The sequence below is a fragment of the Monodelphis domestica genome, chromosome 1 (assembly GCF_027887165.1).
Source record: "Monodelphis domestica isolate mMonDom1 chromosome 1, mMonDom1.pri, whole genome shotgun sequence".
In the NCBI taxonomy this organism is placed as follows: Eukaryota; Metazoa; Chordata; class Mammalia; order Didelphimorphia; family Didelphidae; genus Monodelphis; species Monodelphis domestica.
In genome coordinates, this window is record NC_077227.1 from 590,649,761 (window position 1) to 590,793,939 (window position 144,179).

Genomic DNA, 144,179 nt, shown 5'->3' on the forward strand with positions numbered 1-144,179 from the left:
AGAGTTCCCCTTTAAAGGACAGTTTGAGAACTGGTGCTTTGGGGGACTCCTGGATACTGCCCCCTCCACCACTAGACAATTTTGCTAAGGACAGACCTGGCTGCTGGGCACTTGGTTTAGTGTTCCTCAAATGGGGAAGAGCAACCAATAGTGGAGAAAAATGGAGTGGAACAGCTCTTCATCCGAAAGGGAGGAAAGTGCAGGAACATCACAAGAAGAGGTTGAGAAAGGATTGCCTAGAGACATCTAAGGGGTATACTGGGGCTGGAGTTAGGAACACCTGAGTTCAAATTCAGCCTCACATTCTTACTAGCTATATAACCATGGACAAGTCATTTTATTTCTATCTGCCTCAATTTCTGTGAAATGGGGATAATAATGATTCCAAGATTCTAGAATTGGTGTAAGGATCAAATGTTCTTCTGTCTTAGAACTGATACTAAGACAGAAGGGAAGGACTTAAATAAATTAAAAAATAAAGGCTCAGCCTTTCATTCTGTCTCTATCCCAAACAGAAACATGAACAGCTGGCTCTTGATTTGACCCAGTAACAAGCTGCTCCAGAATCTGAAGGGGAGGAAAAGGCTCTTTAAACCAGCCAATGAATCAGTAAACATTTAAGAACCTCCCATGTAGTCGATACTTTGCTAGATGCTATGGATACCGATACAGAAGAGAGATGCTCCTGTCTTCAAGGAGTTCTTATTCTAGTTGGGGGATATTAGCCATATTGGAGAGTTGCCGCCAATGAGGGGAATTTTGTTCTAGGCAGTCATGGAGATTGTGAATCAGGACTTAGGGTGGAAGATGGTGATCCCCTTCCAAGAGTATGGAGTAGAAATGAGTATGTTTTTTATATAAATCTCACACTTTCAGTCCAGACTGTAGGAGGGGTTACCAGAGGGAGTCCTCTTATACCATAGAATTTTAGGGGGTTCATGTTGCTGTCGTTCAGTCATTTTCAGTTGTGTCCAACTCTTTGTGACCCCACTTAAAGGGTTCTTTTTTTTTTTTGGCAAAAAACTCAAGTAGTTTTCCATTTCCTTCTCTGGCTCATTTGACAGATGAGGAAACTGAGGCAAACAGGGTCACACAGCTAATAAGTGTGTGAGGACCAATTTGAGCACATGAAGATAAAGCTTTCTGACCTCTGGGCCAGCACTCTATATACACTGTGCCACCAAGCTACCCTAAAAGGTTCCTAGATATATTTAAAATGTATAGCTGACACTGTACATCTAGTCCCAACCTCCCTTGTGAAAATGAGATCTAGAGACACAATTAAGTGGTTTGCGGAGGACCACCCCAGTAATAAATGAGTCAATATTTCGGTCCAGAAACTCTGACAATTCCATTGCTCCTTCTAATATCTCCCCTTTGTTTCACACAGAGGCATACTGACAGATAGTAAGTGATATAAGAAGGCAGGAAATAAGCTTGATGAGATTTTCCTTTTTTTAAAGTCTCACCTTTCTGACAAGTTTAAGTAGGCAAAGTGTCCTAATTAAAGGGAACATTAAATTGGCTTCTTTTTCCTAAGGCAGTGGAGTAGTAGTGGTAAATATTGTGGGGGAAAAACAATTAAAAAATACCCAGGCCTGACTCTTTGCTCTTCTGCGTAGGGAGGGAGGAAGAAAGAAAATTTATTTTGGGGCTTGATTTTAAGTTGTGTCTCTTTGTGATGCCAGATTTCATTAGCAGGTGGCCACCTGGCATCCCTTTGGCCAGTCCCCACATTTCTAAATATAGTCCTTGAGGTTGAGCCAAAAAAACTCAGCCAGAGTTTCCCTGGAAAGTATCTGTTTCTGTGTGGAAAGAAGGAGGAAATTGTGGTAAAAGAAGCAATTTGAGACTCAGAACTTTAATGTTGTTGGTGTGAACCTCTTTACCTCTTTCTCTCCTTGCTGCTAAGGCTGATCTTCCTCAAGGACTTCACTCTATCCCATAGACTCTTAGAAATGGGAATGACCTCAGAGATCAGATATAGCCTGAACTGAATAAATGAATAGGATTCCCTGCAATAAAATCCCTTATGAGTGGTCAAACAGGCCTGCATCTACCACAGAAGAGACAGAAAGGGCACTGGAAAAGAATGAAGGCAGGGAAAGCATCCAGATGGAACATGTAGATAGACTGGTTCTCCAACTGGAAGCAACCTAATTTGTAGGGCATCAAGAAATCAATTGACAAGATATCTGATGGAGGGGGAAATACCAAAGGTATGGGGATGAATCCCTTATTATTACTGAAGAAAGGTGACTAAGAGAACATCAGTAACTTCTAATTTATAGGAATATTTTCCCATCTACACAAAAGCTTTATGAGACTCCTCTACACACACATCGAAGTCATCCTTGATGAGGGTATTATATTAGAAGGAAACAAGAAGGCTTTCAAAAATAATATTTTATAATGAGTCATATATTTGACAGCAAACAATTGCCTAAAAGATGGGATCCCCCTCTGTTCACTGTTTGTTAAGGATGAAAAAGCACTTGATGCAGCAAAGCAAATTATTTTCCTAAAGACACTTTTCAACTGTCCCCCCTCCAAACACCCAAATCATTCAAGATTCCTTGAAAGACAAAGCAATTTGGGACAGCTAGGTGGCTCAGTGTGGGTGGAGAGTCAGTCTGGAGATGGGAGATCCTGGGTTCAAAGTTGACTTCAGTTACTTCCTAGCTATATGACCCTAGGCAAGTCACTTTACACCAATTGTCTAGCACTTACTGCTCTTCTGCTCAGGAACAGATATTCAATATTGATTTTAAGAGAGAAGTTAAGAAAAGAAGGTTATAGCTATAGGGCAAGTCACTTAACTCTAATCCTTGCTGCTCCTCTGTTTTAGAACTGAAACTAAGATTAAAGGTTAGGGTTTTAAAAAACATTAAAAAAAGAGAAAGCTATACAGCAATATAAACTACCTTATCCAATGATATTGATCATAAAGACAATTCATAGAATGCAGAGGTATATGCTTGTGGAGGGGATGATGATCACAATTATGATGGAGATCTGGCAGAAAGTCAGATTGAGAAGAGATTCTCTGTGGATGATGAAGTCCTTCAGATGTTCCTGTTTGACATTTTGCTGGTTATATCAAGCCTTAGAACATTGTTTGACCTTCTGCAATGCATTCACAACTACTTAAAAAAGTCTAACCTGACCATGCATGCAGGAAAGATCTCCAGCAAATGTTATCCCCTTCAATTCAAATCTATATCATTGGAAGGAATAGATGAGATCATGAACCTACATGGATATTCAACAAGAACAATAATCTAGAATTTATTTAGTACTTTAAGGTCTGCAAAGAACTTATGTGGGTTATCTTATTTGATCTCAGGACAACCCTGGGAAATAGATGTTATCGTCATTCCTATTTTACAGATAAGAAAGCTGAACTTGAGAAAGGTTAAGTGACTTGTCCATTGTCCAGCTAATAAGTATCTGAGATGCGATTTGAACTCATGTCTTCCTGGCTTTGTATCCCATTTTTCTATAGATTCTGTTACCTAGTTGCCGAAGTAAAGAAGAACTTCTTTAACATTAGATATGCCCAAAAGTAAAATTACTACCTTGCTAGATAGTGAGGTCCCCATCACTTGTAAGTCTCCTAGCAGAGTCATTGTAAGCACTTGTAAGAGATTTTATAGCAAGGGTTCCTATTCAGGTATTATTCAAACTATATTTGATCTCTGAGGGTTAAGTGACTTGCCTAGGGTCATGCACCTAGAAAGAGTTTGAGGCTGGATTTGAAGTCAGGTCTTCTGATGCCAGGCATCTTGCTCTATCCACCTAGCTGCCCAATCTTAGTCAATTTTATTCAAAAAACAATTATTATGTAGCTACTACATACAAAACACTGTACTAAACTCTCAAGATACTGAGACAAAATGAAAAACAGTTCCTCTTCTCAAGTAGCTTAGATTCACCTGGGGACACACAACATGTTAACACATACAGTGGCAGTTTGAGGAATGTTGGGATAAAATGAAATCCAGGAAATATGGGGAAAATTGTATAAACTGAGATACAGAAAAAAATGCAAAGCAGAAAATATACACAATTATAACAATGTATATGATGAAGTGAATGATCAGATAAAATGATTAAGTAGATTAATTGTAATCTCTGTCTAAATGAAGAAATGAAGTCGGCCTCTATCCTCTCAGTAGAGAGGAGGGAGACTACAAGTTTGGAATGATGCATGTAATGTAAACTGAGAGGATTATGTCCATTTGCTTTGCTTAACTTTTTCTTCTTTATAAAGGAGGTCTTGTGTTTCAATTCTGACTTATTGTCATTTAACTTTTTGAGGGCCTCAATTTCCACTTAAATTAAGGAATTGTTTTAGATAATCTTTAATGTCTCTTCACATGCTAAATCCTATAAATTGCATGCATCTGTAAGGGAGATACTGGGTTAAAAGCGCCTTTCAAATGCTCTTCAAAGCATACTGTGTCACTGGACCTTGTGGGGGACCTTGCCTTGGATGTAGGAGTGGGAAGAGGTACTTTCTGCTGTGTCTCTAGCTTAAGCCTCCTCCTTTAGGCCAATGGAATATGATTTTCTTAGGGTAGTGCCAGGTAAACAGACTGCTTTTGGTTTGGGAGTTAATCCGCCAAGATCTACCTTTTCAAATTCCCACTTCAACAATTCCCCAATGAGAATACAAGAAAAAACAAAATCTTTACAGGCATATGTAGTCAACCAAAATAAATTTCCACATTGGTCTTAAAAAAATTGTCTCATTTTGCACTCTGAGTCCTTCACCTCTCAATCAAGAAGCAGATAGCATGTTTTGTTCATCATCAATCCTCTAGATTCCTGGCTAGTCATTAATGTGATGAAAGTTCAGCAGAACAGTATTCCATTACACACACACACACACACACACACACACACACACACACACACACAACTTGTTAATCTATTCTCCAATTTGTGGGCATCTCCTTATATTCTTTTTCTTTGCCACCTCAAAAAGCTATAAATGTTTTGGCACATACTGAGAATTTGTCTCCCTTAAAACTAATCCCTCTCTTAATTTACCCTCCTTCTAATTCTCCTTCCCCTTCTTTTTCCCTCCTATTTCTTTGAATGGTGTCTACTTGTGCACCCTAATTTTTGAAGATAATTTTCTTTAATTTTCTTTTTCCTCTCTCTCACTCTCCTTTCCTCCTCTTTTTCCATTCTTTTCTTAAGAATATTAGAAAATAACAGAAAAATTTTCTGGTTGTTATTCTTAGCTCTAAGTCCATATCCTTTGCCTTTTGGAGTATTACACTCCAAATTCTCTGTTCCTTTATAGTGGTGTCTACTAAATCATGCATGATTCTGACTCTGGCTTCCCTATACTTGAATTCTTTCTTTCTGGATGCGTGAAGCATTTTTTTCTTTCACCTAGAAGATCTGGATTTTGACTATGATGTTTCAGGGAGTTTTCATTTTGGAGTTTCTTTCAAGAGGTAACTTGTAGATCCTTTCAACTTCTTAATTCTCTATATTTCACTTTCCCCTAATTCTAAGAGATCTGGACAGTTTTCTTTTCATATTTCCTGAAACAGAACATTTTAAACATACTTGAAATGTTTAGGCTCCATAGTAGGCTGTTTGGTAATTAGGTAAGCAATAACAAAATTTATTGATAGATAGGAAATAAGTGGATAATAGAGAGGAGTTGAGTGATTTAGGTAAGAAGAGAGTGGAATCTCAAAGAGGAATGATGGGAAAAGAACTTTCTCAAGGAGCCTTGGGAAAGTCAATTGAACCAACGATCACTCTATGGGCTGTCCAGGTCAAGGAAGGTGGTCCAAAGAGCTGTCCAGGTCAAGGAAGGTGGTCCAAAGAGCTTGCTCTGAGAGTTGGAGAAGATCTGGTGAATTTATCTCTTGAAAACATCTTAGTGGACAAGAGAAGAGTGGTTGCAGTACATCCTTTTTGCCAGAGGTGGCAAAGGAGAGAGCAAAGGCTGAGTGGAGAAGTCAGTAAAGTTCTAACAAACTGAAATTTCATATGAGCATTAGGTAAGAAATATGACTTATTCCTCTCTGTTTATTAAGTTTATAATTCTAGTTTAGGATAGAAAGTTAATTGGGGGATTAGATTAGTCAGATAGAATAGCTAGGTTAGCCTTGACTTCTGTCAAAGGAGAAGCAAGTCCTTGTGGGACAGAATTGGTTTGGGTTTAGTTAAGATAATTGAGAATTAGGAAATTACATTTCCTAAGCCTTTTCAAATGTCAATATCTCCAATTTCCTTTTTCTATCACTGTTCCTATAGAAGTCAATATAAATAAATAGGTTTTTATATAAGATTTATCTCCAGTCAAGTCTCTTTAACTACTGGTCCACCCAACTCAACCACCAAACCCCAACAACTAAATCTGTTTATAGTCTATAAATAGGCTATTATATCTATAATTGATCTAACCCCCCAAATAACAGTGCTCACTCTCTTTCTTTCTTTCTTTCTTTCTTTCTTTCTTTCTTTCTTTCTTTCTTTCTTTCTTTCCTTCTCCTTCTCCTTCTCCTTCTCCTTCTCCTTCTCCTTTTCCTTCTCCTTCTCCTTCTCCTTCTCCTTCTCCTTCTCCTTCTCCTTCTCCTTCTCCTTCTCCTTCTCCTTCTCCTTCTCCTTCTCCTTCTCCTTCTCCTTCTCCTTCTCCTTCTCCTTCTCCTTCTCCTTCTCCTTCTCCTTCTCCTTCTCCTTCTCCTTCTCCTTCTCCTTCTCTCTCCCTTCCCCTCTCTCTTTCTCTCAGTCCTAGAAGTCAGAAGATAGTTAAATGATTCTTAATTTTTTTCTCCTTGATATATTTTCTTGGTAAGTTGCTTTTTGCTATGTTTTTATCTCATATTTTCTCCAAATTTTCAGCATTTTGATTTTATTTTAGTTTTTCTTATTGTCTTATGGAGTCATTGGCTTCTAATTTTCAGGATTTTTGTTGCTTAGTCTAGGATTTATACCACTAATGTCATGCTATCAAATCCCTTTCTAATTCTTTCTTCAATAGCTCATTTCTTTTTCATTCTTTTTCTCAAGAGCTTTCATTTCATTTATTTAAACATACACATTTTTAACTTATTTTTTTTCTCTTCTAGGAATTCTAGTTTAGTGTACCTAAACTGTGTTTTTCTCTTTTAAATGTTTTGGAGTTATTCTTTTCCTCTGGGTTAGTGTCTAAATTGTCCTTGGTATGTGTATTTTCTGTTTGCTTATTATTTCAGCCTACCACCTGATTTTGAATTTGATGTCCTGACTGGACTCTGCTACAGCTCCAGAGAGCTAGTCCTATTGCTGCTTACCTGGCATATTGAATGATGTATTACTCTTGGATCTCAAGGACAGTCTGGGAACTGTAAGCTTCCAGTGCTTCCAGAATATTCTGATCTAGAGCAGAATCTGATTATTTTCATCCCTTTCCCCCACTCTGAGTCCTGAAAATTCTTGAATTGGGAACTGTGCAAGAATAGATTGCTGCAGAGCTCCATTCCATCTAGCTACTTGGAAAGTTCTCTTGGTTCAAAGTGGCAGAACTGTCAATTCCCCATTGGTCTGGGGTTCCTGCCTTAATTATTCCCCTATGGGCTAAGGTAGAAGCTAGAAGTCAGACCCTACTCTGAACTAGACTAGAAATGCTGTTACTAACTTCTGATTCTACTGAACAGGTCCCTTTTTTATTTTTAGTATATCTTGGATCTATGAACTGAAATTGAGTAGTAGACAACAAAAGGTATCATTTCACAACTATAACCACTACAGTGCCATATGAGCCTAGGACTGGCCTGGGATAGTTCTAGGGGTGTGATGGATCTGGGACCTCATCTTGCCCTGGGACACAACATTTTTCTGAGTGCTAGTGTGTTTCCCTATGCAGTATGCTCTTAGACTGACCCTATACTCCATGTCTGCATATCTCTCTGCCTGTCTTCTCTATGCTGAGCTGAGCTGAAAAAAGGACTCCTTGGGACTTAGTTTGTGGCTCATGATACTGTTTTCTATAGCTTCCAGGAACATTGTTTAGATACAACTTTATAGGCAATTGATATTAGCAACAACATTCATAATTCAACTGTACATATACTTCCATTCTTTACTCCAATCTCTGATGATATGGAAAGGAAACTAGAAATAAGTTCTGAACTTTCTACCACTGTATTAGAGTAAGCAACAGTGGGAATATCAAGAGAGAAGAAATTGTCAGGACTGACGGTGGGGGAAGGGGCAACTGGGAGTGGCAGTTGGGTCTTGTGACTAGCACTTCCTTCCTGCCTGACTTGCTTCCTGTGGGTTTACTTCCTTCCTGGGGTTGGAGGTTGGAGGAGTGTTGGCTTCCCAGTCTGGATTAGGGGTGTCTCTATCCCGTTCAGCCTGAAGATACAGGCCCAATCAGCTCTGAAAATTAGAACTATTTTGTTGATTTCTGTCTACTGCTAAGATTCTTAAACTGACAAAACTAGTACAGATTATAGAATAGATGGGAATAAGAGAAACCCTCCACCAGCCTGTGAGGCCTGGCCTCAGCTCCAAAGCTGAGGAAGGCTCCAATTTTATTTAGGGACATCCCTCTTCCTTTTTCCTTGATACCTCTCCAATCTGAACTGTTTATTAAAATTTATCTTATGTGAATATTGCAGCCAGATAAGTGGACTATCTTTTCTGGGGCATAGAGGGAGCTGAACAGTCATTCAATCACAGTCACAAACAGTCAGTCATTCAATGACAAACGGTCCTTATCGGACCCCTGCTGCTGCCTCTCGGCAGGGGGCATCTCTCACCTTTGCCTCACCAGCAACAATATTCCCTCTCTCCCTTTAACTCATCTATTCCCTGCTACAAACCTTCTTTATCCCCTGTTTTTCCAATCCCCCATATTTCCCAATACATTTTACAATGAAAACAATCTTGAAGATTGACTTGAAACTCATTCTTGCCTCTCACCAAAAATGTTTCAAGTCTCCCTATGTACTTGCTCCTTCACTGCTGCCTACAAATATAACCAGCTTTCTCTCTTCTTTTAAAACAAACAAAACCAAAACCCAATAATAATAATAATGATAAAATCCTTCACTATACTCTTCTTTCCAACTATACTCCAATATTTTTCCTCTTTTTCATAGTCAAAATCCTAGAAGAAGAAAAAAATAAAATGAGTTGTTTTTACTTCCTTTCATCGAATGTCTTAGTCCTTTGTATCCTAGCTTCTTACCCTCTTACCTAACTGAAACTGCTTTCTCTAAAATGTGAAAAGTGAATCAGTTTCTTTGTCTATCAATGAGCAATTTTTAAATTAATCAAGAACTCAAAATACTCCTACTTAACAGTAAGTAGGATAGTTCACAAGTCACTTGCTAAAGTGGGTGACAACTCCAGAGACCACTGACCACCCCTTGGGCAGTAGTAGGCAAATTGAAAGACTGCAATTGGTTCTCCTAAAGTGGAGGAAAGGACAGGAAGTGATGTGGGAAAAGGACTATAAAAAGTCCTGAACTTCCTGTCCAGGGAACATGCAGCTTGGATCTTGGGCTTGGATATTCTCCTTTGGACTACTCCTAAGACTTCTCTTTGTGACTTCTTTTTTTAGACTTCTCCTTGGATCCTGTGCTGGTGAGCTGGGTGAGTAGAGAGAGTTTCCTCTCCTGGCTTCTGGAGAGGCCTTCCTTTCCTAGAGGAGACTGTGTTGGTGAAACCCTTGCTGAAGAGACCACCTGGTCCTCTGACTAAAGATTATTGAGCCCTGCTGGGGTTGAGCCCCACACCAAAGCAGGCTTAGGGTGATAGGCTAGATAATTCTCTATTATCTTCTTACATTTTCCCACTTTCACTCTTTCCACCTCTTTGTAAATAAAGCTACTAAAAGTCATTTTGACTTAAGTTATACTATCTTTAAACTGGAGACCACAATATTACTATAGTAGTAGTAGTCTCTTGGTAACCAAGGATGACGATTGTCTTTGTACGATTTCATCTGTGATTTAGATGAGTGTGCACAAAAACATTTGTGCATGAAGGAGATTTAAGTGGAAAAGTCGATGCACAAAGATGGTCCCACTCTCTCGGCGTTGGAAGCCTGGGTCCAGTGGCATGAAAAATCGTTACACCTGGAGACTTCCTCAGCTGCATTGGATGGCCATGTTGTCTTTTGTGCTCCAACATGCCCTAAGCACTCCACAATGCTTTGCTGCATCGCCCTTTCAACCGTTGAACCTTCTTATTGGTTTCTTCCGTCTGTTCGGCCAAAGCAGTCTTCACATGCTGGGTGAGCAAAGCCTTAGTTCACCAGGGGTCTACAACCTGATGATATTCAATATTACTATAGAATTCTATAACAATATTACTATAGAATTCTCATATTTAGCATAAAACCTAAATTTTTTAAATCGTTAGAACAGTTACCATTTTTTTTCATTACTTAATCCAATGGTCTTTCCTCAGTCCTTACTCTTTTCTGCTTCTGTGCATCATATGATACTGTTGATTGACTGTCCTTTCCTTATGGTCACTCTTACCCCTCCAGGTTTTTGTGACACTAATTTTATGGTTATCCTTTGACCTGTCTTACTACACCTTATCAATCTTCTTTTCTGGACCTTCATCCATATTGTTTCCCTTTTCCTGAAATGGATCCCAAGGCTTTGTCTTGAGTTATCTTCTCTTTTAAAACCCCTCTATCTGTGATCTATTCTGCTTGCATGAGCTCAGTAATGATTTTTGTGCAGGAAACCCTTAAATCTATTTATATAGCACTGCATATCATTCCTAAATTCCAAATGTACACCACAAACTGCCAATTGGATATTTCTTTTTGAATTTCCTAGAGATCTCAAATTTAACATGTCCAAACAAAACTCATCTTTCCCCAAAAAAGTATACTTCTTCCTAACTTCTCTGTTTTTGTTGAGAACACCAGGAATGTGTGTGTGTGTGTGTGTGTGTGTGTGTGTGTGAGAGAGAGAGAGAGAGAGAGAGAGAGAGTGAGAGGGGTTTAAAAACCTCACCTTCTGTCTTAGAATCAATACTGTGTGTTGGTTCCAAAACAGAAGAGTCATAAGGGTTAGGCAATGGGGGTTAAGTGATTTCCCCAGTGTTAAAGAGAAAGGTGATGACTCTTTCCCTTCTCTTTTAAAATGGTTATGGGTGAATAGTTTGTCTCACTAGAAAGATGTATGGTCCAGTGAAACCAGTGAGGGGAAATGTAGTAAGAGCAATATGGATGATGCCATGTAAGCTGAAGGGTAGAGGGAAGGATGGGAGGATCTCTCCCTCCCTGGGGTTAGCTGACACCAGAGATTGAGGTAACCTTAGAGAAACAGAAGGAAACTTTCTATATCTCTTTCCACAGGATATTTTTACAAGTTATATCCCTGGACTCCTAATGTGAGCACAACTGCAGGGAAAGACGTTATATCCCAGTCAGCTCCCTAGCTCACAGTTCTCTACTCTCAACTGCCACCAAGCTACTTGTCCATCAAACATGCAGGATCCTATCCAGGTCCCCTTGCCATTCTTACACCAAGATTACCCAATTAGTAAGTGCTTGAGGCCAGACTTGAACCCAGATCTTCCCATCCCTATGCCTGGCTCTCAAATCACTGAGTCACCTTGTTGTCCTCCATTAAATGTTTTATAATCAGCTCTCTGAAAAAAGAGGTACACTAAAGGCTAAATTGCAGATAGATAGTATAGTGGATAGTGTTCAAATTATGGAGTCAGGAAGACTCCTCTTCTAGCTTCAGACAATTACTAATTATGTGTCCCTGGGCAAGTCATTTTACCTTGCTTGCCTTAACTTCCTTATCTGTAAAATGAGCTGGGGAAGGAAATGGCAGTCCCCTCCAGCGTCTTTGCCAAGAAAATCTTAAATGGCATCACAAAAAGTCAGATACACATAAGACCAACTAAACATCATCATTAACATCTTCTCCATTGCTTTCTTAGGTCTAGACAATGCACAAAACAATAAACCAAGCTTTGATTTGCAGTGTTTGGATTTTAAATACAATGAACATTTAACAATCGATTCTGTGAGTCAATGTGCTCCAACACAACACTGACACCCATCACCCAGTTTTCTAACCATGAAGTCTGTTGCAATAGCCCCCTAACTGGTCTTTGGCCTTGCTTCTCTTCTGTCCAATCCACCCTCAGAACAGCTGTTGGAGAGATATTGAGACCATATCATTCTCCTGCTCTCAAAGCCAGAGGAGCTCCCTAGTAGCTTTCTGATCAAATATGAGCTCCTGTTCTGGGCATTTAAAGCCCTCATAATTTGTCTGCAAGCTTATTTATTATACATTAGCCTCCGTTGTTTGCTCGAAAGTCTAACCTAAATAGTTTATTTGTCATTTCTTGAACATGACATCTCCTATCTCCATACCTTTGTCCAGGCTTCATGAGGTCTTTTCTGAAATTCAAAGTATAAATTCCCTTTCTTCTCTTCCTCCTCGTTTCACCTCAAATGTACCTTGCATAGTTTGTATTTATGTGTGCATACATTTATTTCCCTGGTTAGAATCAAAGCACTTCCAGGGGAAGGACTGCCATATTTTTTGTCATAGCCTCCCTTATTCCTAGCACTGTGCCTGACACACAGTAGGTGTTTAAGGTTCATTCATTGATGGTTTGATATTATAGGCTTTCAGACTGGAAAGAGCATGCTGGGTGGATCCAACCATGGCAGTTAACTGAGGCCAAGTCCCCCCCCCCCTTCTACCTTCTTCCCTCCCTCAGCTTCACATCTTTTCCTCTTTTCCCTCCACCTGCCCCTAGCAACCCAAGAGGGGGGCCATTGGAGTGACAGATCATGGCAGGCAAATTGTACTGTTATTTTTGGTGTGAGGAATTTAATTTGTTTCACCTGTCACTGATTACCAAGGTTGTCGTGAGCCTGCTTAAGGCTCAATTACCCATAATTGAGGCAGCAGGGGGGAACAGAAGGGAAGACAGGAGCAGAGGGAAGGCAGGAGATATAAGAGAGGGAGAAAGCCACAAGCATGGGTTAGGGCAGACACTTGGAGGGGTTGGCTTTTGTCCAGAGGCTGTTGGTGAATTTGAGTCCTAATTGGCTCCTGTTTGTGGGCTTTTTAGTATTCCAGTGTGTCTATTTCCAGGCTGTCTCCAAACTCTTTCTGGAGTCACATGACTATTATGTGCTCTACTTTCTTGTTACCTTCCACTCAATGCACCCAACCTCTTAGAATCAGTCTCAGAGTTAGATGGTACCTTAGAAGCTATCAGATGCAGCCCTTAACTGTACAGGAATATCTTCTCTGTCAGGTTCCTATCTAGTCTTTGCTTAAATACTCCCAATAATGGGCCTATCATTTTATCCATCTGGCAATTCAAATTATATTGGGGATGAGGAGTAGAATTAGAATGTTTTTCTTTCCTGAAACAGGCACTCCAAGATCTATAAAAAATAGTTTTTGGTGGGAAGGAAGCTAGTTACTATCTAGTAGGGAGAAAAAATAACCAATTGTCAACTTAAGAAACAAATTTATATCTAGAAATTATTGAGGTTCGACTTTATTCTCTTATCCAATTAAGCCTTAACAACCACCTAAAACTATTTCTTTTGAAACAAATTTTTGGCCCCTTCTAGGTCCCCAGGCCTCTCTAGTAGGGAGTTATATAAGGTGAATTGGCCGATAAAATGAAAAGCCATACTTTATTTGGTTTTTACTATATGAAGTTAGGTTTTTTTTTTTTTTAAGGGGAGAGGATAAGTTCTGATCAAGAATGAATACTACATCTGATTATTGATGCTAAATATAACAGGCTTCAATGAGCATCAAGCTGTCAATTCAGGGTCATTGAGTCATTCAGGTTTCTTTATGAGACTGAATAGCCTTGATTTTCAATATTATGAAATTTTTAGACTTGAGGTTTGGAGGTATCCCTGGACCAAATCCATATTCTTGGTAGAGTGATTTGGTGGTCCAATGCTTGATTTCATGTCCTTTGAGGGCAGGGATCAGGTTTCAGTGACCTTTGAAACCTTCCCCCAGTTTTTTTATTCCCAACCTGTGAAGATGAGATTAACTCTCCCCTGCTTATTTTCTAGATTAAATCACCAGAATCGTGTATATACCCCACTTATCCTTAAGTGGGAAAGTCTGTGATCCATGTGTATGAAAATGGGTGACTAATCAGAACCCACTGACTGCCCTCTGGGCAGTCCTAAGCAAAGCTTTGGCTGTAATTGGTCCACATAAAAGGAAAGAAGGCACAGGAAGTGATGAAAGGAAGGGTCTTTAAAAGTGCCAAGAACTTCCTGTGACAAGATCTTTTGCCTTCAACTTGACCTTGGAGGAGCTCTGGCTAAGGACTGCTTCCAGTAGGACTACCACACCAAGTGGGTGAGAATGGCTGACTCCTTTCCCTGGTTTGTTCCATGAGGTACTAGCCTCTGCTAAAACCCTTGTTTAATTGAACCCAGGTCCTCAGGCTGGGGATTCTGGAGCCCTGCAGGAATAAAGCCAGGGCTTGAGCAATAGTCTAGCTTGTTAAGCTATATTTCTTACTCTGCCCTCTTTCTCATTTCTCTATGTTCACTCTTTCTATAGTTTATAAATAAGTTGCTAAAAAATCATTTAGAATTAATTAATTCCTGGCAACCACACTCTGATAAATTTAGTCCAACCCTTTAATTATAACCCCTCATGTTCTGGCCCTTACAAATCCCTCAACCTTCACAGCAGAGCAGCTAAAGAAATGAAGGAGCAGAAAGTTTGGTGGAAAGATGAGTAGTATTTGGGGGGGAGGGGCTATTCAATCTAATGCTTCTATTCCATTTAAGTCAATTCAATATATCTATTATTTAATTAATAAGTATGTGCCAGACAATGAAAATAGAAACATGAAATATCACAACCTTCCTTACCCTCAGGGAGATTGCTCCTGTTGGGGAGTTGTGGGAGGTATGACTTAGGGGTGTGCCCACTAAGTACATATAAGAAGTTGGAAGAGGGAGAAAGAACCAATAACTGTGGATGAGGAGGGAAATTGTATAAAGCTTCAGAGAGTATGTGACAACTGAACCAGGCCTCTGAAGCAACTCCAGGGAGTGGTGGTAGATTGCAAACTCCTTGAGGACAGGGACTTTACTATCTTGTGCCTTTTTGTAGCCCCAGAACTTAAGCATGATGCCTAGCCCATCTTAAGCACTTTTTTTCCTTTCAATTTATTTAATTAATTTAGAATATTTTTCCACGGTTACATGATTCATGTTCTTTCCTTTCTTTCCTCCCTCCCCACTCCCGTAGCCAATGAACAATTATAAGCACTTATTAATATTTATTGTCAGGCAGAAGAGCCCAGACCTCCTTAACCAAAAAGGGTACTCTGTATTCCTGGAGATGGAGTAGAGAGAGGCTGTTGATTTTTAGGGAGAATTCTCTGTATCTCTTCTAGGAAGAAGTTCTCTTTCCTTTGGGGGTAAAAACTGAATCAAGTTGTTGTTGTTCATACTTTGTTTTTCAGGAGAACCAATGACATCATGAAGTAATGTCTTGACTCATTCTTGAACTGGATTTAAGTGAGGCAGAGCTGCACAAAGCCCTCTTTACTTTTCTATAATTATTGAAGTTCAGTGGCCAGACAATAGATTAAGAAGAAATCTAACCCAAAGATCCAAGACAACTCTAAAGGATTCATGACAAAAAAAGCTAACCATCACTAGAAGAAATTTATGGAAACTGATTGCAGATTGAAGCATACTATTTCCTTCATGAATTTTTTCTAGTATAATTGATGTCTTTTTCACAATATGATGAACATGAAAATACATATTGGATGATAGCACTAATATAACCTATGTCATATTGCTTGCCATCTCAGGGAAGCAAGAAGGATAGGAGGAAAGGAGAGAACATGGATCACAAAATTTCAGAGTGATTAATAAAAATTGTATCTACATGCAATCTGGAAAAACAAAAAAGAAATCTATCAGCCAGGACCTATACAAAATCTTAAATATAATTGGTGGTCTTCAATCTTTCCTCCCAGCAGCCCTCTCCCTGACTATATCCATCATTTGATATGATGTTAACCTTCCCAGAGCACATGCAAATTTTAATAGAAAAATCTTAGAGGATCATAGATTTAGAATTGAAAGGCCAATTTTTTCAACTTACTACTTGTACAGATGAATAAACTGAGCCCTAGGAAGGTTACTAGGAACAAGATACAGGATTAAAATCCAGGTCTTGGTGGCTCCTGTTTAATGGCTCTAGCCAAGATGAAGCAGTAAAAAAAATAGTCTGCTTCTGTGATGGCAGACTTATAGTACCTGGCTTCAGACAGGTTTAGAAACAGAGAAGCTTCCCAAAGATCATTCAAGGTCCTATATGCACTCAGACTATTGGGATGGCCAGTGATGATACACCACGTCCATCATCAGTATTTCCACTTGGTGGGTACTAAATGAAGGTTTAGAATGCTGTAAAGATACAAGAAAACTCTACCATAATGATATACTTCCAATTCCAGCAGAGTGAGAAATGAACTATTCGTTATTAAGGTAATTTTTTTCTTTTTCTCTTTTCTGTTCTCCCTCTTTTCTTCCTCAATCCCACTCCTTGAAGCCTCCTTACTCCCAAATTAATAAGCGGGTTTGGGGAATTCTATTGAAAGCTTGTATCCTCAACAGCATACACTATTATTAAAAGCAATAGGTTTTAAATATAGATCTGGGAAGGAGAACAGTGTCTTTGATAAGGCTGAGGGGAAACCTGCCCATCTCCAGCCCTTTTAGCTTAGAGAGGGATCCTATCTATATAATACCCTCTCAAGAAGTCATAATTTGGAATCTAATTCTCTGGAAAAAATTATCCTAGATTGTTAACATTTTATCTATCATTTCCTTAATCAATAGAACAATATGGACAATCAATAGAACAATAATCAAATCCTGATTTGTAGTATCTGCTAATTTCCAAGATCTAGATGCTCACATTGAAAATTTAACAATTGATTCTCACTAGCCATTGCTAGCTGGCTCCAAAACACCTTCTAGTTCTAGCCCCATTATTTTCCAACCGTGTGGCCCTAGACAAAGAAGCCTTTTTGATTCCCTAGTTCAGTGATGGCTATCCTAAGGAACAGGTGCCAAAGATGGCACACAGAGCTCTTGGTGATCATGCAGCAGCTACTCTTCTCCTCCCTGACAGTTCATTACTAGAAAGGCAGAGGGACTTGGGTGGAGCTTCTCCCCTCCCCCTCTGCACCACACTTGATGACATTTTTTCACATCCCCCACTCCTCTGCCCAGCAGCCCAATGGGAGCTCACAGGCAGCAAAGCTGGAGGAGAGTGGAGCACTTGAGTCACTCCCTCCCCCTACATTCACCTAGAATATTCCTCACTTCACCCACCCAGCAATCCAAAGAGAGGGCTTTCTTCCTCTCCTGTGTGGAGTAAGTAGGGGGCAGAGCACACCCAGCACTCAGCTTGGGGAAGGGGCATGGCATGTGATCTCTGGTGGGGGATGGGCCTAGGTCTGGGGTTGGGTCCCAGCACTCCATCTCTAAAAGGTTTGCCATCACTGCCTTAGTTCATATATTAAATGGGTTACATGGTATAGGGAAAAGTGTCCTGGGCTTGAGATCAGAAAATTGGCACCATTTCAAGCAGATAGCTAATCCCATGACAATCTCCAATCTGTCTAAGTCTCCCAATAAACTCCATAAATTCCACTCAGTGGCTCTCTATCATCTCTAAGATTGAATAAAAAAATCTATTTGTGTTTAAAGCCTTTCATAAACTTCTTCCCAAACTCCTTATACCTTGTATTCTACAAGTGATATTGGCTTCCTTGGTATTCATCAAACACTACGTTTTTTGACTCTGGATTTTACTGGCTGTATACATGCCTGGAATACTCTCCCTCCTCATCTCTGCCTCCTGGCTTTCCTGGCTTCTTTCCAATCACAACTAAGATCCTCCCTTCTACAAGAAACCTTTCCCAGTCCCTTCTTAATCCTCATACCTTTCCTCTGTGGATTATCTCCAGTTTATGCTATATGTGGCTTCTTTGTGCGTGGTCACTTGCATGTCTTCTCAGGAACAGGGCCTCTCTTTTGCCTCTTTTGGTATGCCCAGTGCTTGGCACACAGCAGGTTCTTAATAAATGCTTATTTACTCACAGCCTCTACCCTTGTTTCTTTTTCTTTTTTTGGTCCAGAGCAGTAATTTCTTAAATGTGGGAAATTCCTTAACATTCATGTAGATCAGAAAGTTCTCAGCAGCCTACACAAATAGGGTTAAGTGATTTGCCTATGGTAACACAACTAGGAAGTTATTTGAGGCCAGATCTTGTTCTTCTGACTCCAGGACCAATGCTGTATGTATGTTTAATTGCCACCTTTGACAAATGGACAGACAAACCTCTCTCAGAAATCCTCCCTATTCCAGGTTAGGAAGTTTTTCCTTTTATAGAACTGAAATCTGCCTTTCAGCAGACTCGCCCCATTGCTCCTTGGTTCTGCCTTCTGGAGCCAAGTGGAATAAATCTAATCCCTCTTCCACATGAGAGCTTTTTTAATTCTTAAAGACATTCATCACGTACTCAACTATAAAGGGAAGGGCTTGGACTAGGTGACCCCAGAGGTCCCTTCCAGATCTAATTTTATGGTTCTGGGACACTCCCTAAATCTACTTTTTTGGTGGATTAAACCATCTCCAGTACCTTCAAATGATGTTAGTGTGATTTTCAATCCTTTCAACATCTTGATCATCCTCTTCTCTAAAATTGCTCCAGCCTACCAATATCCTTCCTAAAATGAGTCACCCAGAATTGAAACACAGTTCTCCAGATATAATCAACCCAGGGCAGAAGATAGCAGGACTGGGATATTCTGGGGTCTAGCCAGGTTTCCTGTTTATTTTTCTGATTTAGTAATAATTCTAAGACAGAAGGCTAGGCAAATGGAATTAAGTGACTTGTCCAGGGCCAGCCACACAGTTAGGAAATGTCTGAGGTCAAATTTGAACCCAGGTCCATCTGATTCCAGGCCTGGCACTCTCTAGACACTGTGCCAACCCAGCTGTTCCTGCTTATTGTATTTGGAAAGTATGTATTTTGAATGCATACAGAGCTTTTCTCTTTCAAGAAGGAAAGAAATAAGTAAACATTTACTAAGTAACTACTGTGGGCCAGGCATTGTGCTAAGTGTTTTACTATAATATCTCATTTGATCTTTACAATCATCATAAGAGATAGGTGCTATTATTATCCCCATTTTACAGACGAGACATTTCAAAGGTTTAGTGACTTGTTCTCACAGCTGTTAAGTGTCTGAGGCTGATTTAAACTCTGGTGTTCCTAACTCCTGTTCCATTGCCCTATTCAATGACCCAGCTCGAAGCCTCTGTCTGGGTAAATTGGTCTTTTCACTATCCTTGAAATCACCAGAAATAGGAAGAGGGCAGGTTGAGAGTCCAGGAACTCTGGGGTCAAGGCCTGGCTTTTCCACTTAACTTACTACATGACATTGAACTGACTGCCTCCCCTCCTCATCTATACAATAAAGAGGATGGAGTTGTATCTTCCAGGTCTTTTCCAGCTCTGACAAGTTGTAGTTCTTGTCATGAGCTGCTCTCAAGGCTTGCAAGATTCCCTTTGCTTATCTAACCCTCCTTTGTTCTCACAGGCTCAGTTCTGGTCCCACTTTTTACAGAAATCATAATGGTTGATATTTATGTAGCAGTGGGGCATTTCCGAAGTTCTAGAAGCAGTATGGGCCAGAGGGAAGTATTGGGGGTTGAAGACTGGCCCTGTCACTTAACACTTCTGTGACCTCGTCTAAGTTACAACTTCTCTGGGCTGCCATTCCTCATCTGTAAACATAAGAATTGATTTGGTGCCTTTTGAAATTCCTTCCTGATTTAAATCAGTGATTTTGTTTGTTCCTCATTACTATTCTCCATAATAGGCATCATCACCATCATCATCATCATCATCATCATCATCATCATCATCATCATCATCATCATCATCCCTATCTTTCAGATGAAGAACCTGAAGTAGCATCAGGCAGGATGATAGTCCAAGGCCAGGGCTCTATTCACAAGGCCAAGCTGCCTATTCATGGGAACCACTCCAGTCTGTGGGGACAACCCCTCCTCCAATACTCACTGCCTAAGCGTGCTTATGGTCCCGTGCCATTTTGTAACTTCTTATTTTAGCTTTCATGGCCATGCTGTATTTCCTAACTAGACTCTGAGCTCCCCAAGGCTCTGGGCCTGAGTCCGAGATCTCTATGCGGCCTCCCCTCTCCCCAGCTGAGCCTGGGCCCTGGTTGCAGGAGCAGGTGCTCAGGAGATGCTTGCTGACAAAAGACGAAGAGTTGGCCAGGCATCTCGGTTAGGCAGGCAGGACAGATGGCTGGCTGCAGTTACCTCCCTCCCTCCCCCAGACACCTCTATTCCCTCCCAGGACAAAGGAGTTTTGGCTCAGGGAGGACCAGAAGCCCCTAACAAAGCCTCTGGCCAAAGGGCAGGCATCTTTCTCAGGCAAATAGCCCAACAAGTTGACCAAGAAGGTGAGAAACTGTATGCTTTGAGAATTGGATTGAGGCTATTTTTATTTATTTTTCTTTGTTTTCTAAACCTTTACTTTCCATCTTAGAATCAGTACTATGTGTATTGGTTTCAAGGTATATAAGTAGTAAGGGCCAGGCAATGGGGGGTAAGTGACTTCCCCAGGGTCACATAGCTAGGAATTATCTTGAGGATAGATATCTACTCAGCTACCTAGCTTTCCCCCCAACCCCCATTCATTCATTCTTTTGGACAGTCCTTGTCCCTCTTGTGAAAACAAAGGGATCAGCCAAGAGCCTCTGTCATGCTTGCCCTCCTGTCTCCACATTTGGCTCCAAATTTCTCCCAAATGAATTTACAGGTCTGCTTTAAAAAAAAAAGCTTAAAAACTGGCTAGCCCTTTGAGTGCTAATGTCAGAGGAGTTATCCCAAGCTCTTTCTAAGCCACTAAGAAAGAAGAGTTTCTCTTCCCGCAGACATAGTTTTTATTTCCCTCACAGACTGAGAATATCATATTTTTTCCATGAGGTAGAGGCTTCTCCAAGAAACAGGGAGGGGAGCATCTGATGCCCCCGTTATATCAGAGAGGGGCACCTGCAGTAGCCATGCCACATTGAAGGGGGCATGGAGGGGAGAACAGGGCCATGACAGCGTTCCCCATTTCTGCCAGCACGTTCTCCACAACCACTGTTTCTAGGGCAGGCAACTCAGGAACAATTTCAGCAAAGTGTAACAGGACTGGAACTGGGAAGGATGAAGACACATCCTTGATGGAGATATGGCATTCTTTATTTATAAATTAAAACATAAAATTACAAGGAACATTTACATGGCCAGAAAAAAAGACATGAAAAATAGAATAAAAGAGAGATGCCAAAAGCCAAAAACAATAAAGGGAAGAAAATCTATTTACATGTTGAAGAAAACACCAGCCCCCAGAAGTTGGAGGTGGGAATGGGTATTGGGGGGTAGGGAATGTCCTCCTGGGGCAGTCCCTCTTGCACACCTGCAGTGACTTGGCAGACATGGGCTAGTGTGGCCAAGGCAGACACGAAGGCTTCAGGGTACCCCACAGGCACTGCCCATACAGCTCTGGGGCATTGGCTCAGATTATAGCCATTGGGCAGGCAGGAGATTCTGCACCCAGGTGCCTCCTCTAGGGACCAGTCCAATTCTTCCTGCCTGTTATCTCACCAGGGCTCCTGGAAAGAACGTTTAAGGAAGGAATGGTCCTCGCTTACTGGACATGTATCCTAGATATTCACTTAAACACTTCCCCTTCTGCAGCTGGGGCTGGCCTGAGGGGCCCTTTAGTTTCCAACTCCTGGATCACAGGGCTCCTGAAACAGCACACCTCGAGTTCCACCTTTCAGTTTAGGGCCAGTTGGAGTCAGGGACCCATAGCTGCAGGTCACAAGGGAGAGGGCAAGACATTCCGGAAAGGCATCCAGTCATTGCAGTGAAGACAGTCCACAGAGGTCAGCTTCCAAAACATATGCACAAAGTACCCTTCTGGGTAAGAGGATGGGCGTTCTGGGCTATGGCTTTGCAGATAAAGCATTCAGTCATCCTCATTCCTCTGGGAGCACAGGGAGTCATTTGGAAAATAAAAACAAGCAAGCAGTGGGTGACAGGAGGAGCAAGAATGTTGCCAGAGGAAAGGGCAGTGAGGTGGACATCTTACACTGTAAAAGGAACCAGAATAGTTAACCTTCTTGCTCCAGACTCAACCTCGACTTCTCAAAGGACAGGAAACTTGCCCACCTTCGTATCTTTTCCCTATTTCTGAGGTGCCCAGGTTGGCATGGTCCAAGGGCATCAAGGACTTTCCATCCAGTGCCAAGAAAAGGGAAACCTAGTCTACCAGACCGGCCTAGCTATGTTATAGAAAGCAGCAGCACCCGTGTCAGGATAAAGGACACAGACCTTAGCACTGGGCCATGCCCTTAGAGAAAGGCATCTTTGCACCCAGGGATATTGGAGCCAAAAGCTTCAAAGGCAATCCACATAGGGTCGTCCTCCAATCAAAGGCTCAAATTCCTGGAGTATGGATGGCTGTTGGGGAGATTAGGAGAACTTTCTTATTTGCTAAGGACATTAACATCCTGTTCTTTGGGTTCAGAAAACCCTTTCCATGGGTGAAGCATCCATTTTTTCTTTGTATTTGTATTCCCAAGGCCTACCCACCATGGTTCTTGGCACATAGCAGGTGCTAAAAAATACTCATTGATTGGATGAAGTTTTGTGGGAAGAATCTGGGGGCTTTTTTCTCCTGGGTAGACTTTAGTTCAAGGTATAATTACTGGCTCTCTCTACCCAATTTTTTTTGTTTTTGTTTATGTTTTTTTTTGCTAAAAGATTGAGTGGGAAGATTTGGAATCATTCAAGGCACAGGCTGGTATGAAAGGGTTTGGGGTTGGGAAAGAGGTCTTTTACTTACTGGCTGGGACCTGGGTACCCCTCAGGGTCCTGCCCTCAGGGCAAAGAAAGGACATTTGGTTTTGGAACTCCAGGTTCAAATTGATCTTCAAACCAGCCATGACTGTAAAGCTCAGCAAGAATTGAGCTCCTGAGCAAATTCTTCAGTCAAGGGGCCATATTATTGTAGGTGGGCTTGGGGGAAGGTGATCCTTTCCTCTCCTAGCAGGTTACTCCCTCGTAGCCCTAATCAGCAATACTGGACAGCAGATTCTCAAAGGAATGTTGGGGACTCCATGGACAGACTAAGGGAAACTAGACTTCTAATCTTCTATTCTGGACCTTGGATTTGAGGGAAGGAGTGCTGAAATGCAAGGAGGAAACTGAATGGCACCAGGGAAGAGGGAGGAGATGTTTCTCTGGAAGAAGTAGGTCAATGCTGAGGAGACAAGGGAGCAGAGAGAGAGCTACCTAACCTTAAAATTTCAAGAACCTCAATTGCTGCTTCCCTTCTGCTTCCCTAAGAAACTTCTCCCTGGGAAGTGCTGGGCAGACAGTTCTGAGATTTGGAGGGAGATGACTGTTACAAGTACAGCATCTGCAGCTAGAGGCAAAAATAGACTGGGGAACAGCCGGCTGCCTGCTAGGTCTGCTGTCTGCTTCAGAGGGGGGGAAAGTCTCCTTTAACAATTTCCAAACCAAGCAATTCAATGTGCTAGAAACTGAAGAATTGGGGGCCAGGGGAGGGGAACAGCTCACAAATTTTTAAAGCTGGAAAGAAACTTCACAATGACCTAGTCTATTCCTTTCATTTTACAGAAGAAGAAATTGAAGTCCATGAGAAGGGAAATAATTTCTCCAAGGTCACGCAGCTAGTTAGCAGCAGAGCTGGGAGTAGATCCCAAGCCTTCTGATTTCCAGTTCTTTTGGATTTTGGCTGATCATGCTGGCCTGGCTTTTTGGTGTCCGTCTTTCTGTAAGGTGGAGGGAGGATGAGGGGAGTGTGTGTGTGAGTTTACTGGATAGAATTGGGGTTGGTAGATGAAAATATCTTCCACCTTCAGCTCTGGCACCACTAGCCCAATGGCACTTTGGGCAGCTTGTTGATAATTGGCACTGAAGATGCTACCCAACAAGTGGGCCAGGTGGGTGTGGAAGAATGAATAAGGCCAGGGGACAAGGAGCCAAGAACAGAAGCCCAGCAGTTACATGTGAAGCGGTGGTGTCTATCATTAATTCTGGACTCTAAAGGAATACTTCCAACTTGGGGTGGAAGAAAGGCAGCAGATTTCTAGCTTAGAAACAGCAGGGAAATCTACTCCCTTGGTCTGCCTGGAAAAAACTGGCAGCTCTTCTGAGGACAGTGGGAAAGTAGTACAAATCCCTGCTTCAGAATACCTGGGGAAGCACAGCCATTTGTCTTTCCTTTCTGAAGTCCAATTCCTTGGTTCCCATGGCTTAGGAGACACTAGTCACTGAAATCAAAGCTTAGCAGCCATCTTTGGAGAGAGCCACCAACCATTTCTGGCCATGGAGCATCCTGGCCCTACTCTAGAGGATATGAGCTAGACTTGGCAGGAGTCTGCCCCTGGCTTTAGTTTTGTGGTAGAGTAGTCATTTTCTATCATTTCCCTGTGATCAATTTGCCTTCCTCTTTCATTTATCTTAGGGTAACCCTAAACTCAGAGACTTTTCCCCTAACTTTATACCTGGCATCCTTGGAGTCATTCTTCCTATCGAGTCTGCTTTTGAGGGGCAGGGAAGGATCTTGCTGGACTTTGAAGAATTCTGGAAGCTTCTTATTCTTGATAAATGAGAAACAATTCAGGATATCGTTAAGGACTTCTCCCTACCAAGAGTCTAGTTCCAAGGCTCCTGGTCAGAAATGGCTTTTCTCCATCCCAAGGCAAAATAGTGTCTTCATGAGAAAAACAAAATCTTCTTAGGCAAGAAGAAAATTCTGGGTGTCCACAAAGATAGAGATGAGATTGGGATGGCTATAGTACCCCTGGGAGGGCAGTCAAGGCTATGATGACCAACTCAACTCATGCTACTCCCATGATGCAGACACCATGATGAGGGTTTAGCCACAGAATCAAGTCTCACCACATATCTCTTCTCTTTTGGAGGAGCCATCAAGTTATATTGTACCTCTGGGGGCAGGGTGTGGGGGGTCAGGGAGAGGGGGATAACCTGGGCAACAGAGAAGAAGGGGCTGCTCTGAGAATAGCTCAGCTGAGCAAAGGGCAAGGGATATGTCCTCTTGGATGGGTCCAGCATTTCTGCCCAGGGTGGGGGGACGGGATCCTCAGATCTCGGTGGCAATGATATCTTCATAGGGGACATCAGCCCCCTGGATGTCAATCTCCAAGGGCTCCACCATCCCTTCCCCCCTGGACAACTGCTGCAAGGCCTTCTCCAGCCTCTGATTGCGTTGGTACATGGCCAGGTAGCTCTGCTGCAGCTGCTTCTGGTAATGGATCACTTTCTCCTTCTCCTCCCTCCAGACCAACCGCTCATGCTGGAAGCCGGACGACATCTGGTCGTGGCCCTGCCGCTCCTCCTTCAACTCGGCTCGAAGCCGCTCCAGCTCCCTCTGCAAGGCAGGGATGTCCTCTGAGGCTAGAGCGGCCCCCGGGGAGACACCATCCCACTCGGCATCGCCCCGGCGGCCACGCTCCTGGCGGAGGAGGCTGGCCTCGGTCCGCAGCTCCAGGAGCTCCTCCTCTAACAGGTTCACTTTCTCCCGGAGCAGCTCGGACTCGTTCTTCTTCCGCTGCAGCTCGTTCTCGCACACCTCCAGCTCGAGGCTCTTGGTCCGTAAGGCGCTCTCCAGGTCTTGGGTCTTCAGCTCCATCCCTTCCAGCTTGCCCCGAGTGTCCTTCAGCTGTGCCTTCAAGCTGAGGATCTCGCTGGCCTTGGCGTTGACCTCTGTCTGGGACTCCTTCAGCTGCTGCTTCAGGAGGGAGATCTCACCCGACTTCTGGCAAACCTGCCCAGAGAGAGGGGGGAACCAGAGGAATTCATGAGAAGGCTACCAGAGTGGGGGAAGCAGGCCAGGAAAGAAAGAGAAGCCCCCAACTTCCGAAAAGAGCCAGAAGGAAGGACAAAACAAACAATTATGAAGCTCTCATTATGTGCCAGGCACTGAGGGCGAGTATGACCTCATATTTGGCCTCAGACACTCCCTAGCTGGGTGATCCTGGGCAAGTCCCATAATCTCCACTGCCTATCCCTTCCTGCTTTTCTGCCTTAGAATTAATGCATAATATTGATTCTAAGATGTAAGGTAAGGGTTTAAAAAGAAAACAAAAACAAATATCATCTCATTTGACCCTCAGAACAATTCTGGGAGGTATGGACTATTAGTATCCCCATTTTACAGTGAAGGAAACTGAGTCAGGCATAGGTTAAGTGACTCACCCAGAGCCATACAATTAGTAATTGCCTGAGGCTGGATCTGAACTCAATTCTATCCTGACTCCTTGCCCCATCTAGCTCTCTGGGCAGTTGCAGTACTGGGCTGGGACAAAATGGGGAATTCACTCGACATTCGAATTCAAGCATGGATGTATCCCTGTGTCTACACACTTCCAACTGTTAAGTGAAAAATTTGGACCAGCTGATTTCCAAGGGCATTTATGTAGCATAGGGAATCTATATGGCATAAGTGAGGGAATGGTGGCCTTGGAGTCAGGAAGACCTACTACAATCAAATTCAAATTCAAATTCATTACTTAAAAACTTGCCCAGTGGCAAGTCACATAACCTCTTGAGTCATGGAACATCAGTTTATTCATCTGTAAAATGGACGTAACATCTCCAGTATCCACCTCGTAGGGTTACTGTGAGGATCAAATGAGATGAAAGAACGTACAACGCCTTATGGAATTTGAAGTTCTATGGAGATTTCAGAGAGCATCAATAAGATTATCGGCTCTATCGACATGTATTGCAAGGACAAATAGCAGAATTTGGCACCAGGTTACTCGAGTTTGAATCTCACTTCTGACACTCATTAGCTATTAAACCAGACTTGGAAAGCTGAACTTGGTCTCAGAGTTTCCTGGAAGCTCAGCCATTCTTCTTTATGTTCCATAACCTAATAATAATAATTTATAGAATGTTTTGAGGCAGAAGTAGCCAGTTGTTAAATTTTCAGTGTGAGCACTTAGAAACAGGCAACCTCCGTCCCCCCACCCTATCCCTCTATCTCTCCCTCTCTTTCTTTCTCTCTGTCTCTGTTCCTGTTCTTCTTTCTGTCTCTCTCCCTATCTCTCTTTCTTTCTCTCTGTCTCTTTCCCCTCATTTCTTTCTGACTCATTTTCCTCATATGTAAAATGAAGGGGTCGGACTTGGCCTCAAAGGTCCCGTGGAGCTACAAGTCTATTGTAAGGTCTATGATTAGATAACTTGGACATGGTTAGAGAGCAGTAGGGGAAGGGAACAAGCATTTTACAAATGTCTACTGTGTGCCAAGCACTGCGATAAGGGCTTTAAATAGTATTGGGGCATCTAGGCGGTATAATGGATAGATAGAGAGCCAAGCCTGGAGTCAGAAAGATCTGAATTCAAATTTACTATGTGACCCTGAGTAAGTCACTTAACCTCTGCTTGCCTCAGGTTCCCTGGATTGTAATCTAGGGATATTAATAATAACGTTTAACTCCCGGTTGTTATGAGGACCAAATGAGAAAATAATTAATTGTAAAGCATTTAGCACAATGCCTGGCACACAGTTATGGGCTATATAAATGCCAGCTATTATTATTATTATTATTATTAATTATTATTAAAATGGGTATAATAATAGCACCTACCTCGTAGGGTTGTTCTGAGGACCAAATGAGGTAATAATTGCACAGTGCTTGGCATAATCATTAGCCTGGTATATAGTAAGTGCTATATAAATGCTAACTATTATTATTAATCTCATTTGCTGTTCATGGAAGCTTTATGGAGGAAGGAGTGCCCGAGCTGGATTCAGTGGCCCCTCTACGTGCTTCTGGTTCTAAATAGGTGATTCCACGATTTCCAGGCAAGGCTGCCCCCTCCCCACTTCCGCAAGCACGCCAGCGGCCCCAGCCTCACCTCCCACTGGGTCTCCTCCAGGGCAGGAGCGAAGCTGGTCTTCTCCTTCTCGTAGGACCTCAGCTTGGTCTCCAGCAAGTCTTGCTCCTTCATGAGATTTTCCAGCTCCCCCCGGAGCTGCTTCTTCTCCTGCTGGAGCTGGAACACTTGGAGCTGCAGAGCCTGCTGGGTCCGCTGGCCCTTCTGGGAGGCCTGCCTCAGTTTGTTGCTGCATTTCTGCTTGAGTCCGTCCAGCTCCTCCTGGCAGCGCCGCTGCTTCTCCTCGTAGGCCTGGCTGGAGGCCAGCTCCTTCTCCTCGAAGCTGCTCTGCAGCTTCTGCAGCTCGCCCTCTCTCTCCAGCAGCTTCTGCTCCAGCTCCTGGATGGTGTACTCGTCGGTAGAGAGGGGCGAGCGGATGCAGGCGGCCTTGTCCGCTTTGCTCGGGTTGCCGATCTTGTTGCCCCCGTCGGAAAAGGACAGGGCCTTCAGGCTCATCATGTTGCTGTCCTGGAGCACGGCGCCCTGGGTGATGTTGTGGGCAGAGCCCCCAAAGCGGCTGATGGGCCCCACGGGGGTCACCAGGGGGTCCAGCTGGTAGCTGCTGCTGGTGCTGTGAGTGGGGAGGCTGGACATGGAGTTCCGGCCCGAATCCGACAGCGCGCCGGAGCACAGGGCCGGTTTCAGCTCCTGCTCCTTGGCTTTATCCAGAGGAGCCGGGTGCAGCTGGTGACTGGCACTGTCTGGGGGAGAGGAGTGGAGAAGAGCCCCTGACCGGGGCAACACAGGCTTGAAGGCTGTCGGTCTGGCCATGTTCTTTTCTGAGCCCTGGGAGAGAGAAAGAACCAGATTCTTGAACAGTTTCTCCCCTCCTCCCTCCAATTAGTAACAAGAATGCTGATGGGATCGGGGACTTGGTGATAACAACGAGCATCAATGTGGCAGGGGGGAGATGTCAGTCCTGCCTCCGGTCCATATTAGCGTGTGACCTTGGGGGACACTTATCTCTCCAGGCAACCCTTGAAGACTTTAATTTACAAATGTGTTTTGAGAAAGGCTGAGGCAAACTGATTTCTCCACTTGGATAAAATCTCAGGTCCAGACAGTATTGTTGCTTCTGGCGGCTGACATTTATGAAGCACTTAAGTCTACAAAATGCAATTATTCTCATTTGAGCTTAGTAGGGTTTCCGGGACCCTATATTTGCCCTGTGACCTATTCAAGGGAACACTTAGAAGGAACATATGTCCCTGGGTCCTCTGTCTTCACTTACTGTCACTAGGAATTATCCACACACACACATGCATACACGCACACACAATACATATATGTATGTGTGTATCTGTGTGCATTTCTGTATATGTATATGCATATATCTAAGTCCTTTTATATTAAAACAGTGTAAAATTGAGAAGATTATAAGAAAGATGTTTTCCTGAAAAAAGAAGGGCTCCTTTGCTTAGCTTAGGACATAAGTACTGGTAACATGGGCTAGAAAAGGTATATTCACTCACTACATTAACTATATGTCCATGAATTCAACTTTGGGAATGGACCAAGTGCTGAAACATCCAGAAAGAAAGAAAAAAACCTGATAAGATGTCAAATGGTGTCTGAAATGAGGGTAAGAAATCATTTGGAAAACAGGAAATTGATGAAGGATGGAAGAGATCGTCCAGGAAGAAAGATGGGCAAATGTTCTAACTGTAAAATGAGAAAGATTGGGGAGAGAATGGAGAAAGTAGGTTTTTAAAGTTATAGATCAGTGGGCTTACCTTAAATTCTACTAATTTTTGAACACTTAGAAAGGGGATGTCTTTGTTCGATTATTTTCAGTCATCCCTGACTCTTTGTGATCCCATTTGAAGTGGTTTGCTGTTTCCTTCTCCATCTGATTTTACAGATGAGGAAAATGAGGTGAACAGAGTCAAGTGACTTGCCCAGAGTCACATAGCTATTGAGTGTTTGATGCCAGATTTGAACTCAGGAAGATCAGTCTCCCTGACTCCAGGCCTGGCACCCTATCCATTGTGCTGCCTAGTTGGACAAGTGTCTTCAAATATATGAAGGCTAGGCATATAGAAAGTAGACATTTTCTCCAGGCTCATGGCAAAGAAGAGCTTGAGTCCAAGAAGAAGAAATTAAAAGGGCAGATTTTTGGAAGAACAGCATCTTAATGCTTCAGGCTATCCAAATGTACAATTGGCTTCCTCAAGAGGTAATTTCCCTTCCATGGAGGACTTCAAGCAAAAACTGGATGACTGTTTGTTGGAAATATCGTCAAGGGGATTCAAACTTCGTATGAGTTAGAATCTGAGCTCCCTTTCAGTTCTAATCTTCTCTGATTCTCTGGTTCCAAGGTCTAAACTGGAAAGTCACCAAAAATGATCAAGATCTTGAAGTCATTAGTTATTTAAGACCACATGAACTGGCCTAGATACCAGCTTGTTAAAACTGTTTATCCTTAGGGAAAGCTTTGTGTTCTAATGATAGAGTAAGTTTTAGGGAACTGATTCACACATAGTAATGGATTAATTGGAAAAGCAGAGCCTCAGAGATGTTCTGGCAACTTGCAAGGTCACTCCAGTATGATCTAGTCTTCCTTATAAAGGGTTAAGGTAAAGAGTTTTTCTTTATCTTTATTTTTGAAGGATGTTTTTGTGTACCATTTGGGTGGTATCTTGACTTCTGCATGACTAGGATTTAAGTGAGGTGGAGTTGCACAAAGATGTCAGCCTCAGTCTTTCTTCCAAATTCATCAAAGACCAATGGCAAGACAAAAGACTACTAGTGATGGCCAGGGATGCAGTGGGTGGTTTTGGAACCTTCCATTTCTGACCGAACTCTACGGGCCCCATAGCCCCTGTTTCAGTTGCCTTTATAGCCATTGGAACAAATTGTCCTCATCTGCACATTCCATGCTTGAGGTAGACATCCCCCTAACTCACCAACGGATTTGAAATCTGTTAGTTAGCCTCAACGTGGTTTATCCTATCTGATGGGATGTAGCTGCTATGTGTGCTTCAGCTTCTTGGAGATACAGGTGAAAGTTGGGTGAAAGGTGGAAGAGCCACCCTGAAAAGGCCTCACACAGTCAAGGGTCAGAAGGGAAAGAAAGGTGACCCTTTGAACTGTGCCAGATAAGTTGTGGCATAGGACTATAGCTCATAGATTTAGAGCTAGAAGGGACTTAAAAGGTACCCAGCATAGCCTCTTCATTTAACAAAGACATTAAATAACTTAACTTACTTAAGATACTATGGGTAGAAAATGGCAGAAAGTGTAGGAATTCTGTACCCTCTAATAATTTCTCTTAATTGTCTAAAAAAGTCTTTTGAAAATTTCCAGTGTGGTCTCAGAGTTAAATTAGAAAAAGAAAGAAAGAATTTATTCTTCTTTGCCATACCTAAGTCAAGAGACTTAAGAAATCTGAATATCTGCAAAGGCCTAAGAGGTCTCAGTAGATGTCCAGAACTGGTAGCCACACAGCACAGTGATAAGAGTTCCAGATCTGGAAACAGGAAGACTCATCTTCCTAAACTCAAATCTGTCCTCACTTGCTAGCTGTATGATCCTGGGCAAGTCACTTAATCCTGTTTGCCTCAGTTTCCTCATTTGTAAAATGAGCTAGAGAGTATCTTTGTTAAGAAAATCCCTAATAAGGTCATGAAGAGTCATGAACAATTGATATGGCTGAACAATAACAACAAAAAGTCCACAGGCTTATAAAATTAGTCACTTGAGTAAGAATGGAGTATTGGCTTCTTAGAGAATGAAGATACCTCTTAGGATCCTAGAGCAAGAAAGATAATGAGATCATAGACAGAAAGCTAGAAGGGACCTAGGAGACTAGCTAGCCCACCTCTCTCATTTTATAAATGAGGAAACTGAGGCTCATGGAGTTAAGTGGTCCCTCCAAGATTACATAGGTAATATGAATCAGAGGTGGTATTTAAACCCAGGGCTTCTTACTCGAAGGAAATTTCTATTTCTTTGGTACCATAATAAATCCTGGATTAAGATTTTGCAAATGCTATCCCCTTCCATATTGGAATCATTTCTCTATAGACATCTTTATGATAAATGGGTCTGCTTTTAGGAAGGATCCTAGGATCCAACACTATCTCAAGAGGGACAATACTATGTGTGCATAAGGACTTGGTGATATCCACCCAGTGAGAAGTCCACCTATCACTTGCCTTCCAGTTTTAGATCAGGGAATCTGAAGATCTAAAATCCTAACTTTGTCTACCTGTGTGCCCTTGGGCAACTTTATCTTTCTGGGTTCCAATTTCGTCATTTGCAAAATGAATGGGTAGGAGTAAATTTTAATTTAAATACATAAATTCCTTTCAATTCTAAATCTTATATTCCTATGGCCTCTATCACCAAAATCTTGAAAGAGGCATTTTCCCTTCAGAGAACTTTTTAAGGCTGCCATGGAGGGAAGTGAACTTTTACTCTGAAATGCTTGTGGACTTGTTCTCCATCTCTTACTCAGGATCACATATGAAATTGTTCATTGATAGGGCTGGGACTGGTTTTCTCAGAAATTGTTCTTTATTTGCTAGTTGCTGAAAATTCTCACCTATAACCGTGGAAACCCAGGATCAAACTTGAAGATCCTTTTAAGAGTATTCTTTTTCCCCTTAGGGATGAGGTATCCCTAGCTTCCAGATAGGATATACCTCTACCATGACATTTTATACTATATCATACCCTGTATGCTTGTTACAGACAGAGTCTTGGAGTGAGTAGTCTGTGAGCTTGACTCTTGTCACATTTCTGATGTTCCAAACTACAGATGATGTATGCAGGCTGGAAGCAATGGAAATCTGTGTTCTTAACTAATAAGAATCATGGACTTGGGGAAAACCATATCATTTTTGGATGCTGGATATCAGGAATAAGTGACATAATAGTCTCTGGTTGGGATAATTGATCAAAGGCTTTAATTTAGGAAATTTAAATGAAAAAACTGATCACATTGTGATTTGTGTAATGGGGCATGAGACCAACTAGTACCCCTATCATCAGGGACCTAAAAGCTCTAAAAAGCAAGTCGTTCCAATCACCCATCCTCTTCCCTCCAACCCTGGGAGACCCCTACTGACCAGTTCCAGCTGATTGGAGAAAGGCATGAGCTTCGGAGGGGTGCCAAAGTCCATCCCAGCTTGGCCTCCCATCTCCCCACTGGACAATGAGGTGTAGTCTGTTCGGTGGGAGCCTCGGGCCTTCTGACTGACCTTGATGTAGAAGAAATCTTCACTCTTGCCCATTTTAGAACTGGATTTACCATGACCGGAATCCTGCGAGAAGCCAAATCTCAGCAACCCATCTGAATACCTGTTAAGTTTCTTTAGATGGGATGACTTACGAAGCTTGTACTGGGAGGCCCGGCAGTGCTTGCCCTGGAAGCTGTGGCCTGAGATGAGGCTGCTGACACTGCCCATGGTCACTTGGGGCCAAAGGCCAGGAGGGCAGGAAGGGAGCCTGGTGTTGATTTGGCTGCAGGGGGACGTCCTGGCTCTGTGGCAAGGCTTCGGTCATAGCAAAAGCCTCAAACCTGCAGGGGAAGGCAAGGAGAGACACCAGATAGGAAGTTAAATCAGTGCAGTCTTAGGTGATATTTGATCCTCCATGAAGGTCAGGTCTCTTTCCATTATACTACACAGCCTTTTAATGAATGCCTTGCTGGCTTTTCAGTTGCCAATGGAAAGCATTACATAAATGTGAGCTATTTTAACAAGCATTTATTTCAAGTTTATGGTTTCCCTGGAGGCAGAACAGTGACCTAAATGTAATTCCATGTACATTTGGTGGGATTCCCTTCCCCCTCCACACAGCACCGGGCCTTCCCCGCCTCCTCTCTGCCCAACCCCAGCCTGGCTCGGTTTCTTTTTCGCGCTCACAGCCCCAGTTCCAGACCCAACGTCTTCATCCTGGTACTCCCCGTGGTCTTATGCTCTATTCCATTTGGCCTCCGCCAGGAGCTAGGAGCCGAAGTGATCTCTGATGGCTGAATGTGCTCCCACACCCCAAAAAGGAGCTTCAGGGCCTTGGCCCAAAGATGACTAAGAGCGAGTTCGAAGCTCTGTGGCAAGACGGTGGGCAGGAATACTTGGCAGACTAGTCTGTCAGGGTCACCTCACGGAAGCAGCTGCCTCCTCACTTGCTCCTTTGTTCACTAAGGGTCTCCGATGGGTAAGGCATGGGCAGAAGGCAAAGGAGGGGTCACCAGGGTCCTAACTAACACCTCCTGGGCCTAGGAGGGCAGAATAGCCTCGGGGCCCCGGTCAGCCCGTGGCAGCCTACAATGGGGAGCCCGAGGAGATGGGACCTGGAAGAATATCCATGTCAAACGGAAGAGGATCAGTTTGAAAAGTGACCGGATGAGCCAGTGCAAAATTGCATTCTACTGTTGGATGCACACTGCCTTTTCACTGCGCTTATTCGTTCTGGAAGTTCAGACAAGACTGGTCCCCCTCCCCCAACCTCCTCCAGGAGAGGATGAGTGCCAAGGAGAGCAGCAAAATGCCCTCTAGGCAATGCACCAGGAAATCCGAGCATCCAAACTGCCTGGCTTACTCCTGCCCTGGCAAGTTGCTCCAAGGAAAGCTGAGAGGTGGCCCATGCTGAGCTGTCTCCTAGTGACAGGCTCCTTCGGCCTCACAGCCTCCCGGGGAGGCAGAGGAGCTAGAAGTCATCCCTGACTAGTTGGAGGCTACGTGGGGAGTCCAAGGTGGAGCCCAGATTAGAATCCACCATCACTAGACACTCTTCTATCTCCCCTGGGTGGAACGAGCCTTTGGGAGGTAGATTTGGCCCCAATCACCGAAGCATGATAAAAACTTATATTTAAGCTTCGTGTTAATCCGGTGAGACATGTTCCAAAGGTGCTACTGTCTCCATTTTGCAGATGAGGAAAGTGAGGCGCAGAGATACTAAGTTACTTGCCTGAATCACGCAGCTAGTCATTTTCAGAATCCTGATTCCAAGCCCAGCCATCTATTCTTTGTTTTGTTGTTCACTCATTTTGCTAATATTTGTGAGCCCATTTGGGGTTTTCTTGGCAAAGATACTGAAGTGGTTTGGCATTTCACTTGATAGATGAGGAAACCCTGAGGCAAACAGAGGTTAAATGACTTGCCCAGGGTCACACAGCTAGGATGGGTCTGAGGCCAGATTTGAACTAGAAGGATGACTGACTCCAGGCCTGGAGCTCTATCCACTGTGCCATCTAACTGCCCTTTGATTCATTAGTCAATGCTTCCTCTTGAGAACGGATTTCTAGATTTTCAGTGGATAGCAATTTAAGGAGTCGTCTGGTGTGATCCTTTCATTTTGCAGGTGAGGAAACTGATAGCCAGCAAATTTGAACTTGTTTACAAAGATAGTAAAAGGCAGAGCTAGGAGTGAAACCCAAGTTGGTACAGTGGGAAAAAAATACTGAATATGGAGTCAGAGGACCTGGGTTCCAATCTTGCCTCTGATACTTGCTGCCTATGTAACTTTGGGAAAGTCACTTAACATCTTTGCTTCAGTTTCCTTATCAGGAAAATCAAAGAATTGGATCAGATGACCTTTAAATTCCCTTCTACCTCTAAATCAATTGTCTGATGACTGTATGTAACATCAGATCTTGTGCCACAGTGGGGGGGGGGGGGCACAATGATGGGAGAAGGGGCAGGAGAATTTTTAAGAATATTGCCTCTGACTTCCAGAGAGAAGGGATATCCCAAAGTCCAGGAAGGATTCCCCCTTGTTCCCTACAGCTCACTTACCTCTGATGACACAGAGAAAACTTTGAAGATAAGCCTTGTTTTGCAATCTATTGGAAGCTAGCTGGCTCCAAATTTACTTCCTCCTCAGTCTGACGGTGATGTAGCTCACTGAACCATCTAGCCCAGATGGGTAATGAGATAGCAAACACTGATGTTTTGTGACCCGTGTGCTAACCCCCTAACCCCAATAGCCCGCCTCTCTGGCAGTTAGAAGGGAGTTTCGCAATATCTGAGGGCAAAGAAAAGAATGAGGGGGAAAAAGAAAAGCCAGTTATAGGGGACAAAAAAAGGATTCATAAAATGACAGAATTTTTAAGAATGCTATAGCTAGCTTCAGAAACCTTCTAATCCAAGTCCTATGGAGTTGATGGGATAAAGTAGAAAAAGTGTGGGGTTTGTCGCCAGAAGGCCTTGTTTCAAAACCCCAAACTGTCACTTATTACTTATGTGTGACTTCGAGAAAGTCATTCTGGTGCTCAGTTTATCCCTCTGTAAGAAGAAGGAGTTGGACTAAAGGTCCTTTATGTTCCCCCTTCCAGAGCTAAATCTATGATCTTATAAGCCTTCATTTTAACAGATAGGAAAACTGAGGTTCAGCGAAATAGAACTGACATAAAGTTATCATAGACTGTTTGGGAGGGATGAGCAAGTGGAAGTCAGGTGGGCTCCATCTGAGGGTGATGAGCTTTCAGGGAAAAGAGCCTAGAGACCATCTAGTTCAATCCTCATTTTATAGATGGGGAACCCAAAACCTTAGAGGTGAAATTATTTGCCAAAGGGCAGACAGTAACTTAGAAGTGGAACTAGAACTAGAACAGAGGCTTCTGTGAGAGGGAAGTAGAGAGGGAGAGATGGGGAGGAACAGGGGAAGGCGAGGTGAGGAAAAGGAAGAAGTGAGTCAAAGAAACATAATTATGCTAAGAAAACCTATCAAAAAGAAACATATAACTCTGACAGGGGTACCTGTCTTGTATCCTATTCCCCATAGTCACTACTGGCGCTCAGGAACACTAGAGAGATGGTGTATTTGAAGGTCCAGACTATTCTGAGATCTTCATTAGACTCTATCTTCATGATTCTCCAGCCTTTCTCCACCTCCAACTTAAAACTGCTGTGTGGATACTTTGTGAGCTTCCCCAATGAATAGCAGGGCTCACCCTAGAACTTCTGATGCTGTTCTCCTTCCATTCCCCAAGGCTTTAGGATGGATCTCTCCCTTCTCTACTGGCATCCCTACTCATTACTAGCTTTGTACTGGGAGCTGAGTAAGTCCTAAAACCAAATTCTCCTTGAGTTGATCATTGCTTAGAACAAGTATATCCCAACAGTAGAGTGGGGCAGACATCTGTTGGGATTCTGGTTTCTTTCTTATCACTCACTATTCACAAAGGGCAGATACCCCAGAAGATGAAAAGACACCCACCCACACATAACACCCTTTTCTGACCTCTCCATCCCCACGGCCCATTTTTCTGTGGTGGCAGTGAGGGAGGAGGACAGAGGCTGATTCCACTGGGAGTCCTAGGTCATGGAAGGCAGAGCAACTCTCTTTCCCTCTCTCAACACTGTTTTGGATCTCTCTTGTGACCAAAGTACCCATACAGCTCCTGACAGCTGACCTAAGCCCAGCCTACCAAAGTCTCTCATCCCACTCTCCCTCACCCCACCTCCATACTTCCCCTCTTTGCCTCTCTTTGTTAGCTTCTTCCCACTCCCCCTTGTCCCTTCCTCCTCTTCCCATTTATTGCCACTTTTTCAAATGTTTGGAAGTGTGGAGACAGCACAGGTAACCCCAGGACACACTCACAGGAGAGTAACACAGGAGAGTGGCACATGCATTATCTGTCCTCCCCTCTTGGCACTCCTGCTTGCCTGGCACCTATCACTGCCTTCCTATTGCTTTTGTTACTTTTGCCAGCCTTATTGTTCCTGCTGCTGCCACATGGCAAAGCAGAAGCCAACAAAAAATGCTGAACTACAACACCGACAATCAGAGACCTGAGAAAAGGGAACAATGGAAGGAGAAGCACTGCCTTCCTCAACTCACCTGAGTCAACTGCATGCTCCATGCTGTTTCTCCCTTCTCTCTCTCTCTCTCTCTCTCTCTCTCTGTCTCTCTCCTCTGTTTCTCTCTGTCTCTCTCTGTCTTTCTCTCTGTCTCTGTCTCTTTCTGTTTCTCTCTGTCTCTTCTCTCTCTGTCTCTTTCTCTCTGTCTCTTTCTCACATACACACAGATATACATTGTCCATTAGACTTTGACTTGATAACTGTCATGCAAAGTAGTCCATAGGGAAATCCATGCTGGGCTGCCTCCCATTGCTTTATTTCTATGATGACTATCTCCTACTCTGGTTAATCAATACATGAACCAAGGGTCTCCAGGGTTCTAATCCCATTTCTGTCACTCGTTTCTTTGGGCAGCATTGGGCAAATTACTTAAATTCTTTGGTTTTCAGCTTTCCCATCTGTAAAAAATGGGATAATAATTTGTCCTTCCTGCCTCACAGGGATGCCATGGGGCTAAAAGAGAGGGATTTATGTGCAAGCTCTTTGAAAAGTTTCAAGGGTTACATAGTAATAAATTATCGTTAGCATCATTTCTCATGCTTCTTAAGTGGATTTATCCAAGGAGTTCTAATTGTATTATAGAATCAATTTCTTTCATACACATCTGAGGCTACATTTTGTAGGAGATAGTATTGCTTTGTCAATAAAGAGCCCTCAGGGCTGATCACAATTACTTCCCTGAAGTCAGGACTCCTGGGATCTAGTCTTGGATTTGACACTAATTGGGAGGGTTGAGGGTGACCTTGGACATGTCATCTCCTGAATTCTAATTGTTCCGCATGTACAATGGTGATTTGGGCTAGATCTGGGTTTCTTAACTTAAAGTCCATGAACTTGGCTGGGGGGAAAACACCCTATGTTTATTTGGACAAACCTCTAACTAAACTTTGGTTATGAATTTTTAAAAAATCATTCTGTGAATGGGTTCCTAGGTTTCACCAGACAGCAGGAGAGATCCATGGCATAAACCTGGACTGGATGATCTTTAAATCATCCAGTTGGGAGCTGGAACTTTAAAGTTTCTACCACCTTTCAAAGTCTATGATTTGATGGCATCCCCTCCCTGTTTAATCAATCCATGAACTCTGTGGCCTCCTGAAGAGATACAAATAATCTGGACTCAGGATGTTGATTTAACCATTGACTTAACCCTAATGACTCCCAGGTTGTCTCTAGAGATAACACTGAGGGAGGAGAGAAAGATCAAGGAATCAGGAGAGAAGTTCATTTTCACTTTATAGATACCACAAAGATCCAGCTTTTCAAGGTCACCTTATTCTCCTGCCCCATCCTTTAATACTTGGGTCCTGGGGGCAGCTGGGTATCTCAGTGGATTGAGAGCCAGGCCTAGATACGGGAGGTCCTAGGTTCAAATCTGGCCTCAGACACTTCCCAGCTGTGTGACCCTGGGCAAGTCACTTGACCCCCATTGCCCAGCCCTTACCACTCTTCTGCCTTGGAGCCAATACACAGTATTGACTCCAAGATGGAAGGTAAGGGTTTAAAAAAAAATACTTGGGTCCCATGGACCTAAACTGACTGCCTGATCCTTATGAAATACTTCAGGCAGTGGTCTAAAGCAAGCATCAAATAAGCCAAGTGACCTGAATCAAATTAAATGGAATTGAGAAATATTTAACAAAGTAAAAGAATATATAACAAAAGATAGATAATGTGAATATATGATTTTATAAATCAAGATACACTGGCAGGGATCCAACTTTGGTACTCTTTCTACTGCATTGGAATTACAGAGAACCTGGGTTCAAATTCAGACTCTAGTCCACAACTTTTCTGATCTTGGACAAAGTTAATTAACTTCTCTGCAACTTTTTCTTCATCTTAAAAACTGGGAGGGTGGTGCAGCTAGGTGGCTCATTGGATAGAACACCAGGCCTAGAGATGATTTGGTCTTGGGTTCAAATTTGGCCTCAGACATTTCTTAGCTATATAACCTTTGGTAAGTCACTTAACCCTCACTGCCTAGCCCTTACCATTCCTCTGTCTTGGAGCCAAAACTTTTGAGTCTGATAGAAAGTAAATTTTAAAAAAGTTAAAAGGACTGGGCTATATCAGCAAGGTTAAACATAAAAAGAACCCAAATGGGGGCCAATACACCATTATAGAGATCACAAAATTCATCTTCATTTCCCCCTAAGGGGAGTAAGTGCAATCCCTTCCCACCAAGTTCATTGTGAGGAAAACTTTTTTGCAAACCAGAAGGCTCTATGTGAACATAAAGTATTTTGTTGTTGTTATTATAGAAGCATAGATTAAATCTGCAAGCAGTGGTATGTTGGTACCAGCTCAGAAGCTGATTATTAAATTTCCACTGTGAGCACTTACATTACAAAGAGCAAATGTTACAAATCAGGATTTGATTTATTGTTGTATTGACTGACTTGAGAAATTGATGGGAAAAATGTTAATAATGCAGATTAAATTTAAAAGTCTGTTATGGGTACATTATTTTTTCCCAGCAGAAAGGTGATGGTTAAACATTTATTAGCACACCCCTGCCTAGAAAGGACCTTAGATATCATCTAGAAAATCCAACCTCTTTATTTTACAGATGAGAACATGGAGACCCAAAGAGGAAAAATGGCTCCAAATCAGAAAGTAAATAGTAGATTCAGGAGGGAAACCCAGGTCTTCTGACTCCCAACTAATCTTCTTTGTGCTATCCCACACTCTTAATAATTCCATTAAGTCCCTTCCTCATTAAATAGTCCTTAAAAAAAGCACTGGCTTTCAATTTATAGGAATTGTGTTTGAATATTGGCTCAGTACCTATTTGTATGACTATAGACAAGATATTTTACCTCTCTGGGCCTCAATTTTCTCATTAGTAAAATGAAGAAATTTAATTAGATAAAGTTTAATGTCCCTTCTGGCCCTCTCTCTAGGACCTATAGTCAACTATTACTTTGATTCTTCCTTTTTTCAGTGGGGAGGATTGTTCAAAGAGGAAAGGTAGACAATTGGGAGAGGGTCAGAGGGAAAGAAATAGGAGACTCCAAAGCAAGCCCACCAAATTCATAGTTTTTTTCAGGATCATCCCTGGGTGAAATAAAAAGGAAGAATGGGGGAGAGGGGCTGAGAGAGGTGATTGGGAAGAACTGGTCAACAGGCCCTCTTTAGGATGAGATGGAGGGGCTTTGGAATATGGCACAGGCAATGTAGCAATTGAAGGAATCAGGCATGTATAATCTAGAGAAGAGAAGTCTTGGGAGAAATATAATCGTTTTTATTCAAGTATCTGAAGGACTGTGATAGGGGAGAGTGATAAAGATTTGTTCATTTTATCTCTGGAGGCAAAACATTTTGCAAAACCAGGAGCAGCGAGTAAAAGGTACAGAGAGAAAACAAAACAAAAATTACCAATAATTAAATTTGTTAAAAAAAAGTAGCTTGGATTCTCTGGGGGAAGTGGAGGTAGAGAGAGAGAGTTTGTGGTGGGATCCTGCTTATTGGAAGTTTTAAAGTAAAGTCTGTAGAACAATCTGTCAGACATGGAGCAAGTTTTCCTTATAGGGTTTTTATCTGAGATTATATAATTGTGTGTTTGTGTGTGTGTGTGTGAGAGAGAGAGACAGACAGACAGACAGACAGACAGAGAGAAAGAGAGAGAGAACAAAGGCTCTGAGAATCACTAGCAGACTTAGAAGGGAAAACTACTAGGAAGTGGAGAGATGACTTCCTTCTTCTGTAGAAACCAAGGTGACTCAGTAGATGGAGCACCTGGTCTGGAATCAGAAAGACTTGAGTTTAGATGTAATACTATACACTTTCTAGTTGTGTGATCTTGCAAAGTCACCTTAAAAAAAACCCAATCTTCCCAAACTCTGTTTACCTCAGTTGTAGTTTTTCATTCATGTTTGACTCTTTATGAACCTATGGCACTGGAGAGGCTTGTCATTTCCTTCTCCAGTTCATTTTAAAGATGAGAAAACTGAGGCAAACAGGGTTAAATGACTAGCTTAGGGTCACATAGCTGAGACCAGTTTTGAACCTGGGAAGACTAGTCTTTCTGACTCTAGACCCAATAATTCTAGCCAATCAGCCACCTAGCTACCTTAGTTTCCTCAACTGTAAAATGATAAGGTCATCCTACCTTGCAAAGCTGTTGTGGATCAAATGAGATAATATTTGCAAAGCGCTTAGCCCTGTGCTTGGCACACAGTATTTTTCTCTTTCTCCCCTTGCTTACTGAATTGCAGAAAAATCACTTGTAGGGCAACTATCTGGGTGGCACAGTGAATAGACCTTTGGCATTAACAATATTTCAAGGCACTTTTAAGGTTTTCTAAATCCTTTTCTTATAGCAGCCCTGGGAAGCCACTGAGAGACGATTTTTGGCAGGCCAGAGGATGTATTAAAGTTGAAGTCAGATCTGACTAGTTGCTTTATTATAAGCGAGTGAATTTTTAGAGCCTCAGCTTCCCCATCCATAAAATGAGCATCATAATAGAACATCACAGATTTTTTGTGAGGAAAGTGCTTTACAAACCTGAAAGCCGCAGAGAAATGTGATTTATTATAATTCTTATTTGTGTTCACATAATACCTTTCTTCTGCAGTCTTCAGGGAAGGCAGGCACACACCTCATTACCACCCTCCCACCGTTCAGATCTTATTTATTTTTAAAGGTTTAGCTCAAAACTTCCCTTCCTCCAGAAAGCCTTCCTTAGGAACTCTCCTCTACATCAAGTCTACAGCGATGTATCTCTTCTCTAGATTCTTCTTTCTCACTGCCTGAATTACTCATCAGTCAGTTAAATAACACCACCAGCCGCATAATTGTCAGCCATGATTTAGCTTTTCAATTATGCACTGAATGTTAATTCAGAATCAAATTTTAAGGTCTCTCAAGGCTTGGAGTTAATCAAGTGTATATTCGTGTGTATGCATGTGAGGGGGGTTGGATAGCAATGGCAGGGGAGTAGACATGATGAGACCGGAGACACTTTTGTTCTTGGGTGGATAAGTTGAGTGGGGAGGGGGGATATCTGGATTCAGGGAGAATAATGGTGAGGCTCTTTCAATAATCTTGCTGAGGAGGGTCTGAACTATCATGGTGGCTACAGAGTGGAGAGGATGGACTTCATGAGAGAGATATTGGAGAGACCCAAATGATGAGTTATGACAGCTTAAAAGATGGTGCTACCCTTGATAGGAATAGGGATGTTTGGGAGATGGGTGGGTTTGGGGGAAAAGTCCTATTTTGAGCATATTGATTTTGAGATGCCTAAATATGACTACATGCATAGTTATATATTTAAGTATCTCTCCATGCAGATATCCATCGACATCTATCTGGCAGATGGCAACCTAAGGGAACTCTTAGTTAATGGGAATGATAAGGATGATGAATCCACAAAGGAAACTGAAGAGCAAACAGATAGGAAGGAAGAGAACCAGGAAAGATTGTTACCAACATTTTTATTTTTTCTTATCTCAAGGCATTAGGATTGTTCTGACTTCTAGTCATTTGTTGAGTGGGGCTTCTTCCTTAGACACTGTTTTGTTATGCTGTTGGTTTTTTTAACCTTTACTTTCTGTCCTAGTAACAACCCTACTGAAAGGCAAACAAAGTTAAGTGACTTGCCCAGAGTCACACAACTGGGACGTGTCTGAAGGCAGATTTGAACCGAAGTCCTTCTGACTACAGGCCTGGCTTTCTATCCACTGAGCCACCTAGCTGTCCCTGATACTGTATTTTGAATCAAGATCTTAGAGAAGAACTTTTAGAAAGGCAGAATGACGTGGGAGATGAAGAGCTGGCCTTGGAGTCAAGAAGAGGCTTTTAAGTTCCTCTGATGCATACAAACTGTGCAAACTTGGGCAAGTTACTTCACTTTTCAGCCCCCTATTAATGCTCTAAGACTGTCCTTTCTGGACTATAATTCTATGAATAGGGTACTAGGTGGTACAGTGGATATAGCACCAGGCCTGAAGTCAGGAGCACTCATCTTCCTGAGTTCAAATCTCACCTCAGACACTAGCTGTGTGACCCCACGCAAGTCATTTAACTTTCTTTGTCCCAGTTTCCTTATCTCTAAAATGAGGTGGAAAAGGAAATGGCAAATCACTCTAAGATCTTTGCCAAGAAAACCAAAAAGTTACAAAGAATCAGACATACCTGAAACAACTCAACAACAGGAAAATGAAATGTAATAAGGTGCAAGTCTGCAATAGTAGAGGGAATTTCCTTATTTGGAAGTTCTCTGTACCTGAACATCTCAAAGAATGGTTCATGGATTCCTGGGGAACCCTGAGACTCAGGGTATCATCAAGGTCAAAACTATTTTCATAGTAATATCAAAATATTATTTGCCAACTAAAATACCCTTGCTTTTCCAAGTACTTATCTTTGAGAGGCCAGATTTTCTTTGTGTAGTTCAACCAAAACAACATAATCTCACAGGCTGAATGCAGAAGCAGACATGAGAATCTAGCTGTTTTCTATTAAGTGAAATATGAAAGAGATCTGCAAAGATATGTAAAACAGTGCTACACTCCTTACCAATTTTTTTGTTTTGCAAAATATAATTTCTTTTCATAAAAATGTTGTTTATATCATCATACAAGAGCTTTACTATTATTTTTAATGAATTAAATGCTATTTTAGCATAAGACTTACTTTCTAATATGCTAAATACAGAAATTATTTTAAAATGAATGAAATAAATATTTTGAAATTTTATTATTTTATTTTCTAATATAATAGATTATTATTTTTAAATGAATTAAATGCATGTATTAAAATGTTATCAGTTTTCATTTTTAATATAATGAATACTGATAGATGTGACCCACACAATCAAAAGTTCTTTAGGGTCCTCAATAATTTTTAAGAGTTTAAAAGGATTCTGAATCAAAAAGTTTGAGAACTGCTGACTTATAACGATGAAATCACAGTCCTCTTATCTTGCAGAAGTAAGAAAGATTTTGCTTATGAAATCTTGTCTCTTAGTCCTTCCCTCTTACCTTCATGACAATCAAGAATAAGGGCACAGTGTGACTCAGTGGATTGAGTCAGGTCTAGAGAAGGGGAGTCCTGGCTTTAAATTTGACCTCAGATACGTCAATTAACCCCCATTGCCTAGTCCTTATTGCTCTTCTGTCTTGGAACGGATATAATAGTGCTGATTCTAAGATGGAAGATAAGGGTTTAAAAAAATAAATGGGGGTCTCCTAGCTGGGTGACAGAGTATCTCCCCATGATCCCACCATTCTTCTTTCTTCCTAGGGTGCCTGCTTATCCTCTTCTGTTTCCTTTAAAACTCTGTCCTTTCAACACAGAACTGAACTAAGTTAGGACCTCTAAGCCAGTGAGAAGTTAATAGCAAAGGGTGGAATTTCTCTATTGTAAGGGAATGCTGGGGACTGGTCCTTAGAGGTGGGGTTGCCTCTCCTTTATTACCTCTGCATCCCAGAGGCACCGGGCTATAGCTAAAAGAGCTTTGGATCTGGTGTTGGAAAACCTGGATTCTGGTCATGTCTCTGCTACTCCCTCTTGAAAGGGCTGGAAGAGTCCTCAGAGGTCATAGGATCCTAGATCTAGCCCTGGAAGGGATCTCATAGGCATCGAATCCAAGCTTATGATTTGGCAGATGAGGAAAGAGACCCAGAGAAATTGAATGACACGTCCAATGTCACAGAGGCAATAAATGGAATATGAGTTCTGCTATAACATTTGTTTTAAACATGTGAATTTATTCTAATTTGATATAATAGAGAATGATTTTTAACCTAATTCAAAGTTTGAGATTGCTTATGCGACTTTCACCCCCATGAAATAGTGAGTGAAGAAAACTGCAACATTTCACAATAACACACAAGTTGCCGCCATTTTCATTCCTAGTTCCACAAACACATTTCAGGTCTTTTTCATGGTAAAGTTCCATGTTGATTGTTTGTCTTTTGGTGGAATGGGAGCTGGGGGCAGAGGCTCTTGCCTACAGCCTTGTGGACACTACACTATTTAATTGAATATTTATCTATCTCTTAACTGTTCCTTAACCATACTTAAAACTCTTCTATAATTTTTATTAGGTTCCTACTTTTTTATGTTACTGATTACATTTTTGAGTGTTGTGTTCCAGAGCCAGGATGCTGCCAGCCCCTTTTTGTGGGTGAGCCAGAGGTGGCTGGCTCTGCATGCCAGGCCCCTCATGTCCCACCTCTACAGTATAGGTTGGTTCCTCTTGCTTTCCCTGCACTGATTGACATCTGCCCAAGAACATATTTTACCATACAACCTCAACCCTTCTCCCATTCTTTTCAAAAATAAAGTCACAATTTTGTGCAAAACTCATGCAAATTCATCTCTTGCTGCTCCTGCTTCCTACATCCTCCCCTTGATCTCCATCACTGGTTAGGGAGACCAGAAGGCAATTGTTTTTTCTGGCTCTCAGGGCAGTGAACTGGAATAGACTTGCTGCTCTGCATCAGATGGCTTAAATGAAAGGCAGAGCACCTCTTTTGGTTCAACAGAGCAACTGTTTACAGACTACAGATACAGACCTTAGTTGGGAGAAAAGTGTAACATTACTAGATGAGAGCAAAAAGGGATTTCTCCTCTTCTCAAACCCTTCATTTTAATGGAGGAGAGAATAGAGACCCAGAATCTGAAATAAAACACATCCAAGATACTCTTCATCCTTTTCCCCAAACTTTTCTCAACTTTCTTACTGTTGCTGAAGCCATTCTCCCAGGAGTCCTATAGGTACACAGCCTCAGTATCCCCTGTAAGTTTTCATCTGCATTCACCCCACATTCTCCATCTGTTGTCAAATCTTATTTCTACCATTGCAAAATCTCTCATATTTATTCCCTTCATTCCACTCCCATGGATACCCCTGTAGGGCAGGAATTACTTAATTTTTGTGTTCCTCATGCCTAATACCAGGCAGGTAGGTGGCACAATGGACAGAGTCCTGGGCCTGGAGTCAAGAAGACTCATCTTTCTAAGTTCAAATCCAGCCTCAGGCACTTATTAGCTGTGTGACCCAGGCAAGTCACTTAAAACCTTGTTTGCCTTAGTTTCTTCATTTATAAAATGAACCAGAGAAGGAAATGGCAAACCATTTCATATCTTTGCTAAGAAAACCCCAAATGGAGTGATCAAGAATTGGACACAAATTCTGAGGGACTTATGAGAAAGAATGCTATCCATATCCAGAGGAAGAACTGTGGGAGTAGAAGCACAGAAGAAAAACATATGGTCACATGGTTTGGTGGGGATATGATTGGGGATGTAGACTCTAAACAATCACACTAGAGCAAACATCAACAACATGGAAATAGGTTCTGATTAAGGACACATGTAAAGCCCAGTTGAATTGTGTGTTGGCTATGGGCGGGGAGAAGGGGGGAAATAACATGAATCATGTAGCCATGGAAAAATATTCAAAATTAATTAATTAAATAAAAAATTTCAATTAAAAAAAAGAATTAGACACGACTGAAACAATGAAACCTGGAACGTACGTCACACAGAACTTGACACTGACTAGGCCCCTACTACTTGCTTTTTGACCTATTGCCTGATATTTGCCAGGGTAAAGAAGTAGAAATCAAGTAGAAGTCCATCAATTAGGTAACAGTTAAGTTATCCAGGAGTGCTATTATATACTGATGAACTGTTAGAAATGCCAAATATAAGTGCACAGTGGATAGACTTGGAGTCAGGAAGACCTGTATTCAAATTCACTTTCAGACCTATGTGAATTGGGAAAGTCACTTCACCTCTGCCTGCCTCAGTTTCCTCAACTGTAAAATGAAGAAAATAAAGTACCTGTCTTCTATCGTGGCTGTGAAGATCAAATGAGATCTCTGCACAGCATTTCGCATAGTGCTTGCAAGGTACAGAGTAGGCGCTTAATAAAAAGAAAGTTTAAAAAAATCAGAGAAATAAAGGAAAACTTAGATGAAATGATGACACAAAGTGAAGTAATGCCAAGAAAATAACATACACAACTCCCACAACAACACTGGTAGAAATAACCAAAAAAACCTCTACACGAACATGAATACTTTGTAATTTTCACAAGAAAGCTTGGCTCTGAAGAAAAGCTGGGAAATTTCATCTCCATCCCTTCTCTGAAAAGGGGACAAATTCACTTATCGGCATGGAATATTGCATATGGTGGCAGTCAGAGTTGGTGTAATAATGGCTGGTTTTAATGAACTTTTTTCTTTTTATTTTATTTTTCTTTAAAAAGCCAACAAACAAGGGATGGTTTACTGGGTAGAAGAAAGGGCATTTCACTAGGAAATGAAGATGATGAGACCAGGTTATCAGTTTTTTAAAATGGAAAAAAAGAAAGATTCATATTAATAGGTCAGGTCATAGGAACAACAAACTCCTGAAAGGGGAAGTCTGGTCTCGAGCGCCCAGAAGTCGTCTCTTTTCTTCCCTTTGCCGCCCAGTGTTTAGGCTATTTTGGATACACGGAGCACAAATGGCCAACAAGTCACTGCAAAGTGGTATTTTTCCATGAGATATTAATGGGAAATTGGAGCTTTGTGTGTGTGTATGTGTGTGTGAGTGTGAGTGTGTGTGTGAGTGTGTGTGTGTGTGTTCTGCCTGCTAAGGAGCAGGTATAGCAGACAGCCTTTTCCGCCCACACCGCCCATTCTACCTCAGTGAGACAGCAGCTTTGGGGGAGTGAAGGAAAGAAGAGAAAACAAGAAAACAACCCAAAGAAATGACTCCTGGAGGGGAAGGATGAGAAAGAAAGGGAAGAAAGCGTTGAAGGAGCCCTGAGACTTCTGAAGCTGGTTAAACATTACAGAAATAGCCTTTCCTCCCCTCACTTTTCATTTTACTCCCAAGTCATCAAGAGCAGCCCTCTCACCCACAGACAGCCCACTCTGAGGAAGAGAGATTGGTAAAGAGAAAACTTTGAAGGTCTTTCAGTCCCTTCCTTTGATTTTTGCAGGCATTTTAGAGACAGCGAGGTGGTGCAGTGAATAGAGCACTGAACTTGGAAGCAAGAAGACTCCTCTGCCTGAGTTCAAATTCAGTTTCAGACACTTATTAGCTGTGTGACCCTGGACAAGTCACTTAACCTGGTTTGTCTCAATTCCCCATCTGTAAAAAAATGAGCTGGAGTAGAAAATGGCAAATGACTCCAATATCTTTGCCAAAAAACAACAACAATAACAAAAAAGCCAACCACGATCACAAGAGAGTCAGACAGGACTGACTGAACAACAAAAAAGTGGTAAAGTGGATCAAGTACTAGGACTGAAGTAGAGAAGCCCTGAGTTCAAATCTGTCCTCCAACATTTACTAGCTAGGTGACCCTAGGCAAGTCATTTCATGTCCATCTGCCTCCGTTTCCTCAACTGTAAAATGAGATAATAATAGACCCTGCCCCCCTTCCCGGTTGTTGAGGGGATCAAATGAGACAATACTTGTAAAGGACCTGGCATATGTTGGGAACTTAATTACTTATTTCCTTCCGTACAAATGAAGAATCCTAGGAGAAGGCAGGGGAAGGGATTTGAACAGATTACAGTCAATAAACAGCAGAGCTGGGATCTGAACTCCAGCTTCCTGACTCAGGACTGTGCCATGTTCTATCTGTTCTCCTCCTCTCTTGCGATCTCTTGTTGCTGTTGAGTTATTTCAGCTCTTCCTGACCCTATTTGGTGTTCTCTTGGCAGAGATACTGGAGTGGCTTTCCATTTTCTTCCCTCACTCACCTGAAGATGAAAAAACGGAGGTAAGCAAGGTAAAGGGACTCATCCAGGGTCACAAAGCTTGTAAGCGTCTGGGGCTAGATTTGAACTCAGGAAGGCGACTCTTCCAGACTCCAGGGCCAGCATTCCATCTGCTGTGCCACCTAACACTTAGTCAATGCTTTTTCATTCAGGGGTAGCTTTGAAGGCAAGAAGCAGAGTCAACCGGAATTCCCTGCAGCATCAGAGTTCTTTGTAGCTCTCTCTCAATGAGGATGGACTCTTTTCAGTTGTGTGTCCATGTGCATCTTTTTCAGGGGAGGGGGGAGGAGGTGGATCTGGGATGGGGGCGGGGGTCTGTGTGCAGGTTATCTGTCTGCACTGAGCAGTTCCACAGTGTCTGGCTGTTTCTAGAGCGTGTGTGCATGCCTGAGTTCATCGGAGGTCTTTGGCTGGCCCCTGCGTGCCCTACTTAATCCATCCTTACCAAAAGGGGCTTCCTCTAGTCTCAAAGCTACGAAATGCGTCTGGCTGAGCATTTTGAACTCCTTTATCACTTACCGTCCTGAATTCTCATCCTGGATTCAGGCTGTCTCTGGCTCATCCCTGCCCTCCCCCTTGCTAAACCCAATAAAACCCGCAGCGCTTAATGGAGCTCCCCATAGGCATGAAGTTAGGCTCTCAACCTCCCTGTCTGTAACCCTGGCCACCCCCTGGGGAAGACCAGAAGCGAGATAATTAGGTTATTTCCCAGAGCCAATACTGGCCTGCCCGCTGTCTTGTCCCTTTAAGACACCAGAACTTGTCTAGAGTTTCCCTCCCCTGGATCTTTTTGTTAATTGAGCCTACATTTCCCTCTCCATTTAGTACAAAGGTCTAAGAGAGAGACAGAAAAATGAAATGGGGGTAGCTAGGTCTAAGAGGCAGGTGGATAGAGTATCGGGGCCAAGAAGACCCGAGTTCAAATCTGGAACTCAGTAAATGCTTGTTTCCTTCCTTCTGGGTTTACTATTTATTTTCTGTGACCTTGAACAAGTCATTCACCCCTTAGGGTCTCTGTTTCCTCATTTTAAAGACAAGGGGGATAGCTGTGACCCAGCAGTACCACTCCTGGGTCTGTATCCCAACGAGATCAGAGATAAAGGAAATGGACCTACCTGTACTAAAATATTTTTGTAGTGGCCAAGAATTAGAAACTGAGCGGTTGTCCATCACTTAGGGAATGGCTGAGCAAGTTGTGGTACATGGCTATAATGGAATACTGTTGTGCTATAAGATGATGAACAGGATGAGTTCAGAAAATCCTGGAAAGACTTCTATGAGCTGATGCAACATGAAGTAAACAGAACCAGCAGAACAATGTATACAGTAACAGAAATATTTAGTAACGATCATCTGTGAGGAACCAAACCATTAGCAGCAAAGAAAGTCTCTAAGATAACCACAAGGAACTCTTGATGAAAATGCTAACCGCATCCAGAGAAAGAACTGATCAAAGCATGCCATCTTCCACTATATTTTCTTCATGAGATTTCTATTTTTTGTGTGATATGAGTCTTCTATCATAATACAAGCAATATCGAAATGTGTATTACATGAAAGTATGGGTATAGGGGGCAGTTGGGTAGCTCAGTGGATTGAGAGCCAGGCCTAGAGACATGTAAAAAATAGACTCGAATACAGGACTACAATCCCCACAAGCCTTTGCTCCACTTCCCCAAAATGCTTTGTAATCTCACAGGAATTCTGAGGTGGGCCGAGATCGAGGAAGGATTTAAGCTGGTGGCAAAGGTTTTTGGGTCTTCTTTTGGATTTCTGTTTTGGAGCAGATGGGTCCCTTCCTTGATGTGAGGTTATCTGTTCTAGGCCTCTGGCCTAGGCACATGTTTTTTTTTATTCTGTATTTTCTTTAATCTTTAACCTTTAATAACCTCTAAAAAATATAATACTCCTTGCAGAGAGAGAAACTAATTTCTACCTGCCTCAGTCTCCCCATATTCCTAAATTTTAATCTTTACAGACAGAAGGTCCTGGGTTCAAATATGACCTCAGACACTTCCCAGCTGTGTGACCCTGGGCAAGTCACTTGACCCCCATTGCCTAGCCCTTACCACTCTTCTGCCTTGGAGCCAATACACAGTATTGACTCTAAGACGGAAGGTAAGGCTTTAAAAAAAAAAAAGTATAGGTATAATCTACATCAAAATGAGGAGAGGAAGGAGGGACAAAATCTGAATTTTAAAATGTCAAAAAAAAAAAACAATGGTTAAAAGGTGTTTTTTACATGTAACCACAAAAATATTTGGAAAACCAGATCAGAAGGATTGAATAGCTAGGCCTCTAAGCGCCATTTCACTGGCGAATTGTGGACCCAGAATCAGAAGAGCTCTAGTTTCAAATCCTAGCGTTGATACTTAGCAACTGAGTAGCCTTGGGTAAAGCACGTAATCTTTCTAAGGCTCATTTTTCTCATCTGGAATATGGAGGCAATCATACTTGTACTATATCACCCCCATACACCTTTTTATTGGGAAGAAAGCACATGATACATGTGCATTATTATTCCAAAGTCATTTACAGATTCTAGGATTATACAGAGAGCTTGAAGATCACTGAGTCTAGTTCTGTCGTTTTACAGATGAAGGAAGCTTATTTCAGAGAGGTCCCCTATCCCCACCATTCCACAATGCCTCCTGGAAAAGATTTGAATAAAGGATGCACTGTATGGTGGGTAGCCTGAGTAAAAAGCTGAGCAGCAAATAAATTGAGTTGGTACAACAGGCAAGCATGGCTAAATTGTACCCATTGGCACGTGCATCCATGTAGTAGTATGAGTAGATAAGCACAAAGGGGAAATTCAAGCACAATGAGATGAGGAATTTGGGAAGGGAGAAAATGTTTTCTCTCTGAAGGTTCATGAAAGGCTTCACAGAAAAACAACATCTGAATTGGACTTTAGAGAAGAAAGTTGAAAGGATGGCAATGGGACAAGAGAAGGGTAACACCTTTTTTGCCTACTTAACTTTCCTAGAGGCACTTAGATGGCTCAGTGGCTAGATCACTGGGTCTGGAAGATTTGACTTCAAACCAGGCCTTATACATGTATGTGATGTGGCAAGTCATTTAATCTTTCCATCTCAGTTTCCTAATCTATTTAATAAAAACACCTGCTTCCCAAGGTGGTTGTAAGGATCAAATGAGATAACAAATGTGAAAATGCTTTGTGAACTTTAAAGCACTATACAAATGCTTTTTAAAAATCATTTTCTTTGTGTATGTTTTATTTTCCCAACTCTACTCTAAGGCAACCAGACTAATCAAATGGCAGCTATTATTTATTTTTTGTGTCTGCACATATCTTCCCAACTAGACTCCAAAAGGCCAATACTGTGGCTAATTTTTTCCTGTGTCCTCCCCTCAGAGTACGGTGACTTGCACATAGTAGGTGTTCAACAATTCTTTGGCATTGTACCTACAGCAGCCCATTTAAAGTCATATCCCATCATATAGGGGGGCCTCGTCTAAAATGGGTTATCGTCTTTCTGACCTGGGAATACCTCAGAGTTGCTGATTTTCCAATATGAGAATTACTACCGATAAAATGACTAAATTCACTAGTTCTTCACTGTAGGTGTATGTATCTTGGGTCTGAATGTGATTGGCTTTGTGGCTGTGCTGGATTATGATGAAGTGCCTGTATGTGGAGGAGAATGCCTGCCAAGAGATGAGATTACAAGTGAATGACAAAAAAGGGCTGCATGTAAGTAGGGACACTGGATTAAATTTCCCTTCAGTCATTAACCTTTTCTAGCATCAGAGATGTTAGTCATCACCACTAACAGCTTCTGTAGTGAAGGGAGTGGGGGGCAGGGAGGTTGTTCTTTGTATTAAATGGATAGAATTAATATACCATGATGCCCTGTCACTCTGCTACTGACGGCCCCCTGGGGTTCTGTTATTGGAGGCAAAGAAGGGATGCAGGAGCTTATTTGTTCTATTGTGTGTCATCTCTGGTTTTGCTCCGGGAGAAAGGAGGAGCTTTGCGGATGGTCAGGGGATGGATGAAGAGGAGGGAAGCTTGTGCTAATCCAAAAGAACTGGTGGCCTGTTCCCCAGAGTCAGGGTCACACAGCTTCATATCAGAGGGAGAAAAGGAAAGGGGAAAAGAAGACAAAAGGGTAGTAGGGAAGAGGGAGGGAGAAGGGAACAGGGAGATAAGGAATGAGGATAGATAAGAGAGGATAACAGAGAAGAGAATGGCGAGAAAGAGGATAAGAGGAGGGGGAGAAGAGAGGCAAGAGAAAGGAAAAGGAAAGAAGGGAAATGGTGAGAGAATAGGGCAGACAGGAAGGGAAGAGAGGCAGAAACAGAGAGAGGCACAGAGGCATGGAGAGATACCAAGGGAAAGAGACAGACAGACAGACAGACAGACAGACAGACAGAGACAGAGACAGAGAGAGGCACAGAGGCATGGAGAGATACCAGGGGAAAGAGAGAGAGAGAGAGAGAGAGAGACAGAGACAGAGAGAGAGAGAGAGACAGAGACAGAGACAGAGAGACAGAGACAGAGAGAGGCACAGAGGCATGGAGAGATACCAAGGGAAAGAGAGAGAGAGAGAGAGAGAGACAGACAGACAGACAGACAGACAGACAGACAGAGACAGAGAGACAGAGACAGAGAGAGGCACAGAGACAGAGAGAGGCACAGAGGCATGGAGAGATACCAAGGGAAAGAGAGAGAGAGAGAGACAAGAGACAGAGAGAGAGACAGAGAGAGACAGAGAGACAGAGACAGAGAGAGGCACAGAGGCATGGAGAGATACCAAGGGAAAGAGAGAGAGAGAGAGAGACAGAGACAGAGAGAGAGAGAGAGACAGAGACAGAGAGACAGAGACAGAGAGAGACAGAGACCAGAGAGAAAAAAGTGTGTGAAGCACAGAGAGACAGAAAGAATCAGACAGAGACAGAGAGACATAGAAATAAAAGAGGAAATCAAGATAGGACCAGAAGAGAGCTATGGGATAAGAGGGAGACGGAGGGAAGAGAAAGTAATACTGGTAATGAGAAAAGGAAAGGGAGAGGGACAAAGAAATGGGGGGGGGGAGAAGAGGAGGTTGGGGGTTGTGATTGTGGGTGTGTGTGGGTGAGAGACTAGAATGGGACCTAGGGGAAAAACAGTCTCAATTATGATGCAAATGAAGTGACTAGAGAGGTGGGGAGGGAGAAGAGTGCCTAGAGGAAGGGGGTGAAGGGTAAGCTGTAAGAACAGTGGTGTGAGCTGAATGTAGAGAAGATTATATCATAGCTGGTGGTTATGGAGACCCGAGCTCTCCCTTTGTGTGTGTGCCACAAAGAAGGGTGAGCCCGTTATTAACTGGAAGAAGTCAGGGCTTAGAAGCATGGAAGTGTGTGACTGTGTGTTCTTTAGTACAGTTTTAAGAAGCTGTTCGTTCCTGCTGAGACGAAACCACGGAGGGAGCGCTTTTTGGAGCCATGGTTATATTTTAGTAGGAAGATGGTTCAGTGGGGGTGAGGGTGGGGGAGGGAATCAAGGCGGGGGTGGGGACAGCTTTGGGAATAGTAGGCCAATTGGGCTTTAGATCAGTGGGACTAAGGAATCCCTATGGGGCATCCAATTTGTTTCATTCCTTTCAAATGAAGGCCCCTCACATATCTGAAGTTTATAGGGGAGGTTTCTAGTACTGCCGGAGCCCAGCAAGGTATCTGCCACTCAGCAGGCACTTAAATAAATAACTTGTTTGTTGACTGATTGATATTTCACTTCAAGTGGGAGGATGAGTCCACATTCCAACTGCCTGAGGGGAAGAGGAGAGAAGATAGTTGATTTAAACAACTGGATTTGAAAAGTTTGAAAAGTCTCAGTTCTGCTCCGTGTTTGGGAAAGGAGGGGAGAGGGGACCCAAAGGAATAGGCAACCTGCTCTGAAAGCTCCTCATTTTTTCTGTTACCAGCCCAGAGCCAAGAAACGTGCATGTTAGCATCCTGGCAACACCCCAGCATGGCCCCTGGAGGGCCAGGGTCTGGCAGGAGGTTTGGGAATTCCATCATTCAAGTGGAGATTGGCAGGGGCTGGTGGGGCTTGCAGCTGCTTCCCGGGCCAGCTAGAATGATAAGATCTTTAAAGATTTTTCAGAATGGAGAGGGACTTTAAAAATTATTTGCGCCAGCCTCCACTGTTCAGATAAGGAAATTGTTCTAGGAAAGTAAAGGGCTGTCCTAATAGACAGGACCATAAATGGAACTCAGGTGTCTTAATCTCAGTCCAGCTGAGGCTTCTTACCAGTGAGCTGAGATTTCTCTCGATAGAAATGATTCCATAAAAATGCCACTTGAAGACTGGTAGAAAAATACGAGGAGGCAAGTACATAGAACAATAGATTTAGAACTGCAAAAGGGACCTCAGGCTGTAATGACACAGGATCATGGTAGAATTGGAAGTTCAAATGGCACACACTTTGTTCCAAATGAGGAAACGGAGGCCCAGAACTGAAGCTCAGGTGGGTTGAACAATTCACTCAAGTTCACTCAGGCAATATGGTCCTTTGAGTTGAAAGCTGGCCTTCATTTCACTTCACCATATTAATTTACTGTAATGGTTTATTTTACTATCTGACTGAAGACTTGGAGAAGAAGAGGAAGAGACAGAAAGAAAGGGTGGGAGGATGAGGAAAGAGAGAAAGAGAAGGGGAGAGAGATAAGAATAGAGGGAGTCAGATAGAGAAAAACAGAAAGAGGGACAGAGACAACAGAGAAACAAAGACAGACAGAGAAAGAGAGAAAGGGAGGGAGGGAGAGAGAGAGAGAAAGGCAGAGAGAAAAAGACAGAGTGGAGAGAAAGACAGAAACAAAGAGGAAAACAGACAGAGACAGAGACTGAGAGAGATAGACAGAACAGAGATGGAGACAGAGAGACAGATCAACAGAGAGAAAAACAGAGACAGAGAGACTACAGAAAGATAGGGAGAGAGATGAGAGACAGACAGACAGACAGAGATAGAGAGAGAGACACAGAGAGAGAGTCAAAGACAGAGAGAGGAAACAGAGAGAACGGTGAATGGGATGGTATGTGTCAAAGAATGCAAGAATGAGAATCACAACACCTGGATTCAAATTCTGGTTCTGCTAGTTATTACATGAACGTGAATCTATGAATTAAAGTATGAAGGCATGAGAGCGTGTATGCATCCTTGTGCTTGGTCCACTGTGGATGCTCTTGGACTTTCCTAGTGCAGTTAGGACTTCTCCCCAGACTGTGGTTTAGTGCTCTGTGGGAGGAGGCTGCTTAGAGCAGACAAGGGGATCCATAGGTCTGGAAGGACCAAACCTGACTGCTCCCTGGGCTTTGTGCATCCCTCTATCCTGAGGGGTGATGAGGGCTGTATGTCCTGCTCTTTACCCCTCTTCCCCAAACCTGAAGGATTTCTTTGGAGTGGAGACGGTACTGGTTCTGCCAGTCTCACTGGAAAATGCAAGCTGAGCCCTGAGGGGCTGTCTGGCTAATTTCAGTCCTTCCCAGAAGTGCCTGGGATGGTCCACAATGCTTCTCTGGTCCCCAGACCTCTTCTTCCCCCTCCCCCTCCCCACCTCCCCCTCTTCCCAATCTACACTCCTAATGGCTCTAATTGGAGGGGCTTCAGCTACTTCTACCACGTATGATCTTTTCTCAGGCTGAGACCTAGTCTAATTTTCTGGTTGTAGATAATGTCACTGCCTCTCCCTTCCAAGGGAGTTCAATTGTCATTCAGCCCCTGCAAAAGGCCCCATTACAACACATTCATTCACTGTAATGCATTGTCCTTGTCCATTCATTGACATTCATTGGGATAATTCCGGAGCCACAAGCGCATTGAGGCCCCATGCACGGGGCACGTGCACATGTGTTTAGCCCTGATTTCCCATTAGTGGTGAGGACCCTTCAGATAAAGGCCAGCCTGGCATGAATTGTGCAGGCGTTCACTTGCCTCTAAGTGCTGGGGTTCCATGGATGCTAATGGCATTTTGGGACATGCCAAGAGAATTTGCTACAATTGTTTCTCTTTCCAATCTGCTGGGATGGGGGAGAGGAGGAGGGGAAGAGATGAGAAAGAGAAGGGAAGGAGACAGAGTCTCAGGAGAGTAGGGACAAGGCCAGTGGCAATCCAGTTCATTAAGGCTAGGATCAGCAAAGCTATTAAAAAACAGCATACTGGGCCCTAGGTGGCTTAGTGGATAGAGAGCCAAGCCTGGAGATGGGAGATCCTTTATTCAAATGTGGATTCCGAGTTTTCTTAGCTGTGATACCCTGGGCAAGTCACTTAACCCCCATCGCCTAGCCCTTATCTCTCTTCTGCCAAGGAATAGGTACTTAGTCTTAATTCTAAGACACAAGGTAAGGGTTTAAAAAAAAGTCTATCTCAAACTCTGCACCCTTCCAAGCATTCCTTAAGCAGTCTCTACTATCTTCCTTCTCTGTGATGATTTTATGTGGCCTTTGATATGGAAAACCTTACTTTGTTTTTTTTTTGCCATTTATAAGATTAACGGAATCTTAGGGTAGGAAAAGGAACTCTGGCCCTCTAGTCCAATCTGTACCTGACAGAAAAACCTTTCTAAAACATTCTGAAGGAATAGTCATCTAACCTCCACCTTAACTGGGGCTCTCATCCCTCACCCCAAGAAGGAAAATCCTCCCTCCTGAGGCAGTCCATTCCACTTGCGGGCAGTTTGATTTATTAAGAAGATTTTTCTCCACACCAAGCTCCTTTGCTTCCCAAAGTAGCTGTTTTAAACATTCTCTTTCCTCAAAATCCCAGGGCTATGCCCAAAACTTTGCTCCTGAGCAGATGATTTAACTCACTATTATAATGAATAAAACCTAGGTCATCTTTTTTTTCCTTCCATATCTCTATATTCCTCTGAAGGTAGACACACAAGTTATTCTTCAAACATTAGTTCTGTAGCTGTTTATAATGTTCTCTTGGCTCTGCTCATTTTACTTTACATAATTTCATGTTGGTCTCTCCATATTTTGTTTCTTTTTAATTAACCTGCTTATAGTTTCTTCTGATGTAGTAGTATTCCATCACAATTATATGCCACATCTTGTTCGGCCATTCCCCAATTTCCAGTTCGAAGCCTTGTATTTTCACAGAATTACAGAATCTTAGAGCTGGAAGGGATTTCAGAGCACATCTGGTAGGTTTAAGTGACATAGCAGAGAAAACACTAGACATAAAGTCAGGATGATCTGAGTTCAAATCCTGCCTCAGATACTCCCTTTATGACCCTGAGCAAGTTATTTAACCTTTGCCTCAGCTTCCTCATCTGTAAAATGGGCATAATAGTTCCTACCTCCCAAGGTTATTAGTAAATAATGTATATAAATGGTTTTGCAAATTTTGAATTATAATATATACATATAAGCTATTACCACTTATTCTGATCTTTAACCCAACAAACCCCTTTATAATATCAAGTTCTCATACAGAACTTTGCATTCCCACTCATTTCCTAGCAGTGAAGCCTATTCCATTTTTTCATAGCTCTCCTTATTAGGAAATTTTTCCTTTTATTGAGTCAAAATGTTCTTCCCTCTGGGACCAAACAAACAAGTCTAATCCCTCTTTGACATGATAGTCATTTAGGTCCTTGAAAATAGTGATCAGATCCCATCCAAGTTCTTTTATTAGCTAACGCCTGTAATAATAACAGCTAACATTTCTATAGCATCTACTAAGTACCATGCACTGTGCTAAGTATTTCAAATTTATCTCCTTTGATCCTCATAACAACACTAGGAGGTAAGCACTGGTATTATTCTCATATTACAAATGAGGAAACTGAGGCTAGCAGAGGTTAAATGACTTTTTAGAGTCACACAATGAGGAAATATTTGAGGATGGATTTGAACTCAGGTCTTCTGACTCCAGACCTGGCTCCCTATTCACTGCTACCAACTAGCTGCCCTCACCTACTTCTTTCAACTAACTTTTATGGTTGGGTCTCCAATGATCTCCCCACTCTGGTTGTCCTTTGGATTCTTTCAGCCTACTTCATATAATGACTCAACTAAATTCATTATTCATATATTCAATAACAATAGCTAACATTTACATAGTACTTACTATGTTCTATTGTGCTTAGCACCTTACAATTATTCTCTCATTGGATCCCCATAGCAACCCTGGGAGGTAGATGCTATTTATTAAAGATGAGGAAACTGAGGTGAATGGAGCTTAAGTGGCTTGCCCAGGTCCCATAGCTACACACTTGATTGGTCTTAAGACTTATATTGCTAAGGATTTTTTTAAATGCATGTGTTGTACTGCAAAGAGCAAAAATGAGGACTTAGGATAATTTCTAGAGTCACATCCAGATGGGCTTTGATCTGATTCTTAGATCTGATGTTAGACTTAAACTCTTGTTCTAGGTTGTCAAGACCTGCCTGGATCTTGACTGATAGACAAGATGTTAGGTATCCCTTTGGACTCAGATTTATCTTTAATTTTGATAGATATGCCAATAACATCTTTATCCACAAGCTGAGCAGAGCAGGGCCAAAGCCAGATTGGGGGGAAGAGGACACAACTCACTCTAGATCCTCCTAGTTCAACATTGATCCATTATCCTTATCGCTACTGCTGGGTTCTCTGTTTTCCTTTCAGTCTGAATTAAAATCCCATCTTCTATAGGAAGTCTTTCCCAATCCCTTTTCATTCCAATGCCTTCCTCTTCTTTTACTTATTATTTATCCCAAACGTAGCTAGTCTAGACATACTGGTTTGTTCCATTGTCTCTTGAAGGCAGGGACTGGTTTTTGCTTCTTTGAATTCTTAGAATAGTGCCTGACATATAGAAGGTGCTTAATAAGCTTTAAAAGCATATTTTATTTATTATATATATAGAGAGACTAATTTTATTTATTTATATGTTTAGTTATTCAATCGTGTCTGAATATAGCTAATAGTACATTGACCAAGTCATATTTCTCCATCTAGTCCACAAAGTTATCATGAAAGACTGTATTGAATATCTTGCTACCTGCCAGAAATGTTAAATTTATAACATTCACCTAAGCTAGCAGTCTAGTAATCTAGAATAAAAAAAGGAAATGTTAGTTACCTTTCTATGTGTGTTGGTCCTGTTTCCCCAACAAGACTGTGAACTCTCTGAAACTAGGAATGGCTTTTTACATCAATTAATCAATAAACATTTATTAAATGTCTGTTATGTGCCAGGTACTCTGCTAAATGCTGAAGATACAAAAAGAGGCAAAGGACTGTCCCTGCTTGCAAGGAGCTTGTAATCCATTGCAGGAGACAACATGTGAACAAACCTATATACAAAGCAATCTATATGCGTGTTAAAAAGAAAATAATAGAAGGAAGGCACTGACATTAAAAGGATTTGGGGAAAGCTTCTTGTAGTAGGTGGGATTTTAGTTGTGATTTAAGGGAAGTCAGAGAGGCTCTTGGGAGCAGGAGCTCAAAAAATATTTGCTGATTGACCCCACCATGCTCTAGGTACTTAGAATTTGACTCAGGTTGGGGTATTTTTATTAAGGGATGTTATTGTCGTTGAACAAACTGTAGAGAAGCATATGGACCTTGGTTTTGTCCTACAGCAGACACCACTCAGGCAAATCTTGAGATATCAGACCCAATGATTTAAGTGGAATGAGGCAATTTCTCTCCATAGGCTTCCTCTTACCTCCTTTCCACACTCATATATACTACGGAGTTCCCTTGAGACTTCTTCTTAATCAATGAATGCAAGAAAGCAGTTCTAATGAAATAATTCTTTATCATCTTTGACATTCCTAGAGACAGCCTATGCTAATACTATGCAAACCACAGATAATCTTTTCCAGTGACTTCACTTGTACAGGATTTGCCTCTGGTGAGATTTCAGGGAGGTCAAGCCCAGTGTGAGAAGGCAAAAGCCTAGAGGGAGTGGAAGGGAGGTAAATTTTGTCATTTAGGAACAAGAAGTTCTCTCTTTTCTTGTTTCCATTCTTCTTCCTCTATACTGCATCCTGGCTAGGGAGATAACGGAGATGTTTTTGTTCATCTTGGAAGAAAGATCATGTATAGTGAAACAGTTCAGGGATTCATTAGCAGTGGGAGTCGGAGGTCCAGGGTTGGAGTTTATTGACAATAGGGGTAGGGGTGGAGGTGGAGGAGTTTACTAGGAGCTGGGGGTTCAGTTACTGAAACCCAAAGGCAAGGACTAAAAATAGGCAGCTTGCCCAACTGGTACTAGTAGCACCCCTGGCTCTGGAAACAGTTCCTTCTGTTTGCCCCCTGCTTGAGTGCACACGTGTGTGTGTGTGTGTGTGTGTGTGTGTGTGTGTGTGTGTGTGTGTGTACACAATTATACCTCTATACCTGTAGACCTATATGCCTGTACCATTTAAGCAAGGGAAGAGTAAGCATCTAACTGCTCTGGTATGCATTCCATGCCTTCTTATATTTATAATATTTTATATTTTTATATTTATGTTCTCTTCTTCAGTTCTACAGTTTTACATCTTGGTCCAGATCCACATCATCTCTTACTTGGACTATTATAGTCACCTTCTGTCTCTAGATTCTTTCCTTCTTCCCCTTCCCCTCCTTATGTGACCCCACCATGGGGCTCTTTGTTTCTCTTGTCTATCTTTCTCTCTCCTGGGTTTCCCTATCTCACCCAGGCTAGAAGCATAGTTACTTCTCACAGGCCTTATCCCACTCTGTTTAGAACCAGAGATTTTGACTTGCTCGGCTCTCACCCCTCCTTAAAAGTAACCTGGTGGCCCCCAGATCCTGCAGGCTCACCATAGTCCACTGCAGTTCAGAACACATGAATTCAAGAAATCAGCCAATGGTAGCCTCCTCCCTCCCCAGGACAGGCCACATGGTCTTCTTTCCAAGAATTCTTCACCTAACTGCTATAGTTATTTTCCTAAAACATGACTTTCATCATATTATCCTCTTGTTCAAAACACGACAATGGCTCAATTTGCTAAATACCCCAAATACATCTCAAAATCTATGATTCTTTCCTGGAATCCTCCATTCCTACCTTCAACCACTAGGGCATCTTCTCTTCCAAAAGTGTCTTGTATTCTGTATATTATTTTGTACATTCACATTCAACTTTCCTGATAGAATAAGTTCATTTTTTAATGACCATCTTTGTGTCCCCGGGCCCTAGCACAGTGCCTGGCACATAGCAGGGATTTAAGTAAGTTATTATTGACTGGTTGATTAATAACTGTACAATCTTATCCCCCAAACTCAGAATCTGCCAAGCCTGGCCTCTTCTTTTAGGCTCATAAAGAGTTACAAGATAAACTGAGAAAAGGAAATGAAAGGAAAAGAAATGAAATGTAAAAGAAAGGAAAAGAAAAAAAGGAAAAGAGAACATTGGAGGGAGGTGGGGTAATGAGGCTGTACTATTCCTCTGCAAGTGGCTGGGCTGAGCTTTTGACTTCCCGCTTACTGCCTCCCCCACACAGCTGAGCTGGGGAATTGTTAAATCACATCCTCACAAAGGAATCAGGACCTCATTGTTGTCAGCAGCCTCCTCTGAAAAGCTCTGATCACGGTCCCTCCTACCAAGCACTCAGAGAGCCCAAGCCTTAGAGAAGGCCCGCCCCCTCACTAAGCAGCAGCAGGTGCATGGGTCCATTAGGGCGACAGGCCCACCCCCAACAAAGTTGGGCCATAGGTAAGCTCCCCACCGTGGTACAGCGTTTCCCAGGTGGCCGCGGACTGTTGTTACTCACTGCTTCCTTTGCTTTAAAGCACCTTCCTCTCATCCAACAGGCCGTTTCTGAATTCCTAGGGGTCTAGTCAGAAGCCTGAAACCAACCTGAATGGTGGTCATGGGATTTAAAGCTAGAAAGGACCTTAGAACCCAATTCCCTTATTGAAACGGAGGTCCAAAGAACAAGCTCAGGAAACATTTATTAAATGCCTAACAGCTTCTAAGCACTGTTAGGCACTGAGAATACAAAGACAAAAATGAAGACACGCTTGCCCTCAATGAAATTATGATCCTAGAAAGGGAGACAACGACTGCATGTCTGTGTAGAGACGTAATATCTACAGACACATAAAAATAAAAAGAATATAGAATATGCGTCTTTAGTTTCCACATGGGGAATATGGAAATATGTTGCCTGAAAGCACTGATATAACCTATATCAGACTTTCTACCACCTCTGGAAGATTGGGGAGGGAAGGGAGGGAGAGAATCAGAATCAAAAAAATGTAAAAAAAATGGTCAAAAATGGTTTCTACTTGTAATTGAAATTTAATTTTAAAAACCAAATAAATAAATAGAAGCTTAAGAGGTGGGGCATGTTCTAGGATGACCTCTAAAGACTCTTCAAATTCTAATTTATGAGCACCTTTAAATGACTAGGCCAAGGTCAGACAGGTAATTAAGCAGAACAAACTCCTACCTCTTCTGCTTTAGCACTCCATTCTAGCTGGGCAGCAGGCGTCCTCCTCCTCCTTAGGTGCCATTCCATTGAGCCAATGGTGGCCCAGCCTGACTTGGGATTCCTTCTGCTGTAGCCAAGCCCTTCAGGTAGCCAGGAATAACTAACTGTCAATGAATCAGGATCACTTTCCAGGTCTGGGAGTGGGTGCCACCTGGTGGCTCACCCAGAAGACCAGCCAGCTGGGGTCTAACCCTAGACTGGTTGACCCTTGACTGCTCACAACCTTGGAAGATACTTTCATCTTTCTTGAGCATTGGTTTAAGGGCAGTGCTATATACACTAAGCTATAGTAATTTGAACACAATAGATTAATCAAAAATGTCCAAATAGAGGATCTTTGGAAGTCAGTGATTTGTAATAAGCATGTTACACCACAGCCTCCAACCTTTAGAAATGTCCTTGTCTCTTTAAGTGGACAGCAAGCTCCCAGAAGACAGTGGGTCTCTGCACGGGTTCTTTAATTAACTTTGCTTTTTCTTGAGATGGAGCCAGTCATCCAGAAGTCTTCAGGTTACAACAACTCTACATAGTGAACTTAATGCAAGAAGTCAAAATCACATTGCATTGTTGTCCTTAAAATAAGCTACCTTCAAAAGCAACAGAGGATGAGAGAAGAAGAGAGAGGAAAGGAGGACAGGAGATGAGAGGAAGGGAGACCAGAGAAGAGGAAAAGAGAGGAGGGAAGGGGATGAGGAAGAAAACCTAATATTTGGGAGTTAATTGTGTGTGTATAGATAGATACGGATATAGCTTAGACACAGATATAGCTACATTTCTTTCTCTCTATGTATATATGTATACATACACATATATTCTATAGTTGTATATGTGCAAATATATATATGTATACACACACACACACACACACACACACACACACACACACACACATATATATATATAGTTTAAAACCCTTACTGTGTATTGGCTCCAAGGCAGAAGAGTGGTAAGGGCTAGGCAATGGGGGTCAAGTGACCTGCCCAGGGTCACTCAGCTAGGTAATGGTACAAATATTTTAAAAATATCAGCTTGTTAGTTTTTTCCTTCTCTCTCTCATCAATTTTCTCCCTGAGCCAGTAGTAGCTTGTCCCTCCAAAGTCCAGGAATAGAACCACAGCCAGGTGGAAGGATTCTAAGTTGTCTCCTTCTCCTGTCATTACATTCTGGAAGTAACTTCTTTCCAGCCTGTTGTTTTCAAAGCTCTATTCTCTGTTCCCTTAACTTCCTTGCTTTAACTACTACCATATCACTTCCTACCATCTCCTTGATCTGAATGGGTTGACAGGGCAGTGGGCAGGTAGCAGTTACTTTTGGAAATAGCTTGACAGATGAATAGAAGGGAGGAGAACAGGCTAGAAGGAGACCAGACTATCAAGTCATCTTCAAAGCTGACAGGGAGCAAGAGTAAGGCAGGAGAGATTCAGGATAGCAGAATCAAAAGCATTGGCCACAAAGTCAGAAAGCCCAAGTTCCATTTTAACCCTGCCATGTAATAGCTATGGAATCTTACTTCTGCAAGTCATTGAACATCTCTGATCAGTTAAGAGATTTGGGTTCTAGTCCCTTCTAAGCTGCTGCTTTCTCGCCTGTAAAATGAAGAGGTTGAATGATGTAGGCTCCAAAGTTCCTTCTTTCTCCAATAATCTGCATCTTTGGGATCTGGGCTCTATTTGACAACATTTCAGCTCAGCTTCCATTTTTGTGAGTCTAAAAGAGCCTTCATCTGTGACCCTGGGTCAAGTTACTTGCTCTTTATGAGGTCTTAGTTTCTTCCTCTATAAAGTGAAGGAGTATATTCTGTTTACTGAAAGAAGTTGATAAAATTCCCATTTCCTAAAGGGTACATTTTGACTTTTGATATTAAAAAATGAAGGAAGGAATGATACTTTCTCCTTTATTTTGAAGCTTTAGGCAGGATTGCCTCTAAGCCCTGTCTCAGCCTTCTTTCCCAAGACATCTGGTTGCTATCAGAGTTAGCACTCCTCCTCTCCTGATAGACAGGCTTCTTGGATGCTAAGTGTGAAGAAACAACTGCCCTTAACACCTAGTTATCAAGAAAAGTTAGTTAAAATAGGAAGCTACCAGATGGCTCACTTCCTCTCCCTGGAGTGGCCTCCTCAGCAGCAGAAGTAGGGTATTATGCCATTCAGTCAGTGAACATTTATCCCATGTTTACTATGTCCCAGGAACTGTAGTAGGTGATAGGAATAAAAAGAAGACAAAAACATTGTCTCAATTCCCAAGGGGCTCAGATTTTAATGGGGAAGACAAGATAAAAATAATGATGTACTTGGATTTGCTAAGACTTAGATTCAAATCCTGCCTCAAATGCTAACTTTGTGACCCTGACATCACTTAAACTCTCTGTACCTCAGTTTCCTCATCTGTAAAATGGGAATATTGGGTTCAGTGTCCTCTTCATGTCCCTTATAGTTTTAATCTAGGATCTTTCACACATTTAAGTCAAGGCAACCAGAGATCAATATTGTTTTTGATAGCCCCTGATGCTGGAGGTAGGTGAAACCTGAAATCTGTAAGGAAATTCCCTTCTTGTCCAAGGAGTCCAAGTTTGCTTGTCTGCTTTTAAGAATAGAAATCACTTAACAAAGGTTGGTAAGAATATATTTGCCCTGATAATATGTTATAAATAAAATTAAAAGAGCTTTAAATTGAAGAGGAAAAAAGGAAGGTTAAAAACTAGGTGCAGATATGTAACTAGTTAGATACCACAGAGGGTAATTGGGAAGAATAATAGCTGAGACCCCTGGAGGTTCATAGGAGACAAAATTCAAGAAATAAAACTCATAGCTTCAAATGTCTATACACAAACATACCAAGTCTGGTAGAAAAGGCAAAAATGATATAATGGTATCAAATTGTAAAATAAGGTATATTCATATGAGGAAATTCAGAAAGCAGAGCATCCAATGGACATTTAGTGGAAGGTCAATGAAGGAATTAAAAAACACCATTCCATCATCAGAGTATAGACAACCTGGATAAAAAGGAAATAAATGAAGAGTTTAAAAAATAGATCCCAATCCTGGCACAGAGGAACGATAGAGTAGTGATCGAAGACTTCACTTTAGCTAAACTAAGCTGCTGAAGCTCTCTTATCTAAAAGTAGTTAAAAACTTCTTAACATGCTTTGATGAGCATTGACTATTATTCCTTTCTAAAGTTAGACTTGGAGAAGAAAAGGAAAGCTGGATGTAGTATAGCAGGCAACCCAGATTTTGGTAGAACATATTTTTAAAGAGTCCAGAGGATGAATCAGTAGAATCCCATGGTTTATAATTATATAGGGAAAAGCCAACCCAGGAGAGATGAAAAACTAATGAAATTCTGAAGACAGAAAAATAATGCTAATGATGAGGAAAGTAGGGAGTTTTCTGAAAAGACTGATATGGAGTCATAGGAAACTCACCAACAAATTTAGGTTTTAGAAAGACACATATAGAAACGGTAGGTAAAAGAAGACAAGACTAGAAAAGCATGGCACGATATAGTAAGAATAGGAATACAAAAAAAGCTCAAAATGGGCTATAACTCACAAGAAAAGTTAACAACAAAGCATTTGCTTTTTTGGCTATATTGGGGAAATAATGGGTATCAGAAAAGGAACAGACCCAATGCAGATGATGAAGGAAGAACTACTTTATTCTTATTGTGCTTGTTTGTTTTTCTTTGTTTGTTTTTGCTTTTTTGCTTTTTGGTTTGTTTGTTTTTCCTGCTAAAAAGAAAGATCTTTGCATTGCAAAGGACAGAAGAAAATCAACTAATAGATAGTTGTTGGCCCAAATGGTGATATTAGGAGAGCGGTGAGTTTTTCTTTTTTTTTTTAAATTTGAAAATTTTTATTCAATTAATTTTGACCTTGATGAATTCATGTAAGTAGGCCCAGATGAACAATATTCTCAACAACAAAAGAAACAGCAAATATAATTGCTATGATATTCAGTAGTATTTGAAAGACCATATTGAATAGGAGAGATACCGTATAAGTAGAGAAAGACAAATGTCACCATTTTCAAAAAAGGTAAAGAAAAAAGAAAAAGGCCAATTAACTAGACCTTTATTTCTGGCCAAATTCTATAATGTGTATTTAATATATGACTATTGAACATCCAGAAAAGGAAATAGTTATCACAAAGAGGCAATGTACCTTCTTTTATGCACATAGACCCCTTTTCCTTCTTCCCCCTCCTCCAAATTGCTTCCCCAAAACGAACATTCAATTCTTCTCTCTGGAAAGAGACAATCAACAGCTCTTTTGAATGGTAAATCTCAAGGTTTCTGCCCAGAATCCGAAGGTCTTGTTAATTTCTGTTAGTCCCGGGAAAGAGTAGTGCAGAGCTGAGCTTCACCAATGAAGCAGTGCTGTGCATCTTCATTCTCTAAAGAAGACTTGAGAGAACAGCAGGGGAAGATACCAGTCTATAATTTACAGGGAAGGAAAGGAAGCTAGCATTCCACTTTGGGAATCCTTTATTAATCACAAGATCTTATTTCATGGTGGCATGGTGTTGTCTCTGTTTGTATAGATATAGAGAAGAATCATGTTTTATTGAGTCTGCTTTGGCTGCCACTCTCACCATAATTTTGCCAAATTAGCAATTAGGAACTCTAAGAGACTTTTCAATTTTCACACAAATTTGTTTTCTGCCTGGTGGCAAGGAGCCAGACTTGGCCCTTTTCATATCTGTGCAATCGACCAAAACTCTTTCCCCTGAAGAATAGGGAAAGAGGAAGTTTACAGTTATCTTTCTCTTTCCATCCTGTATATAACATCCTGGAAAAAATGAACTAGGTGAGGCAAGGCCAAGCATAAAAAGGGCCTTAATAAATGTTTGAATTGCACTGTACTGACCCAGACTTGTGGTTAGGTAGAAGGAAGAAAGAGGAAGTTGTGAGTAACTCTTCCCATTATCCAGTATAAATATTTTCTCTGGTACATCTATGAATGATATGGTTTATGGTGGTCCTATCTGGGGATAGAAGGTTTGGACTCTGTCTTTATCAGAAGAGGAGAAAATGAGATTATAAGATCAAGAAAAAAGACCTTTAGAGATCATCTAATTCAGCCCCCTCATTTTACAGATGAAGAAACCAAGGACTAACCAAGATTAAAGGGGAAGTAGTGGGTAGAGTATTAGACTTGGAAATGAGTTCAACTCTGACCCCAGATACAAGATGTGTGACCCTGGACAAGTCACCTAACTCTGTCTCAGTTTCTTCTTCTATTAAATAATCTGGAGAAAGAAGTAGCAATTTCCTGCAATATCATTGCCCTCCAAACCCCATATGAGGTCAATAAAGTGTTAGACATGACTAAAACCACTGAACAAAGGGAGGGTAACAACTTGGTCAAAGGTCAGAACCAGAAGTTAAAAGCCTTCTAATCCTTTACTCAATAGTCATCCCATTATGTGAAAATCATTTTAAAAGTCTCTAAATTAAGAGGAAGGAAAGAAAAGTCAGCATTCCACTTTAGGAATCCTTAATTAATCACAAGGATCTTATCTCATGGTGGCATGGCATTGTCTCTGTGTGTGAAGATGTAGATAAGAATCATGCTTTCTTGGGTCTGCTCTGGCTGCCACTTTCACCATAATTTTGCCAAATTAGCAATTAGGAACTCTAAGAGCTCTTTCAATTTCCATGCAAATCCACAAATCTCCAGCCCTAACTGAACCCGGACATCATTTAGGAGATGTCAGACTCACTTCTCTGTACTAGTATATCAGCTTATAGCTACACTATGGGTCAAGGGCAGGTCTGGCCAGGATCTGTGGCTGAGAGAACTCTGTGAGCTGGCTGAGAGATGGGAGGACATTACAGGCATGGCGAGACAGATTGTAGCAGGAGGAGTTCTAGTAGTAAGTGACCAGAAGTAAGCAGTCAGTCATTTAAGACTACTGAAGTAATAAGTAAGTAGAGTACAGGAAAAGGATTTGTTCAAGATCTGGATGTGAAAGCTGGCTATATGGCAAAGTCAGAACCTAAAGGACAAAACAAGAAAACACGGATGAAGGACAAGTGAGCATCTATGAAATCAGGAGGTATGAAGAGGTTTGAATTTCTCTAAAAGATGATTCTCTCAGTACAGTAATGGTGCTGACATTTTTGTGAACTGAATGTTGTGCCACTGACTCCTTTGGTAAATTGGTGAAGTTAACAGACATTTTAGAATCATATTTTAAAATATATAACATAAAATACAAAGAATTATAAGGGAAACAAATTCTATTGATATTGAGTTCTCAAAATGAACATTTTTTAAAAAGCAAGTTCAGAGATTTTATGTTAAGAACCCCTAATTTAAGTCCTAGTGCCATGTTGGCGAAGATGTGGCACGTGTGCCCCAGCATGCAGGAGGGGGCTGCTCTGTTCCTCCTCTCCATTTGCACCTGAGGACATTTTTTGCATGCCCTGTCCCTCTGCCCAGCTGCCCAATGCAAGTGCTTCCTCCCTTTGCTATCTGGGATAATGTGGGGGGCTCAGAGGCAGCTTGAAGGTGCAGTTTGGGCACATGATCTCTAAAAGTTTTGTCAACGCTGCCCTAGTGTTTGGGACTAACCTTGCTGCCTCTGGATCTTACAAATAGACTTCAGCTGAGGGCAGCTCCACATCACTACTGGCATAAGAATTTGCAGAAAATGGCTCTGCTTATGTCATAAGATTAATGGAATGAGGGCATCTAGGTGGTATACTGGATGGAGCACCTGGTCCAAAGTTAGGAAGACTTGAGTTCAAATCTGGCCTCAGACATTTATTACTAGAATTATGACCCTGGGCAAGTCATTTAACCCTGTAGGCTTCAGTTTCCTCATCTGTAAAAGAAGCTGGAGAGGGAAACAACAAACTACTCTAGTATCTTTACCAAGAAAACCCTAGATAAGATCACAGTCTGACACAACTGAAAAAACAAACAAACAACTATACAATAGTAACAAGGTAATAAAACCACTTTAATTAAATTAGATTTCGATCAATTATGTCCCATAGTGTCAAAGGTAGAAATCCCTTTTTTTGGCCAAATTATTTTGGGTTTCAAGTTGGCCTCCATTTTGTTCAAGCATTAGAAAAAAATGAGGAAATAAATTAATAGGGAAGGTTAAGTTTCATAACTTCATCTGTGGAAATTTCCACGATGCCAAGCCTCTGTGCCTAAGAAGGGACAGACATGGCTACCCATCCTTCTCTTCTGCATCCTCTAAAACATGTCAGCATGTGTGTGTGCGTGTATGTGTTTGTATATCTATCAGACATGTATAAACTTTGTGGTCACTGAAGCAGTACCCATTGCCTGAATTCAAAGGCAGTTAGCTCTTATGGTAGCATGGACAAGTTTCTACAAGCCTCATTTCTTCCTTTCTCCTTCTCTGATATTATCTGATGTCTGTGAATAAGAGAATCAATCAGAGAATAGCTTCAAGGTGAGGTTTAGTTAGTCTTCCTGATATTCTTAGGAAACTTAATCCTGCCTGCATCTGATAGGCTTTTCTTGAAAGAAATCTGTCATCTTCAAGTGTCATCGCCCTGACCCTTGTCCATCCAAGGAAGACACAATGTATCCTGCTCAAGGCAGGGACACCTCTATGGCCACTGCCACACTTGGCTGGCTTTGCTACCCAGCAAGTGGGGAAAAACATTGGCTCCATTGTCAATTTCCTGGTAAAGAAACTGGCAGTCTCCTAGGAGGACTGTTTCAATCGACTTCCTACCCAGATCTGTGGGTGGGAGCCCCAACCCGGCTTGTCTGTGACTGTGGGACCTCCCCTGTGTGGTTGGTCCTCAGCTAATAATCTCCTCTGCTCCGTCTGTCCTGTGCCACCTGCCTAGCAGTCGAGCCAGTCATCTGCCTCCTGTCTGGGAGCCCTTGTCTCACTGGCACCAATAGACCCTGGATGGCTAGCGCCAACTGTCACATGGTAAATTTTCCCTTTTTTTTTTGCTTTTATTCGGTTTTTTTTTCCTTCTATGAGCTCAGAGAGAGGAAGACTTTTTCCCTCTTTCCTTTTAAAGTGTCTTCCAGAGAAAGGAACTGAAGCAACTATGGAGTGACAAGGTAAATGTTACTTGTCACATTAATTAGGCAGCTGGTGACTTCCAGCTTCTTCGAACCCCTGGGAGGAAGTAAAAGGCAGAGAGACAGAGGGATCGAAAATGACTCAAATACTCCGAAAAGGAAGGAAAAAGGCAAGGAGGGAGGGCTCTCTAGGTATTATCACTGAGGAGTACAATCTGAGGGTCCCCTCAGAGGAAAGAAAATGCTGTCAAGCTATTCTCCCACTAAAGAGTTCCCTCCAGCTGTGGGAGAGTATTTATAAAATCATAGAATTGTAGACTTAAAACAAAGAACAAAGTCGATTCAAAAGCGACTTCAGCAGCTATGTGATCTAAACTAAACCCTAATAGAAGCCCCACTATAACATAGCAGGCAGACAGCCAGTGTGCCAATACCAGTTTCTACTTTAAAAGTTCTCCTATTGCTTTCTGTTTGTGCCCCTGGGGCCAAGGAGAACAAGTGTAACCCTCTTCACCTATCACGTTCCTTCCTAAAGGGTCTTCTCTCCTCAGACTAAGTAAGCACTCAGTTCCTCCAATTAATCTTTCTATAACAGGGCTTTAGGCTCTTTCACCATCATGGTCACCCTTCTCTGGACACCATTAGGCTTACTGACCATCTTCAGAGGCCAGGTAGAACAGCAAGCAGATAAAGCACTGGGGTTGGAGTCAGGAGGACCTGAGTTGGAATCTCACCTCCTTGGATTCTTAGCCTCTGTATAACCTTAGGTAAGTCACTTAAAATGGTGATAATAATAGCACCTTCTTCCCAGAATTGTTTTGAGGATAAAATGATATATTTGTAAAGTACTTTGCAAATGTTAGAGTACTATATAATGCCAACCATAGTTATTATCATTATAATAATTATTATTATCATCCTCATCCTAAACTGTGGAATTTAGTAGTGAACATATCAACTGCAGAGATAGTCTAACCAGGACAGAGTAGCAGCTTATCATGTCTTTATTTCCGGAACACGAGGCTTTCAGAAATAAGCAACAGATTTTTTGACTGCATTATCACTCCACGGTCTCATATCTAGCCATGCTTTGTCTCTCTTGGCATTGTGCAATTGATTTTCTGAACCCAAGTGTAAGACTTTACATTTTTCTCTACTGAATTCATTTGATTAGATTCCGATCAATGCTCTAGGCCAGAGATCAGCCAAAGAAAGCCCCAAAGGTCCAACTTCCAGAATAATAGGCCTTCTAAAATTTTTTCTTTTTACATTTTTAAGTACAGCAATATTTAACTGAAAAAATATAAACAGCATTTTTAGCCCTGGGCATACAAAAATAAGCAGCAGCCAGTTTGCTGATCCTAGCTCTAGCCTGTAAAGAGAATTTTTTGGACCCTGATTTTGTCATCCTGTAAGTCAGATATTCCTCCTGCTGGTAAACTTAATAAGAATGTCTTCTTTGCCTAGATGTAGATTATACCTATGAAGGCTCATCAATTGTTCTATTAATTTCTCTTCTATCATTGTGTTCAGGTAAATGTTTAACTGGTTCTCGGGGTGGAGGGGAATGTCGCCACAACACACTTCTCAGTTTAATCTGTATTATTAACCTTTTCTCTATAATTTTTTAAAGTCTAGATGATCAATAAAATAAGCCCTAATTTGCAGTGTTTGCTGATTTCCAATATGCAAATGCTTGCACTCTAAATTTAACCATTAGCTCTCCAAGTTGACTTAAAAACACTTTTAATTGTGTGGCTCTTTTAGTTCTACTAAAATATATCCAGGACTCAGTAGATAATTTAACCAATCTATAGCTTAGTAGATCTCCATGGAAATTCTCTGGCCCACAAGTTTAGTAAACCTGTTCAAAAGAGTAATAAGGTTAATCTGGTGGATTTGATCTTAAAGAAACCATTCTTATCCTTTGTAACTACTGTTTTCTTTTCTAGATGCTTACTGGAGACACACACACACACACACACACACACACACACACACACACACACACACACACTCTCTCTAACTTCTATTTTGGAATTGATATTAAGTATTGGTTCCAAGCTAAAAGAGCTGGAAGGGTTAAGCAGTTGGAGCTAGTGACTTGTCTAGTGACTTGTCCAGGGTCACACAGCTAGGAAGTGTCTGAGGCTAAATTTGAACCTAAGACCTTCCATCTCTAGGCCTATTTACTGAGTCACCTAGCTGCCCCTTGACATTTTTTTTTATAGTGATTATTTCAAGAATTTCCCCAGGAATCAAACTCAATAGAACTTGAACTCTTTGCTTTTTTGAAAATCAGGCTATTTGCCTTTCTTCAGCACAGTGGTCTTTGTCCTGTCTACCACAATATTCCCAGTATCATTGATGGTGGCTTAGCAATCACACTTGCTAATCCTTGCAGCACCCAAAAATGCTTTTCAACTAGGACAAATGGTTAAACTCTGAGAAGCCAGTGGAATATTGCCAATATTTAAGTTCTGGAGGGGCAGCATGGTGTCATGAAGAATGGACTGGATGGGAAATTTAAGGGGGAAAAAAGGTTCATGCTCCAGTTTTGCTAATATTTGCCTGTGAGGCCTTGTTCATATCTCTTCTCCTTTCTGGGATTTTGTATCCTCAGGTACAAAATGAGAAACCCTATCATTACTGAGTCAATGGGCCAACTCCCCTTATCTTCATCATAGATAAAGATTGACGGGATAAAGTAGTAAGGGGCAAGGAATAAGTAAAGTAATGGGAAAGTTCTCAAAAAAATATAATGGGTGCAGAAAGAATTTATCTTATGTGGAATAAAGAGAAAAGCCAGATTGCTCTAATAGAAGAATAGGATATTTTAAGGGATAGAAGTAGATGGCTATAATTAAAGGAACAGGGAATTAAGGGAAAGATAACTATTTTTATTCCAATTATTGAGAGAAGCTAAAGAATCCTAAGAACCAATAACAACAAAGGTGGCTTAGAGCATAAATGTTTTTATAGGCCACCAAAAGAAAGAATGCTTTTCCTAAGTTTTTCTGGTATGTTTTCCATAGATAATTTTTTAAAACTCGTATATTCCATTTTATAATCAACACTTTTTATTGGTTCCAAGGCAAGAGAGTTTTAAGGGCTAAGTGACTTGCCCAGGGTTACACAGCTAGAAGTGTCTAAGGTCAAATTTGAACCCAGGACCTCCCTTCTTTAGGCCTGGCTCTCAATCCACTGAGCCACCTAGCTGCCCCATCACTGACAATTTTTAAAAACTATATCAAAAGACTAGAATGATATGAGAGCTTAGATGTTCTTGTTATATAATTAAGAATCAGCTCCTGATTTATGACCAATTCAAGAATTTTCCATTTTGGAAAATAAGTATGGTATTATTAAAAAAAAGTCATCAATCAACTTATAAATTTGATCCAGCAATCCTGCTACTGCTCAAACAGTCCTAGGAGATCAAAGAGATAAAGAAATGACCTATGCACATGCCAAAATATTCACAGTAGCACTTTTTGTATGTGTTAGCAGAAACACCAAAGTAGGAGGCCATCACCTGAGGAACGGCTGAACAAATTCGTTATTCATGCAATTAAAGAGTATTGAAACACAAAAACAACAGATACAAGGAATTCAAACAAGCATGAAAAGACTTCAATGTAGACAGAAACAAGCAAATCCAGAGGAGTGTCCACATAGGTTACAATAATGCAAATGAAAACAATGCTAAAGAATAATCAAACCTATTAGTTTCAAGAATAAACAGAAATCTGATCCCCCCCTCCCCACAGGAAAATACTATTAAAAATTACAGTATCTTATTAGCATCTATAAAATATAGGTATTGGTCAGCCTTTTCCTTCTTTAAGCCTTTCCTATTGCTTATTCCTCCCTCTCGGTCTCTTTTCTGTTTCTTTTTTTTTTCTTCCCTTCCCTTCTGTCTTAGAATCAGTAGTATCAATTTGAAGACAGAGGAGTGGTAAGGACTAGGCAATTGGAGTTAAGTGACTTACCCAGGGTCACAGAGCTAGGAAGCCAGAGGCCAGAGTTAAACCCAGGATCTCTCAACTCCAGGCCTCTCTCTCTCCATCCCTCCCTGTCCCTCTCTCTCTCTTTCTCCCTCTCCCTCTCCTTTTCTCTCTCTGTCTCTCTCTGTCTCTGTCTCTGTCTCTCTCTCCCCCTCCCTCCCTCCCTCCCTCCCTCCCTCCCTCCCTCTCTTTGTCTCTCTTTCTCTCTGTCTCCCTCTCCCTCTCCCTCTTTCTCCCTCTCCCTCTCCTTTTTTCCTCTCTCTCTCTCTCTCTCTCTCTCTCTCTCTCTCTCTCTCTCTCTCTCTTTCTCTCTCCCTCTCTCTCTCTCTCCCTCCCTCTCTCTCTGTGTCTCTCTATTTGTCTCTGTCTCCCTCTCCCTCCCTCCCTCTCTCTGTCTCTCTCTCTATTTCTCTCTGTCTCCCTCTCCCTCTCTTTTTTCCTCTCTCTCTCTGTCTCTCTGTTTCTCTTTCTCTCTCTCTCTCTCTTTCTCTTTCTCTCTCTCTCTCTCTCTCTCTCTCTCTCTCTCTCTCTCTCTCTCTCTCTCTCTCTCTCTCTCTCTCTCTTTCTCTTTCTCTCTCTCTCTCTCTCTCTCTCTATCTCTCTCTCTCTCTCTCTCTCTCTCTCTCTCTCTCTCTCTTTCTCTCTCTTGGTCTCTCTCTCATTGTGGGGAAACATGGAAACAAGCAAACATGCTGAGACTAGTGAAGTTGACACCATATGGGTACTCCTTAAACTCTCACTCAGAAATTTCCAAGAGATAGGGCCAGAGGAGAAAAAAATGGACTGCTTCATGAATTTGTGTTTTGTGCAGGGATCATGCTTTTCTCCTTATCTTTCCAATTTTAGTATATATGCTGCTTAAGCGAGTATGAATGCATAGATTTTCATAGTATTCCTGTAAGGTGCCCAGAGAAAGTCTTATCTCCATTTAATAAGTGGGCAAACTGGGGTCCAGATAAATTAAACAACTGGTTCAAAGGAAATTAGACAATTTAAGACTAAAATCTTTCCTCAATGAAGGAGCACAATAGAAGCTGAAGGGTCTTAAGTACCTGATCCAGGCTGACTATAGCAAAACCCCCTCCAAATCAGAAAGTTCCATGTAAAAGTTGTAGAATATGGACATTATTAAAAAGTTTTGAATAGCACAGTTGCTTTTTTTTCAACATTATTATGTTGATCTGCCTCAAGAGAGAGCCTCGTCTCATGACAATAGAAGATTCTTTCCGTACCCCTGCCCCCAAACTAGATCTTCACTGGGAGTTTTGGGCCTGTTTATTTTCATGCTAAGAGTTTTTTCAGAGAGGGACAGCTGCAGACAGGGCAGGAGAGAAGTAGGAAATGAGGGGAGAGCTCACCTTACAAGCCAGGTGGAGTGTAGAAGGGCTCCCTTTAGAGGAACGTCTCTGCTCTTGTTTTCTTCACCTACTTGTCAGGGTTGGAGGAATCTGATCTGTGAGGGGAAGACTGTCTCCCCAGGATTGGCAAACACTCTGTAACCCAAATGCCTTTGCCTCTATCTTCCCAATGTGCAGGACTTGTATTTCTAATGTCTTCCCATCAGCCTGGAGCTGTGCGTAGAGGAGATGGGCTTGTTAGGGCAATTAGGTCCGGGGCCAAAACATAAAAGGCTCTTCTTTCTTCTCCTACTCTCTTCTCCGGAGACCAAGTGAACCTTATCAGTGACTCGGAGAACCTCTAGTCAAGGTCATTCCATTCCGCCAGATGATACCAGGTCTACCCCCAGTCCTAGATACCTCCCCCCCACTGTCTGAAATAAGAAATTATCTCTCCTCTTACGCAAGGCCAGATGGCTGGAGTAGGTGGCCATGAACCAAAGGGAAGAGATTTCAATACCGAAATTAATAGCTGGGGAAAGTTTTCTAGGTCTCTATCTTCTTTAGAGGGTCTCTTGACCCTGATCCACTCCTTCCAAATTCATTAAAAAAAAAAAGCTGGGCAGCTTGACCCACTACAATTTTGGTCTTCCTAGACTCTCAAGAGATGGAAGATGGGAATGAACCTAAAAGTTTTTTCCTTCCTCTCTTTCTCTTTCTTTCTCTGAATCTTCTAGTCTTAGAGAGGGTTTTGCTTCTGAACACTGGGCCAGGGTGAGGTTGCTTAGAAAGGAAACAGGAGAGTGACCATAGGGACTCAATCTCATTAAAAACAGCAACAACAACATCAAAGGTGAACCATTCCTCAAATATACTATGCACAGGGTTCTGTGCTAGTTACTGGGGATAAAACTAGGCAATAAGACCTCTGCCTTCAAAGAGTTTATAAAGCCACTGGGGAGAGACAGGATATATTGCCCTATCTTCTTAATTGTGGCTTAAGTATTAAATAATGAGACAGATATTAAGTGCTAAGGGCATCCAAAGGAGGAAAAAAAGATGATGAAGAGATAGGACCCTAAAGAGGACCCTTTCCTATCCCTAAAAATGGACTCAGGGAGTATGGAGGCAGACAGGTATGAGAAAGCACTGACCTGAGGTTGGGAAGACTAAGTGCATTTACTAGTTCTGGCTTTTCCAGGCTGTGTGACCCTAGGAAGTTCCTTAACCTCTGAGCCTTGGTAAAGTAGAGACCATAGAGTCATCAGTTTAGAGCTGGAAGAGATTTTAAAGATCATCAACCTCTTCATTTTACAGATGAAGAAACTGAGACCCACTAAGTGACTTAATCAAAGGTACCAAAGGTCCATGGAAGAGTTAGGAGAATACTACTTTACCTATCTCACAGGGTTTTATGGGTAATGCTGCTTCATAAATCTTAAAACACAACAGGAATGTTACCTGGAATTATTGAGGCAATTTACTTTGGTAAAGATTCCATTCACCTTTTCTCCTACACTGAAATCCATGTCTGTAAAAGGTTCTATATATTTCATCTTTGGCTAGTGAAAAGCACAGCTCTTTCTCTGCCTCATGGGTCCATTCTCCTAATTTTCTCCTTCTCTTTTTATATTCCTCCATGGATATGTCAGCTTCTCTCTCTCTCTCTCTCTCTCTCTCTCTCTCTCTCTCTCTCTCTCTCTCTCTCTCTCTCTCTCTCTCTCTCTCTCTCTCTCTCATACACATTCTCTTTCTCTTTTTCAGCAGGAATATAATGTTCGGCTGCCTTACACCCACTCTCCTAGCTCTGCCAGCGAATAATGACTAAGGTGGTGGGTGGAAATACAGCAAGTTGAGACCAATTTAGCAGTCCAGGGTGCCAAGGGGAGGGTGATTTAGCAGCAAATGGGTTTGCAACAGCAGGGAGAATTGAAGTGCTCCCAAAGCTAACAGGCTGACAACAGCCAAGGGCAGAGGTCTGACCAGATACCCCTCTGAGCAGAGGGTATGTATTATAGGTGACCTGGGAATCTGTGTGACTGGGGCAGTGTATGCATTGAGGTATAAAGCTGCAATAGTATTTATGTGTATGTGTGTGCTTATGAGAAGGTCTCTGCAGCCAGTGTGTGTGTACATTCAGGACTTCACACTGAGCAAAATTGTGAAGTCACAGGTTTTAAAGGTGGGAGAGACCCTATAGACCCATGTTGGCAAATCTATGGCATGTGGGCCAGAGGGGATTGCTCCCTTCCCCATCTCCATGCACACCTGAGGACATTCCTCACTTCATCCGCCCCTTTGCCCAGTAGTCCAATGGGAATACTTCCTCCCTTCCCTATCTGGAGTAAGGTGTTGGGCTCACATGTGGGTTGAGAGTTGCCCTTTGGGCACTTGGTCTCTAAAAGATTCACCATCACTGCTATAGACCATCTAATTCAAACTGCTTCATAGGAAACAGAACTAGAGTTGCAAAGGTCTTCAGAGGCTATCACATTTAATTGTCCCCAATGGACAAAGGGGGAAGCTGAGGTCCAGGGAGGTTAAGTCATTTGGCCCAGAGCACATAGATAGGAAGTGTGAGAGCTAAGACAAGAACCCAAATCTTCTGACTCCAGGTTTAGTGCTCTTCACAGGGAAAATTGAGGAGAAGAAAAGGGGAAATACCTTGCCCAAGTAGTTGAGCTGAGGTCTCCTGACTCAAAATTCAGAGTTCTTTTCCCTACTTTATATGGGTGAAGCCTTTCTTTGATGATCATCATTTCTACTTTTTGCACTCTTCCTAAACACCCTAAAATTGCCAACCATGGTCTAAAGCCCAGTAGCCTTTTCTGTGGTGAAAGTAAGCAAAATGATAAACTAATTCACATTAAGGTGTGAGTGACTTTGTTACCCTTCCCAGGGTATTTACACTTCAAAAGAAGAACAAAAAGAGAATGCAGAGGGGAAGCCAGGGTGGAATTTCAGGTGTGGTGGTACATGCTCCTGAGAGAGACTTAGGGGCAAGGGTCTGGTGGATATATCTATATTCGTGGAGGTTGTAATACTAAGTCTCTGTGATTCTATGATTTGTACTCTACCACCCTGAGGAAAGCCATGATCCTTTGGCTGTGACCATCTCTGTCACAAAAGATGTGTGTGGGTATATAAGAGAACATCAGTGAGGCTAAGTGTGTGTCCCTGTGTCTTGACTCCTGGCAGACTTCCTTAAAACACTTATCACCTACCATGTTGGAGCAACTCAGTTGGTGATCTGGACAGAGAGGTTCTTTATTGCTTTTGTTCCAGGCACCAGACTCCACCCACATCACATCTGTTCAGAATCCAATTTACCCTTATTAAGAAAAATCACCAATTTGGCCTGATTAGAATAATTAGGTGGGCTGGCTATTAGCTTCTCTCTCCCTTTCTTTATCTCTACCCCTTCACACCTTTCCAGCCTCTCTTTTTTTTCCCTCTCTCCTTTCCCAGCTTTTCTTTCTTTTTTTTTAATGTATTTCCCCCCAATTCCCTTCCCTATGTGCTGTCATCTCTTTAAATGTGATCTTAAACGCTATTTAGTTGAAGAAAAAAAAAATGTGAAATGAGTTTTCCCAATTTAAACTTAGGAATTTATTGAGAGATATTTTTTCTACTAAGAAAAACAGGAAAAAATGAGAATGAAGTAAACTCTGATATTTTTATAAAAACGGATCAATTATAGAAAACCAGGCCTGGAGACAAGAGGTTTTAGTTTAAATCTGGCCTTACTTCCTAGCTGTGTGACTCTGGGCAAGTCACCTAGCCCCAAATGTCTAGACTAGCCCTTACTGCTCTTCTACCTTGGAACAATACTTAGTATTGATTTTAGAATGGAAGGTAAGAGATTAAAAAAAAACTGAACCAATTAGAAATCCATTGTTTTAATATTGGGTGTTATATGGATGTGAATTATGCTAAAAAAGATTTTGGCACTGAACTAATTGGGAGAAAAGTGCAAAAGAAATCAAGAGGAGAAATGAGATTTCAAACAGGAAGTGCTTAACCTACTTAGGAGACTGAACCCATCTCTAAACAATAGGGAAGCAATCCCCGACTACCACTTAGTATGCTAATTCAAAATTGTTCTTATCTATTTACTTGTATAAGTTTGGCTAACCTATTTTCTTTATTCAAATGATCATTCACCGATCAACTCCCAGCAAAGAAGCAAGCCCCAGTTCTTGTCCTCTTGGGGATAATCTACTTACAGTATAGCTGTGAAAGTGCATAATTAGTCTGAGTTTTTGTCTGATGTCATCATATTTAAAAAGTCAAGAAGCATTTATTAAGCACTAAGTTCCTGGCAAGATACTTCCTAGGCACTGGGGATACCAAAAAAAGGCAAAAAAATACTGTTTCTGCCCTTAAAAAGTTTATATTCTAATGGAGGAGTCAACATGAAAATAAATCTGTACATTCAAGGTATATTATATAGATGTATATAGCATATATAGACATATATTATATACATAGGCTTAATGGGGAGAAAAGGAATGAGGCAGAAACCAGCAGAGGCCTTCTACAGAATGTAGGATTTGAGCTGAGGCTCAAAGGAAGCTGTGGAGAATCATGGAGCAGAGGTGAGGGAAGAGAGGATTGTAGGCTTTGGGGAAGTGAAAAAGTCAGTGAAAAGGCAAGGAACCATGAGGTATGGAGGTAGCACAGTAGATAGAAGACCAGGACTGGAGTCAGAAGGACCTGGGTTCAAATTTGACCAGTAGAGCATTCCCTACTCCAATTGGAGTTAGAAAATTATAGTTAGAAAAAGCTAATTCAATACCCCATGCAAGAAATGCTGAGAGCTCAAATGCCAATGGAGAAGTGATACTAGAGATTCTGTAAAGGTGGAAATAATAAGATTTGACCACAAATTGGTCATTTGGGTCAAATATGAATGAGCCTGGGTGAATGGGAGGATGATAGTGCCCTCAACATTAATAGGAATGTTGGGCAGAAGGGAAAGGTAAATGAGTTTTGTTTTGGAGATGCCGATTTCTAATTGTCTATAAAATGAATTCAAGGTTTTTCTTGGGTTCGATGAGGCTATAATAGCAACAAGAACTCTGGTACCCCCTACTAGGCCTTTATGAATAGGTTTGACTATGGGATGGTGGAATACTAAGAGACTAATCACCAAAATGGTTTGGGGTAATGAATTTTTTGGCTAATGTGACTCATGAAAGCCACCTACTAAGTTACCAAAGAGTTGCAATCTGTATTGTTAAAGGGACTACTTACTCCAAGGACATCACAAAAGAAAGTAGTAGGTAAGGTTTTCTCATGCTTAGTATTACCTGAATTCATGTGAGTCCAGGGTGAGAAGTCTTGCCAGAAAGAATGGAAATTATAATGTGCCCCATTGGAACGTGAAAGAACCAGGAAGTCTGCTGGTCCAATGCCCATCTAAACATTTCCTCCATCAGCAGGCACCATGCATGAGTCTACTTCTTCTCTAAATATCCTGAGCCTGAACTCTTCAGCTTTCTTTGCAAACTCTCTTCTTATAATACCCTAAGTAATTAGTTGCTGCCCTCATGTTCAGTTGACTATTCCAGAATCAGGAGGTCTGACAGAGCAGGTTTTGAGGTCTGGCTCCATATGCTAGTAGGAAAGCAGAAACTTCTCATGGGAGAAAAATTCATACCTTCCCATTTCAGGCAGCTGTTTTATCAACACATTCAGAACTGATTTCTCCTTGGCTTGTCAATATGAATTGAGCATCTACTATGGTCCCTACTATCAAGAAATTTATAATTCAGTGGAATTTAATAGGCTGCTCTATTTGCTCAAAAAGAGAATTTCCTACTGCTTTTATGACCCTCTTTCCCACTTTTTAAAGCCCAGTTCTTCTATGAAGTCTTCTCCAACTATTCATTGTGCAAGAAGTGAGGAAATAGATCTTTTTGGTTTAAAAAGTGCTTTCTTCATGACTACCCAGTTAGTTAGGTAGTGTCAATTTTAACACCCCCATTTTATGGATAAGGAAGCTGAAAATCAGAGTGTTTTGCATGGGGTCAGGCAGCTAATAAATGTCAGAGCCAAGTCTGGAAAGCAAAGCCTAATCTTGGAATCAGAGGCTGGGTTTCGAGTTCAGCTAACTGTGTGAACTTCAGTTTCTCTAAACCTTGGATGTCTCATCCTTAAAATAGGGATGATAATGCTTTCACTACCTGCCTCCCAGAGCTGTTAGGATGAAATGAAGTCCCATAGACAAAGCAGTTATAAGCATACCAGCCTATGTAGATGTCAATACTATTACTTAGGTTCACAGAGACTTCTCCCTTCAATGAATTCCCAATTTCTCATCACTTTTGTTGTCATAAATGAATTCTAAGTTTCTTGACAACAGGGACCTTCTTGGTTGCTCAATATACAGTGATTAGCTAAGAGGGAGTCAAAGGTCCAATAACAGCTCATCCTTAGGTCTTCTCAAACACAAGGTACCTAGTGCAGGTCTTACTGTCTCCATTTTTATAAGTAAGGGAATTGAAGATGTTAAGTAGCTCTTTCCTGGTCATATGGTTATTGAGGACTCAGTATCTCCAATTTTGTCAAACCTGATTCAGAAGTTCAATGGGCTTTCCATTATGCCATCCTGACTCTCAGGATTTTAGGAGGGGGCAGCTGGGTGGATCAGTCAATTGAGAGCCAGGCCTGGAGACGAGAGATCCTGGGTTCAAATTTGACCTCAGATACTTCCTAGCTGTGTGACCCTGGGCAAGTCACTTAACTCCCATTGCCTAGCCCTTACCACTCTTCTGTCTTAGAATCAATATAAAGGATTGATTTTAAGATGGAAGGTAAGGGCTTTTTTTTTTTTCCTAAAAAAAGACTTTAAGAGTTGGGTTCAAATCTGATAGGAGATATATTTCCTAGCTGGGTGACCCTGGGCAAGTCACTTAACCCCAATTACCTAGGCTTTGCCTCACTTCTGTCTGGATACTAATAGAAAAGGTAAGGATTTAAAAAAAAAAAGACTTTAAGAGTACAAGACCAGGAAGATGCATATGAAACAGTTTTTCTCCTGATAGTCTTTCTGTTGGTTAGAGGCAGGGAATTCGATACAAATAAGCCGTTTTAGATTAGAGCTACTGTCTACAGCCTAGATAGGAGAGGGAAATGAGAACAGTGTTATGTCTGTGGATTGAGGGAAAAGTGCTGTTTCACAGCTGTTCACCTTTTGACTGACATATCAACACTGGCTCTCTGACCCCCCACAAGTACACAATTCTCCCATGCCTCTCTCTTACACATTTACAGCATATAACCTCCTCTTCAATAACAGCAATAAAGCCTGGCATATAGTAGGTGTTTAATAAATGTTTGCTGATTGGCATGATGACATTTATAGCACACCCCAACAATTAGAGAGAATAGGAATAGGAATAGGACTTATGAGTTCATCAGTATAGGAAGCTTCTTTTAATAGTGAAAGTTAGCACCTTCTCTGTAATTCAGAGTTTCCTAGGGGTTAAAAGGACTTGCCCAGGTTCATATGGCCAATATTCCCCAGAAGCAGATCTTGAACCCAAGCCTTATTCCTGGTTCTGAGACTGATTCCCTGTTGCTAACACATGTCTTCTTATTGTTTTTAAGCATCATCTCCCCAGAAGGCATACAGTCTTAATCCTTTTCTTCTGCTCTTCTTCCTCACATATACATGTCTTCCAAGGAGACTAATGTTACTCCACCCACCAAAAAAAATTTCCAATTCCACTCATGTGTATAGGTAGAAAGACGATGTGTCCTTCCTGATGGAGAGACCTGGGAGAGAAGGCAAGATTGGGGGAGGTAGTGGTGTTCTACCTAAATTTGTCCCTTAGTTGCTAGGTGACCCTGAACAAGTAATTTTCCTTCCAAGTGCTTGCAGTTCCTTCATCTGTAGAATGGGGGTGCTCTCATACCTACTTTTCTGGGACATTGTGCAGATGAAAATAGCAAATGAAATAGCAACTAAGAAGTGTACTGAGCTGCTGCATTAATTAGTTGTTCCTGCTGATTATTACATGTGCCCATCATCCATAGATTTACACCCACATAATATATTGCCTTCTTCCTCAGAGGCAAACTATTTTTTTCCAAACCATATCTCTGGCAATTCTGATGTTACTTGTCCATTTCTGTTTCTGAGTCTCTCTGTGTCCCTTTATATCCTCTCTGTCTCACTGTCTCTATCTCTATCTCTTTCTGTCTCTGTCTGTCTGTCTGTCTCCCCTTCTGTCTTTCTTTCCTTTCCATTTCCCCCTCTCTTTCTCACATATACATAATAAAAGTAATTTACATACTCATATCCCTATTCTTCCTCCATGCACACCTGCACCTCCAGACCTTTGTATTTGTTTAAGAGAAAGCTTCAATTAAAGACATTCCTTTCTTCTCCCATCAAAACCCCTTCTCAGGAAAGAGTGAGCAGTTACCCAAACAGAAAAACTCATTTGGCTTTGACTATGCATCTCACAATTTGGCTACATGCTGGGCAGAGCAGAAGAACCTTATCTGACATTGCTGCCTGCCAAGGGCTCTTGAGAACTCAGCTCTCTTCCAAGAAAGTTTCCTGAGACTCCAGAACAAAGACATTTTGGGGAGTGGGAGGAAATAGGTACAGGGAGGATAGGGAAGTAGAACACCCAGATATTCTGATCCCAAGGAAAGAGAGTCCTCTTACCTGAGAGGCTGAGGGTTCTGAAGCAAACTACCCACTGGCAGGCAGTTTCTTCAAGTGTTTTGAGAAAACCGTGGGTGAGGGAAAGTGTGGGCGAGTTTTACAGCAAATGGGTGTGCGCAAGCCAGCCCCACTCTCCAACCTTTGCATTTGGAGCAAGAAACTGGATTATCTCCACCTGTCTTGGTCTTTGCTTCCCCCTTCAACCCCCCCCCCCCTACCACCAGTGGAGGGTTATTGTATTGTCTGTGTGATGTATGAGAGGGAAGCATGTGGTAGGGAGTGTGCGCCTCAGGGCTGCGTGTGTGTGAGAGAGGAAAGAACATTGCTTTGCCCTTATTTCGGGGTTTCAGCCCTTTCGGTCTCTGTGCATCTCTTTTCCTTTCTCTTTCTGCCTTTCTCCTCTGTCTTGGTCTCTGTCGTCTCTGTCTCTCCACCACCATCACTCCCCACCCTTCTGATTGCTGGTCTATCCATTGACCTGAAGGTCTGGGAAAGTCGTCCTGATTCCTTGCTCTTTTTCCTAGCATGTTCTCCCAGAGTTCAGTTTCTGAAAGAGCCAAGTTCACCCACCGCCCCGAGTCTGCTCTCCAAGCAGTTCTGGCCCCTCTCACTCGCACTCATTCTCAGATGACAACTACCATGGCCAGTCAGTAAAGTTCAAGGCACTTTAACCCTCCAGCTGCCCTTAGGCTCCTCTCTGCAGCTGACTCCCACCGTGCACACCCTGTGTCTGAGATCTAGACGCTGCTGCTAATGTCACCCAAGTACTTTTATGGAACAAGGTTAGTCTTGAAGCTGGAAAGAGATTGAGCACATTCATGCACACGATTGGCACTGACAGATGGACAAACTCCACATACAGATAAGGCAGATCAGGGAGACGCACGGACCGGCAGAGAAGAGCGCTCCTGCCCCCAGAACTGGCTCCTGCCCCCAGAACTGGCGAGATCACTATTAGAAGCAGCCAAAGACTTAGCAGAGGTAACTAGATCCCACATTACCCAGACCTTACCTCCCCCCACCTTCGCCTTTGGGACGAAAATTTTTGTTTAGCCTTTTTTTTTTCTTTTTCCAAGAGCAGCTATTGGCGGCGGTGCGCAGCCTACCTGCTGGTATCTGTCCGCTGGTCCCGTCTCTGACCCCTAGAGTAAGGGGCAGAGAAACTTGCAGTGTCTTCTCTAGTCCAGCCTCTCCACTCGTGCACAGCCAGCCAGCCAGATCTGAAGGAAGCTTTCCCAGGCACTGAGCTCCTACAGGCAACTTGGCTCCCAGCCCAGCCTCTGTTCCTCAATCCATCCCCGGCTAGAGGAACCCCAGCCAGGCAGGCGGAGGTGGGGCTACCTCTCTGTTCTCCCAGCTCATTGGTTCGGGCGCCAGCAGCGGCAGAGGTCTGGGAGCCCTTCCAGAAAGCCTTTGTTTCCTGCATGACAGCTGTACATTTGTCAGGATTCCCCCCACTCCACACACCAGCCTACCCCCAAACCCCCAATATGCACCAACGCGCTCCGTGCTCGCTCCTGTTTCCTTGAGGCTGACTGGTCTCCCTTTCCTTAATCCAATATCCCACTGCCACCCTCAGTTGAGCCTCTCCTCACTTTTTTTTCCTCTTTCACTTTCGTTGTGATTGTTTCTTTCTCGCTGCCCTCCCCCAATGCCACCCCTCCTTCTTTTCTTCTCCTTGGAAGACTTCCTTCCTTCCTTCCTTCCTTCCTTCCTTCCTTCCTTCCTTCCTTCCTTCCTTCCTTCCTTCCTTCCTTCCTTCCTTCCTTCCTTCCTTCTTTCTTTGTTTCTTTCTTTGTTTCTTTCTTTGTTTCTTTGTTTCTTTCTTTCTTTCTTTCTTTCTTTCTTTCTTTCTTTCTTTCTTTCTTTCTTTCTTTCTTTCTTTCTTTCTTTCTTTCTTTCTTTCTTTCTTTCCTTCCTTCCTTCCTTCCTTCCTTCCTTCCTTCCTTCCTTCCTTCCTTCCTTCCTTCCTTCCTTCCTTCCTTCCTTCCTTCCTTCCTTCCAATTTCTTTCTTTTTCCTCTTCTTCATTTCCCTTCCCCCACCGTGTTTTCTATCTCTCTTTTCTCCTTACCTCATACCCCTCCGGAAAAAGTTGAATTTTTCAATTTATTGCCAAGACATTTCCCTTTTTTGGAAGGAGAAGGGGTACATCATGTCCCTATTTCTCAAACCCATTCTTCCCAGAGGTTAAGTTTTTGGTGAAAGGTCAAGGTACAAGGAAGGTATCCATTTGGTTCCCTTCTCTTCAATTTAATAAATGTTTATTAAGTTCCTATAATAAAGTGTAACTGTTAACAGCAGTTTTTGAGGCACTCATAATTTTTTTGGGGGGTGGTGGTGAGATAAAATCATGGAATCACCTATGATGTAAAAGATAAGGGAGGGAAATGCAAAGCAGAGACTTCAGGCAAGATGCAAGAAGATATTTGTGCAAAAGGAAACCACTTTTCCCTGGACCTTGAAGGAAGGGAAAGACTTCCAAGAGATGGATCTGAGACAGGGAAGGGAGAGGAGTCCATTCCAAGTAATGAGAAAATTCATAAACAAAGAGACCAGAAAGAGAGACCACAATCTATAGTGTTTGACCATTGAAGATAAAGCTGTAAAGATAGCTGGGAGCCAAATTGCAGAGGAATTTAATAACATGATGACAATTTTATACTCTACTTGTTGGGCTATAGGGAAATCAATAAAAGTTTTAAAGAAGAGGAGTGAAGGTGATTATAGCAATTCATCAGAAAATTACTCCAATAAGTGGTGTAAAGAATAGATTGCAAAAAGTATAGAGAGAAAGGCAGGAAATCCAGATAGGAGATAATCACAATAAGTTAAATAAGAAGTGATCAGAGCTGGAAGTAGGGTGATTATGACTGCAGTGGTATTTTAGAACTGAAAATGATAGAATTTAATTGGATCCAATTACTTGGTTGTGGGGTAAAGGGGAAAGAAAGAGTCATAGGTAAAGCTATAGTAACAAGCTGGGATGACTTGGGAAATTATTCAAGAGAGCAGCTAGGTGGCTCAGTAAATTGAGAGCCAGGCCTAAAGATTGGAGAGGTCCTGATTCCAAATGTGACCTCAGATATTTCCTGGCTGTGTGACCCTGAGCAAGTCACTTAATCCCCATTGCCTATCCCTTCCTGCTCTTCTGCCTTGGATCCAGCAGGGAGTACTGATTCTAAGATGGAAGATAAGGGTGTTTAAAAAGAAGAAGAAGATAATTCAACAATCTCAAAGCATTTTTAAGCACATACTATGTAGTATAGGCACTGTGCTAAACACCAGCAATACAAAACCAGAAATGAATATAGCAAAAATAGAAATAGAAAAGCTGATGTTGGGTTGGGGGAATATTAAATTCAAGATGCAAATAGAGGGACAGCTAGGTAGCTCAGTAAATAGAGAGCCAGGCCTGGAGACTGGGGAGGTCCTAGTTTCAAATTTTACCTCAGATACTTCCTAATTGTGTGACCCTGGGCAAGTCTTTTAATCTCTATTGCCTAGTCCTTATCAGTCTTCTGCTTTATTGATTCTAAGATTGAGGATAATGATTTTTTTAAAAGAAGCTAATAGAAAATCTATTTCACTTTGCAGAACACTTTTATATCTTATGTTATTTGGTCATAGCCAATGATTTATGAAGTAGGTTTTTTATTGTTCCCATTTTGCAGAAGGAGAAACTAATAAGCTTAGCGAGGATATATAACTAATTCATGGTCCCATGTCTAGAAAATGTCAGAAATAGCATTTGAATCCAGGGTCTCCTTTCTCCAAGTCAGTCACTCTTTCCATTATACCATGTTGTTTTTCTAGGTAAAGATATTAGTTCAAAGATTAATAGAATTTTATTTCTTTATTTATTCTTTGTTAAAAAATTATTTTTAAGCTCTTACCTTCCATCTTAGAATCAATACTGGGTATTGATTCCAAAGCAGAAGAGTGGTAAGGGGTAGGCAATGGGGGTTAAGTGACTTGCCCAGGGTCACACAGCTGGGAAATGTCTGAGGCCAGATTTGAACACAGGACCTCCCATCTCTGAACCTGACTCTCAATCCACTGAGCCACCCAGCTACCCAGCTTCCCCCTAAAGATTCATAGAATTTTAGAGCTAGTAGGATCTTAGTCCAACTTCCTCAATTTAATTGAGATAAGAAGAGAGAGAGACAGACAGACAGAGACAGAAAAAGTGAAAGGAGAGAGGAGGAGGGAAAGAGAGAGGGAAAGGAAGAGAGGGGGGATTGGAGGGAGAGATATTAAATACTATGTGCCAGGCACTGTGCTAAGCAAATAAATACAAACAAGAGAGTCCCTCAGCCTTTGAGGAGTTTACATTCTAACAAAAAGGAAAACAAGTCATAAAGGGAATGGGGGGAGGGGGAGGGAGGGATCTTCAAGCTGTGGTTTGGGATATAAATGACCTGGAAGTGTGATGGAATCTGGAACCCAGAAACAAGCCCAAATTAGGCTTTGAAGCCTGGGTGTTTGGGGTAGGGGTTCCCAAAGTTCCCAAAGTTTCCCAAAGGAAAGAGGTAGAAATGATGGACCAAGTGGAGACTGCATATCATGGAGATGGATGACAGAACTGGGTTCAATATATCTTGACAGACTAGAATAAAGGATTAAAATAGATGAAATTTACTAGTGAAAGAAGTTCTACCCTTGAATTAAAAAAAAAACCAACTTAGCTGCACAAGAATAGTAAGGGAGAGCTATAACTAGATATGTCATATGGAAAAGAACTCCAGAATTCAATAGAATGCAAATGCAATCAATATGAAGCAGAGCAGCCCCAAAAGTTAACGTGATCCTAGGCTGCATTAATAATAGCTGACATTTATATAGGGCTTTAAAGTTGGCAAGTTGTTTTATATACCTTATGTCATTTAATTCCTATTACAGCCCAATGAGGTAGGTACTAATATCCCCATTTTGCAAATGAAGAAACCAAAGCTCAAAGAGCTTGTCATTTGTACACGGTCATATAGCTAGCAAGTATTAGAAGTGGGATTCAAAGCAAGATGTCTCCTGACTCCAACTTCTGTTTATTTTCCACTCTACCTCATTGTCTTAGGCAATAGAAGCAGTGTCCAGAATATGAGGGTTATCAAACTGCTCTTCTCTGCCATTAGGTGGCTCACTGGATAGAGTGTTGGGTCTAGAGTCAAAAAGACCTGAGTTCAATTGGACCTCAGATCATTCCTAATTTGGCGACCCTGGACAAATTCATTTGCCTCTGTTTTATGATCTGTAAAATGGACAGAATCTTAATATCTATTTCTCAGGGTTATTTTGAGGAGCCAATGAGATCATATTTGTCAAAAATACTTTCCACAGTGTCTGGTACATAATAGGCACATAATAAATTTGAGTTTCCTTTATTTCCCCTGTTTTTACCCCTACTGGTTAGACCACAGCTGGAGGTCTCCATACAGTTCTGTGTGCCATATTTTAGCAAGGATATTGACAAACCAGAACACTTGCAGAGGAGAATAACCAGGGTGGGGAGGGGCTCCAAAACCTTGCCATAATATGTTTTGATGGAAGGAACCAGGAATATTTAAACTAGAGAATAGAAGAATTGTCTTCAAGTAGTTGAAGGACTGCCATCTGGAAGAGGGATTAAACTTGTTTTCCTTGGTCCCAGATGGCAAAACAAGGAGCAATGGTGGGAGTTGTGAAGAGGCAGATTGTGGTTCAATATAAGGAGGGGAAAAAAAGAAACTTCCTCACCACCAGAGCTGTCCAAAAGTAGATGTGGGTTGCTTTATGAGGTAGTAAATTCCCCATTCCTGGAGGTCTTAGAATGGAGGCTGAATGAACATTTGTCATATTATATTATTATTTTGTTATATTATACTGTGTTATATTATATTATATTTATTATGTTGTATCATATATATGTATATATCATATTATATTATATTATACTTTCTGATATTTATTATATTATGATATATCAGATGCCACGTAATATATATTATAATTTTATTATAATCATTATTCCTGACTAGGGTGGGGGTAGGATGAGAAGACTTCAGAGATTCCTTTCATTTTGAAATCCAATGGTAAATTTGCTGCTCTTATTCTTACTCCTTCTCTTTATGATTTGTCATTTCTGTCTCTGTCAGTTTCCACTGTATAGGATCAATATTTGTAAGTCTGACCAAGACTCATTCCGGGAATGAAGAGGTAATTTCATGCTAAGAATTTTATAGGCTTGGCTTGGCAACTGAAAGAGGTAGATTTCCTTAGGCAATATAATCATTGGACCTCCGATAGGACCATACATAGTATAGGAGCCGTGGTATAGAATGTTAGGATTTAGATATGAGAAGGCAACACGGAGACCACTGAATCCAGGGATTCTTAACCTTTTTGTGTCATGGACTCTTAAGCAGTCAATCTGCCAAAACCTAAAGACCTCATCTCAGAATAATGTTCTTAAATGCATAAAATAAACCACAAAGGATTACAAAGAAAACCAGTTATATTAAAATAAAGCTGTAATTATTTTCCCTATACACGTTCACTGACCCCCCTGCAATCTATCCATGAGCCCCAGGTTAACAGCCTCTAATCTAGCCTAATCATATCATTTTATAGATGGGGAAACTGAGATCCAAAATGACCAAATGACTTATGTATAGCAAGTCCCATGGATAGCAAGTAGTGAACTAAGATTTGACTCCGTAGCCTTTGACTCAAACTGTGGGACTCTTCCCACAAGAACTCTGGACCTGGAGTTGGATTGATCTGGTTAAAATCCAGGTAAGAAATCACTAAATAATGAAAGCTAGAGTTGAGTCTGGAGGCTCCGAACACTAGAGAAGTTTAAGGTAATGTATCACACGGCTGAGATATTACTCAGGCATCTATAAATCTGACTGAGACTCGTTTGGGGGATGAGGAGGGAAGTTAGGGCTAGAGTTTTATAGACTTGGTTTGACAACTGAAAGAGGTCGATTTCCTCAGGTAATAGAATCACTGGGCCTTAGTCTGGATCTGGTCCTTCATTAGAAATAGAGAGAGGATAACATTTCTTTGATACCATCCTCCAAATCAAAAACCTATATTGTCTATCAAAGGAAGTACACAATCCTTAGCCTGATCTTCAAAGCCCTTCACAATCTGACCCCAACTTACCTTTCCAGTCTTACTTCATAGTACTTCATTACAGGCACTGAATTGACTCACCATTTCCTCAATATTGCCAGTGCTTTCACACCTCCACACCTTTGCTCATACCTTTCCCTTAGTGTAGAATGCCTTCCCCTGTCCTCTTCACTTATTATAATGTAGCAGGCCCTTCAAGGCCTGGTTCAAATATTACTCCAGTTGGAAAAGTGATCTTTTGTTAACATCCCATTTATTACTTATTACTTAGCACATTGCTTCCCTAGTCATTGTTTTTTATGGCTATGTCTTTTCTCAAACAAATGATAAAATTCTTGAGAACAGAGACCTTTAAACAAACATTTTTTGAATGAATTTTAGAAAATGAATTGAATTTTGTACCACCTTGAAAAAAGAGTGGGGACCAAGGATACTATTTGTTGTTCTTGAAGATGAGGCATAGGTTCAGGATTCTCATTTCACTCAAAATTGTGCACGTCTCAATGATGGATCTTTCTTAGATGCAGGATTCCATGGAAGAAAAGAATGTAAAGAATAATGGATTGGAAAGTTGGGGATTTAGATTCTACTCTCTGCTATAATATTAACTCACTATATGACTTAAGGCAAGTCATTTCCCTTTTCTGGGTTTCTCACTGTGTCTATATCTGTGAAAGGAAAGGGTTGAGCTGGATGATCTCCCATGATCAAACTCCATCACTCTATGATTCTATGTCAGGCACATGCCAAGTAGACATCTAGCCTTCAAACATTATCTACTTTAGGTAATAGACTTGGGCAGCTGGTCCAGTGAAGCAAAATCAAACCTGCATGGATGATACTACATTTTAATTATGTTTAGAAGAGGGAATGGGATGGGGGAGGGGAGGGGGTGGCATATAAGCAGAAGGGCACATGACAGTACATGCATGTGGCGGTGCTGTTTGTAAAAGCCTCAGGAATGTGTGTTCCAGCAGGTGGGAGGCAAAGCCATAATTAGCTCCCTGATTCAGTGGCTGGATGCACTAACGTAATGGCTGGGTGTGTCTACCCCATCACCCTGGTGGCTCCAAGGCAGCCCTTCCTTCCCTTTGTCTGGGGAAGGAGAGATGCCCTTTCTCCTGTTTTCTTGGTTTCTGCTTGCAGACAGAAGTCTCTACACTGATCATCTGCTCTGCCTCAGGGTCTGCCTGGCCTGACCCAAGACTGGAATTCCAGATAGCCACAAAGTGCTTTTGTAGAATTCCTTTCTCAGTTCTCTACATTTTGACACTTAGATTTGGGAGGACTGATGGAAACTTATGATGAAGATCACAGAATGAAGAACAGAAAAGACCTAAGCAACTTTCTACCAGGTCATTTCCATAGGCCAGCCAACTCTGCTACACTAAATAGGGTATCAAAAATTGTACTGTAAACACTGAAGCCTGGTGTAGTGAGATGAAAACAAAGATAGGAAACATGGAAGATAGATAGATAGATAGATAGATAGATAGATAGATAGATAGATAGATGGATAGATAGGCAGGCAGGCTGAGTATCTGTTAAGTGACTATTATATGCCAACCACTGTACTGAGTGCTAGACAGACCAATATACAGGACTAAGAAGTCCCTATTTACAAAGAGTTTACATTTTAATGGGGGAAGGCAAAATATATAGGAAAAATAGGAAGGAGAAAGGCAAAAGAAGGCAGAAGAAGGCAGAGGAAGGCAGTGGGAAATGGGAGCCTTGGGAAGAGCATGGGTGTTCAGAAAGTGGAGCAATTTGTAGAGTTAGTTGAAGAGGGAGTGAAGTGAGCATGGCTAGAGCCTTTCATGAAATGATATTGGGGCTAAAGAGTCACCATTCAGGAGAAGAGGTCTCAGATCTGTCATTAGATAGATGTGTCCTTAGAAAAGTCACTTAACCCTTCTCTTTCTGTACTTTCTCACTTGTAAATATGATAATGATCTCAATTCTATCTACCTTCCGTAGTTGTCATGAGGATTGAATAAGATCATGAATGAGAAAGTCCTATAAGTACAAGGTACAGGACAAATGTAAGGGATTATTATTATTCCAAGCCCAATAGCCCAAGGGTCTAGCTTGGAAACTAAGAGAGAGCCTTTGTATTTGTCCATTGTCCAGAGCTGGACACTGAATATGAAACATCTGGAGGCAATTTTCATATTTCTAGGCAGGTTCCAAGGGATGACAAATACCTTTCTTTTTCCACACCCTCTAGATAAAGGTCCAAGGAGTATAGCCCCTGGTCAAATGCTTCAATACCCCAGGGTCATGTCCATTCTGTGTCTATCCTCCCTCTAGAATGTATAATGCTTCAGAGTACCCTTGCCAGAGTTGGAAGTCTCCTATTGAGACATTTTGCACCCAATATTCTCTGGGTTTTAATTTACCTGTCTATAAAATAGCAAGACATTTCTCTGCCTTCTTCCCTGAATTTGAAGGGTATTGTCATGATAAATGAGATTAAAAACAAGAAGCATTTCCATTTCCTAAGAAGAGAGACCTTCATGACCTCAAGGGGTTATTAATTACTATCATTACTAGGGTTATTAGTAATCATATCATACTAGTTGTATGCTTAACCCATGGTTAGGGGAAGTGGAAACACCCTCAGATTCACTGGGAATAATATGCAGACATCAGGGTTTCAATCCAGTGATTCACCTCTTGCCATCCCTCCTCTATCTCTCCAGTCATCACCACCTTACCTTGACTTTTGGCAACAGCTGCCCTCGGGGCTAAAGTCAGTGTAGAAAATAAAAACATTCTATTTCCTTTTCCACAAAAGAACCAAGGCATAGAGAAAGGAAAGGAGGGATTTGTCTAATATTTCATAGATAGTGAAAGAACTATGAAGTGTGTCCTGGGAGGGCATATTAATGACACGATGTCTCTGTATTGGATGTGACAGCAATGGCACCAAATTCATTCATTGAGCTCAGAGATGGCCAGCCAGCAACAGTGTTTGGTGCAGAGCCAGGGATGAGATGGAACTATCCCATCTGTGGAGTGTATTAGCAGTCCTTGCCAACTGCTGGCAAGGCCTATAATCCAAATGGTCCTTTTCATAGAAGAGCCACATTGAGATAGGAACAGGAAGGACTTTTGGCATTTGATGTTATTTTTCACCTAGTTCCTCAAAAACTTATCTATCCAGGCTTTTTCTATATTCATCCCCTTACACATTCTATGGTTCAGCCAAACTAGAATTCTTGAGATTCCTGAGAAATTATATTTCATATTCATTGTTCATGTCTTTTTAATGGTGACCTCCTATGTCTATGAAGGAAGGAAAGAAGTAAACAGACATTTATTAAGTACCTACTATGTTTCATAGAGTAGGCTAAATGCTTTACAAGACAAATATCTCTTAACTAAATATGACATTTTGTAATTTTCATCCATCATCTTTAGTTCTGCCTTCTTTGGTTAAGCAAGAAAAGTCCAATTCCCTTTTCAGTGCTATCTTAAAATACTTGAAGACAGCTATCACAACCTCAGCAAATATTCTCTTCTCCACAATAAATGCCCACCTCCATCAGTTTTCTCTTTCAAGCTAGAAAGATAGTTGCCTATATTGTATAAAGTGATAGCCAATTTGCAACTCAACACTATTATCTTTCATGGAATTGTAGATTTGAGAGGGATTTTAGAGGTTATCTAATCCAACTCATACCTGACACATGGAATTCTATCTCTAGCTTCCCCAACAAGTGGACTCCAACCTCTAGTTGAAGACCTCTAGTGAGACAGAATTCATTAACTACCAGGAATACACTATAAGAAACCAAAGGCAGGTAGCCACTGATCCAAGATGTTTTTAAAGTACCATATTGGCCCTGTAGACCCATGATTAGTGGCTTTGGGCCCATTCTGGGGAGGGTAATGATAGAGGTAAAATCACCAATGCTTGTATTTCACTCCATACTACTTATCTGTCACCAGTCCCTCTTACAGGTAGGCATCTCTTGTTCTTGCAGCAGTCTGGGCTTCAATAATCAAACTGAGGCTGGTGGAATTGGGGAGAGGGGACTTGGAAGAAGAGATAGAACTGACAAGTGAACAAAATTTTTAATCCTCTAGAGTAGAAGACAAGCTAAGTATCTGCGCATAAAAGTCAGGGAAGGCACATGGGGTGTCTCAGTTTTCCAAGTGGTATTATAATGACCTCCATGCCTGGTTAAACTCCTGATCCCCTCACCCCCATTGAAATATGGACCATGTAAGGGATAAGATTAGAACATCTCTGAAGCAGTGGAACCCATGTAGTCTCTCAAGGCAGGAAAACAGGTGGTATCCTATTGACATTAGGAAAGGCTACCATAAGCTCATACCCTCTCCCTCAGGAGAAAGAGAAAAATCATATTATGTTCATGAATTGACCACCTGTGGTCTAGCAACTAACTATACATTCTCTTCTGCTATTGTCTCACCCCAAAACATGAAGAGTTGTGAATTTATTATGGCATTCAGCTACTTGGCCTGGGTTAGGTAGGTAGGTAAATTCTCACTAAAACTGCTGTAGAGCTCAGTCTTAATGTGTATGTACACAAGGTCTGTTTGGGGCACTGAATGCACTGGAGAAGGGTATTAGACATCCCCCATCTGGTTTGAACCAGCCACATACAATCTAAAAAGCATCTACTTATTTAATGAGAATAAGTGATAGAAGCTATCATCCTTTACTGTTCTCCCCTTTTATAGCCACCCCCCCTAGAAAAAGCTTTCTATACTCCCTCTGTCCATTTCCTCTCCTCCCACTTACTTATAAACCTTTTGCATTTATGAATTTCCACTTTGAAGCTCATCTACAGCAGTACTCTCCAAGGTGACCAACGATCTCTTATTTATTAAATTCTAAAGCATGTTCTCATTCCTCATCCTTCTTGTACTCTGCAGGGTTTGACTGCTGACTTCCCAATCTTCCTTTCCCTTTCCACTTTTGGTTTTCATATTTCCCTCTTCTAGTTCTCCTTCTGACTGTCTGACTACTCCTCTTCAATCTTCTTTATCATTTCTCTCCTGTGCCATATTCCCTTCCAGGTCTAGGATCTATGGCCCTATAATCCCTCTATCTTGATCTCATCAAACATTAGAGACTGAAATATCATCTGTTTGCAGGTGACTCTGAGATCTGTATTTTAGACCTGTATCACCAAGTGTCTTACTTGGAATCCAGGTATCCAGGCACTGTCCTCCCTAATTTGTTCTAAACACCATTGACAAAATAATTATCATAAAGCACAAATCTACCTATGCCAGTCCCCTGCTCAAGGTCCATCAGTGCCTCCATGTTGCTTCTAATTTAAATTAAAAAATTTAAGTTAAACATTTTTAAAAATTAAAATAATTTGAAACTCCTCATATTAGTCCTTAAAAATGAATAATAATATGGTTCTAGAGTAACTTCTCAAGTTTATTGAATAATACTTTTCTGTCTCTACCTTCCAGTCAAACCAGCCTACTTATTACTTAAACTAAATATATGTGTCCCACTTCCATGGCTTTTCAGAGGTAGTCCCTTAAGCCTGGAATATACTCTCTCCATCCTCCACACCACCTAATTTCTTAGAATCCCTAGCTTCCTTCAGGGATCAATTTATATGCTACCTTCTGTGTCAAGTTTTTCCCAGCTGTTAAAGCTCTCAAATTTGCATTTCATATCTATATCTATATACATGTACATATATACATACATATATATGGATATATATATATATATATACACACTTAGGTATGTATGTATTTGTATAGGCAGTCTCTTTTTTCTTTTCCCCTCCATGTTATAACTTCCTTAATAGAAGGTCAAATCCTTTAGAGGATTTGGGTGATTTTCTTTTGTTTTTCCATTTTGGCCCAGAATTATAGAATTTTAATTTGTAAGGAATCAATCCCAACAGCCATTGGGTTCTTCCCATATATGAAAAGGAAGCTCCATTATATCATACCTGATGAGTGATCATCCAGATCCAATTTGATGACATCCATTGTAGGGTACCTACTACCTCCTGAGGCAGCCCATTCTATTTTTAGATTGCCCAAATTCTTAGGAAGTTACTCTTGATATCAAACCTAAAATTGCCTTGTGGCAAATTCTACTTCTTTTCTCTTGGTTCTCTTGTTTGGGACAATTTAGAACAAATCTAATCAATCTCCTTTTCTAAGGGAAAGATTTTCATGTAGTTGAAGAAAGCTATCATATTTGCCTACTTTTCTAACCCCAACATTTTCCTTTTCTTTTAAAATCCATACCTTCCATGTTAGAATCAATACTATGTATTGGTTCCAAGCCAAAAGAGCAGTTAAGGGCTAGGCAATGGGGATTAAGTGACTTGCCCAAGGTCACACAGCTAAGAAGTATTTGAGGTCAAATTTGAACCCAGGACCTCAGATCTCTATCTCTCAATCCATTGGACCACCAAACTACCATCCTGCCCCCTCCAACCTAATCTTTTCTTTTTTGAGTCTGAATATCCCTATTTCCTTCAGTCAGTCTTCACAGCACCTTCATCACCCTGGTTGTACACTTTTGGGTTCTCTACAGTTAATTGCTAATATCCTTCTCAAACTGTGATAGCCAGAAAAGCTCCTAATTGTTCAGATGTGGTCTGGTCAGGGAAGAATATGGAGGGATTATTACCTCCTTATTTCTGTATACTAGACCAGAGTCTAAGATCCCATTAGTTTTTGTGTCATATCACACTGCTCATTCTGTAGTCACATCATTAAGCATGTCATCTTGCACTTCTACAATACTTAACAAAAGCTTGTGAAATGAATAATTGAATTGAAATAATTTATTAATCGCCAAGTATTATGCAAAGAAAAGGGAATACAAATACAAAGATAATTAAATTCCTGTCCTCAGTGAACTTACTTTCTGATTAGGGAAGACAATGCATAGAAAGGAGGAGTGACTCTCAAGGATGCTTTGGTTTAGAAAGTCACTGAGATGGTGAATGGAGACAGGCAGAAATAATTCAAATACACTTTCCATAAGCAATAATAATATTGATTTAAATATTGTTCTCAGAGAAAGAGGTGGAAAGGGAGGAAAAATGGAGAGATGACAAGGAAACCATAGAGTAGATGTATATAGAGTATATAGATGTATATAGAGTAGTAAATAGCATGATATAGGGACTGGACCTGGTTAGATATGTAGTTTTCTGCTTGCTGATCAACCGAGAAGTGCAGAAAGCTCTGGCCAGACCAGTTATTCTATTGCCTAATAGACTCAACTCCTCTTGTCCTGGATAAAACATTTTTTTTTAGTAATGGCTTTGCTATCCTCCAAGTCTTACTGCCAACCCCCACACCACCTCAATGATTTATTTATTTATTTTTAAACACATATCTCCTGTCTTGGAATCAGTACTACATATTAGTTCCAAGGCAGAAGTGCAGTAAGGAGTAGGCAGTGAGGGTTAAGTGACTTGTAATTTCATTTTTTAGATAGCTTTAGTAGGAAGTTTTTCCTTAGGATTATAGATTAGAGCTCGAAAAGGCCACAGGAGTCATCCAGTCCATTTTATAGATGAGAAAAATTTGTATCATAGAGGTTGTGATTAGATAGAAACAACAATAAATGACAGAGCTAAGATTTGAACCTTGGTTGTCCTCCTAGAAAACAAGGTGGATACACATTGATTGTATATTATGAAAATAACAATAAATTATGATATATGAATTTATAAGAACACAACTCTGTAATGAATGATGGATATGAGAAATTCAGAGAATCATCAGAAGTTCTGTGTGAATGGATACGGAATGAAGAAAGAAAAATGGCAAGAATAATATACTCAGTGACTACAATAACATAAAAAACAGCACTAAGGGTACATGAACTCAGACTATTGGTTCCAGAGGACAGATGATGAAATAAACCTTCCTCTTCTCTGCAGGGGAATGACAGAGTTGAGGCTGGGGATTAATGACCTGTATTGGTTGGTTTGGGTTAACTTTTTTCCTTCTTACAAAGGACTTGTTATGTTGATGGTAGTGGTCAAGGGTAGTGGTAGAAAATGAGGATGGCATAAAAGCAAAAGATATCAATAAAACTTAAAAGAGAACCAACCAGCTCTATCAATCCCATTCTTCCTTGGAGCTCTAAATTCATTTAAACAAATAAAGCACATGAGATGGGAGCTCTGGGAAATGATTGATTTCTCCTGTGGGGAAATTTGCAGTGCTCATTTCCCCCACCTGCTCCCATTTCCTCTCTAGGGGGAGGGGAGAGAGGGGAAATCAGGAGCAAATGTAAGTGGTTATGTACCAGGATGCTGAAATTTAATTTACAAGTTTTCATTATTCAGGTAATTCCCTCTTTTTTTTCTGCTCCCCCCATATATATTTATACTAAGTTGCTCTGGGGATTCCTTGTTAGAAAGGATGGCCTGGGAACTAAGAGACTGACATCAGCTCTTGGCTCTTAATCTTGAGCAAATCATTTCACCTCACCAGGACTCAATATTATCATTTGTAAAGTGTGAGTGATAATGTCTACCTCACAAGACTTTGGGGGGAAAATGGTCCCTAAACTTCAATAAAATTTCTCCTAAAAATATAAACTTTGGACTTGGGTTCTTTCTTCTAAACATAGAAGGGAGTGGGAGGCACCCCAGGGATCCACTAATTCAGTGTTTTAACTGAGCTCCAAACCTATATTTCAAATACCTGCAAGATAACTCTATTTAGATGCCCCAGTAGCACCTCGAACACAGCTTGTTCAAAAATTAGCTTATTTACTTTTTTCCTAAACTCTTTTCTCCTTGTGACTTTATTATTATCAAGCAACAATATGGGGTAGTAAATGTGGTACTGGAATTAAGGTCAAGAAGACCTGGGTTCAAATTCCATTGTATATACTTACTGGTTTTATGATGCTGATCCAATCACTCAATATATTGGGGTCTCATTTCATCAGTAAAATGAAGGAGTTGAATCTGATGACCCATAAAGTCCCTTCAAGTTCAATGGATTTATGATTCTATTAGGGCAGCTAGGTAGAACAGTGGATAGAATATTGGACTTGGAATTAGAAAAATTCATCTGCCTGAATTAAAATCTGGTCTCAGATACTAACTGTGTGACCCTGGGAAAGTCATTTAACTCTATTTGTCCCAGTTTTCTCATCTTTAAAATGAGCTAGAGAAGGAAATGTCAAACAACTCTGGAATCTTTTCCAAGAAAACCCCAGATTGGGTCATAAAGAATAGGACATTACTGAACAATAAAAATGATCCTATTTTTTTCTATGAATGATGCTTCCATTGACCCAATGTTCCATGTCCAAAAACCTGACTTTTTGTTGTTGTTGTTACCTTCCACTCTCCATCACTACTCATACCCATTCAGTTATCTAGTCATTACTTTCAGGCCATTCTTCTCTATTTCCACTGCCACTACCCTAGGACAAACCCTTATTGCCATATATCTTGAACTAATATAATCTCATAATAGAACTTTCTTTTCTAGTCCAGCCTTTATAACACAGGTAGAATAATTTTTCTGCACAGAAAGGATCATATCTCTCCTCTCCCCCCCAAAAATATCCTCAGTGACTTTCAATTGTCCCCTAGGAAGAATTCAAAGAAGAATTCTCTCATTTCTTGTTCAAAGTCCTCCACAACTGGGCTGCTACGCTATCTTTCTAGTCTTATTTTGTTTTCTCTCTTCCATATCCTTTTTGTCCCAACCAAACTGGATGAGTTTGGTGTCCTGCAGACGCCCTGTGTTAGCCAAATCTTGTGCTGTTCCTTTTCTCTCCACTTTTGGTCATTTGAATTCCTGTCTATCTTTTTGAAGTTCAGCTCAAATGCAAACTTTTCCAAGAAGCTTTCCCTCTTTCTAAGTCAGTTGGCCTCCTTAGAAAGCACTTTATTTCGTATTTCCTTAATGCATTATCAACTAATGTTATTTATTGAAATGATCTGCGTTTTGTCTTCTTCCCTTACAAAATAGTAAGTTCCATCAGTCAAGATAGACTCTCAACTTTGTGTCCAATCTCCTATGTCCTTAGCACACTAGCTGCTAAATAGATGTTTGTTGATATGAATGATTTAGCTATTCTCAGCAATGTGATGATCTAAGACAATTCCAAAGGACTCATGATGAATAACACCAGAGAAGGAACTGATGGAGCCTGAAAGCAGCTCAAAGCATATTATTTTTCACTTTATTTTGTGTGTGTGTGGGGGGGGGCATGTGTTTGTTTTATAGGAATCTTTCACAGCATGATCAATGTGGAGATATATTTTGCATGATCCCATGCACAACTTAGATCAAGTTGCTTGTGTCTCAGGGAGGTGGAGGGAAGAAAGAGAGGAAGAGAATTTAGAACTCAAAATTTTGGGAAATGAATGTTAAAATTATTATTACAAATAATTGGGAAAAATAAAATTGAAAAATAGATGTTTATTGAATTTTGAATGAATGTATGAATTAATATGCATCCTAGTACAGCGGAGTCATTAGGCCATGCATCAGAAGACTCTGTCTCTGCTACAGGGTATTCTTCTGTCTAACCTTGATATTCTCTGTGATTAATGGGACTGGTTTGCCAAGAGCCTCTCTTTCAACAGTAGATAGGATACATGAAAACCGTGACTAGCTCCCAACATTATCAGCATCCTTGCTGCTCTTCCTTCCTCTTCAATGGAGATACTCAACACTTGGCAACTTTTGGCCATTTATTATCCTTTGCACAGGTCTCTTCCTACCTCCAAATTTTTGATTATGCTGTTTCCTTTTCTAGGAAACCCTCTTCCTTTCCCATCTCCTATTGGTCAACCCTTGTTAAGTTCAAGTAGACTGGTAGGCAGGTCAGGGTAAGGAAGTGTTTCCCATGAGCAGATAGAGTAAGGCAACCAGTCCAAGATGATAATTGAGAGAAAGTCATCCACAGCTTTAGTGGACTGCAAGCTGAGTCAGAAGTGTGATACAAAGTGTGACCAAAAAATCTAATATGATCTTGAGGTGCATCAGTGGGTTATGGCTTCCAACAATAGGGAGGTATATTGCCATTCTGCCCAGGATCACATCTTGTCTAGACACCAAGTTCAAGAAGAACATTGTCAAGTTAGAGAGGTGTCTAGCTAAGGAGTCAGTCAACAGGCATGAATTAAGTTCCTACTTTTGCCAGGTTCTAAGGATACAAAAAAAAGCAAAAGATAATTCCTGTTCTCAAGGAGCTCACAGTCTAAAGGGTAAGACAAAACGGAAACAACTATGTGTAGAGAAGATATAGACAGGATGTACTGCTGGTAATTCAGAGCAAAGGCCCTAGAATTAAGGGAGATTGGGAGGGACATCCTGTGGAAGAGAGTGTTTTTGTCAGGCTTTGGAGGAAGCCAGGGAGGCAAGGATGGGGAATATTCTAGGTATGGGATACAGTCAGTGAAAATGTCTGGAGGAAGGAAATGGAGTGTCTGATGTGAGAAACAGTAGGACAGACAACTAGTTTAGTGAGCGGTCCCGAGGCCATTTTACAAAATGACCAGATAAAGGAACTGGGGATATTTCACCTGGAGAAGAGAAATCTGGGTAGGTGGAGATAGGATATGAAAGCTATCTTCAAGTATTTGAAAGTCTATTGAGTAGAGAAGGGATTAAACTTACCCCCTTTGCAGGAAAGAATAGACCCTAAAGGAATGAGAAGAAGCTACAAAGAGGTAGTTTGGGGGTTGATATCAGGAAAAGCTTTCTGACAATTAGAGCTGTCCCAAAGTGGAACTTGGCTACCTCAAAAAAGGAATGGATTTGCCTTCCTTGAAGGCTTTCAATAGGGCAGCTAGGTGGCACAGCAGATAACGCTGGGGCCTGGATTCAGAAAGACTCATTGTTATGAGTTCCAATCCAGCCTCCAACACTTCCTAGCTGTGTGACCCTAGACAAGTCGCTTAACCCTGTTTGCCTTTAGTTTTCTCCTCTGTAAAATGACTCAGAAAAGGAAATGGCAAACCACTTCAATGTGTTTTTTTTTAAACCCTTACCTTCTGTCCTAAAATTAATACTGTGTATTGGCTCTAAGGCAGAAGATGGGTAAGGGCTAGGTTATGGGGTTAAGTGACTTGTCCAGGGTCACACAAAGTAGGAAGCTAATCTGAGGCCACATTTGAATCTATGTAGTAACTCCTGTCTCGGCCTGGCTCTCAATCCTCTGAGCCACCTTGCCACCCCATACTTCAATATCTTTGCCAAGAAAGCCTCAAATAGGGTCACTAAGAGTCAGACAAGACTGAGCAATAACAATATAACCAAAGTGCAGAACTCCATAGATTCCCATAAGGTTTGGGTCAGTTAGTCACGGAGGACTCTGCCAGCTCTCTCGCTTTTGTGCTTCTTGTGTGCTCGGAGGGGCTCGGGGCAGTGTTTAGAGTGTTCTCCTTCATTAATCCTATTTGGAGCCCGGCTTGGCTGATGGAGAGGGGGAGGAGGCAAGTCCTGTAGCAACTTGCAGTCTGGGGTTCTCTGCTAAGGGGGAAAGCGTTCTCTGCGCTGTATTAGGCTTTGGGGAAGGCAGGAGGGGCTGCCAGGATGAATTCATTTAGCCGAGCCTGAATAAGACAAAATACTGCCCAGCCCAGGTATTTCCTGGGTCTATCTGCCTATCTTTGTCCATCTCTTCCTTTCCTCTCTTTGCCCTTTTCCCCTCTGGCCAGCAAGCAGGAGGAGGAGGGAGATGCGGGCTGCCTCATTGGTTTGTTAGATAATGGAGTGAAGCAGAACCAGGTCTTGCACTGTGAGCGGGGACTCTATTATGCACAATCTTGAGTTTGAGAGTTGGGGGGGGAGGGCAAATATGCAAGAGAGGAAGAGGATTTTCTGGGGATGTCTCTCTCTCTGGGATAGAAGTTCAACTTTTTTTTTAAACCCTTACCTTCTATTTTAGCATCAATAAAAGAATAGATTCCAAGGCAGTAGAGCAAGAACGGCTAGGCACCTGAGGCTCAGCCACTTGGCTAAGGTCATACAGCTAGATGTCTAAGGTCAAATTTGAACTCAGGTCCTCATGACTCCAGGCCTGGCACCTATCCATAGAGCCAACCCAGATATTCCATGGAATTTCCCACGTCTATCTGCCTTCTCCTTCCCTCTAGTTTTAAAAGCTGGAACTAGGCATCTTTGGTAATAGAATCTCTCTCTCTCTCTCTCTCTCTCTCTCTCTCTCTCTCTCTCTCTCTCTCTCTCTCTCTCTCTCTCTCTCTCTCTCTCTCTCTCTCTCTCTCTCTCTCTCTCTCTCTCTTTCCCTCTCTCTCCCTCCCTTACCCCAACCCCTCTCTCTCTCCCTCCCTTACTCCAACCCTCTCTCTCTCCCCCCCCTTCCTCTGTTTTTCTCTCCCTCTCCTGCTCTCCCTCTATCTTTCTCCCTCACATACACACACAGCGGGAAGCTGGGTGGCTCAGTGGATTGAGAGCCAGACCCGGAGATAGAAGGTCCTGGATTCAAATCTGACTTCAGACATTTCCTGGCTGTGTGACCCTGGGCAAGTCATTTAATCCCCATTGCCTAGCCTTTACCACTCTTCTGCCTTGGGACCAATACACCAACATATCAATAAACATATCTAACTGAGGTCAAATACACACACACACACACACACACATATATATATATATATACACACACACACAGAATCGGTCAGATAACTTCAATGAAGCCTTGAAAGCCAACAAGCAGCCCCCCTTCTGGAGAGGATCTCCTGATCTCAAAGCAGAGACATGCTTATGAAACTTTTGAAAAACAAGCAGAATAAACTTTTCATATAGATAATGTGGAGAACTGCCTTTACGGAAATGTCTAGTGCTGCTCAAATACATGCTCTCAGTCTGACACTTGAAATTCTACTATTTGAGTTTAATTCCTTTAGTTTAAGACTCTCTGAAAATGTAAATATGTCTTTTAAGTGCTTAGCTTATCCCTATATCCAGACAAGTTTTCTCCAGTATTAAAATGATAACTCACTTAAAAAAAAGTTTGGTTGCTAAATGCTTTATGATAAGTTCTTTTTTCTGATCCCTACTTTTCAATTGGAGGTCTTGAGACTAATAAAGGACATGCAACCAGAAAATCTAGGACTAAAATCCAGATCTGTCTCAAAGATTGCTGGGTTGTTTTTTTTCCCTCATCTGTCAAAATTATCTCAATGAGTGAACTCTAAAAGCCAAACCCAGGAGTCTCAAAGCTTGGACGTTACTTGTCTCATCCCATTCTCTGGCTCCCAAGGATATATCTCCCTGGAACTTAAGACTACTGTCTGTGGATAAAGATCATCCAAGGGCCCATTACTCGTAGCTTTCCTTTTTAGGGGCTAGTCAGTGACCAAAAGATTACTATATTGGATAAAAGGATAGAAAGACTTTTAAAATAAATTTTATTTTTATTGCCATGAAAAACATATTTCCATATTGGTCATTGTTATAAGAGCATGCTCATACACAACCCCAAATCTCCAAATAAAACCATAATTACACTGATGTGAAAGATGACTTACTCCGAGTAGATCCAAAGTCCTGAGACCTGAGTCCCAAGCCCAATATCACCACTGGCAGGCAGACTGTCAATATGGTGCTAGGGAAAGAATATTGAACTTTCCTACTGCACTTACTACTAGGATCAGAGACCCATAAACACTGGCTCTACCATTTGCTGTCTCTAAAACCTTTACCTAAATGTGCCTTAGTTTTTGGATATATACAACTGGTGGCTGGGGTTAAACCAGATGCCCTCTGACGTCCTTTCCAGCTTCAGATTTAGGGCGGTTATTTAACTTCATTCCTCCTCTCCACTGGAAAATGAGAGTCAAAGTATCCATTCTACGTACCTCATCTGGTTAATGGTTAAATTGGATATTAAAGTGTTTTGGAAACAGAAAGGTATTATACTAAAGTAATTCAGGTACTTGTAATAATCAGGCTGGCCTTGTAAAAATCCATAGATGAGGAGATGGTGGGGAGGGGGAGATCTCTCACTGAAGTACATCCAACTTCCCAGCAATTTGCAAAAATGCTTCTACATTGCCAAGTTCTATGCTTGTTGCCTTTAAAGCGGTAAAGCAGTTGGGTGGAATATGCTATTTTTAGGCCCTAAAGCTGAAAAGCAAAATAAATAAATAATAAAATAATGTGAGCATAAAGGAATAATTTAACAGGATTGCACTCATGGGGAAAGAGAAGAAACATTATGTATTTGCTTCCAGTCAAGTGGAACTTGACATTTTTGCAGTAAGTGAAGTCACTACAACACCGTTCCCACCCCAATTGCTAATAGTCCTATTATCACCAAGCAGAGGAGCAAAGAAATATGCCAGCTTCCTCTAGAATGTCTTCAGGAACTTGAAGAAAAAAACATTTTTTTTGGATGATGGAATCTTGATCTGGGAAGCAGGAGATCTCATCCTTTTGGATTTTTACTGTTTCTCAAAAGCACTTAACTATAAGAAATCCTTCCTTTTAGTCTTGACCTAAAGCCACAGCCTCTCCTTTTAGGGATTCATATCCTGCATGGGCTTCTAGACTATAATCCATAACCTACCTAGTGGGTGCTAGTTATTATCATCCTCCCACTCTGCTTGTCTTCCTACCTAAGTCTGATTCTGTCACAAAGTGAAGTTTCTAATAATCCTACTTGTTATGTACTCCAAAAAAAAAAAAAAAGATAAACATGTTTCCTATCCCAGTTGTCATTAAACAGTGTTGTACAGAACCAATAGTTTTATGGTAACAGGATTAGCATCTTAGAGGTGGAAGGGGCCATAGAGGGCTCTTTAGAGGGTTCCCAAGTTCTTCTCAGTGAAGGAATCTCTTCTGATATCACTGACAAATGAATATGTACTCAGGGTTGGAATTATGAATTTCCAGGGATAGAGATCTACCTCTTTTTTAAGAGGTTACTCATTACATTGTTGTATCCCTCTAACTTTTAGAAAGTTCCTTATGTAAAAATAATGGGATATGTGCCATAAATGATGTAGAGGATAGTTTCAGAGAAACCTGGGAAAACTTTTATGAACCAATGAAGAATGAAATGAGTAGAACCAGGAGAACAATTTACACAGCATTTAAAAAATTAACAGCTTTAACTATGCCCAAAGGGTGATAAAAGACTGTCTGCCCTTTGATCCAGCTATAGCACTGCTGGGTTTGTACCCCAAAGAGATAATAAGGAAAAAGACTTGTACAAGAATATTCATAGCTGCGCTCTTTGTCGTGGCCAAAAATTGGAAAATGAGGGGAAGTCCTCCAATTGGGAATGACTGAACAAATTGTGGTGTATGTTGGTGATAGAATACTATTGTGCTAAAAGGAATAATAAAGTAGAGGAATTCCATGGAGACTGGAACGACCTCCAAGAAATGATGCAGAGCGAAAGGAGTAGAACCAGGAAATCAATATACACAGAGACTGATACATTGTGGTACAATCGAAGGTAATGAACTTCTCCATTAGTGTCAATGCAATGTCCCTGAACAATATGCAGGGATCTAAAAAATACTAAAAACAACGAGTAAAAACAATGAGTAAAAGCAACTGCTTGACTGCAGGGGTGGAGGGGATATGACTGAGGAGAGACTCTGAGTGAATACTCTAATGCAAATACCAACAACATGGAAATGGGTTCGAATCAAGAACACATGTGATACCCAGTGGAATTGTGTGTCAGCTATGGGAGAGGGAGGGGTGGGGGGAGGAAAAGAAAATGATCTTTTTTTCCAGTGAATCATGTTTGGAAATGACCAAATAAAATTAAAAAAAAAATAAACAGCTTTGAAGAACTTAGAAGAACTTACAAACTCTGATCAATACAATGATCAACCACAATTGCCAAGGACTAACATGCCACTTACTTCTATAAAGACAGTCTCAAGGTAGAGAATGGGTTATATATTCTTTTTTTTTTTTGGAAAAATTTTATTTAATTAATTTAGAATATTTTTTCCATGGTTACATGATTCATGTTCTTTCCCTCCTCTCCTCCCAACCCCCTCCCATAGCCAACATGCAATTATATGTGTCATTGATCAAGACCTATTTATATATCATTAATATTTGCACTAGAGTGATCATTTAGAGTCTACATCCCCAATCACATCCCAATTGACCCATGTGATCAAGCAGTTGTTTTTCTTCTGTGTTTCTACTCCCACAGTTCTTTCTCTGCATGTGGATAGTGTTCTTTCTCATAAGTCCCTCAGAATTGTCCTGGATCATTGCAAATTGCTGCTAGTAGAGAAGTCCCTTACATTCGATTGTGCCACAATGTATCAGTCTCTGTGTATAATGTTCTCCTGGTTCTGCTCCTTTCACTCTGCATCAGTTCCTGGAGGTCGTTCCAGTTCACATGGAATTCCTCCACTTCATTATTCCTTTGGGCATAATAGTATTCCATCTCCAAAAGATACCACAATTTGTTTAGCCATTCCCCAATTAAAGGGCATCCCCTCATTTTCCAAATTTTTTTTTACCACCACAAGGAAGGTTATATATTTTTTAACAAAGTCAGTGTGGAAATTTGTTTTGATTGACAGTGTATATTTGTTACAATGGTCTTTATTTTCTTTCTTTTTTCCAATAAAATAGTGGAAAGGGGAGAAAATAGATTTTTGCATTGTATATTAAAAATCATTAATTAATTAAGAATATTTTCCATGATTGTAGGATTTATGTTCTTTCCCTCCCCTCTTCCCTCCCCTTTCCCAGAGCTGACAAGCAATTACACTTGGTTATACATGTATCATTGTTCAAAACCTATTTCCATATTATTAATATTTGCAACAGAGTGATCATTTAAAGCCAAAATATCCAATCATATATCCATCAAACCATGTGATCAAGAATATGTTGGAGAAAATAGATTTTTATTAGCTGAAAACAATTAAATAAAAAAAGAAATGAAAGTTCTATAGATACAAAAGATAGAAATTTTAAAAAATAGAGAAACAGCAAGTCCTTATGTTAAGCTAAAAGCTTCCTTGTTGTTACTTTTGTTTATTATTCTTGGTCAACCCTGTGAAACAATATCAAGTAAGACTATATCCTTTTTCATATGACAGGCTTGTAAAAATTTAAAGACAGCTGTTATATCCTTCTTAAATTTCTTCTTTTTCAAAATAAACATTTCAGTTCCCTTAATTGTTTGCCATATGGCATGACTTCCAATCCTCCCACCATTATGGTCACAATTTTCTGGATACAGCTAATCTTTTTTTTTTTTTTTAATTCTTACCTTCTGTCTTAGAATTGATATTAAGTATTGGTTCCAAGACAGAAGAGCAGTAAGGGCTAGACAGCTGGGGTTAAGTGAATTCCCCAGGGTTACACAACTAAGAAGTATCTGAGGTCAAATTTGAACACAGAACTTCCCATTTTCATATTTGGTTCTTTATTCAAGGAGCCATTTAGCTGACCCTGCACACATTTAATCTTGCCGATAACCCCATGTTCATTTCACATAGAACTGATTATAATATTCTAGACATTTCCTGACTGGTATAAACCCTTGTTCTGGATACTCTATTTAAAATAATATAGCCCAAGTTAATGTTAACCTTAAAAAAATGTTTTTAAAGCAACTAAGTCATACTATTAACTCATGTTAAGCTTATGGCTATTTTTCTCAAATATTTTTCTTTTTTATTGCTTAAATTTGTTTCATTATGAACTAGGAAATCATCAATAATCATGAATGCTTCTATATACAAAGAAGGCCAGAAAAAAATAGGGTTATATGTGAAATCAGGAATTATTTACATAAAACTTGCATTTTTGTTGTTGTTCAGTAACTCAATCATGTCTTAGCCTTCATGACTCCTTTTGGGGGGTTTTCCTTTTTTTCTTTTTAAACCCTTACCTTCCATCTTGGAGTCACTACTGTGTATTGGCTCCAAGGCAGAAGAGTGGTAAGGGCTAGGCAATGGGGGTCAAGTGACTTGCCCAGGGTCACACAGCTGGGAAGTGTCTGAGATGAGATCTGAACCCAGGACCTCCTGTCTCTAGTTCTGGCTCTCAATTCACTGAGCTACCCAGCTGCCCCCCATTTGGGGTTTTCTTGACAAAGATACTGGAGTGGCTTGACATTTCCTTCTCCAACTCATTTTACAATTGAGGAAACTGAGACAAACAGGATTAAATGACTTGTCCAAAGCTACAATAAGTGTCTGAGACTTGATGTAAAATAAAGAAGATGAGTCTTCTATATTCTAGGCCTGGAGTTCTATCTACTATTGTCCTACTTGCGCTTTTAATATTTATTAAATTTAACATGGTAGTACTTAAATTGCTCTTCTTTTCTGTGTCTCTTTCTGAGCCCCCTTCCATTTTCTGTGGCTTTTTAACTTTTTAATTGTTGCACTATTCTTTATTTTTGTGTTAGTACACTTTTGTGTCAGTAGTACTGTCTTCTCTCACCAATTCTGTCCTTTCCCTTAAATGTAAACCTTCCATTATAATCAGTAAATATAGTCAAGGGAAGCTAATTTGTACTCGTTTGTGCAAAATGTGTGTGTCACTCAGCACTACAATCCATCACTATGAAGTGAGTGTCAGGATTTTCAGCAGTCTTCTCCCAGGTTTTCTCCACATGAAATTATTTCTCTCTCCTCTGAACTTAAATGTTTGTTAGTTTTTATCCCAAGAATGTAGTTTTACATTTATAGCTATTTAATTTTTTTTCTTTTTTCCCCCCAAACCTTTATCTTCCATCTTAGAACCAATACTAAGTCAGTTTTAAGGCAGAAGGGTGGTAATGGCTAGGCAAAGGGGGTTAAGTGACTTGCTCAGGGTCATACAACTAGGAAGTATCTGAAGTCACATTTGAACCCAGGACCTATCTCTATACTTGGTTTTCTACCCACTGAGCCACCTAGCTGCCATTCCTCTTTTTTCTTTTGGATTCTGTCCTCAATTTAATCAATTAAAATCTTATAACATCCTGATTTTGTTATATAAAGAATTTCATATCACTCCTGGTTTTGTGTTCTCACAAAACCCCACAAGAATATTTTCTATGTATCTCTCTTAGTTGTTGATAGAAATGTTGAACAGAATGAAGAACAAAAGCCTTGTGAGATGCTACTTAAGAGTTCCTACAGGTTAATAGATCCATGAATCAATACTCATTATCTACAGTCATTCACACAGCTATGATTCTACCCAACAGTACTATTATCCAGTTCACAAAGATATAATGAAAGATTTTATTACATTCCTCCCAAAACACAAGATATATTGACTCTATAGCATTTCCTGGTATACCTTGTTAACCATCTTAAAAAATGAAAAAAACTAGTTGGGCATGACTTATTTTTGGTCAACCCTAGCTAATTTCTAATGACCACTGCTTTTTCCAAGTGCTCACAAACAATTTACCAATTATATCTAGAATTTAAAATTTGATCAACATCAAATTGAACAATGTATATTTTTTAAAGTTCATCCTTCCTTTCCCTACCCCCCCTTGTGGCACAACAGTCCTTCATTCAAAAGCTATTTCTAGCTTTTGACACCTCTTCTATTCTCTATGATTTCTTAAACTACAAGTGATTCTACAATTGCATCTGCAAGTTGCTATATAATTCCCTAAGAGGAAATGAGATGGTTTAGTAAAAAGATCCACAAGGAGCCAAAGGACATGGGTTTTAATGATGAAGGTCTGTTACTTTGGAGAAGTCTCTCTGAGTCTCAATTTCCTCACATATTAAATGGAGGGGGGTGTTGGGTTAATAGATTATTTTTAAGATCTCTCTCCATCTAAATTCTATGACTTTAACTTCTTTAAAATAACTAAGTCGAGGGCAGCTTGGTGGCTCAGTGGATTGAGAGTCAGGCCTAGAAATAGGAGGTCCTGGGTTCAAATCTGGCCTCAGACACTTCCTAGCTGTGTGATCCTGGGCAAGTCACTTGATCCCCATTGCCTAGCCCTTACCGCTCTTCTGCCTTGGAGCCAATACACAGTATTGACTCCAAGACAGAAGGTAAGGGTTTAAAAAAAAGAACTGTGTTCTTATTATTTTCTTTTGTATCCTGGGCTTCAATTCCCTTTCAAATATGTCATGTTCTCTCTGGTATAAAGATCACTTTCCTTTTTGGAGGAGAGAATGGAAAAAAATTGGGTTGGATTGTGTCTCCAAGGATACAGATTCCTTGGCATGCTTCAGTGATTATTAATCATCTTCAGAAATATAAATCTTCCTTCTTCAAATTTAATGTTTATGATTCAGTATGGTGTAAGGGAATGAGGATTGGACTGGGAGCCCAGAAACTTAGCTTCTAGTTTTGGCTCTTCCATTGCCTAGTTGCATGATTTAGCTCAATCACTGGCTAACAGAAAAAGAGGACTTTTAGTTTCTTATATGTAAAATGAGGGCCTGGACTAATGTTCTCAAAGGCCCCTTCCATCTCTAATAATTTATGATTCTATACTTGAAGGAGAAATCCTCTCTTGGCTCTAGCCTACTTAGGGGATACCATTCACTATTGCCATAAAATGCAAGGGAGAAGGAAATCTCCTCTCTAAACTCCTATAGCACTCATGTGGATGAAGAATTTATTAGGAACTTTCTACATGCTGGGCAGTCTACTAAGTACTGAGTTTACAAATTGTTGTTGCTTTTTTCCCTTAGTACTCAAAAAAGACCAATGACAATATGATGTTGGGGTCAGAGTAGGGTGTTTTTGACTGGCTGATCAGTCTAGTAAGAGTTCTGCGGGTCTACTACAGATTTGGCACAAAAAAACATTTGAAAATTTGGGATGGAGATATTTCTAGATTTGAAGAATTAGGGACATTGAGGAATTCAGCATACCTCTAATTTTTTATATTATTAGGTAATGTCATTTTTATACTCCTCAGTACTATGTTTAGAGATGCTAACATGAAAAAATTATTTGAAGCTAAAATACAAGAAATTACACAAGAATCTGAAGATAAAATACAGAAAATTATGCAAAAATCTGAAGATAAAACACAAAAAATGCAATATAAAACACAGGAAAATATAAAAAAATTTGAGGCTAAAATGCAGGAGAACATGCAAGCCCAATTGGACACTTTAAAATGTTTCTTACAGGATCAATTGGCAAACATCCACCCTACAAAAAACAGGTCTGAATCTGACAGACCTGTTTCTGAACCTCTAAATGAGGAAATTTCCTTCCCTGAAATAGAGGTGGAAAAACACCTTCCCTATAACTCAGCTGACAGACTGATTCTCTCATGGTCTGCAAATCTTGGCTGAACTTAATCCCCAAGACCCTTCTCCTGAAATCCCAGTTTCTCATGTTCCTTCTCCTACACAAAACCAAATTCCAGCCCAAAGGCAATCTCGTCCTTCTAAAGAAACTTGTCTTAGTCAAACTGATCTACAGGTACCAAATTCAATTAGAGGCCTGTTTCCTCTAAGAGAAGTACCTGAAATAGGATGGAATGGGGATGTGGTGACTTTAAGGCACAATATTCCATTTACTCCCCAATATATAAATGAATTTACACGAAATATTCCCACATATGAACAAGATCCATTTCTAGTAACAAAAAAGATGACAGACATATTTTTTCAGTATAATCCGTCTTAAAAGGACGTTGAAAACTTGCTATAGGCTTTTTTAACTGAACGTGAGAAAAATAAAATAATTGCTTATGTCAACAAAACCCGGGGGTACAATGCAGCACACTGGCCATCTCAGGATCCCAAATGGGACTATAACAACTCTGAGGATTATTTACAACTATACCGTTGTAGAGAGGCCATCTTAACAGCAATGAGAGAGTATGCAGACAGTACAGATAAGTAGAGTAGACAGAATTTGAAAGAATTAAGCAAAATGAGGAAGAGACACCCTCCAGATTCATGGACAGAATAATTTAGTTTGGGGGTAGATACCTGGATTTTGACCTATCTAAAGAAAATTGCATAAGACAAGTTAGAAGGCACTTTGCCAATAACTCTTGAAAAGTGATTAGGGATTATTTTAGAACATATTGCCCAAGATGGCCGGAGATGGACCTTGAAGAATTGCGGAAAACAGTTCTATATGTTTCAAAGGGAAACAAAGAAAAGGAGGAAGAAAATAATAATCTCATGGAGGAAGTAAAGAAAGAATTGAGATGTTTAAAAGATAAGATAGCTAAAATGGAAAGTGAACATGATACTCAACCAATGGCACTTGCCTCTCTCCAGGAATCTAATTATCGATTCATTACCTGCCAATTCTGTGAGAAGGGCCACAGAATGGTAGAGTATAGAACTTTACTCAAGGCACTCAGAAGGAATCTGCAGTTTAATAACAACTACAGAAGTGATAATTATAGAAATAACTGTAATAATGATAATGGAAACCACAACTTCAGGAATAACTATAGGAATAGATACTGGGAAAATAACTCAAACCAAATAACTCCACAACAATATAACTTAAGTGGTGCTCATCCAAAAAATACTCAGGGTGCTAATGCCCCTCAGGGGGGTGCCCTTCAGGGGGGGTGCTTTTCAGGGGGGTACCCAAAGAACTCCCCAAATACTATAAAGGTGTCAGGGGGGGCTGGGGCATAGGAATCAGAGGATACAACCTTTGATTTTCTGGACCCTGATTTCCTACTACCTGTTGTCCCTATCCACTGCTCCCCTATACTAATAGACCCCATGTTACCTTAAAGGTGGGTAACATCTATTATGATTGTCTTTTAGACACTAGAGCTTCCAGGTCTGTATTAAAGAGTACACCTGATTTACATTGTTATTCTGTTGGCTCAGAGAATGTAATGGGAGTGTCAGGAATACCCCAAAGGGTTAAAAAACTTTCCCCTAGAATGGTGTCTATAGGACCCCTAGAGGTATAACATTCCTTCCTTTTGATACCTGACTCCCCTTTAAATTTGCTGGGGAGGGACCTTCTATGCAAATTCAGAGCCACAATAACTTGCTCCCCAGATGGTTCCTTATCATTGGAAATACCTGAGGAATCTTTAAATTTACTCCCTATAATTCTCTCAGAGAGTCAGGAGGGGAAAGAGATTCCCACCTTTGTAATACCTATGGATATACCGGAGTCTCTTTGGGCCACATCTTCTTCTGATGTAGGCATACTTAAATAAACTATTCCTGTGCAGATTAAAACTAAATCTAGGCCACCTCCTTCCATTCCTCAGTATTCCCTCTCAAAAGAGGCAATAGAGGGTATTCCCCAGTAATAAACTCTTTAATTTACCATGGAATAATAATCCCTTGTAAATCTGAATACAACACACCCATCCTGCCCATTAAAAAACCAAAAAGGAGGCCCAATGGCAAGCACCCCTATAAATTCATACAGGATCTGAGGGCTGTGAACAATCACATTATAAAGAGACACTCCATAGTTTCCAACATAAATACTATTATTTCCTCTATTCCTAGCATAGCTACATACTGTACAGTAGTGGACTTGTGCTCAGCCTTCTTTTCCATTCCCATACATGAGAACTCCAGGCATATCTTTGCTTTCACCTGGAAGAGCTCCCAGTTACATGGAGTCATCTGCCACAGGGTTACATGGAAAGCCTGAGTTTTTTTGCACAAATTTTGAGCCAAGGAACAGATAATATAACATTTAAACATAGCAAATTAATCAGATATGTAGATGATCTACTCTTGGATTCAACAGACGCAGAAACATGTCAAGAAGATAGTAAACACCTTCTTTTGGAATTGCACAAAAGAGGGCATAAAATCTCAAAGGATATGTTCAGTGATGTCTCCCTAAAGTAGAATATTTAGGGTTCATCCTGACTGTGGGTGCCCATTCCATTTCTCCAAAAAGAATTGAAAATATTCAAAATTTAAGAGCTCCTACCACTAAGAAACAGTTGAGAGCAATTTTAGGAGCAACAGGGTTTTATAGACAGTGGATTCCTTGCTATGGGGAAATTACTAAATCTCTTATAGCACTAACAAGGGATTCAGTCCCTGAACTCCTCAAATTAGAGCCAGAACACTTGTCAGCACTATCAGATCTAAAACCCTGCTCTAGGCATCCCAGATTACAACAAGCCATTTACTTTGTATGTCTATGAGTGAAGAAGGGTAGCTTCAGGTGTTTTAACTCAGACTTTGGGACCTTCTCAGCGCCCAATTGCTTATTATTCTGCCCAACTGGACCCAGTAGCATAAGGAGCACCACCATGTCTTAGAGGAGTAGCTGCTACAGCCTTACTAGTGACAAAAACTGTTGATCTAGTATTAGGATGCCCATTAACAATTATGTGCCCACATGAGGTAGAAACATTGTTGCTAAGGCATAGAACACAGGCATTTTCTGATCAGCGAATTACAAGGTATGAAATAACCTTGTTAAATAGCGAAAGCATTACTTTGAAACGCTGTACAACCCTTAATCCTGCCACCTTGCTTCCAGATTTACCAACTTCAGGAGAACCATTACACAGTTGTGAAACACTAGTGTCCATGACAGAAAAGCCTCAAAATAATCTCTTGGACACTCCCTCAGACAATCCAGATCTGGTCTTATTTACTGATAGTTCCTCTTTTATGAGGGATGGCATATGCTACACTGGAGCTGCTGTAGTCACAGAGTTTGCCACTGAGTGGTCAGCTTCACTGTCCTCTAATATTATTGCTCAAGGGGCAGAACTCACAGCTCTGAAACATGCCTGTATAATTGCCAAGGATAAAAGGGCAACAATTTATATGGATCCTAGATATGCTTTTGTCATTTGTCACTCAGTCGGGATGCTATGGCTCTAGAGAGGATTTTTAAACTCAGCTGGAAAATCCATAGCTAATGCAGAAATTATTAATGAAGTTCTTTCTACTCTCCAACTGCCTGAAGCCCTAGCTGTAGTTCATTGCTCTGCCCAAACAGGTGGCACTGACCTTGTCTCTAAGGGAAATGATCGAGGAGGTGCTGCTGCAAAGCTAGCAGCCATAGAAGGGCCTGAATTAATTTTAACATTAATAACCACTGATGATTTAAATTTATCACTTTCCTATAATGAAAAGAAAGTGAAAAAATGGAAGCAAAAATTCAAAGCAAAACAAATTAATGGAGTATGGGTGTCATCTGAAGAAAAACCCCTGCTCCCTAGAAGTTTCTATCACCAAATTTGCCAATCTATTAATAAAAATGGTCACTTTGGCACCCAGGGCATCATGGACTCTGTTAAGAGAGTATAGATAGACACATTGGCTACGGAGGGTGGGGGGGAGGAAAAGAAAATGATCTTTGTCTTTAATGAATAATGCATGGAAATGATCAAATAAAATACTATAAAATTAAAAAAAAAAAGAGACTATAGATAGCCCCTGGTATAACTACTATAGCCTCTAAAATGTGTACATCCTACTCTACCTGCCAGGCATATAACCAACATGCCTTTCATGGCAAAACCTTTGGTGGGAGTCCTCTGGCTTACACACCTTTTGAGCACCTACAGATAAATTTCATAACAGTGCCAAAGGCCAGACATTACAAAATTTGTCTAGTCATAGTAGATCAACTGACCATAAGGCTGGAAGCATTTCCTGTGACCCAAGACACAGCAGCTTTTGTGCCTATGGTGATTTTTTTTTATTTTTATTTTTTTTAGGGTGGCCAGACTCTTTTTTTTAAAACATTGTTTTATTTGGTAATTTTCAAACATTATTCATTGGAAACAAAGATAATTTTCTTTTCTTCTCTCCCCCCCTCCCACCACCTCTCCCATAGCCGACACGCGATTCCACTGGGTATTATATGTGTTCTTGATTCGAACCCATTTCCATGTTGTTGGTATCTGCATTAGAGTGTTTATTTAGAGTCTCTCCTCAGTCATATCCCCTCCGCCCCTGCAGTCAAGCAGTTGCTTTTCATCCATGTTTTTGCTCCCACAGTTTATCCTCTGCTTGTGGATAGTGTTTTTTAGATCCCTGCAGATTGTTCAGGGACATTGCATTGACACCAATGGAGAAGTCCATTACATTCAATTGTACCACATTGTGTCAGTCTGTGTGTACAAAGTTCTCCTGGTTCTACTCCTTTCGCTCTGCATCACTTCCTGGAGGTTGTTCCAGTCTCCATGGAATTCCACCACTTTATTATTCCTTTGAGCACAATAGTATTCCATCACCAACATATACCACAATTTGTTCAGCCATTCTCCAATTGAAGGGCATCCCTTCATTTTCCAACTTTTGGCCACCACAAGGAGCGCAGCTATGAATATTCTTGTACAAGTCTTTTTCCTTATTATCTCTTTGGGGTACAAACCCAGCAGTGCTATGGATGGATCAAAGGGCAGACAGTCTTTTATCGCCCTTTGGGCATAGTTCCAAATTGTCCTCCAGAATGGCTGGATCAATTCACAACTCCACCAGCAATGAATTAGTGTCCCTACTTTGCCACATCCCCTCCAGCATTCATTACTTTCCATAGCTGTCATGTTAGCCAATCTGCTAGGTGTGAGGTGATGATACCTCAGAGTTGTTTTGATTTGCATCTCTCTGATTATAAGAGATATAGAACACTTTTTCATGTGCTTATTAATAGTTTTGATTTCTTTGGCTGAGAACTGCCTGTTCTTGTCCCTTGCCCATTTATCAATTGGAGAATGGCTTGATTTTTTGTACAATTGATTTAGCTCTTTGTAAATTTGAGTAATTAAACCTTTGTCAGAGGTTTTTATGAAGATTGTTTCCCAATTTGTTGCTTCCCTTCTGATTTTAGTTACATTGGTTTTGTTTGTACAAAAACTGTTTAATTTGATGTATTCAAAATTATTTATTTTACATTTTGTGACTCTTTCTAAGTCTTGCTTGGTTTTAAAATCTTTCCCTTCCCAAAGGTCTGACATGTATACTATTCTGTGTTCACCTAATTTACTTATAGTTTCCTTCTTTATGTTCAAGTCATTCACCCATTCTGAATTTATCTTGGTGTAGGGTGTGAGGTGTTGATCCAAAGCTAATCTCTCCCACACTGTCTTCCATTTTTCTCAGCAGTTTTTATCAAATAATGGATTTTTGTCCCAAAAACTGTGTAAGGTGCTTTTAAAAGAAATTATTCCTCACTTTGGCCTGCCTGCATGTATTGATTCAGATAGAGGAAGCCATTTTATTGATTATGTCCTAAATCAGATATATTCTTGCTTGGGAATAACTCCAAAATTCCATGTTCTGTATCATCCCCAGTGCTCAGGCCAAGTTGAAAGAATGAACAGAGAACTTAAAACTATGATTGGCAAATTATGCACTGAGACCCATTTTAAATGGCCTGAAATTCTTCCTCTGGCCCTATTTTATCTTAGAAGCAGGCTTAGAGGAGACCTACACATCTCAGCATTTGAGATACTTTTTGGACATCCACCTATACAGGCTAAGTCTTTCTCCCCTGCATATACATCACTATTAGGGGGAGATACTACTATTGCTTCCTATATACAGGACAAACTATTACAGTAGAAACTGCGTGAACTTCATGAATCTGGAGCTGCAGTACAAGCTGGACCAATAGACTTTTCTCTCCATGACCCGAACCCAGGAGGCAAGGTATATATTAAGAATTTCCAGTGTACTGGAGCAACTCAGCCTTCCTGGGAAAGGCCATTCCAAATATTATTAACTATATCTATAAAGATTGGAGAGAAGGACTCTTGGATTCATTGCTCACGTGTAAAGTGAGCATCTTCTATTGAAATTGATTGACTGTATCCAATACATGCATTGGAGATAATAATCCATTGACAAGTGGAAGCTGTTTTTTTTTTTTTAACACATTGAATTCCTGAATTTTTTCCCTCTTTTCTCCTTTTCCTTATTTTCCTTATTGCTTTTCTTTTATTTTGATTAGAATATTTGATTTTTCCCTTTTTTCATTTCTTATACTTAAGAAATACATACAATCAATATTATATATATAATCAATATTAATTTTATTCTACAATAATATAAGTTTAAAAATATATATATTTTGTATATATAATATTTTTGTATATATTTGTATATATATTTGTATTTTGTATTTGTATATATTTGTAATTTATATATATATATAATATATAAAAATATATATATTTGGGAGCAAGCATATACTTGCTATAATATTAATACATACCCAAACAGCTTTAGACTGTGGGTACCTGCCATTTATTAATGATTGTTATGGGACTGTGATTAATATTTGTGTCTGATTCTAGGAAACAGGATCAAAAAGGAGCACAGACTTAATCTGAATAGTGCCAAAAGAGCACACAGGTCAAAAAAAAAGAAAGAAACCAATCCAGGTAGGATTGATACACTTCTAAGTCAATACAAAGGACTTGAACCTAATGTGAGACTCAAGATTGCAACGCTTGACATATGTTAAGACGTAGGCCTGGGGCAGCTGGGTAGCTCAGTGGATTGAGAGCTAGCCCTAGAGACGGGAGGTCCTAGGTTCAAATCTGGCCTCAGACACTTCCCAGCTGTGTGACCCTGGGCAAGTCACTTGATCCCCATTGCCTAGCCCTTACCACTCTTCTGCCTTGGAGCCAATACACAGTATTGACTCCAAGACAGAAGGTAAGGGTTTAAAAAAAAAAAAAGACGTAGGCCTTCCTTGTATCCACACTCTTTGCGAAAACACTTATAGACAAGTACCAAAGTTTGGCTATTGTCCTGGCTCCCTCTATTCTATCCCTGAGAATGAAGGAAAAATCAGATGAGGGAATGACACTTCCCTATCAAAATAAAATTCTAGTTCCTTTTCTTCTTATAGTATGGCAACTTCCTGTAGTCTTGGCTGCAAATGGGTAAGTGAAATATTATTGCATTCTGTCCTACAGACTTGTGGGATAGAAATTACCTTAAATTGGACTATACAAGGGCCTATTATGAATTTATTCTTGCTTACTCAACATTTTATATACATAGATTTTGGTATTTTGATTCTGATTTTGAATTTTTTTTTCTACCAAAAGTTTAACTTTCTTCCATTTTTTTCTTTATATTTTTTGGGTTTTTTCTTTGTTTTTCTCTTCTTTTGATAATTGAGTCATACACCCCTATAACTCAACATTGCATCCTGAGCTGAACTGGATGTTTTTTAACACTTCGGGGAGGGGTGAATTGTATTTTAATAAAAATCCAAGATTTTAAATTTTTGTTCAAGAAAGATCTTCAAGGAAAGAAGCTTGCTAACTACTAAATACAGAGAATGAACTGTTGCAGAAAGATGCCAGAAAACCTACATTACATCAAGAAGATCAAGAATGAACTTTGGGTATGGTTGATTGAACTGAAGTTTGAATGAACATTTATTTGAATGTATACTCTTATGCCAGAAGGGGACTGCCCCCTAATTAGTTTTTGTCAATGTGCTCAGCAAACATTGGTTTTGCTGTCTGTCTTTCTTCTATTTCTCTCTTCTATCTAACTATTATAATTTCCTCTTAGTAATTGAATATTGTATACATCTATAGTTAGAAGTGCTTTAGGACTACAAGATGATTATGTTAAATGATCAATGGGGAGACTAGTCTCCCAATGTTCATCAGGGGGGTTTGTGAAGATTGGATTTTAGCTATCTCCTAATTGTAACAATGAAGACACTCTCTTTAACAAAATCAGGAAAGTTTACACCCATACTTAAGGATTAAGTATTTAGGAGGATGGCCTTTAACAGACATGTGCAGAAACAGCTGACAGACCCCTGGGCTGTCCTAAGTTCAGCTAAGCTACCATTGGTACAAATGAAACACAGGAAAGTGATGTAAAATCGGCCATATATTTCATGTTACTTCCTCTCTTCAGCATCTTTCCCTGGAGATATGGCTCTGGCTGGCAGCATGCTAAGCATTCCAACATCTTGGTGTGGTGGCAGCTATTTGTCTGGGTTTTGGCGGTGAGTTTGCCCTTGAGCTAATTCAGGTTCAGGCATCTTAGCTGAGCCCTCTTGGAGTTCAGGCTGATTCCTTCCTCCTTTACTCTCCAAACTTTATCTTCCTAGAAGCCTCTAATCTTCCTCCTGCCACAAGCCAGGCGGAAGAAATTCTACACTTTTCCCCTCTCCCTTCTCCTTAATTTCTTTCCTCTATATTAATGAAAATCACCATAAATTTCCAGCTGTCTTGGGTATTTTATTTGGGATATCCCATGGTGAACAATAATTAATATAGTTTAGGTCACAACGCTAAAATTATCCTTTACACTATTAGTTCCAAGGCAACTTTACTTCAACTGGAGTGACGATTTGGCCAGGGATCTGTGTGAAAAGTCTTAAGGTTTTAATGAACTCAATGTTTTAAAACAAATCAGGCACACACACATACATAGATACATATTATGAACATATTCATCTATGTATTTATGGTTGTATAATTATAGTTATAATCAGAGATGTGTTGGAGCCATCTTGAACTGCCTTACAAGAATCAATTGTTAAATTATCAGTGTAAGAATTTGCACATGGGGGCAGCTGGGCAGCTCAGTGGATTGAGAGCCAGTCTAGAGATGGGAAGTACTTGATTCAAATTTGGCCTCAGATACTTCATAGCTTTGTGACTCTGGGCAAGTCACTTAACCCCCATTGCCTATCTCTTACCACTCTTCTGTCTTGGGACCAATACACAGTATTGATTCTAAGGTGGATGGTAAGGATTAAAAAAGGAATTTGCACATCAAAAATTAGAAAATGTTACAAACAGGACCTGATTTATTATTTTATTGATTGTCTGGGCTTAAAGTGATAAAGAAAATAATAATTTACATCAGGCTTAAAGTAGATTGTGCATATATTATTATTTTTCAGAAAGCTAGTAGTTAAACATTTTCTAGTAGGCAGGCAGGCAGATAGATAGTAAGGATGCGAGGAAGGGAAGGAAGGGAGGGAGGGAGGAAAGAAGGAAGGAAAGAAGGAAGGAAGGAAGAAAAAAAGAAAATTATTTTTTAAGAATCTATTATGCAGGAGACAGCTAAGTGGTGCAGTAAATTGAGACAGAAGCCTAGAGACAGGAAGACCCAAGTTCAAATTTGGCCTTAGATACTTCCTAGCCATGTATCCCTGGGCAAGTCACTTGACCTCCAATGCCTAGACCTTACCATTCTTTTGCCTTGGAATCAATATACAGTATTGATTCCAAGACAGAAGGTAAAGGTTAAAACAAGAGAACCTATTATGTGATTAAAAAAAAGAACCTATTATGTAATAAAAAGAGCCATATCATGTAATAATAAAAAAGATCCTATTATAATGAAGGGGCATCAAGGTGGTTCAGTGGATAACCAGGCATGGATGGGAGTTTCTGGGTTCAAATCTGGCCTCAGACACTTCCTAACTGTTTGACTCTGACTCTGTGACTTAACCCCAATTGCTAGCCTTTACTGCTCTTCTGCCTTAGACCTGATACAGATTCCAAGACAGAAGGTAAGGGTTTATTTAAACAAACTTAGAAACAAAAATCCTATTATGTACCAATGCTAATGTTGTCTTTCATTGCATTAATAGAGATTCTGGTGTCCTAAAAGTCTTAGCACAGTCTTAAACTTTAATAGCTCTAAACTGTGCTATGATTTTTGGAACACTCTAGATTGGATATGCTTTCATGAAGTGGTTTTGTCCCAACACATAAGATAAGGTAAAGTAAGGTAAATTAGCACTCCTTCTTGCTTGGCACTGAGAAGTCACTCGTTCAGCCTAGCTTGGGCTGGTTGCCATGGCACCTAGGGGCTCAGGCTTCAGTGTCCAGGCCAGGGTGCTTGTTATCTGCCGGGGCTCTCCTGCCTGACAGGTGTTGGCCCAGCTCAGTGCTTCCTCTCCTAGTGGCACACACCTGCTCAAACTTCCTTTGTTAGTTGTTCTCTGCCAAGATCAGGGAAGTGACCTTGGTGGTGACTCAGTCTATCATGATTACTAGCATGAGACAGTTTCAGAATCCTGAGAAGTGCCTCTGTGATCCCCAAACACCAGAGAAACACTTGCCTCGAGATTGGGGACATGCTTATATATATGATTACTTTTGCAAAGATGAGAATATACAGAAGGTATAGAATTGATGTAGCTGGTAAAATGGCTGCAGGTGAGGTGGGAGAGAAGGTGCAATGAAAAGGTTTAGGAGATATATGTGTTTGCTATGACTGGGGGGTAGCAGTTGATCAATGAACCTGTGTTAAGTACCTATATGCCAGATCCTACTTTAAGCTCTAGAGATAAAAAGAAAAGGAGGAAGACAGTCTGTGTTCTCAAGGAGTTCATAGTCTAATGGGGGAGATAACTCACAAACAACTCCCTACAAATAAGCAATATGATGTATTAGAAAGAGTGGTCCAACTACACTAGAAACCCTAATATTTGATAATTTTGTGTGATCTTGGGCCCTGCACCTTGGTGTATGAATTTTCTGGGTTGAAGCTGCTTCTTCTGTAAAATGGGGATGAGAATATCTCTCCAGATCCTCCCTCACTTTTCTTATAGTGTCATTGTGTGGACCAAAAGAGTGAAAGTGAAAAGGTTTCTAGAAGTATAAAATAAGGGCTTTATTATTGCCATCCTCATCATTTACAGCTAAGAAGGGTGCATGAAGAAATGGATGAAGATACAGAGCACAACCAGGATAGTGAGAGGACAGGAAACTGTCATAAAAGATGCTGATCTTAGAGAAGACTTAGGAGTACCACAAAGAGCTATTCAGGAGGAAGGAGAATTACATTTGTTTGTCAGGGGGAAAGAACTGAGAGTAAGGGGTAAGACTTCCATGGGCTAAGAAATATCCTAGCATTTTGTCAAGTGGGAAGCATGTTGACATGTATGTGACCATCACAAGTGAAGACATAAAGTGGGAACATTGATAGCACTCTGACTGATTCAGGTGCCTATGGGAGAACAGTGGAGAATAAGTGGATAAGTAAGAAGCAGACAGATTTGGGAGCATCTTAAAAGCCAAACAAAAATCTTTAGATTCTACTCCAAATGCTATGGTCTCTCTGTGTACTTTGTCAGACATTTACATATCTGGAGGGCTTAGTTGAAGTTTCATTAAAAAAAATCTCCTCAAAGATGTGTGTGATTTTACATGCATTTTTTCACAGTATTTTTCCACACCTTCTCTACTCAAAGTTATAGGCATCTTGGCATTACTTTTGGCAAAGTCCTGTCTTTTCTGCTTCTTTTTTTTTGTCTTCTCTGGTCTTATCTCGCTTCCTCTCCATACTAGGACAGCTTAGTTAATTTTCCTGGCCTTCCCTGGTTGAATAAGGGGAGAAAAACAAAACTAACTCCTTCAGGGCTCACTCGAATTATGTTTTATTCTCTGCTTCACTGACCAGATGCCTTTGGGCCCTCCTCCCCCTAAATTATGCAGTATGGCTCCCTCTTTTCAGGTCTTAATAATTTATCTCCAGCACTAGGTTGAGGGACAGAGGCTCTGAGAGCGACTGAAAGTTATACAGAAGAAGGCCAGAGGACCAGAGTAGCTCTAGAGAAAGGGGTCAGAGTTGCTGAAAGGCATGAGACCTAGGGTTAGGAAGAAGGACAGGAGGGCTAAGAGGCAGAGAAACTGAGAAATTGGCAGGGTTGGAGGGCAGTGGGATAGAGAAATACAGGGCAGAATGAAAGACAAATGTTAGAGAGTAGTCAAATAGAGGGGGTAGAGATATCAAGACAGAGCAAAAAGAGGAGAGGCTAAGGGGCTGATGGGACTGAGTGGAGCAGCAGAGAGCCAAAAGGCTAGAGAGGGGAAAGCAAGGGGTTTCTGGAGTCCATGCTGCTGTTATTCCAACTGGCCAGTATTTTGGGGAGTACTCTACCTTGTATTCCATAAAGGTGAAGCATGAAGAGCTAGCTCTCTTTTTAAAAACTTCTTAACAGTTTGCCCTCACTATTTCTATTGTGGTACCCATTTTGCTTGGCCTGATATTGAATTGAAATCTTAATTGAAAAAATTGTAATTGAAATCTTAATATTAACTATGACTCTTCCTTCTGTCATGCCTCTCATTTCCTTATTATTGCCAAACCCTGTCTATCCCTACATCCTTCCTTTTGGCTATTCTGACTGCCACCAGAGGCTTTCATTAGCACCCAACCAGACTATTATGAAAGCCTCCCAATCTGTCTTTCCATCTCCAATTTCTTCTCCCTCTTGTCTGTCCTTCATGTAATTATCAGATAAGTCTTCTCCATGTGGAGTTCTAGTCATGTCATTCTTATTCTACGCAATTTTAATGGCTCCCCATTGCCTATTGAATTGAATTCCTCTTGCTTGATATTCAAGTTACTCTATAATCTGGTACCACCCTCCCTTTTCAGCCTTAGATCCTATTAATCTTTCCTGTTCTTGAGACTTCAGCTAAACTGTATTATTATCTGTCCCCCAAACAAACTATGTGGTTTCCTACAAAGTTGTTCTGTCTGCCTGAAATGTCCTTTTTGCTCTTCTATTTGTTGAATTTCCTACTATCTTTCAGTGAAAATGTCTCCTCCTCTAGGAAATTTTTCCTTCACTTGAGAGCAATCTTTCCTTCCTCAAACTTTACATGGTACTTTTTGTACCTCTTTAAATAACATTAATTACTATTTTGAATGATAGTTTATCTGTATATGATGTTAATCTTTGTCTCTTCCCCTAGTGCCTAGGACAGAGTTCTGTAAATGATTGAAGCAGAACAAATGCTTGTGAAATTAACATCAATTTGCTCTCTGATGGGGTTAAGGGCAGTCTTTAGCTGTTATAGGAAAACTAAGTTACATAAGTTAAAGGACCAAACTTGATCCTAGGGAAGAGATGAAAAAATCCTTCATCCTATTTCTTTTGCAGCATTAAAGGATTAAAAATTTAGAACCTATAGGTAACATCACACTTTTATGATCTGTTGACAGCTAAGTAGTAGAGTAGATAGAATCTTAGGTATGGAGTCAGGAAGACTTGTGTTCAAATCCAGTCTCAGATATTTACTAGCTATGTGACTTTGATCAAGTCACCTAACATCTGTTTCAGGAGAATCATAGTGCCTACTTCCCAGGGATGTTGTGAGGATCCAATGAGATATAATTTGCAAAGTGCCTGACAAATAGTAGGCAAGTCTATAAATGTTAGTGTTCATTATTGTTACTGTCGTTTTTATTATTATAGCTTTACTGACTTTTTCTTTCCTCTTTTTACATTTTGATGAATAAGGTATGACTTTTCTAGAGGTATAAGGAGTTGAAAATATTGGAAAATGTAGATGATATGAGAGGGGAATGCTCAAATGATGCAATCTCCCACATGGAAGCAGCTGGAGAACTTTTTTTTCCTGAGAGACATCATGATATGTAATAGAAGTTCTTTAGGGAGATTTGGATCATGTACAGAAATTCTCTAAGTGGTTCTGTTCTTCTAGAAGGAAGATGCACATTGGGGTGCATTAAATGGAGGCTGCTTCTCCTTCTCCAGTGCCAATAAATTCAGAAAAGAGTCCTCATCAAGAGTTTAGTGTCTCTCTAAGTGTACCCCAATCAAAGAGGCTGTTCTCAACCATATGGCTAATAGACCAGATGAGTTACAGAATATTTGTACATGCTCTAAGTCTCTCCAAGGGCACTTCCATTACATGCCATTATATCTTGCTGGAAATGGACTCTCATTCTCCTTTCATATCAGAGATTGGATCAACTGATCATGTTGATAACCAGGTCTACCCTGTACCCCACTATTCCCCAACAAAAATGTCAGTAAGTATTTAAAAAAAACAAAGGAAATAATTTAAGAGGGGAAAGGCTTCAAGCTTTTAGCAAGTTCTTGTTGAAATCCTATCTCAGTGTAGAAAGGCAACCAGCATCTTCATTTTAGCAAATTTTTATGAGACCAAGAAAATGCTGGAGGACTTTAGGAATTCTGCCAATTGTGTCATGTTTCCTTGTACATCTCAGTCTGACCCAATAACTATCTTTTCTACATGAGGTATATAGTCTATAATAGTTTTAGGCATACTATTATACTAGCCAACATTTATATCATTGTAGCTAACATTTATATAGTGTTTATCATGTGCCAAGCACTGTGCTAAGTACTTTATAATGATTATCTCATTTGATCCTCATAGCAATCCTGAGAGGTAGGTGCTATTATTATCCTCATTTTCTGGGTAAGGAAACTGAGGCAAAAAGAAGATTAGTGACTTGCCCAGGGTCACATAACTATTAAGTATTTGAGATTGAATTTGAACTCAGCTTTTCCAAACTCCAGGCTCTACTCCTTGCACCACCTATCAGCCCATATATTATGGTAAGGAAGATGTGATTTATATAAAAATAAGTAGTATGTGAGGTAGAATTTGTGGAGGAAAAAGAAAAGATCTGGACAAGTATTTAGGAGAAAATATGATGAGGGAGAGGTCACTTTCAGTTGGAAGGACAAAGGGAACTTTCATAGAGGTCCTTAAAGAGAGAAGAAAATTTCAGCATGTGGAGATGTTGAGGGAGTATATTCCAGGAACAAAGACCAATATGAACAAATACACTGAGGTAGGAAAGGGAAATAAAAAGATCAGGGGGAGGAAATTTACTTGGTTTGGCTGGAATATTGAGTGTGGGGAAGCAGAGGAGTGTGAAATGAGTCTGGAAAAGTTAGTTGGAGCCAAATTATGGAGGGCCTCAAATGCCAAACTAAGAAATTTAAGGGGAGGCATTAACAGTTTTTGATGGGGGTAAATGCTATGGTTCAGAAATATCTTTAGAATCTAAGAGCTGGAAGAGACTTACAGGTGTTGTCTAGACTAACTAATCTATGCTTACCCAATAATTCATGCTACCATTTGCCTAACAAGTAGTCAGTCATTCTCTTCTTGAAGATGTCTACTGATGGAGGCTTATTGACTTTCAATACAGATCTTTCTTTTCTTTGACAATTCCAATGATTAATAATTACTTAGATTCCTATAGCTTTTTTTTTCATCATAATTACCCCATGAGACAGGATTATGAGCTAGTATACTGGTAGAAATGGAGAGGCATGCCATCCTCCCCACCCCAACCCGCATTTTCTACATCAGTCAGAACTATTCCTAGCAAGGAAGATGTGGTGCAAATTTAGAGTATTTGGGGTTAACTTTGGTTCCTGGTAGGTTGATCTGTGACCCAATTATGGTCCTTTATGGTAAAGCAAGTATAAAAGCAGTTTTTAGAACTTTGGCCAATTCTCTCTGTGTCTGTGTCTGTGTCTGTGTCTGTGTCTGTGTCTGTGTCTCTTTCTCACACACACACACACATACACACATTCTCTCTCTCTCTCTCTCTCTCTCTCTCTCTCTCTCTCTCTCTCTCTCTCTCTCTCTTCTCTCTCTCTCTCTCTCTCTCTCTCCCCACTCTCCCAATTTTCTCTGGACTTTGCTATCATGTCTAAACTCCTTCCCACCCTGGAAATTCCCTCAGCCCCTGAGACTCCTCATTCTGGAATATCTCTTTACCCCACTGGCCTCCTTTCTCTAATTGTTGTCTTCCTCTCCCACCCTCCAAACCCAATGATTGAGGATATTTTCCTTATAGATATTGAGTAAGTCTGCTTTTCTGCCATTTCTACCCATCTCTTCTACTATAGTCATCTGGATTTAAATAAACCACTTCCCCATAAAAGCCCTTCAGATATTTGAAGATACCTATCTTCTCTCCACAAAATCCCTTCCACCTCTTTGGAATCTGGAAATTTGATACATAACGATTCTAGTGATGTATGTTTTTATATGCCTTTACTCAGGTATGTGATACCCCAATCCTGGTCCTTCGCTCTCTCTCCACTTTCTTCTTTTGGTAGCTTGGGAGCAGATCAGAGCCCAGGCCTGTAGGGTAGTAGTATATTGTTTATATCTCTAGTTCTTTTGCTTGCTAAGAGCTTAGCCTAGAGAAGGGCTCAGCAGTATTGGCAAGCTGCTGATGTTATATCTAGTTTTGGAAGGAAGAAGAGGGCTTTGGAGATCTCTGTTGTCTTTGATAGTGGCAGGGAGATAGATAGTAAGCAGGAAGTTGTCAATTGGGTTGTTCTACCAAGGATAATTAGGATAGCTTGGTGATGAAGTGAATAGAGTGCTGGGCTTGGAGTTGAGTATCTTCATGAGTTCAAATCTGGCCTCAGACACTTATTAGCCATGTAATCCAGAGGAAGTCACTTAACCCTGCTTACCTCCATTCCTCATCTATAAAATGAGCTGGAGAAGGTAATGGCAAACTACTTCAGTATCTTTGCCAAAAAAACACACCTCCAAATGAGGTCAGGAAACGTCTGGCAAGACTGAAAAACAGAACCAAGGATAATTAAACCCAATTCAGCAATTCCACTGGAATTGATTTGCTTCAGTTTGTGAAATCCCCATTGTGTGCTCACATTTTGGAAGCCAATTCAATTAAAATCAAGCCACCAACATTCATTAAGGGCCTGGGATTTAACATCCAGCTACCTCCATTCCCTCCTTCCCTCCCAAAATGCAGCCTTCCTTCCACCAATATATATTGACCATCCTACTAGAATTAATTGTTGACAGGACTGCCTGGGGTCAGGAAGAGGTTAACGGACTTACTGATGATTTTTTAGCTAGTTCCTGTCTGAGGAAAAAACTTGAATTCAGGCCTTCCTGTCTCCAGAGACTGATCCTATATCTACAGACTATCCTGGTCATGCTGACAGTGACATCATTGTGATTAAAAAAAACCAACAACAACAACCCAGGAGTCTGGCTTTCCTGAACTGGTGCAGACTGAATTTGGGATGCACCCAAAAGCCGGGGTCTGGCTCGTGATAAGCACTCCCCAAGCCTTCACCTCCCATCCTCCCTCTTCCCGTCCTCAGGAATCAGGGCCTAAAAAGGTAGGCCTGGCTCTCCAGAGCTGAGGAATCAAAGAGATGGGCTTATCAGCTTCCCTTCCGCAGAGCCTGGATTTCCCCCGGTGAATTCCTGGAAATTAGATTGACTTGGCACTTGCTCTCTGGCGTCAGGAGGGTGGGGGAGGGCAGGCTAAATTGCTGGTTGCACCCCGTAGGGGGGTAGGTGGGCGCCTGGGTTTTGGCATAATCTCTTCACAGCCTGCAGGCCCCTAGAGGTTCGGGGCACAGCCTTCCCAATTCCCGAAGCATGGCCACAGATGGCCCCTTCATCCCCAGAACAGAGGCAGCTTCTCTCTCCTGCCCACTAGCTAAACTCGGCCTGCGACCCAGACACACAGATGGAGGGAGGGCTGGGGCCCAGGTGGGCCAAGCCTGTTCCATGCCCCGAGGCCCAATGTGAAGGTGTGAAAGGGGCCCAAATGATCCCTGCCTTTGAGGTACCAGGAGAGCCCAGGAGGGCAGGGAGACACTTTTACTCTACCCATCTGTCTGCTAGACGGCTGACAAAGGGGGGCTGAAGGGGCTGCTGCGGGCGGGGGGTGGGGAGAGAGGATCAGGGCAAATGCTGGACCCAGACACCTGGCTTTGTTTCTGAAAGAGGGAGAGCAGGAGGCTTGCAGTATAGTTTTTCCAAAAATTAATTCTGAAGGTAGATGCTTTGGGGCAGTAGAGGGGTGGGCGTAAAAAATTTATGTGGGGGGACAAGAGCGAAGATAAAGGTGGAGAGAGTGATGGAAGATTCATAGGCCTTCTGTTCCAGCCCACTCCAGAAGGCCCAGGGAAATGGCTGTAAAATTCAGAATTCTGCCCCTCAGCTCACGGCATGGTGCTTTCCCTTTGACTCAGTCATGTTACAATGAGGCCTGTAGCCTACAGAGATAAAAGAAAAAGGGGAATAAGACCCATCTGTCCAAAAATATTTATAACGACCTTTTTGAGGCATCAGAGAACTAGGGGTGCCCATTAATTGGGGAATGGGCAGACTAATAATGTGATATGAATGTAATGGATTACAATAGTGCTGAATGAAATTATGAAAAAGACTGTTTGGAGAGAAACCTGGGAAGGCTTATTAACCCATGCAGTGAAGTCAGCAAAACAATTTTTTCAATAACCACCTTGTGAAGACACACATCTTTGAAAGTCTTCACTCTAATTGACGTAATGACCAATCAAAAGATAAACTTGCTACACCACAGCCTGACAGAGAGATGACAAGGGAGGCAGCACGATATAGACATTGTTGGACAATGCCAATGTAGGAATTTGATTTGCTTGACTATGATTGTTTATTTCCAGAGGTTTCTTTCATTGTTGGTAAATAAATGCTTGTTAATTGGAAAAAATAAGGGATGAAAAAATTAATAATTGCTCAAATACATACTGCTTGGGAAAATAATATTCAGTCCTCGCTGGCTACTAGCAGTCCCTTCCAGCTGTTCCACAGTTGCTCAGGCTCTTTGTGCCCCAAGATAGTCGCCTTTACACAAAAGACAAGATCATTCTCTTTCCAAAGCAGCTGTGAGTAAGAGTTATTGACCCTGAACAATCAATGAATCCTCCCTCCTCTGCCTCCAGATCACCAGCAGGATTATTATTCATACTTATATTATTCATGCTTGGCTGAAGTATTAGAAATACAGGCATATCTTGGAGATATTGTGGGTTAACTTCCAGACCATCGCAACAAAGTGAATATTGAAATAAAGTTAGTCTCATGAATTTTTTGGTTTTTCAGCTCATATAAAAGTTATGTTTACACTATACCATAGTCTATTAAGTGTGCAATAGTATTATGTCTAAAAAAAGCAAAGTACTGGGGGCAGCTGGGTGGCTCAGTGGATTGGGAGCCAGACCCAGAGATGGGAGGTCCTGGGTTCAAATGTGGCCTCAGACACTCCCAGCTATGTGACCCTGGGCAAGTCACTTGACCCCCACTGCCTAGCCCTTACCACTCTTCTGCCTTGGAACTAATACACAGTATTGACTCCAAGACTGAAGGTAAGGGTTTTAAAAAAAATAAAAGCAAAGTACTTAATTAAAAAATACTTTATTGCTAAAAAATGTTAATCATCATTTAGTAAGTTGTAATTTTTTTGCTGGTGGAGGGTCTTCCCTCAGTGTTGATGGGTGCTTACTGAACAGGATGGTGGTTGCTGAAGGTTGGAGTGTCTGTGGCAATTTCTTAAAATAAGAAAACAATGCAGTTCTCTTCTTTAATTGATTCTTCCTTTCATTTGAACATTTAGAGACCATTGTAGGGTATTAATTGGTCTAATTTCAGGGAATTTCAGTTCTGAGGAGAGGGAGAGAGACTAAGTTTGGTGGAGCAATCAGCATAACACGCAGAACACGTATCCATTAAGTTCATCATCTTAGATGGGCACAGTTTGTGGCGCCATAAAACAGTTACAGTAGTAACATCAAAGATCCCTGATCACAAATCACTATAATGGACAAAATAATAGTGAAAAAGGTTGAAGCATTGTGAGAATGACCAAAATATGACCCAGAGACACAACGTGAAGCACATGTTGACAGGAAAATAATGCTGAAAGATTGCTCAGTGCAGGGTTGCCACAAACCCAGTCTCTGCAAAGTTCAATAAAGTGAAGTGCAATAAAATGAGGCGTGCCTATAATATGGAAGAAATGAGAAATGTGAGATGTGGAGACAGGCCTGTCAGGGGTGAGGAGGAGGGTGGCCAGCAGCTCTTAGACCCCATCCTAATACTAATACAACTGGAATAGAAAAGGGGCCTGTTCAGAGAAGTTAATAGAACTAAAAAGTCTCACCACCCCAGCATTGTCCTTGTGACTTTGAGAAGACAGGAAGCAGACTCAGGAAAAGAGACTAAAGGGAAGGGAAAGCAACAGGGAAAGTTTGTTCAAATACTTTCTCTAAAGAAGAGACTTTTTTTGGCTAGAGGCAGGATTAGTATAAATTCCTCTATCCTACCGTTACTTCGGATACACAGAGGGTGATGTGGAAAGAGAAAAGAAACAATATGCAGGAATTAATATATCATGCACACATGTATCAAAAGAAGTATCATAAAATTAATGTATCATACACACACACACACACACACACACACACACGGGTAATAAAACTTGTACCCTCTTCCTCATGGCAGTATTATCAGGACCAAATGACATTATTTATTTATTTAAACCCTTATTCTGTGAATACTATGTATTCATTGCAAGGTAGAAAAGCTATTATGAGCTAATCAATTTAAATGAAGTGACTTGTCCAGGGTCACACAGTTAGGAACTCTCTGTGATCAAATTTGAACACAGGACCTCCCATCTACTGAACCATCTAGCCATTATACTATAGACACCATAATCCCCCCTCTCTCCCTTTTCCTCTCTCTCTCTCTCTCAATCTCTCTCAATCTCTCTCTCTCTCAATCTCTCTCTCTCAATCTCTCTCTCTCTCTCTCTCTCTCTCTCTCTCTCTCTCTCTCTCTCTCTCTCTCTCTCTCATTAATAGAATTTATTTCCAGGTATTTCAGTCCCTTCTCCTCCCCACACCAAAGAAGTCATCATTTGGCAAACAGATATGTATATATAGATTATGTCTTTTGTGTTTCCTCTTCTTAGTTCGTTCTCTGAAGGTGAACATTCATAAGTCATTCTTCAAAATTGAATCTCTAGTTTTATATAATGTTTTCTTTTTTCTGTTAATTCTATTCTTCATTATCTTGTGCAGTTCTTTCCAATTAAAAAATAATTTGCTGTTTTTCATGGTGCAAGAGTATTCTATCACAAATCATATACCACAATTTGTTTAGCCATTCTCCAATTGATGGACATCCCCTCCATTTCCATTTCTTTGCCACCACAAAGAAAGTTGCTATAAATATTTTGGAACATATAATCCTTTTTCTTTTTCCCTAATGTTTGTGGGAAATAAACCCAGCAATGGTATTGATGGCTCAAAGGTATACATAGTTTTATAGTTCTCTGGGCATAATTCCAAATTGTTCTCCAAAATGGTTGGATTGATTCACAGTTCCACCAACAGTGTATTAGTAATTACTACTTTACAATACAATTTAAAATATAGTACTGCTAGACCTCTCCCCTTTACATTTTTCATTACTCTTTTGTTATTCTTGATCTTTTGTTTTCCAAATGAATTTTGCTATTATTTTTTCTAGTTCAATAAGATAATTTTTCTGGTAATTTGATTGAGATGGCATTGAATGAGTAGATTGGTTTAGGTAGGAATGCCATTTTAATTATTTTGACTTTGTCCATCCATGAACAATTGATATTTATTCAGTTATTTAGATCCGACTTTATTTGTGTGAAAAATGTTTTAAAATTACATTTATGTAGTTTGTGGATTTGTTTTGGCAGGTGGACTCTGAAGTATTTAATTTGTTAGTAATATATAAAAATGCTGATGATTTATGTGGATTTATTTTATATCCTTCTATGTTATTAAAATTGATAGTTTCAACTAGCTTTTTAGTTGAATCTCTAGGATTTTCCACATATACCATCATATCTTCTGCAAAAAGAGATAGTTTCATTACCTCTAGTCATTCTAATTCCTTCAATTTCTTTTTCTTCTCTTACTGCTATTGCTAACATTTCTAGCACTATAATATCACCAGCTGGTGATAATGAGCATCCTGGTTCCATTCCCAATCTTATTGGGAGGACTTCTAGATTCTCTTCTACAAATAATACTTGATAATGGTTTTTGGTAGATGCTTTGTATCATTTTAAGGAAAAGTCCATTTTTTACTTAAGCTTTCTGATATTTTAAATAGGACCCATAATTTATTTTTAAAAATTATAATAAACATTAAAATCTTTAATAGACAGATGTGGTAATATACAAAGAACAGAAAGGGGGGATTATATAGGAAACTGTGAACTTTTATGTAGTTTTGGGAAGAGTATATTGAAATTATAATATGAATATGAAAATTTATTAAGTGTTTACTATGCGCACTGTGCTAAGTGCTGGGGATATTAAAAAAAGGCAAAAGACAATCCCTGCCCTCAAGGAATTTGCAATCTAATGGGAGAGACCACATGCAAACAAATATATACAAAGCAAACTACTTATAGTATAAATAGGAAAATTTAATAGGAGGAAATCACTGGAATTAAGAGATTACTTCCAATAAGAAGTGGGATTTTATATGAACTTTATATAATATTTAAGTATATGTTCTAGGTATGGAATTGATATACAAAGATGATGTTGGTGTTGGGGGAGGCATGACAGGAGTCAGGAAAGGAATGTAGCCTTTGCAACAAAAATTCTACTCATTTTAACAAATACTATATCTTTGTATCCTCAACACCTACCACAATGTCTCACACTTAATAGAGTTTAATAAAGCAACCTAATTTCTGCCCTCAAGGAGTATATAATCTGAAAAGCGGAATGGTCCTACTGGTGTGAGCTCCCAGAGTCCTTTGGCTTTATTTTCACTGTGAACATTCAACCTCAAATAAGTGAAGCTACAAACCAGAGCTTGATCTATCATTTTGTTGATTGTCCTGAAAATAAAGTGATGGAGGAAATGTTAATAATGTAGATTAAATTGAAAAGAGCCTTGTGAGAACATTCCCTGACCCCCATTCCACACACACAGGGAGCTGCTGTTAAATATTTACCAGCATACCCCTAGACTAAGATATATACACAAATGAATAGGGTTTGAGGAAGAATATGGTCAAGGCAAATGTGCTAAATCCAACTTGAATTAATAACTAGAGGATAGGGCTCATTCGGGAAGGCTCTTTGGAGTTGGTGGCACCTCATCTTAGCTTTAAAGAAAAGGGAAGGATTTCAATGATGGACCTGAAAGTGAGGAAGTGGATACATACTCCATTCTGAGTATAGAGGATATTTGAGCAGAAGAAATATGGGGAAAGACAGGACAGGAAAGGAAGATATTGAGTAATACATTTAAAAAATATTTTTATTGTCCTGCAAAACATGTTTCCATTTTAGTCATTGTTGTAAGAGCACACTCATAAATAACCAAAAACCCCCAAAATAAAACATAAGTACACTGATAAAAACATAAGTACAAAGATGACTCTAACAGTTCTGTTTCTGGAGGTGGATAGTGTTCCCCCTCATGAGTCTTTCAGGATTGTCCCAGATCATTACATTGTTGAGAGTAGCCAAGTTTTCAAAGATAATCATCATGTAATCATAATATTGCTGTTACTGGGTACAATGTTCCCCCATTCCTGCTTATTTCACTCTGCTTCATATCCTGGAGATCTTTCCAGATCTTTGTTGCTTATTTCTTATGGTAAAATAGTATTTCATCACCAACATGTGCCACAATTTGTTCGCCTATTCCCCAATTGATGGACATCCCCATAATTTTCCATTTTTTACCACTACAAAAAGAGCTGCAATACATATTTTTGTACAAGTGGGTCCTTTCTCCTTTTTAATTATCTCTTTGGGATATGCATACCTAATAGTGATATTAAAGGATCAAAGGGTACGCACAGTTTTAGAGCCCTTTGAGCATGGTTCAAAATTGCCCTCCAGAATGATTAGATCAATTCACAACTACCACCAATGCCTGTGTACCAATTTTGCCACATCCCCTCCAACATCTACCACTTTCCTTTACTGCCATATTGGGCAATCTGAGAGATGTGAGGTGATACCTCAGCATGGTTTTAATTTGTATTTATCTAATAGAGAGTGATTTAGAACATTTTTTTATATGATTATTGATGACTTTGATTTGTTCATATACTGCAACCATTTGTCAATTGGGGAATGGTTTGTATTCTTATAAATCTGACTTTGTTTTCCATAAATTTGAGAAATTAGACCTTCATCAGAGAAATTTGTTATAAATTTCCACTCCAGCTTGTTGTTTCCATTCCAAACCTGGTTACATTAATTTTGTTTGTACAAAAGTTTTTAAATTTAATATATTTAAAATTATTCATTTTATATCTTATAATATTCTCTCTTATAATAATTTGGTCATACATTCTTCCCTTCTCCAAAGATCTTCCAGATAAACTGTTCTGTGTTCCCTTAATTTAGTTATAGTATCACTCTTTATATCTAAATCATGTATTCATTTTGACCTTATCTTGGCAAAGGGGGTGAGATATTGGTCTATACCTAGCTTCTGCCATACTGTTTTTCAATTTTGCCAGCAGTTTTTGTTAAAGATGAGTTCTTATTCCAAAAGCTGAGGTCTTTAGGTTTATCAAACATAGATTGCTAAGGTCATTTACCCCTGATTTTGTGTATCTAATCTACTCCATTGATCTACCATTCTATTCCTTAGCCAGTACCAGACTGTTTTGATGCAAGTAATACATTTTTTAAAAAATCCTTACCTTCCATCTTAGAATCAATACTGTGTATTGGTTCTAAGGCAGAAGAGCAGTAAAGCATAGGCAATGTAGGTTAAGTGACTTGCCCAGGGTCACACAGCTAGGAAGTGTCTGAGATCATATTTGAACCCAGGACCTTCTGTCTCCTGGCCTGATTCTCAATTCACTGAGCCACCCAGCTGCCTTTGGAATTAATACTTTTAAAAATAAAAACTAGAGAATATGAAGGTGAACAATAGGAGATAAGGCTGAAAAAGGACAATCATATTAGATTTTGGAAGCCCTTGGATGACAGAATTGAGATTTAATTTTACTTAGTAGGATATGGGGAACTATGGGAAATTCTAGAATGGAGGGGGTGGGAAGTACATTCAGAGTTCTCAATTATAGGAAGATTACTTGGGAATCATTATGAGGGCTAAGTTGGCAAAGTCCTAGAGAGGCATAAGGGAGTACAGATAGGAGACTGTGATAAGCAAAGATCTGACACTTTCTAACTGGGTGATGCTGAGGAAGTCACTTAACTCCAATTGCCTAGTCCTAACTGTTCTTCTGCCTTGGAACCAATACTTAGTATTGATTTTAAGAGGGAAGGTAAGGGTTTAAAAAAAACACAGCCTAAGCAAGGGCAGATGAGAGCCAGAACTAGGGTTGTTAGAGTGAGTGTGGAAAGGAGAAAGCTCATAGGAGAGATGCTCTAGAACACAGAGCAGCCATGGTCAAGAGAAACAAGTAAGGAAAAATTTAACTAGTGTTTTATTTGGGCAGATGAAGGGATTTGTGAACTGGGACCACACATGTTCTAGGTATAAGGACCCCCGTCACACTTGGTTACACAGAGTTTATAAAGGCAAAAGCCATAAAAGTTTGAGTGAGGCATGCATGGTGATAGCAAGTTCTCAGGTACAGATGGCATGGATTTATGCAAAGTACAAAGGGTAGAGTATCAGAACGATTTCTTGGAAAGGGGCATAGCTGGGAAGAGGGGAAAGTGAAAAGGAAAAGACCTAAGGGACAGGAAATAAGTCTGATACACCAACATTTTTGGAGTCAACTAAAACTCTGAGAGGCAGAATATTGAAGGCACAAAAATCAGCATCATGACATACATATATGCTGCTTAGCACAATGCCTGGCACATAGTAAGAACTACATACACGTTAGCTATTCTTTAGATGGGAGGGGGTTACAGGTAAGGGAGAGAGAAAATTAAAAGACATATCTGATCTTTCAAAAAAGAAAAAGTCATTCTCTACTACTTTGGGTGCCCAGTCTTTGATTCAGAAGCATCCCATCTTTGCTGACAATTAGCTCTCAACTGGGGATTATCAGCTTCTGGTAAGGGGAGCCAGCTGCTCCCCCTATACAAGTGGGGCTGTACTTAGCATGTTTAATTAAAAAGAAAAACAAGCAGCTATTAATTGGCTTCTCTCTCTTTTTGAAAGGAGTGGAGAAAACCAATTGTTCAGATTCAGCTTTGCCTTACTTTTCCTTGAACGAGGTGCAGTTGTAAATTGTGACCCACTATTAATTATATGAAATAACAGAGTGTGCATTTTTACATTTATCTTGGTCCTCTGGCTTAGAAAATGCCAGCATTGACATGCTCAAATCCCAGGCCAAATGGCTGGCTAGCAGCCAGAGGTAAACTTGAATGGCTGCTGTCAGTGAGCTGGTACACCACACCATCCTTACTCTCACTGGATTGCTCCAATGACAAACACTGTGTGGCTAACTAAGGATTGAAAATTTCTCCCTTCGTCCTTACCCACTTAACTCTTTCCTAAAACTGAATTTGGTCTTTTGGATGAAGGTTCCAGGGATTAGAGTATGTCACATAGAAGAGGTGCTAAAGATTCAATGTTGGTGTATTTGTGATGGATGAATTTATTTTAAATTACATTTTTTCCTTTCAATTAATAACAACAATATTCTATGTTCTCTCCCTTTCGCCTCCCCTCTCCCCATTTTGAGAGGAAGAAAGCAAAAACCCTTGTAATAAATATTCATAGTTAAGAAAAACAAATGCCCTCATTGGTTATATCCAGAAAATATTTCTCACTTTGCATTCATTACTAGTGAGACGACTCTCTGTCAAGAGGTGGGTCACATGCTTCAGAACTCTAAATTCATATTTGTTCATTCTATTCTCTGAATTGTTTGTTCTTACACAGTTTTGTGGTATACATTTTTCTCCTGGTTCTGCTCCCTTCAGTCTGGATCAATTCATGTAAATCTTCCCAGGAAAAACAAACAAACAAACAAAAAAAAACAATAAAAAAATCAGAATTGAATTTAGAAGATGTGGGATTTAATGCCAGCTCTGCTTCAAGTGACCTTGTCAAATCACAGAGTATTTTTAAAAATCTGTATCCTGATGTATTCTTTCTCCTCCACAGCTCTTTGAAGGCAAGGAATAATAAAAAACCCCAACATTTTTTCTTTGTCTTTGTCTTGCATACAATGGGCACTTTGCACAGAGGTTTACATACAATAGTTATTTAATGGCTGGTGATTGTGGACAGCTAGTTGGCTTAGTGGATAGAGGAACTGGCCTGCTGTTGGGAGGACCTAGGTTCAATCAGACACTTCCTAGCTGTGTGACAGTGGGCAAGTCACTTAACCCCAGTTGCCTATCCCTTACTGCTCTTTTGCTTTTCTGCCTTGGAACTGATTCTTGTATCTATTCTAAAACAGAAGGTAAGGGTTTAAAAATAAATAAATAACTGTTGGTTGTGGTCCTTGAGGGTCTTGGACAGATCTCTTGTCCTTGCTCTGCCTTGGCATTCTTTGGAAAGGATGTATGAGGTGGACCTCATCTGATCCAAAGTCCATGACACAGGCATCACCTAGCTCTAAAGCAGTTTCAGATTCACTTAAAAAATACATTCCCAGGAAAGAGTGTAAGAAGGCCCCAGTGTCATCTCTTAAACCGAGGGGAAGTTATTAGATAATCTTTGAAATTCCTTCTCTAAAAGAAGATTGTGCTCTGTAATCTCTAAGGTGCTCTTCAACTCTTTTAGGCATAGGCATATTCTTCGCCTGCTAAGGGAAGACACCGAGGCAGCAATGTAGGCCAGTAGTTCTACATTTTGTCTTTCCCCTTTGGAAGGGAATAATTTTCATCTAGGATTTGACTTTGGGGGAGGAAGAAGGAGGAAGCTACTCCTATCTGGTGGTAGCTAGCATTTTATATACAGTAGTAGTTTTCTATATGGTGGTTTCCTATTTTTAACGGATTGTTCCTGCCAATGAGGTACTTGGCTGAGTTGTTCCTATCTGCCCCCTAAATTTAAGCTTCTTAGGAGAGTGTTCTGGTCACCACACCCTAGTTAAAATTACCCAAGGCAAAGCCTAACCACAGCCTGTCTTTGAGTAGGTCTGTGGTCAGTTTGTCTTAGGCACAGTCATAAATAGGGGAAGGGCTATTTTTTTTGTCTTTACATCTTCATCCTCTAGATAGCTTCCAAGTTGCTGCTTTTGTAGCCACTACCTAAGGATTAGAGATATTTCTGATGGTTACAGACACAGGAAGAGATTTGCCTGGGATCATCATAAAGCAGCAAGTTAGCCTCTTGAATGGAACAATTCTTACTTTAATATAGACAATGAGAGCCTATAGATGTTTCCAAATACAAGAAGCAAAACCAACCAACAACAACAACAACAAAATCAACCCCCAAACTCTCCTTCCAATAATAGACTCAGTCAGAGCTGGGAGAATTTCAGAGGGCATCTCATCTGACCTATACATGTATTAGAATCCTTTCCTAACATACAAG

General features: G+C 40.7%; 1 protein-coding gene and 1 pseudogene across 3 annotated transcripts; both read right to left on the reverse strand.

The window, feature by feature from the left end:
• Window positions 1-21,304: 21,304 nt before the first annotated feature.
• LZTS1 (leucine zipper tumor suppressor 1) lies at window positions 21,305-87,664 on the reverse strand. Of its 3 annotated transcripts, XM_056813653.1 has the most exons (5): window positions 87,224-87,588; window positions 33,400-33,588; window positions 33,137-33,331; window positions 28,047-28,850; window positions 21,305-25,947 (listed from the first exon to the last, which is right to left on the reverse strand). In XM_056813653.1, the coding sequence occupies exons 3-5, from the start codon at window positions 33,299-33,301 to the stop codon at window positions 25,264-25,266; spliced, it is 1,653 nt and encodes a 550-aa protein (XP_056669631.1). In that variant the 5' UTR covers window positions 33,302-33,331; window positions 33,400-33,588; window positions 87,224-87,588; the 3' UTR covers window positions 21,305-25,263. The 3 variants fall into 3 exon arrangements, with proteins under 3 accessions (XP_056669631.1, XP_007476498.2, XP_001373322.2); XM_007476436.3 differs by having other exon boundaries at window positions 33,137-33,588; window positions 87,224-87,664; XM_001373285.4 differs by lacking the exon at window positions 87,224-87,588 and adding an exon at window positions 77,456-77,773 and having other exon boundaries at window positions 33,137-33,588.
• Window positions 76,870-76,967, reverse strand: LOC130456684 (U6 spliceosomal RNA; annotated as a pseudogene).
• Window positions 87,665-144,179: the final 56,515 nt, after the last annotated feature.

Coding starts and splice junctions, on each gene's coding strand:
- LZTS1 (XM_007476436.3), bottom strand. CDS start 33,475: ATGGGCAGTGTCAGCAGCCTCATCTCAGGCCACAGCTTCCAGGGCAAG. Junction 28,851..33,136: donor TCTCCAATCAGCTGGAACTG/GTCAGTAGGGGT, acceptor TCTCTCTCCCAG/GGCTCAGAAAAGAACATGGC. Junction 25,948..28,046: donor TGGAGGAGACCCAGTGGGAG/GTGAGGCTGGGG, acceptor CTCTCTGGGCAG/GTTTGCCAGAAGTCGGGTGA.